This window comes from Asterias rubens, chromosome 10 (assembly GCF_902459465.1).
Source record: "Asterias rubens chromosome 10, eAstRub1.3, whole genome shotgun sequence".
Lineage (NCBI taxonomy): Eukaryota > Metazoa > Echinodermata > Asteroidea > Forcipulatida > Asteriidae > Asterias > Asterias rubens.
The window spans coordinates 12,953,171-13,097,349 of NC_047071.1; the positions used below are offsets into that span (position 1 = coordinate 12,953,171).

A 144,179-nucleotide genomic window follows, 5' to 3' on the forward strand; every position below is an offset into this window, starting at 1 on the left:
TCTTGAGTTGGTGAATCCAGTGTGATTCTCTATTCTTGCGGTGTGTGTCATCACCATTGCAAGCTTCAATCACCAGAAGTTCAACATCAATGACACTATGATTGGGGCTGTTGAAGTGGATAGAGACTGGGTACGGTTTCTTAGTCTTTATGGAAGAGACATGATTCGCAAAGCGAAGACTAAGTTTGGTCTTAGTCTCTCCCACATATTGTAGCCCACATCTCTTACATGATATGACATAGACTACATTAGACGTGCTGCATTCAGAGTCGGTCTTGATGTTGTATGAAGAGCCAGTGGTATGACTCTTCACCTTAAGTGAGGGCTTAATGTGCAGACACGTTTTGCATTTGGAACGGGTACATTTGTGACAGCCCAGTATATCTGTCGGGGGTTGTGTTTGGACTGTACCTGGGGGAAGTTTGGCCCTGACTAGTATGTCACCAAGGTTCTTAGGGCGGCGGAATGCAACCATGGGAACCTCAGTGATTGCTGAGTGTAACCTGCTGGAGGAGTGAAGTATAGGCATGTTATTATTGAGAATTGAGGGAAGTTTGGGTAGTTTGGGGTGGAAGGTGGTGACCAAAGCAACTCTATTGGTAGGAGGTTTTTTAGCTCCCGTGTTAGTCAACAGAGTATGACGAGGTACGTTGAGAGCCCTGTTGATAGCAAGTTGGACCCTACGTTCGCTGTGTCCCCTAGATACAAGGTGTTTCCTTAGCTCTGATGAGCGCCTCTTGTACAGGGTATCTGTGGAACAGATACGCCTGATACGTAAGGCCTGACTGTAAGCAATTGCCTTCTTACAGTGACTAGGGTGACAGCTATTGGAGAGAAGGTACTGGTGGGTGTCGGTGGGTTTACTGTAAACATCTGTGACAAGGCCATTAGGAGACTTGGTTATTGTAACATCTAGAAAGTTCACACTGGTGAGAGATTGTTCGGTAGTGAACTTTATGGTGGGGTGAAATGAGTTGATATGGGCAATAAACTCATCCAAGCTGTCTTGGTCACCACACCAGATGGAGAAAATATCATCAATAAATCTCCACCAAACTAGTGGTCGGTTGGGGGCGGAGGACAGGAGTCTGTCCTCCAACTGAGACATGAATAGGTTAGCATATGAGGGTGCCATTTTGGTACCCATGGCAGTACCCTGTACCTGTAGAAAATGCCTGTCAGAAAATGTGAAATTATTCTTCATTAGAATGTGGCTCATGAGTTCCTTAATATGACTCACTGAGGGGCGGGACTGATTACTAGCATTGAGGGCAGAGACACATGCACTCATGCCTTCATGATGGGGTATGTTAGTATACAGTGATGAAACATCAAAAGTAACCAAAATAGCAGAGTCAGGTATTTGGTGCTTGACCTCATCTAGTTTGTGGAGAAAGTCTTTGGTATCCTTGATGAAGGAAGGAATACGGCAGACTAAGGGTTTGAGGAAGCTATCAACAAACTCAGAAATGCGCTCTGTGGGGCTACCATTCCCAGATACAATAGGTCTCCCCGGGTTATTGGGCTTGTGTATCTTAGGTAGAAGGTAGAACCTTGCTGTACGGGGGTCATGTGGGAGGAGATAGTTAAATGTATCTTTCTCAATATCATTGGCATTATAAATCTTAACCAGGGTGTCACTGATATCTTGGGAGAAAGATTCAGTGGGATCAGAAGCACATTCAATGTAATGATCAGTGTTACTGAGCTGTCTAAGGCCCTCAGCAATGTAGTCATGTGTGTTCATGACTACAACTGCGGACCCCTTGTCAGCCCGTTTAATCACTATGTCTGGTGATTGGCGGAGTTGTGTAAGGGCGTGACGCTCATCTTGGGGGAGGTTGTTGGGAGTAGGGGTACTGGGGGCCTTAAGAACCTCGGAGTTAACCGAATTGATGTATGTCTCTAGAGACACATCTCGGTTCTTAGGAGGTACCCAAGTACTCTTTTCCCTGAAGCGGTTGCGGGGAATAGGTTGGGTCTCCACAGATGACTCGTCATCCATGGAGGGCTCTACATGAAAGTATTCACGTAGGCGTAACCTACGATTGAATTGGGCCATGTCCTGTTGGAAAAGAAGTTGGTTAGGTTCTCTGGGTGTGGGGCAAAACTTAAGACCCCTTGAGAGGAGTTTAACCTGTGGGTCAGTAAGGACCATGTCAGACAGGTTAACTACAGTATTGGTCTCTGGCAACCTAACAGTAGGAGGAGCAATGGTGGCTCTCTTACTGTGGAAACGTCTATGGGTGTGTTTCTTATGGTTAGCCAGGACATTCATACGTTTCTTGTTCTGTTTGTCCATTAGGGTGGACCTTAAGTGTTTGACGTTACATAGTATGGTATCTTGTAACTGTTCAAACTCTTCAATAGAGCATGACTCCTGGAGTTGAGACTCAGTGTTTGTTATCTCAAGTAACTGATTATCAATGAATTGTTGGCATTGATTTTCCAGCAACTTGATCAAACGGAAAGACGTATTAGTGAGTGTCTTGTTCCATTTCTTCAAAAAGGATGGGTCAAGGTCCCCAAAGGAAGGGGTACACTTGATCTGTAGGCCTTTGGGAATGATACGGGACAAACGATAAAAACGGTAGTTATCAAGATGTGACATGTAACGGGTGTTCTTTATATATATATAAAATTATATTTTATTTTTAAATTTTTTTTCTGCATATTTCTGTCTCATTAAGCCCTTTCCTCTCATTGGCCCATTTCAAATCAAACTCACAACAGTCTCGTGCATATTTCTGTCTCATTAAGCCCTCCCCTCTCATTGGCCCATCATTTGACCTCATACATAGTCATATGACCTCCCTTATCATTATTCATTTATGCACACATTCATGCCTTATGAATAATATAACAATAGACTGTCTCATTAAGACTCATGCCATCCTTTGTTATGCTAATTTAAGCCTTTAATCCTATTGATTTATGAATATATGAATAATATAACAATAGATTGTCTAATTAAGACCCAACACACTACTGACAAGCATAATGACCTTGTGTTTAAACGGGGCCAACTGCAAAAACGTTTGGTAACTGTAAATAATTTTATATAAACAGTTTTTTTAATGTGAAAATGTTGACAAAATTGGTCGTGGAATTTTCACGTGAATAATGAATGTGGTCAGAATAATAATGTGGTCAGAGATGTGGTTGAAACCCACTTTTTAACGTGGACAGTTTTTTCTTCCTTTTTTTTCCCCCAAACTATGAGTTGAAAATAACGTTCAAATAACGTGGCCTAGAAATGTTTTAATTATGAGAAATCGAAGGGAGCTGTATAAGGAATACCACGCAATTTTGAGTGACACTGGAGTGGATCATTATATACTACTTTCAAAACTTTCTCATCATAGCCTTGGCATTTTATAACAAACAGTTACAAACAGTTTTCAAAGTCCAAACTCGTCCGAACCAAGGCAACGGGTTTCTTTAAGTTCAAGTAGGTCTACTGTAAACAATCTGAATAAGCAAACTCAAACCCCAAATCGAGCCAATTTTTGGAAATTAAAATGTTCGTGGTTTTCGTTTATGAATGATGTGGTCAGAGATGTGGTTGACACCCGCTATACAAACGTTTCCCCCCCCCCAAAAAAAAAAAAAAAAAAAAAAACTGTCACTTTTCAGCTGAAACGTTCACATGCTACTTTTATGTAAACAAAAAAATATCCAGATAATTTTTTTTGTATTTAATTTCAGCATATACCTTGCATGACAATACAAATCCATGACCCTGCAAGGTATACAATGTTTTGGCTGATCTGACCCGAGATTTTAAATTGTTATGCTTTAAAGATGCTATGTCAGATTTTTGGCCCCAAACATTAAACATTGATTTTTTTTGAGTGAATGGTATTTCAAAGAGTATCACCCGCTCTAACGAAAAAAGATTTAACTTTTACTTTTAATGGTCAGGAACCATGACAAAAATTTAAAACGTTTCTTATAAAACACATAAGAATTTGTCACGTTATATATTGTCGGGCTCCAGACAAAAAACTAGTTTGTAGCACTTTATTTCACTGCTACTATAAAATGGCGGACTTTTTCGAGCAATGGCTCAAATGAAAGCTTGTAACTTTCTCGACCCCCATCAAAATACCTACTGAGTTTCAAATCAAAATTTGTGGGTCAAATTGGCAAAAAGTCTGACATAGCATCTTATAATAGTTATTCTTGTATAAAGCTTTCATTCAATTTAATATGATCAATTCAATGCAGTTCATTTAGCTTATATATTTTTCAATTAAACACAACTACAAAACAGTAGTGTCAACAAATAAAGATTACGTGTTTATATTAATTAAAAAAACGTTTAAATTAAAAAAAATGTTTTTAAACATTTTTAAAAACATTATTATTTAAAAATAATAATGTCTGTAATACAAACGAAACTGAAATTCAGAAATTTAATTCTGAAGTAATCTCGAAAATAAATTCTTACCCTGTATAATGATTGCGACGGCACTTATAAGCAAGAGACGCCACATTTTGCACTGTTGAAAAATGAAAGAAATCTTAATTTTACAAAAATATGGGGAATACAAACATATTATAATAGAAACAAACCGCATGTAGAGTAAATTTTAACTGATTTGTATACTGACTTCTTACTGCCCCGCAAACTATTTAATATTGGTTAAATTTATAAGGAAACTTGCAACATGAAGTCCAAGTTATAGTCGGTCGCGTGATGGTCGGGCGTCGGAAATTTTGACGCGCGATCATAAAAAGACACGGTTTTTAGGTCTCAGTCTTAGGATTGCGCGCAAGATTTCCGTCGCGAGACCGACTATAAACCGGCCTTAACTCAGTCGATAGAGCGCTGGAATGTTAAACCGGAGGTCGCAAGTTGTTATTCCGCGCTAGTCAATTTCGTCTTTGTTAAACCCACAACAGGTTGAAGGCAGTGGACACTATTGGTAACTCGAAATAATTATTAGCCTAAACCTTACTTTGTAACGTGTAATGGGGAGCTGTTGATAGTATAACCAGTGTGAGAAACGGCTTTCTCTGAAGTAACGTAGTTTTCGAGAAAGAAGTAAATTATTTACATGAATTTGATTTCGACAACCGATTGAGCTCAACCGATTGAGCTCAAATGTACACAGGTTTGTTACTTAAAGGCAGTGGACACTATTGGTAATTACTCAAAATAATTATTGCCATAAAATCTTTCTTGGTGACGAGTAATGGGGAGAGGTTGATGGTATAACACATTGTGAGAAACGGCTCCCTCTGAAGTGCCATAGTTTTCGAGAAAGAAGTAATTTTCCACGAGTTTAATTTCGAGACCTCAAGTTTAGAACTTGAGGTCTCGAAATCAACCATCTAAACGCACACAACTTCGTGTGACAAGGGTTATTTTTCTTTCATTATTATCTCGCAACTTCGATGACCGATTGAGCTCAAATTTTCACATGTTTGTTATTTTATGCATATGTTGAGATACACCAACTGCGAAGGCTAGTCTTTGACAATTACCAACAGTGTCCACTGCCTTTAATGCATATTTTGAGATAAACAAGCTGAGAAGACTGGTCTTTGGCAATTACCAATAGTGTACCCTGTCTTTAAGAAGAATGGACGAGAAAGTATCGATTCGTGCATAAAATGTAAGGGAATGATTTTGTCAGTAATGCCGTTGTTTTACTAATGTAAATTAATTAACTTGGACGTTTTTTTTTTAACTGCACGTATAACATGTTTTCAGCTGTGTTTTGCCACATCACTTATTTCAATTTGGGAAGACAGTCATTTCAAGTTGAACTATCACCTAAGTTTGTAACGAATATACAGTTGTTTGTTGATTCGTAAAAAAAAAATAGTTGCTTTCATCAATAGACTGACGTCACAGAAATAGTTTTCAAAACAAGTATAGTGGCTGACGCATAAAACTGTCGCCAGGTTGATTTGAACCTCTCATGTTTTAAGCATTACCTTTATTATTGTATCCGCATCATATCATAGCACTATTTTATGTACCCTTCAAACTTAAATTGGGTCTTATCCATACACACCAGTTGTGTTAGCACTTTATAATAATCAATACTTTGCCGAACTCTGTTGACAAAGAAATCACACTTATATTTCTCAGGAGGTATTCGAACCCACAACTTTCGCAAAATCTAGAGCAGTGTTTTACAATCGCGATTGCCTGGGAGCTATAGACAGTTCGAATCATGTAACAATATTATTGTTAAAGGATTTGGGTACCTTTTATAATAAAACACGATGTCAACAGATTTACATTAAACTTACACCGTTTGAAGATAATGATAGTAGAAAGCGTACCTTAAAATGTTGTTCGCTGAAGTAATGTAGTTTTTGAGAAATGAGTAAAACAATGTCATGAAAATACGGTTGTACATGCTAAAATGGTTTTCATCTCATATTCAGTGAGACGAAAATTATTTTCATGACACTGTTTTACTCATTTTTTAAAAACTACAGCACATCAGCAAGTTAGTAATATTTCCAGGGAAGCTTTCTACTGTCATTATCTTCATACTGTGCAAGTTTACTGTTAACCTGTAAACATGAAATGAAAACAAAGTAAACTCCTACCTGACAAATTGATGCATTCACGTCCAGTCAAGTCAAATTACTCTTTGGGTGAAACGCTTGTGCTCTCACTACTTGAGGAAAGCCGTGTTTTTTACGGTTGGACTAAGAAAAACCGACCCCTGCAGGTGACCATCCTTGGTTTGCGTACCATGAAACCATGGAAACCTCTAACAACAAAATTAATAATGAATGCATATTGTTTAGAAATTCATCCGATGGCTCCCAACTCAAAAGCGTTTGGCATCATGGTACAAAGCACATTGATTAATTACTTTTTTTGTAGGGGGGGGGGGGGGGGTAAAGGAGTTTAGGCAGTGGACACTATTGGTAATTACTCAAAATAATTATTATCATAAAACCTTTCTTGATTACGAGTAATGGGGAGAGGTTGATAGTATATTATAATTATTGGTTTATTTCATAAAAACATTACCAAGAAATGAACAGTATGACAACCGATACGGTTGAATTGCACTAGATCATGTACATCATATATAAAAACATCTTTAAAAAGAGCTAAAGGTTAAACAATTAAAACACACAATAGCTAATGAGTAAGTATTACCATGGAGTTTAAATTAAAAGTATAAAATATTGTGAGAAACAGCCCCCTCTGAAGTGACGTAGTTTTTGAGAAAGAATGTATTTTCCACTAATTTGATTTCGAGACCTAAGATTTAGAATGTAATCAAGCATCTAAAAGCACACAACCTCGTGTATTTTTCTTTCACTATTATCTCTATTATTTCACTGCGGCGACAGATTGAGCTCAAATTTTAACAGGTTTGTTATTTTGTGTATATGTTGAGATACATTAAGTAAGAAGACTGGTCTTTGACAATTACCAACAGTTTCCCCTGTCCTTAATTATTGAAGCTCTGGCCTTTGTTTTAAAAGGTTGTTTAGATTATTCCAGTCGGCTCCCGCCTTCGCGCATCATTGAGCTTCAATTAATCCCGGTCAAAAATGCCTGTGCCACGTGACAACCTCACATGCACCCCCCCCTACCTATCACATTACTAAACTAGGGGCTGTTAAAATTTACACCACGGGTGTTATCATACTAGGAGAGAACAAAACATCGCACCAAAACATAACTTCAATGTAACTATACTAGAAGAGACCAGTCCTATTATTTACAACGAAATTATGTTGGAAATTTTGATTATTTTCGGGTTATCTGACATACTAACAGCACCCATGATGTCAACTTTAAACACTCAAGTTTTTGCTGTATATTATTCTGAAGCTGAGAATAAGTGAGTATTTAAATGCATCACTCATTTTGTAGAGTGTCGTGTAGCCCACGCCATGGAAATGACGTCACTTTGAGACTTGCAAATAATGTATCGTCTAGTTCGATTCTTTATAAGTACACTAGTTATAAAAATGTCAAAGAAATTTTAGAAATCCACTGCATGATTGTTTTTGGTCGGCCTCACTGACGGGGAGCTGTAAGACTTGCGTACCCGCTTTCCGTGACGTCATCCAAGGAATTATTGTCTTCAAACCATCGTGTGATAAAAGACCCCTTTAAAAACACATATTTTTGTATTAATATTTGTTTTTTTCGTCATTGTTTTTAAACTATGTTCGTAAGAGTGTATTGCATGGTGTGGTGGTGAATGCATTTCCAACCTTTAGTCACTTATAGTTATTGAAAAAGGGGATTAACCTTAAAGTAATACAGGAAGTTCGGATGTAGTTATTTATTTTATCGACAATAACCTTGTCTGCAGAGATTTAAAAGCTCTTAAAAGGAGAGCAACGCTTATAAAAATGTCAATATAAAATTGCAATAGAGTGTCGGTATTTTTATATTTAGCTAAAAAGTAGAAACTTCATTACTGTAGTCCTAGTTATAAAGTGCACACAAATTTGTCCACCGTCACAATAGCAGATTTCCATTGTTGCACGTGTTTAAAGTACATGAAACCACCCAAACAGTGTTTCAAATTGTGACTGAACATACCATTAAACTGAAAATAAACTGATTGGGTTACTTTACTTGATTTATTTTTGATTTTTTTGATTTTTGATTTTTGATTTTTTTATCACCATCACTTTCCAACGCGAAAAAAGTATGTTTTAGCCTTTCGGTCCTTTGTTTGTATTGAAATTTTAGATTTAATACTCAAAATTTATTGTACTAATCAACTCAAATTACTTTCAGTGTTATCATGAGTGTCCATTCAGATTCTGAAACAGTTAAAGGTGTTTCATAGTTACTTCAAAACAGTTGAGTTATACATGTACACAGTTTTAAGAACATAATGAAGACAGATTGTAACATTGGCGTACACTTTATAACGTGCTTCCTTTCGGTGCGTGCTTATCGACAACGAATACGGGGACCAATTTTATAAACTATAAGGAGAAATGAGCAGGATCCCAGTCACATTTTTGTATGCAACTGTACATTAGTTTGGTTGATAACCATATTCTGGTAAGCATAATGTTGTTGTGCTTAAGCAACTCTATGAAATTGGACCCAGGCTTTAGCCTAGTAGAATTATTGGTGTACGCTCGGATTTTCAATTAAATCCAAGTGTCAAATTTTCCAATTTTTATTATTTCATCAAAAAAAAAGTGAATTAATTAACTAAAAGTTGAGTCATATCCCACATGCAACAGCCGTCTAAAAAGTTACCGTGGCAACGTGTGTAGGGGGAAGGGGGACCATGGACGGAAGGTGACTCAGAGTCAGTGTTTAGGAGTACTAAACATGACGGTGGGCCACGGGGAGGGACCTGGGCTGACTGACCCCACGCAGGAAGCAAGCAGTTCACCATACCCCTAAAGCTGCTCAAGTTGAACATTTATTGCTCTTGTTATTTTGGTTGGCTCTACTCGCATGAAGTTATTGTGTTTGGACTCAAGAAAAAATGTACAAGGTGAATTTTCACCACATCAGGTGGTAGATGCTCTAATAACTGACTGGATTTATTTATTTGAACACCATGGAGTTAAGTTCCCCGTACAGCTGGAGGAGGATTATATTGAGTTGCTTTGGTGTGGTGTTTCTTCTGCTGGCGTATGCTTTCCATCCGTGTACAGCACAGCTGACTCCGGATCCATTCCTCGTGAGCCCAGTAGACACCGTAGTGGGACGAGGAGCTACTGCTGTGTTAAGGTGCGCTTTACGGCGGGACGTTGGTGGACTAGTGCTCTGGAGTCACCTAGCCTCCCGGACTAGTCCCGGTGTCAGTGTTCTTTTCAACAGGGAGTTGCGGAACCGGGTTTCAATCATCGGCCGGCAGCACATCGGAGAGTTCAATATGAGGATAACTAGTGTTCGCGAGTCGGACTCGGGGTACTACGAGTGCCGTGCACTCATTGGGTTCTCGACCATCGTACGGAAGTCGGCCATGCTGACCGTCATCGTACCTCCCGATGCCGGGTTTCCGCAGTGCGAAATGCAGCCGCCGTCAGGTCTCATTCCGGGCCAGACGGTTATCTTAACGTGCCGGACACAAGGAGGCAAACCAAAGACAAGACTCGATTGGCACCGGGGTCCGAATCCAGTCGGAGCTCAGACGACCGACATTAATACTTACAGACACACCCTGGAGCCTATTGACTACGGTGTTGTGTTTGAGTGCCGCGAGACCGGGGGTGCCCTGGCGGTGGAGAGGTCATGCACGGTAGTCCCACTGCAGGCAACCATTACCGTGGATATCCGGCCGCATGATCCGGTGATTAACGCTGGGGAAACGCAGACGTTTGGATGCAACGCGAAGGGAGCATTCGAGGTCATGTACTCGTGGTACATCAATGGGGTACCATTGGTCATGTCTCCCTTGTTTGAGCGTTTTGTGCTCGGTGGTGGAAACCAACTCCTAAACGCTTTTGACGTTTCGTATGTCATAGACGGCACGGTGGTAACGTGCCTTGCGACTAGTAACACGGGACAGGTTGCAAACGCCTCCTCCGTTCTGAGAGTACTCTCCAGGCACGGGGCGACGACCAGGTACCCTGTTGTCACCATGGTGGCATCGACAACTGTGCTACCACCGCGGACTTCGCTACCTGGTCCATCAGCGACAAATAAACCAGCATTTCCAGGAGACCCGGAACGACCAGGTCGACCTGGCCCAACAGATGGAGCTCATGAGCCAGGCCGGCCGGGTAGACCAACTCGACCAACTCGACCAAACTGGCCTCACCGCCCTGGTAGTAGACCGGGTCGTCCGGACCACGATAGGCCAGACCGTGACGAACCAGACGATGACTCAAGAGAAGAGGATGGCGATGACCTCTTGAAACAAACAACCGACGGAGGTCGAGGCCGAGACAGCTTAACAGGAACTAATCCGATCACCACGGTGACAGTAGTCGGAGCAACAATGGCCGGCGTTGTCATCAGTATCGTCATCGTTGCTGTGGTCAAAATAATGACGCGCGTCAAGCCGGGTACCAAGGACAGCCTGATCACAATCAGCGGAAGCAGCGACTTGGAAGACCTGGAACCCAACTCACTCTCAACGAACCGGGACACCTTCAGTAGCTTTCGTTCTACAACCAGCTGTGAAGTGAGAAGTCACGACCCCAAGAGAATCACATTCAGTGACCTCAATCTGGAGTATGACCTTCCGCCTTTCGAACCCGACGACAGCATCAGCTACCTTGGGTTACGACCCGAGAGTATGACGTCGGCCAGGTACACGTACGAAGGTTTGAACTCGGATACTCTGAACGATTCGCGACAGAACGCGAGATATTACGATATTTCATCCGGGGATTACGATAACTCTTTGGAATATTATGAGGATGTAGTGTCAGAACAGGTTAGTTTTAGCAGGGACAGCTGCACGAGGACGCATTCAAACATGACCGCCGATCATGACGACGGTCAGTACCTGCAAACTTTACCCGTGCCGGGGTACACCTCCCGATATTCTATAAACAACAGAGGGCGTCCTACGTAAAACTATCATTATAATTTAAATTATAAGTAAACAATAATACTTGTAAATCAGTCCTTTAAACCACTTTTAAAGTGGCTACTGATTGTAGTGACGTTTTAGTCTTGGAAATTGAATCTAAAACAAAAAGCTAGAGTTTTATTTGAACGAAAAACAAAAATCTGAATTTAATCATTATCTTTTTTTTAAAACAAATTGGAACAAGGGCCCAATTTCACGAAGCTGCTGCACAACTTGCTTAGCATGAACCTTTTGTCTTGATAAAAACACAGAAATACTAACCAAAATCTCCCCGTGATGTTCAAGATAAGCAAACATAGCTGAATAGTGGTAACAAGCAATAAGCAACAAATGGAAATTTCGTAGGTAATTCTGTTTGTATCAAGGAAGACATTTCATGCTAAGCAGATATTTGTGCGTCGCAACACTTTGAAATTGGGCCCTGGTGAGGCAAGTTTGACATTTAGATGGATAGCACCTGACGTCATTGGCCGCCATCTTTGGGGTAACACAATTGGTGCGTTCGTTTAGCTTCCCTGGGTCGACCCTGGACTGCCCGGTGTGTTCGAACAGCTTTGACGTCATTCCAGCGGCTCACCCGGGTCAGCCCCCAGTGCCCTGCTTGTGGAGTGGGTCACTTGGGGGCTGGCCCTAGGTGTATGACGTCACTACGAGAGCGGTGAGTGGTCGTTCGTTTAGCTATTGTCAGGGGCTCCCCCGGGGTAGACCCAGGGAAGCTACGAACGCGCCCAATATTGGAGAAGTGAAGACTCGTGTAGTAGGCGCTGCGCTTTGCTCTCTTCCAATGACCCTTCACGTGTGCATGTTTCTTCCAAGATGGCGGTCAATGCGAGGTTCTTTTGTATTGGCAATGGAAAAAGATGCGCCGTATTGGGGGTGTTGTTTTCATTTGAAGTTTTCACAAAGTGATCTTGAGTAGTCAAAGCCAATTTTAGTTTTGAACTATTATTCGGAACGGGCGATGTATACGTTATACAACCCAGGATAAGATCAACGTTTTATCAAATTAATTAATGTTTGTATAATTATTTTTGAACGCTGGTCGTTTTAAGGCATGAACTTAATTCGAATGATTTAGAAGGATTGTAATATATTTTGTTCAAACAAAACACTTCCATGAACGTGTTAATTTATTCAGAAAAGCATTGTGTGCGAACCTATATAGAAACGGAATACAGAGAATTCGGTGCGTTTGTATTGTGTAGTTATGTAAGGCTCTGAAAATAGACGGCTGGGAAGTACAGTGGATATAGATTCACGCATTAATGAGAAACTTTGCACAGCAGACACGGGACGGCAGATCAGTGCACTCTGTGTGTTTTATTTCAGAGTTGAAACTCATTTTTGTATAATTTTTTGTTACAAAAGATGAAAATGGTAAAAACGAAAATACAACTTGATTTACCAGTTTGAATTTGTATTAGTGTTATTATTAATATGCTGCCTGGTGTAAAATAGTCTCGTTGGTATTAAAAAGAATGTGTCACATTCGTTAATAATTCTAAAAATATCAATTCTTAAGTGTAGGGCCTATGTCATTTTGAGAGTTACAATTAGCTGCTGCAAACTGCTTATCAAACAAAATTACCGATACAATTAATATGGTTTAAATGAAAATAAAACGTAAATGGCCTGACGTGTTTCTACCCTAAACAGAGTATTTTCTCAGTTTATCATTTTGTTAACACCCATAAAGATGCGCAGAAAAGTACAATAAAGTTTTTTTATTTGGACTAAACCCAGTTCAGACACCCGTTAGCGTCGCACCTAAAATGACCACAACAGTCGTTCGTTTGACTTGCGCGTCCAGTTGCTCCAAAATTGCTTCATGTACTTCAATAGGTTCGGCGCAACACTTGAGCGCCTTTTCTGAACATGATGTGGTATCAGACCACTAGAATAATGAGTGTACTTTTCATTCTCAGGCAACCGTTCATATTATGCCAAAAGTAAGGTCCACACTGCAAGGTGCATTTCATGAGTTTAAGTAGCCCAGTTACATGAATACTCAAAACAGAGTTTTCCACCTCTTTAAAATGGACATGTCAAAATCCTGTTCGTGTTAATGTGACGTAGATCAAGTGTAAGCCACGCCCACTTCACACAAACTGGCTCCACTGATAACGAGTCCTTAGGGTGCACCCCATTAGGAGAAAACAGAGCGCCGAGCCCATTCATTTGTTGTAGTCCCTCAAAATAATAAATTTTAGAGATTTTTAAGAGCCCGAGTAAAGTGACAACATATAACAGATTTTGCCACATTGTGACCTGGGGTTGTTGACTTCCAACTGGATGTGTTTTAGATGACATTGGGCCCCACAAACTTGGTCCTATTTGCTGAGAGGTTAGGGACATTTTCAAAATTACACCGGGTGTAAAAAAAAAAAGTAGGGGTGTTTTGGCGTGGAAGGGGATACCTCGACGGCCCAGGGATTACCCTTATTAAATTGAGTATCAGGACAGGATGAAGGTTCATGAGTCAACGAATAATAATATTATTGACCTTTTTACTGTTAAAAGCTGTGAGACTTCTAAGTATTTTCTGTGTAAATTCGAATATTTAGCGTTGTGCACTGAATGCTGTGTGAATTTATTTACTACGGTGTACCAAAGGAGTTGTAACGAACTAGTTTTTTTTTCTTTTGAAGATTTATGCAAGAAAAGTTTGCCAACATGGACTTGGCTTTTTCACATTCTTAAAAATACTAAGGTCTTCTCATGGGAATCTCAAATTTGGTGTAGAAAAATGCATGGTGTTACCGCAAACCTCTCAGTTATTTATACTTCCACCTTGCAAAGTTTTACATCTTGCTGATGAAATGGTTGTTGTAGCAGGCCTACACACTTTGAGCCGAAAGCGAAAAGTTCGGGTGTGCAGTAGATAAGCGCGTGCATGATACAATGACTTAACAAAGATCATGCCGAACATCAATTGAGTTACTTGGAGTACAACTTTCCAGTTAAATCCAAAGATTATTCAATTTGTACATTTGCCAATCGATGCCTGGCAATTCCCATGAAGATGGGCTGTAATGAAGACATTAAATTGAAAGCCAGATAACAATGTTCGAGTCTTGTACACCCGGACGATCTGTATTAAGGACAGTAGGATTTAAACCGTTATCTACTGTGACTTTATTCTTGGCTATAGATGCCTCGAAGCTAGGATATTGCCGTGTCGGAACACTTGATCATCCCACTACCATCCCATTCACGTTCAACCTGCATGCTTCCCCTCCATAGTCATAATTAAATTAAAAGAGGCAACTGACTAATTCCTATTAAGACAATTTTGCCTCACTATTTCCCCTTTTCAGGCTCGTTTTGATTCCAATAAGTTAAACGAAACCATAGGCTTACGTGAAAGCCAACCACCCTTACTGTTTTAAATTTATATTGTTCTGTAGTGTTCACTCTTTTCAAAGTTTGTGTGATCTGAATTTTAACGATAAGTGGGTTCGTCTGAGGTTAACATTAAATCTCACACATTTCGCAGGAAAATTTTATCTGGGGGGGGGGGGTCATATCGGGTTCTTGTGCTTTTATGAAGTGATCGATTTAGTTTTTTTCGGCTAAAAAGAAAGCTCTACTAGCTCAGAAAGAAAAAAAAATTAATGCGCAGTCCGAAAGCACACAGGTAGTGTCTTCTTTCATTGTTTTCTTGCAACCGAGCCCAAATTTTCACCTTTTTAAATTGAATGCATGTAGGGATACACCAAGTCTGAATTTAAGATACGATAATACTTTAGGTATACGTATATCTCTAAGAAAATAACAATCTGCCCACAATTTTGATTTTTCCTGATAACTCTACCAAGTATAAAAACAAAAATTACTCACTTAATTATACACAAATAACACTAAATAGACAAATCAAATAAATATTCAAGACTGAAAAATACCAAATATTGGCTTTTATTTTTGTTTTTGTTAAACCACCTCAGATACACTAAATAAATACAAACTGACCTGTAACTTCATTCCATTGATATATCCAGTTTCATCGACCCAATATTATTCTCTGAAGTCATTTTACCAGCATTCGCACAACTTATAGTACAAAACATTTGTATAAGTTGCATTTTAATATTGTGTAAGGAAGTTCCTGTGATAATGTGGTTTTGATTTTTTTCGTCAACGAAGCAATTTCTATCACATAACCAGTTTTAAAACCTTTTTTTATTATTATTTGATATTTACAATATATACAAGTTCTTGCACTTCATTACAATTTGAAGGGGCTGTAGTTACTCGGGAAAAACGAATTCGGACGGAGCCTTGAATGAAAGGCAATTGTTTTGTTGGTCATTCGGGACTCTGGGATAACACACTCTACACTAATGACCGAATAACAAAGTCCATCAAAGCTACTCCATGACCATGTACAAGGCAATTTTATAAAGCCTGTAAGCACAACTCTCTAAGCACTGAACAGTTTTGCGTAGCAGATACAGATTACCAGCCCAAATAAAATGTGCATTGTTGTGGCTAGTGATCCCACTCATGTCTTGCTCAGCAAAACAACAATGGTAAGCACCTTTTTTCTGCTAAGCAGCTTTATGAAAATGTGTCCTGTTATTTTGAACTCAGCTTGTACACTATCTTCCAATGTTCTTACTGTACTTAGCATAACCCTTAACACCATAAAGGATCCTTCCAAAATTTTTATTCTGAATTGTTGTGGTTGGTGCCTGACTAAATTTTTGCTAAGTAAATAAATTTATCAAGCAACATTTTCTGCTTAACATCTTAATGAACTTGGGCCCAGACAGGCAGGGTTCCTTTTTTATCTTCCAGGAAGTACAAACGGATGACACTGTCACTAGGTTGACTAATAGTTAAGTGCAACAAAAAACGGATCCCTAAGGCCGCTTCAATCCGTCTGGCCGTTAAAGGGTTGTGCACCTGTGCTAAACGTACTTGAAAAGGCCTTTCAGAGGTTTATGCCTTTTCATGTTTCTAGAATGTGACAAATTTTTTGGGACACTATTGGTATTTGGTAATTACTCCAAATAATTGTTAGCATAAAAAGTTACTTGGTAATGCGCCATGGAGAGCTTTTGATAGTATAACATATTGTGAGAAATTGCTTCCTGTGAAGTTTTGATAAGAGGTAGTTTCTCGATCAAATAATACAAGACTTCAGGCCTGAAGCCTTTTTTAGGCTTCAGAAAGCACACAAATATGTGCCACAAGAGTGTCTTTTCTTTCACTATTCTCTCAACTTCCCAAGTGAGAATACTGGTCTTTGACAATTACCAAAGGTGTCCAGCCGTCGATTTCACCAAACGCTTCCTAACTTAGGATTAATCTCAGGACTTAGGACGGGTTCAGTTCCTTATCAAAAATTCGTAGGACGCATTGAACTCATCCTAAGTTAGGACGGGTTACTCGTCCTAACTCGAGATAGGATTGATCCTAGCGTTTCAATAAATCGGCTGCTGTGCCTTTAACCAATGAAAGCTCCCAAGGGTAGTGTGTGACTCCTTTAGGGATCGACCTACTTGCAGGGTATGACCTGTGGGGCCAGGTTATTCCAGCGTCTCTGCATCCGTTGCTGACGATTGTTTTGTCGGATCAACCTGTAGACGAAGCAAAAGATAAAAATAAGCCGATAGTTCAGACTCGCAAACTAAACTATATTAAATAAAGACCGTACTGAATAACGGCTTTTTTTGCTACAAAGTCGCCATATTGTAAGGCAAACCGTATGCGCGTCCAAACCGTACATCAATGAAGCACACAGCATTCCCAGTTTGATTTCTATGGCACATGCACGCACACACGCCATGTTGTAGGTCAGATATTTGAACGGTGACGTTACATTCAATACGGTCTATAGTGAATGCAAGCTATTCACAAATTAACACATTGTTTTGCCCAAACATGAAGTGTTAAGTTCGATGGGTGGCATTTTGATGGTGTCTTCATCCACCTCCAGTTTATTTATAATTTTAGGATGGAATTTCCCTTCCAACTTAAATAGCGCACATAATCTTAAATAGCGCACATACATGTATAAATAGCTAACCGGTAGATGCATCAACCACATGATTTATACCACATAGTTCAGTCAATCTAGTTCACTATAATATAGTGAATGATCTGTGTACTGTGTACATTATATTGCAGGGTAGCGTACAGTAGTAAGGCTACCATTCAAAACCACAGTGGATTATATTGAATGGTCATAATAGTAGAAGGGTTAAAGCTTCAATGGCAACAACTTTTATTCCTCCTATTAAAGACACTGGACACTATTGGTAATTGTCAAAGGCTAGTCTTCACAGTTGGTGTATCTCAACATATGCATAAAATAACAAACCTGTGAAAATTCAACTCAATGGGTCGTTGAAGTTGAGAGATAATATTGAAAGGGAAAAAACACCCTTGTCACACGAAGTTGCGTGCTTTCAGATGCTTGAGTTCGAGACCTCAAATACTAAAAATATGAGGTCTCACAATCAAATTCCGGGAAATTTACTTCTTTCTCGAAAACTACATTGCTTCAGAGGGAGCTGTTTCTCACATTGTCTCATACTATCAACCTCTCCCAATTACTCTTATTCATGTAAGATTTTATGATAATAATTATTTTGAGTAAGGACCAATAGTGTCCACTGCCTTTAAGTCATGATTTATCTGCAAATAAATAGAGTACAGACAACTCCTACTAAATACAATTTTGTGTGTAATCCACATAAAAACTCCAAGGGTTTTATTATACTCCTTGCTGATTGGTGAAGGAGTCGTTCGGCTGCCCCCGTATTGTACAATTCCTAACTTGATGTTTGGTAATCACTGTTGGTAATTTGATCCCAGTTTGCAGTTCTCTAAGATTTGATAGTTTTTGCAATCTTTTGTTACCCGCAAACTATATTACTGTAGACTGTTTTGGAACTGCATAATGGTTTGTGTCAGTTAAAATAAATATTTAATGATAATCTCACTTTTCTTTGCCCCCCCCCCCAAAAAAAAATATATATTATTGTGATCTGACTTTTGCTTTACCTGTTTGAGAGCAAGGAGTCAAATCGTTTCTGAGCTGTGATGTGGACGGTGTAAGGTTGAGGTTCAGTACGGTTTTTCATGAAGGGATCCAAGGCGGGGAAAGAGCGCAGCGGAAAAACAAACATACAGGTGTCAGATGTTTCATCGGATTCATCAATCACGTCCTTCACACCTAAAACAAAGACCAGTGTACGTTATAAACTTTGGCATTGGATGTTCTTACTGTTTGCAAAACACATTTGAAAACAAATAAATTTAACTGATAAAATAGTTAAAGACACTGGACACTACTGGTAATTGGTAAAGACCATTCCTCTCACTTGGTGTTCCATCTCAACATATGCATAAAATAACAAACCTGTGAAAATTTGAACTCAATTCGTCGTCGAAGTTGCGAGATAATAATGAAAGAAAAAGCACCCTTGTCACATGAAGTGGTGTGTTTTCAGATGCTTGATTTCATTCAAGACCTCAAATTCTAATTCTGAGGTCTCGAGATTAAATTTGTGGAAAATTACTTCTTTCTCGAAAACTACGTTACTACGGAGCAAGCCGAATCTCACAATGTTTTATAATATCAACCTCTCCCCGTAACTCGTTAACAAGTAAGGTTTTATGTTAATGATTTTTTTGAATAATTACCAATAGTGTCCACTGTCTTTAAATGTTGTTTCTTTCTGTTATAAGCTCTTTGAGTTCAATCAAGAGTTTTCCACGGCTTTTGTGAGCTACATGTAGTCAATTTTGTTTCAATTGAAGAGCCGCCCGGTACGTTAAACAGGAGCTCCCAGGTTCTAATCCAGCTCTAGACTATTTTGTCTTTATTCAAACTAAAATCATCTGCAAACTGACATGACTAAAGTAGAAAATCTCTCTCAATTCAAAGACTCAATTTAAAGAATCTCTGAATCATGCTTCATCTAAATCTAGAGTACTCCAGCGAGCCGAACATTTCATGTCCTTAACCAACCACATCCCCCCTTGTGTTTCCTAACCAATGAAAAATCCTTAGCCTTCAACGATTTTCAAATGATAGAGAACATTGGCACCAGGTCCCATGTAGCAGCTTTGATGTATAATAAAGCAGTGGTGTTGGTCATAAACTAAAAGTAGTTTTTCTAATCCCCAAGAAACTATCACTATCATTATCAGTCAAATAAAATTTAAAGGCACTCTGAACCCACATCTTTAGGAGTATAGCCAAAGGATGCTGATTTAAACAAGGTCTTCAAAAGGTTTTCTATTTATTATTAATCTTGGTGTTAAAACCTTATGTGCAGTCCGGAGCACCATAAATGGTTTTGTCTTGACAATTTGTGTGAAATTAGTAATACCCTGAGCCCCCCCCCCAATCCCCTAAGTGAAAAACGAAAAAAAGAAGGTTTCTTCCTTTTCGATTTCGGCAAAACTTTGTCTGTATTGCCTGTATCTACCCAGTAGCGTGCATTTATGGAGAACCCTGAGACTTATATAAGGAATGTTACCTGATGTATATCCTCTAATGATCAGTAACATTTCCGGCCTGTCTATTCAAGGAGGTCACAGAGGCCATGGCCTCTGTTGCCCTGGTCTTGGCCTTGGTGCCCCTTCAAAAGTTTCCCTTAGACTTTAAGATTTCAAACGGAAGTGCCCTTTACAAAATGAAAATGGCCTTGTCCTCTCAGAGATGAAAATGCAGGCGTGCCATTTAAAAAACTAGCATCTCTGATCGTTACCGTCTGGACTATTTGTTTTTACCTTTGATATAAAGCATTTGAGCGTTCGCAGCTGGTGACAGCACCGGGGGCACCACAGCTGTCAGTTTGCAGTCCGCTGCACGTAGAGCGACGAGGCACAGAGCATGGCCCCTACGGACATCCACCAGAGTCACTTCCCCGCCCCCACGGACCACGATGACCTACATAGTTAAGGTCAAAAAACAATCCATAAACCACACATTGGATTAAAGCCAAGATTTGATATGTCTAATGCGCATCATTCTTAGATCTAACCATGATCTAAGGAGTAAATGGTTTCAAGAAGCTGTTGGGAACAGTGTCCTCAGCACTTAGATACATGTAAGTAGATCTTTAAATCTAAGAAAATTTACAGCTACTTTTTTAACCAGGCAGCAGACATAAAAAAGTCATAACTTAGATAAGTATGAAATTTCTCATCCATGAATTATAAATACAATTCACTACAGGCCTCAGATTCTGAGCAGGAAAAGGGATGGCATTATCTGCTTTGTCACCTACTTTGCCATTGGTTCTCAAAGCCATTTGCAATGCAAATAATTAGTATGCGCTGTTTTTTCAGTGGTGTGGCACAAGAAAGTTCCAATCACTTTAACATTTTGCAAGACCCAGGGTGGACCTTTTTGTTCTTCCTAAAATTATGAAGTATATATTTTTAGGAAATTTTGTCAAAGACCAGCACGGTCACTTGGTGTACACAGACATAATTATGCACAAAAATAACAAACCTGTACAAATTGGGCTCAATTGGTCATTAAAGTTTTGCAAGAAAACATTAACAGAAAAAACAGCCTTGTTGCATAGAACTGTGTGCTTTCAGATGCCTGGAAAAAGCTTCATGCCTTAAACCTCTCTCAGATTCAATTTTGTGTATAAATAAATGCCTTTTTCTCTATAATTCTATCTACATAAGTTTAAAGGGCCCGTTTCTTATTAGAGTTTTGCAAGATATAATAACAGAAAAAACAGCCTTGTTGCATAGAATCGTGTGCTTTCAGATGCCTGAGAAAAGGCTTCATGCCTTAAACCTTTCTAAGATTCAAAGTTTGTGTGTGAATAAAATCCCATTTCTCTAAATCTACATTACTTTAAAGGGGTTATTTCTTATTAGAGTTTTGCAAGATATAATAAAAGAAAAAAAACAGCCTTGTTGCATAGAATTATGTGTTTTCAGATGCCTGGGAAAGGCTTCATATCTTAAACCTTTAACAGATTCAAAGTGTTTGTGTAAATCAATGCCCCCTTTCTCTAAATCTACATTAATTTACAGGGTTAATTTCTTATTGTTCTATTATATCAAAAAGCTCTCCAGCGCTCTATACCTTTTGGATCGTTATGGTCATAAGAACACCTCATGTAGTCATTATGCTTTGTACCAAGGTGTGTGTATGAGTCAACCATATGATGTATGCAGCACATTTATTGATTTATTGGCCCAGACCATACTTATCAGAGGAGTGTGGGTGGGGGGTGGTAAGTGGGGAGGAAGTCAAAATTTCCCCCTTGCCAGTTAAGACACCAGCCAACCCCTTATTGCTAACTTAACCTTCCATTGATTCAGTCTGACATCCACACAGAGTCACTGACAATAATAATGTATCATGGCTCCTATTGAGTAAGACTTGGAGTTCATTTAAAGTGTCACCAGACTAACTCAAATGGACTTGATTAAGTAACAAGAAGCCTTCAAGTATGCAGCCTTCGACTGCTTACATAAACAAGGTTGGGATTTTGTTGACTGCTTAGTTATCTAACGGCTGCTCATGACTGCAAATGACTGCTTTTGGACTGCTATTAGGAATTCCCTGTCACCAACTGTTTCAAGTGCCTTGAACACAAAATGATGTTGGCATCGCTTTAAAGGGAGGGTTTACCTTTGTTGTAATTACTCAACAAATTAAAGAACTTACTTGGTAAGAAAAACTGTTGTTGTCGATTATGAAACGTTTTGAGAAATAATTCAATTTCAAGGCAAGTGGTTTTAGAGAAAGGGACTCAAAAACATTTCAATCTGAGAAATATTTCTGCATGAAACTTTTCTCAGATTGTGCGTTCTAATTAAGGGATTAATTTTCCTATGCAGACATAAAACCGCTCCAGATATTCAGCAATATCTGAAAAACTTTACCGGGTTTTGAAAAGAGTTTTTGACAGGTTAGTTTTATTTTATATAAAATATTCATATAGGACTAAAATAAAACATAGGTAAACTTTGCCTTTAAAAGCATTGGACACTATCTCAGAATAATTGTTGTCATAAAAGCTTACTTGGTAACGAGCAATGGAGAGTAACAAATCCCTCTGAAGTAACGTAGTTTTTGAGAAAGAGGTTTTGTGCACTCAGATATTAAAATACTCCAGGCAAGAATGTATTTTTTTAGGCATCTGAAAGCACACAAATTTGTGCAACACTTTTTTTTCTTTTCTTGAGTATTCTCTTACAACTTTGATGATCAATGGAGTCAAACTGTTTACAGATTTGTTTTTTAAGGACATGTTAAGACACACCAAGTGAGAATACTGGTCTTTGATAATTACCAAAGGTGTTCAGTGCCTTTAAAGAGAGGTGGGTAAACAATGAGTGAAACATACCACTTGTGGAATTCCTGTGAGAGGTTGAATGGAAATCACCCCGTTTGCGATACTCTCTGTGGCAGGCTCGATAACTTTGACTGTCCCAACTCCATCGTACCCACACCTCACAATAGATAGGCTACCATCGGTGCAGTGGGCCAACAAGTATGCGTCAGGGGACGTAAAGGGTTCCTTAGGGGGCTGAGCAGGGGGCAGGATACTCGGGTTGAGGAAGCAGACACAAGATGGTTCCCCTGTTGGTGACAGCTTCTTAACGGCCAGGGGTACACCTGGGAGAGGGGTTGGCGGAAGGGCAAATTATTTTGGGGTAGATTTGTTTGACAACCAAGAGGAAACTTCTGTTAATATTTTTACAAATTAGAGCAGAGTGGGGGAGTGGCCTTGAATTTGAGCTAGTTTGCAGGGCAAAGTACATTGTACATTGTTAAAAGTACATTGTCTTGTTAGGTGAATACAGACAAAAAAGAATTGTGCAGTGTCCTCGCTGAGCAGTTGAGAGCACAGGACTCAAGCTCTGGGTTAAAATTCATAGAGCTGCTTCAACAGAATATACTACCTAACAATTTTCTCCTAAGCTGAAATGAGCAAGATACCAGTCAGTGCCAGTCACAAGTTGTACATGTGACATGGAAGTTTGGATGGTAATCTTATTCTGATAAGCCTATTTTTATTGCGCTTAGCTCTGCTTATGCTAAAGCAGCACTAGGCCCTGGTATTTCTGATCAGCAGAGTGTGGGTTCAAGTCCCGCCTGAATCACTTGTGTTCTCAGGTAAGACACAACCAACTTTTGCTGTTGTCCTTTGGTGAGGACGAAAATACTTAGATCCCTTGTTTGTGTCATGCACATTGAATAACAAAGTTGTTGTTTAGAGAAGGAGTAGCCATGGGTTTCTGGCAGTAGCTGCTGAATGTGCCACATCACCTTGTCAACCCTTAAGAGATGCTACATAATTTGGTCTCATAATAATAAAAAAAAGTAATAATAATTTGAAATCTCCTTGTCCAAGCACCTTATGAGTCAGTACCTTATTGATAGAAACAGGCAAGAAGTTCTGTAAGGGTCTTGTCTTATGACATGGATTGTGGAGTTTCCTTACTTTTAAACAATTTGTTTATTTTGTGATTTTTGCTGTTGTTACCATTATAATAATAATTTTCCCTTTTGCTGTTGTTGTTTATTGAATTGATTCTTGATAATGTTCTTATGCACTTGTGTCAAATTTTATGGAATGGTCGCAAAACTAATCAATCAATTGTTAGTATTATTACTGATTATTACCAGTATGTTGATCGTAGACAGTCAGGGTCCCATCTCGGTGTCCAATAGCAAGAAGTGAGGTGCAAGGAGACGTTGCTAGGCAAGTGATTCCACTGGCAAAAGGCCACACAAGGTCTGGCTTGTGCTCCAAATCTACCAAAGAAAAACAAAATAAAATCAAAGAGAAACTTAAGTATGATTTGAAGCTTTACAGGGTAGAAGTATAAGAGAGGTTTGCAGTAACACCATATGAATATATTTTTTTCTCTTTTGTGAGTAGTGTTGATTCTGAAAATGTTCCGATCAGTATGCTCTGGGTGGTAGACGATTAGCGCATCTGATCGAGTTGTTGAGTTTTCAACCGTCGGTTCTTTTCAGAACCAACACGTACTCAAAAGAGATTTTCACATTGTGTTACCGCAAACGACCTCTCTTAAATAGAAACTTGTTTGTTGCCAACCGTTAATGCCAAAGTCAGCCTTTTTGCCACTGTAATTATTGTGGGAATGTTGCATACATGTATGACATCAAAAGATCAAATAACGCCCTAATTGAGGTTAAAGGAGACCTATCATTGGCTAAGAGCTGTGCACATACGAACATATGCATCATTCCTTTTGTTTGACCACAGGAGGGCAGCATACATGTATGTAAGAGCTCTGATGTCTGTTGTAATAATTTGAAGGTTGTCATATTTGCTGCATTAATAATTTTACAGAATTAATTATACATTATGACTTGACAAAAAAAATACAAAGAAATTATAACACACATAATTATGGACAAACTCAGTGCATTATTGCTGGCGTGCAGTTTACACTACTGAAGTACTCAACATGAATCTTGAAATTCTCTACTGAGATAAATTGCAACGCTCTAGTAATTCATCCTCATTCTATATATTACTACTCAGATAGTGTAAAGCATTGCAGTAACAGCTACTTCTATAAACAGACTAACTACTGTACGAAGCAGTGCATGCATAGGTTGGATGAAGACATTGTGAAGAACAGACTATGACTAAATATGACTTCATTATCCTATGATTAACTGCAGTGCAAGGCAGGAAGTGGTGCCGTGTACATGATCATGTAGGCTTTATTTAGAGTAAAAGGATTTTGAAACCTTTTGTAGATCAAGGTTTTGACCATGACATGAATTTCTACTCACTGTGAATAAAGATGTCTGTAACATTATTTACCTGTAGAAGTTTTAGCTTCATTAGTCGTCAAGTTTTTGAGAAGAAAAGTGAAAATCACAGAGCAATGTTTTCAGGAGAGTCATGTTAATCCGTTATACGTACGTGCTAAAATAATAAACTTACATAAAACCACGTTGAAAAATTCATGCCAAAAATGAAAGGAAATTTCCAGCTGTTAGAGCTCATTGATTTTATCTGAAAGCGGTCTTAAAGAAATTGATGGCCAGACTTATAACAATGAGTCACCTGTCAGTTGTTGGAATAAGGTCTGGGCTTTGGTTTTTCTCTTATAAGATTCAGACTGCTATTCCCAATTGCACACTGCACTAGTGGCGTCACTTTGCTTAAAATTACCCAGCTGTCAGAAAAATATGCCACACCACCTAACGCTACTCTCACACTGGGGAAAATATGCTAGCGAATGTGCTTACGAATGAAAATAGTTAACAATCGCTCAAACTTGGCAACATTCACCACAAACTCACTATGCTCACAAGTCATTCTCCACCTCCTTACAAAGACTGGTCCTTTTATGCTCTTCGCAGTATTTGTCGTGTCTTCGTAAGCGTTGGTAACAAATTCGGAACGTTCACAAATTATACCCCACCTCCTTACAAAGATCGCTCAATTTGCAAACCAGTTTGTTAATTTCAGCGAATGTTGCGAAGACGGTCATTCGGCGTGATTTTCGTAAGCATTGGTAACCTTGGTAAATCATGCCTAGGCATTTGCAATGTTCGTAAAGGCATTGGCAAGCGTTGGAAAGCATTTTTAATATATTCGTACGATATTGGTCAGGAGAGGGCCGACCGAGGACGATTGAGGGGTGAGACCGAGATGAAAATAGTCACTATCCAACCGCCATTTTGGACCAGTTCAACGCGAAATTCAAATATTCATCTTCGCAAGAACATTCGCCACTCTGTGAGAGCAGCAATACGAAACGCTTCCATACATTCAGCGAATGTTGTGAAGACGGTAATTCGCCATCGATTTGCGTAAGCATTTGGTAAGCCATTGGTACTGTTGGTAAAGCATGCGTATTATGCGTAAGATATTGGTAAGGAGAGGTTTAAGGACGACAGAGAACATAAATTATTCACTATCAAACCGCAACTTTTGGGCAAATTTATCGCGAATTTCATTCGTATTCGCAAGATATTCGCCCAAGTGTGAGAGTAGCACTAGAGATCACTGCTCCATCGACGCGCCAAACTGCACCAGTAGTAGTGTAGTTAGTCGCGGGTAAACATCCTTTTAGGACGTACGCGCGCGTTCATGAAATTTACACTTTTGTCTGAGATCCTGGAACTAAGCTTCTATTTTTAGCAATAGTGCGGAAAAAATGCTTCTGTCATTTAGAACTGCCTTTGGACAGTGAAATGGGGGGATTTAGGAAACATTACAAACAAATGTATGCCAGCTTAAAAAATTTCAAGAAGTAGCAAAAACTCAGGGTGTGAAGCAGATATAAAAGGGTGCTGCGCAAAGACTTAACGACAGAATATAGTGCCTACTTCTCAGAAAAATAACTATTTTGCATTCAATGATGGTTTGACTATAATTACTTACCTATGGTGGTGGAACGTCGATCAGAACCTTTCATTTTCACAAAAACAATAGAGTTGCTGCTTATTTTAATGATTTTGATGAAAGGCTGATGATGCTTTTTTTTTTTTGGCTTTGAGCTTTTTTTTGAGTTAAGGATGACCAAAATATTGGCTACAGTGTTTCAAAAATGGGCGAGACATACACAATCACCATAACATTTAACCTTCATTATTGTCGTCATGAGTGATAACCCTTTCCCCCCCTTTTTTTGATGATGGACTTTGCAAGGTCAGGACAAGTGAAAATGACAAAAATTTTTGAAAACAACGTTGTTCATTCGGTCATGATATTAATTTGGCTTTTAGAAAAAAGAATAAACACTTTACTGAGTACATTGGCTGACATCCATGTACTTGTACATATTAATAGGCTTTTATAGACCCCTTTTCAGGCTATTTAATAAAAAAATTCCTGATTTTTTTAGAGGGGAAAAACAAAATCAGAATCAGACTTAAAGGCACTGGACACTAGTGGTTATTACTCAAAATAGTTGTTAGCATAAAAACTTACTTTGTAACGAGCAAAGGAGAGCTGTTGATAGTATAATACAATGTGAAAAACGGCTCCCTCTGAAGTAACATAGTTTTTGAGAAAGGGGTTATTTCTCATTCAAATAATAAAAGGCTGCAGGCCTGAAGCCTTTTGTTAGGCATTCGAAAGCACACAATTTGTGCAACAAGCGCATTTTTTCTTTCATTATTTTCTTGCAACTTCAATGATCAATCGAGTTCAAATTTTCACAGATTTGTTATTTTATGCATATGTTGGGATACACCAAGTGAGAATACTGGTCTTTGACAATTACTACAGGTGTCCAGTGCATTTAATCATGAGTTTCAACCATCAATTTTGGATATGACATTCCGGGTCAATAATTTTTCTTACCTTTTGACGGCTTGAGGAGGTTGTAATGGCAGATATTTGTACTTCCCGTCCATGCTACAGCGATACTGTTGGGTCTGTCGTTGCTGGACTCTAGGCCAGTGACCAACATGTGGCTCGGGTTGAGGAAACTACACAGGGGCTGCGGGCTGTCAAAAGACCAAAACAAACATAGCTCTATGAACAAACTGCCTTACAAAGATCAAACTTCTTAGAGAAGGTGCTTGCAAGAGGACTGAGAATGGCAGTAGAGTAAAGAGTAAAGCCTGTAACGTTCGAGCCAATACAGCAATATGGCTCATCAGGCCAGTATTTATATCCGGTTTCCTTGGCATTAATCAACTGGGAATATTTCTTTTTCCCCTGGACAGGATGCCAGCCCAGGGCTCTATTTCACAAAGCATGAATATTCATCTTAAGATGCCTTGTCAGTTTCACCATTAGAGTGATTTATATTGTGACCTCACACTTTGCTAAGCAACTTTGACTGATTTGCAGTTAAGGTCAATCTTAGCTCTTTATGAAATCAGTCCCAGGATAAAAACCGATATTCAGAGCATCGCAAACATCTTCACAACTAACTCGAACATGCCAAAATAATAATAAATAATAATAATGAACATTTCTAGTGCGCCATGTCTGTCAATGATGACACTCCTGGCGCAAAAAAACAAGAACTCTGCTAATACACACAGACACAAGACAACCAAAAGTTTGGAGGCTATTGTTTCTGAAATAGATATGTTTTGATGTGATTTTTGAATTTGGAAAAAGTATCTGCTTTTCTGAGTTGAAGCATATACTTTGAGATGATGAGTGTGTTTTATGCTTCAAGATTCTTAAGCACACATAAGCAAGTTGCACTGTTCAATTCATCAGGGCTGGGTGCCCATATGGAGGATGAAAAATAAAAAATGTTGTCACCCCCTCCCCCAAAATCAAAATATACGCTGATTTGTTATGTGTTGTAAGACAAATTATACCTGGATATGCTATCTTCATCTTGCAGGTGTCTCAGCTCCTCTTCGTGCTGTTGTCTGAACACCTGTCTTCTCTTCTCCAGGTGCTGCTCCGTTATCAGATGCTGCTTGGTGCCAAGACCTACGTCGTTACCCTCGTCAATGGCTCGGAAGATTGCCGACACGGAACCTGACACACCTTGAGGTAAAGTCAGAGGTATAGTTTTAGTTCAAAGTTATAATTGATACTGCAGCTTGTTGTACTTGTTGTAGGTGTTATTTTGTTTGTTTTGTGTTTTCATCTTTTGTTAAACGATTTGGGTACTTTTTGTAATACAAAACACAATGTTCACAGATTTACATCAAACTTAAACCGTTTTAAAGATAATGATAGTAGAAAGCGTACTTTAAAACGTTAGTTGCTCAGGTGTTGTAGTTTTTGAGAAATGAGTAAAACAATGTCATGAAAAATACGTTTTTACATGCTAAAATAATTTTTGTCTCATGATCACCGAGATGAATTTTTTTTCTTCATAACATTGTTTTACTCATTTCTCAAACACTACAGCACTTCAGCAAGTAATATTTTCAGGGAGGCTTTCTACTATCATTATCTTCAAACTGTGTAAGTTTAATGTAAATCTGTGGACATTGTGTTTTTTTGTTCTACATAGACCCTTTAAGGTGATTTTATTGTTTTGGTTTGTAGGCTGTTCCTAGACAAGCCCCGCTTTTTGGAACATGCCTCCATATTCTGATTCATTATTCATTATTGACTGTACTTTTTGATGACATGTGGAAACAAACATTGCTTTGAATTGAGGGAATACCCAAGGCTTACTTGGCCTCTAGGGTTAACGCAACACAACTAACGTACAAAGTTCAATACTTTCTTCTCAATATAAGGTGCCCAAGTTTGACATTTTACAGTAAACAAAGGCAATTGCCTCCTTGGCTCACTGTCTTAGTAGTCTCGGTGCCCCTTGAATGGTCAGCATAAATTTTCCATTTCCTCATACAGAGGTGCCCATTACCACGTAGGAGATGTGAGTCTATTCTCAAAACTTAAACAAAATAAAAAAGGTGTAAAATGTCACCAAAAAAACCCTATGAATGGCGATGTTTATTGCACAAAGTGTCTTTGTGGGAGAATGCGACTTTGTTGCACAATCAAACAACAACATTTTTGTACTCACACAATGTTCTGTTCTTAGGTTAAGTGTACTGACAAAAGGGAAAAAGCTAAAATGGTTAGAGCAGACGAAATGGTGGGGACTTAACCCTGCCCAAACCAAACTCCAAAACCAGCCCTACTGCCCACCTCATCCAAACCATTCTACATTTACAAATTACAGTTCGGAATGTGGAAAATTATTGCATGATTGCATTTTGATAAACTTTTCAACAATTTGATGATTGGGCTTTAAGGAAACAGTTCTCGCTCTTTTACCGTTTACAGTAGACGGAGTTGGTCTAACTCGCAGCACTGCGGTAGGCTTAGACATCTGTGACATGTTGAGAGCGGGGGCTGGATTAGCCACTCCCCCATGGTGGGGCGTAGGAGAACCCCTCGGAGAACCAGAGGAGGTGGACTGCAAAGGTAAGATCAAAATGAAACATTACTGAAAGAAATCAATAGAAAATCAATCACTAACTAGTTGGGTTGATGAACAAAGAAAGTGTGGTTGTTCAAAGATACGAATATTAACCAACGACTTCCAGATAAACATGCCGTTTTCCCAGGGAAATCTATCCTTCAGAGATTCTGTCCCCTATACATGGGGTGAAAGAGGATATTAAGAGGGCTCTATCAGAAGTAGTTCGTACACAATTCGCTACAGGGGTAAAGAATCTTCAGTGGACAGAATCTCCTGTCACACTGGCGCTCTGTCATCTGAAATATCTAGTCCCAGTTAGTTTGCGGTCTCCCTAATTTTGAAATGTCTTGGGTGCCAGTCAGAAGCCAACTGAGATGAAAATAATTGTTTGTGAAATTGTTTCACTCATTTCTCAAAAACCACAACACCTCAGCAAGTAATATTTTCAGGGAAGCCTTCTACCATTATCATCTGTAAACTGTGTAAGTTTAATGTAAATTATGTTGATGTTTGTGCTTTTTGTTGTACTAAGTATCTGAACCCTTTAAAAGTATAAAGGTTCACTTGAGACCAGTCAATAAATTGTACCTTGGATGTGTTGTCCGTTGTGATTCCCTCATTGGATGTAGCCATATCAATACTGGAATCCTGCTACATTAGTTGAAGAAAAGAAAAAAATCACTTAATCATAATTTTTCTTTGACTTACTGCTGATTCATAGCAAAATTACAGTATAATTAAAATTAAGGCATGTGCCCGTTGACACAATACAATAATATCGATTATTTAAGGGTTTATTAATGGGTCAAATTTGTATAGATAAAAGTAAAAACATCACACACCTGTCCCGCTGTTAATCCAAAGTAAATCTGTCTCAGCCCTCGCAGGTTGGATAACTTAGAACCTAGTCTCGTAAAGAGACTGAATTTATCCAATAGATAACATTATCTGGATCACAGCATGTTGGCTCTTGTACTAACCTGTTTCTCAGCCTGCTGTTGTTGTTGCTGCTGCTGCTGCTGCTGCTGCTGTTTGACTGCATTGCTATGCGCAGTCTCTACCTCACGCATCCAGTTATCACGTGGCAGATGCCAGACATCCAGCCACACGTCAGCTCCATCTTATATTGAAACAAATGAAAATTATATGTCAGAACTGTAAACTTGACCTACTTGAAGTGGCACCAAAAATTCAAAAAGCACAACTAATGTAGAGTTGTGTAATTGTTTATAGTACATATACTTACTTTTGACGGCAACTGAAACATAGTCCCCGTCATTTGAGAGGAGCATTTCAGTGATGAGAGAACCAGAGACATCTTCATTGAATGTCTTAAGAGGATGAATGCATTCATAGGCACAACAGAGTAACCTTCCGTTTCCTAAAGTGGGAAATACATGAAACAAAATATTAAAGTTTGACAAAAATAAATAACAATAATCAGAGTTATAATAATTCTGCACAAATAAAATTTGCATCACACATGTTTGGAAATGACATTGTCTGCAGTTTCTTTTTCTTTTTCAAATTTGAGTATAATATGTTGGTGTATGCCTACACCAACGGAAGGGGAGAAATTGGCTTTAAAACTAATTAAATGTTGGACAGTCCTGTGTGAACTTCGAGAAATCTTTCGAGGGAATTGGGAATCTGTTGTTATACTATAAGACCAAGGATGTTGTTTGATTTTAAAAGTCAGACCAAATTCTACACCTTAGAGCTTGGGCGATATTGCTTTTATTATCACACGATATCGATCTACATGTATTAGGATAACATCGCAATTAATATTTCTTTTGATGGCCAATTTAAATACTTTATATTTATTACAAATCGGGGTATGGCTCTGTGGGGTGTACTGTCTACCCATGGTGTTGAACATGGGCCTTTCAGTTACACCATAGAGTTCTATTACACACACATAAAGTGTCTTTTAAAGTGTCTACTGCACATGACTGTTCTTACATGTGTGCATACTTAGCTAGATCCCGCCCATTTCATTCTAGCTAACCAATAAGCATCCATAGTGCACATGGATCTCTCATTCATAAAACAGGTTGTGGATGGGTTGTGGTTTGTGTAATATGATCCCATTGTGGTCTGCAGTTCGGCTGCAAGGTGGCACACAAGGCACCCACAAAGGGGAGGTAAATGACACATTGTGTTACTTCTGCAGTGTCTGTGGGAGACCGCCTGGGCGCTAGAGTCTTTTGATGTTTTTTTTTTAAAGAAACCCTGGTATTTCCGGATCAATTGTGGTATCTTGTGGTTGTTTCTGGGACTTTATACTTTTTTAAACAGCCCTTTGTGGTTGCAAGATGTCTCAATTAGGGAAGACATCAAGATACTTCATCAAAACCATGATTTGCCGATAATTCGATTGACAAGAAATCAAGAGATACATAATCCTAAGAAATGGTATTGCGATTTTTGATTATATCCAGATATCGCCCAAGCTTACCTTCTGTATCCATAGCCGCAATAAGATAAGTCTGAACACCAATGGAACACACTTTCATGGAGCTGATGGTAGCGTCTGCCGTCCCATGATTCCACATTGCAACGGGGGCTTGAGTTGCGGCATCGATCATTGCAATCCCTTGAGGAAGACCAAAGAAAGCGTAACGACCATCTGGGCTCCCTGTTATGCAGAGAGCGTCTCCATAGTCCTACAGGGGGTGTCGGGGGGGGGGGGGGGGGGAGAAAGGACAGGTTTGAATACATTTAGCGCGTTTATTTAAAAATAACCGTCTCAATGTGCTTTACATTTAGAGTGCCCTGGTCATTGGGGCAATATTAAACTTTCTCTTCTATTTCAGTTCCCTGAGGAGTATACCACACCGAGCTCCGGCCTGGCACTAAAAAAGGCTGTTTTATACACAATGTCAACTTCTACCCTGAAAGATTTTGGCAATTAATACCCGGTGGGTGAAGAGAAGCAATTATACATGTATTAAAGTATCTTGCTCAAGGACACTAAGTGTCTAGACCGGGATTTTAACCTACCAGAGCTTGAATTTGACTCTCTTAACCACCTGGCCATGATACCCTACAAAGGATAAAGCACAACTACACGTAGCTGGCATGAAACTTCATCGTAGAGGCAACAGAGGCAATTGCCCTCAAGGCTTGAATTTTACTCTGGATCGCAGGCCCTAGGCCAGTGATATTAGTATCAGGCCAGTAAATTTGAGGCAAAACAAGTCTGGCTGTCAATTGAACAATAATACTTCACTTTGTGAACATGTTCAATAAATATTGACTTTGGGTCTGCTGAATACTTTTCAATTCTGTTGAGTAACGAAGTCTACTTATGAAAGACAATCCCGACAAATCTTCTCTGATACGTGTCCTAGTAATAATTCAAGTGAAAACCGGAAATGCACTGTGCTGGTCTGACTTTAGAGCCGATTGATAATCACAACATCGGATACAAGATTGTGATTTGGCCAGCTGAACTTATGTTTTTGTACTTGTTACAGACTTCAATGAGGGATAAGAAAAGAAGAAGAAAAAAGAGAAGAACATAAATGCTTCGTCTAGCTTACTGGTAAAGCAATCGCACAGTCATACTGCGGTGGTCTGACCCGAGATCTCTCTGCAATCCGTGCAGCCTCCCTTTCGCTGATGACCTCCCAAGCGACGTCAAAGATCAAGTTGACAATCTTGTTGACAAGTCGGAAAGGCTGGGGGAGCACATCGTACATCTGCTCTGGGTCTCGGATGTAGTCTTCTTCATCGCTGGATTGGGTGCCCAGAGAATCAGGGGTAATGGAGAGAAGGTTTTTACGGACGTACACAGGCATGGTTGGTGGAGCTGTGGGAAGTCAGAACTTATTATTTAATAAACCACTTTTCAAGCTATTTTGTTGGGTCTTCTTGTCATTTCGAAAGAATTTTGTTTCAGCTGGGTGTTTCGAAAATCATAATCATAAACACATTTTGAGTCATAATAACAAGTTGCCAAATGGTCAGAGTCATTGTAATTTTTGTATCTCAATAAATAAACAATACAATGGTGCGCAGGCACACTTAGATGCTGGGGGGGGGGCTAGTACATGACATAGCCATGGTAGCATGGTTTAATTAACCGCAGATTCTAATTAAAAAGTGCCAAGACTCGCAAGAGATTCGAGAAGATTGTGTGTGTGAAATCCAACTTTCCAAGTCAAGACCCGATAATATCGGCGATATATCATATATGACTATCCTATACACTGGCACTGCTATATTTTGTATAATGTGTAACGTTTGTTGTTTTTGAACAAATTATACAATTGATTGCAACTGAGTGCAACCATGGTGCAAGTGACTGGACAAGGCATTTTGGTGTCATCACTGTCCTCCCACTACCTCCCACTGAAACTGATCATAACATTAAACCGTCCGTATATTGGGCAACAGCAATGACCTTTCCACAGCGGTTCAAACGAGTAGATTGTTTACTGCAACGTCTTGAAACAAGTGCTAAGTTGTTTACAGTATGATACCATATCTATATAAATATCTAATTTACCTTTCGAGTATCCTTTCACTGCATTTTAATCCAAAATAACGGAACGTCTTACTTGTCAAAATCATGAAATGAGCTTAGCAACAGCACACACTACTGCTGTGTGACAAACGGCAACGGCTGTGGCGCCCTCTAGTGTCGAGTCATAATGATTGATTGCATGTCAATAAAAAAAAAAGAATTTCGGTTGTAGATTGCCGAGCACTCTAATTTCCCGCTTAGCAGAAATGACCAGGAGAGGAAAAGACAGATATTATACATGTGACATCGGAGTTTTAGCTGATAAGCTTAGACCGTAAGCATAAGTTATCTGCAATTGTAGGACAAGCATGCTAATGAAATATCAAAACTCAGCCTGCGGGGTGCGCGGGGCCAACCCACAGTTTGATGGGCAACCTCGATCGTCTCGTCCTTACTCTATGGTTTGACCTATCAGTCTGTCTCTATCCCCCTGTGTCTATGGGTCAAACATTGAAGGCTGCAGCTTCACTTGTTACCCATTATGGTATCATCGATGCCCATGCCTCAGTAGGGCTGCCTCGACCCTCGTAGGCTAGGACAAAAAGACGTACGCAATACCCCCCTGGGGCCCGCATTTCTTCCCCCACACCAGCACCCCCTCTCTCCGTCCCACGCCGGTGTCATATGCAATGATGTCCTCTAATGCAATAATATCCGGAGGACATTATTGCATATGCAATAATGTCCGACGGACGGTTTTGCATAATTATGCAATTGTGTCCGCCCCCGTGCAAAACCGTCCTTGCAGTAAATTAAACGCCCTTGGTCAACGGAACACTTTCGCCTTTTTTTACAAGCTATAAGTGCATGTCATGGAATGCTGGTCATCTCGCCACCTGGCAAGCTCGCCACCAACAAAGTCGCCCCCTGCAAAGTCGCCCCCTACCCGGCTCGCCCCGGGTTGAAACAAAGTCGCCCCCTGGCAAAGTTGCCCCCCTGACAATGTCGCCCCCAGCCATTGTCGACCCCTAGCAAAGTCGCCCCCAGATGTTGTTCGGAAAACAACTAAGGCTACAATAATTACGGTAAAAAATAATATAGTTAAAACATTTTCAGAAACAAATTCCGTATGAAGTAATGTGCTTGTGGAAGGTCTAATTAATAGGGCCTATCTATTGAAAATCTACTCTGTAAATGTTAAATTTAATACAGGTTTCCTGGTCATTAACCCTAACCCTAACCCTAACCCTAACCCTAACCCTTACCCTAACCCTAACCCTAACTATAAGTAGGCTTTACTTTATATTCTTTCCGATACAATAATTAAGCCATTATATTACTGAAAGAATCCTTAACTATTTTCTGGGGGCGACATTGCTAGGGGGCGACATTGGCTGGGGGCGACATTGGCTGGGGGCGACATTGTCAGGGGGCGACTTTGCTAGGGGGCGACATTGTCAGGGGGCGACTTTGCTAGGGGGCAACATTGTTTGGGGGCGACATGGTCAGGGGCGACTTTGTAAAAACTCGGGGCGAGCCGGTTAGGGGGCGACTTTGCAGGTGGCGACTTTGTTGGTGGCGAGCTTGCTCGGTGGTGAGATGACCAGCCTCCTTTCAGAGGAGCGCCGGTGTCAAATGCAATTGTGTCCGCCATGCAATACTGTCCGCTCCGGACTATCCTGCTTTGTTTATGCAATCGTGTCCGGGGCTATGCAAAAAACCGTCCGGGCGGACATGAACATGACTGTACATGTAATGTGCGTTGCAGCATATTCACGTATTATGATTGTGTAGCGAACACCCAACGGCCGAACATTTCGGGTAGAGTCTAGCTCGTCAAGATAAATCAATGTAAAACAAATTCATCACACTCACGACATGGGATCAATTTTGTACAATAACATTTAATCTATGCTTTGCCAACAATACCATCTTAACAATAATTATATTTATAAAAAATAAAATATCCTTCAAACTATTTTAAACGTTGACCGACATTTTGAATTAACAACAAAAACCCAAATGCTACGCGAATTATTGCGAGTAATACGCCTACAACCACACGGTGTACCACGCTACGCCATAGGTAATAATCTTTATGTCAAAATGTGTATAGTGATGGTAGGCCGCCCTATGAAATAAAGTTGATAGTGTGCAATGCGGGTAACTAACATGAAACCATAATCACCCAGAAATACCCCAGGGCCTAATTTCATGGAGCTGCTTAAGCAAAGAAATGCTTAGGCCATCTCAGCAAGAAAATTAATGATAGCTTATATACACATGTTACTGGCCAAAAATGTCATGCCATAAACGTTGATTGTGACTGTATGTAGCTATTTTTTACTCAGCATAGTGGAGTCTTGGCCGGTATCTAATATTTTTTACTAAGCAAGAATTTGTTTTGCCTTCAGCAGCTCCATGAAATTGGGCCCTGATATTATCTGCTGCCACCTAGCGTCCCAATCAATCTAATCACAATTTGTTAGACAGAAAGTAAAAGAAAAAACAAAACAAAAACATTTTATTTGCGAGCTAAGAATCCGTTGGCATCCTGAAAAATCATCTGAATTTAAAACCCCAGAGTGAAAACAACCATTAAAAATGGAGGGTATTACTCAAACCATTAATCATACAAACTAACATCGTAAAGATCACTAGTAGAGAGCTCGATATTTGAAAACATTGCTAGAAACGATCTGTGTCCGAAAAGGCTTCACTGTAGCTAAAAAATACAAAAATAATATTTTGTGCGCAACAAGGTTTTGTCTTCAATCATATGTTTTGTCTTCAATCATATTTTTTGTAGATCCAATGACCATTAATTTTTTATCCCAATCGAATTATACACAAACTTTTGGACATAAGGGGTTCGTGCATACAAAACGAATAAATGAAACGAATCTGAATGAAAAACTAAACAATTAAAAATAACCCCTAGTTTGAGTGGATCGGGAAAAATGCGTGAAATTAAATGAGTGTTAAAGACAGTTATCAAAGACCAGTCTTCTCACTTGCTGTATCTCACTATGCATCTGCGAAAATTTGAGCTCAATTGGTCGTCAAAGTTGCAAACTAACTATGAAAGAAAAAACACCCTTGTCACAAGCAGTTGTGTGCTTTCAGATGCTTGATTTTGAGACCTCAAAATCTAATTCTGAGGGCCTGGAAATCAAATTCGTGGAAAATTACTTCTTTTTCGAACACTATGATTATACGTCACTTCAGAGGGAGCCGTTTCTCACAATGTTTTATATTATATAACTGACATACAAATCCTTGTCATTTGATTGGTGGAATTTACTTCACGTGACATTCACTATTACTCCCATCCGCGCCGGCGATCAAAAAGACCTATTCGCCCATGGGGAATAGCATTTCCCATTCAACAGTTAGGATCATCCTTGTTCCCAATGTTTTTTTTAGCAGTACAGCGCCGCCGCGCCGCTGCTAAAACAACGGAGCACCTGTGCAAAAGGTTGTGATCCGATTGCTATTAAATTTGTGCATTGTTGCCGCTACGCGGCGCTATATGATTTTTGGTTGTCAAACAAACAGAATTTTTCTTAATGTTATACTTTCAAAATACATCAAATAACAAGGATCTATAATGTCAGTTATATAAAACAAATATTGAGTGCTTTGGCGTTAATTCGTGGAATGGAAGGTATATTATCGCTCGGTAAAATTTTGACTGTTTCATTTCACTCGGCTTCGCCTCGTGAAACGGAACAGTCCACATTTTACCTTGCGATAATATTCCTCCCATTCCACTCTGAGCCACTCAATATTTGTATACTATAAACCTCTACCCATTAGTTCTTTACCAAGTAAGGTTTTATGCCAATAAATATTTTGCCTTTAAAGGGAATGTACACGTTTGGTAATTAATCAAAACAATTGTTAACTTAAAAACCGACTTGGTATAACGACTATTGGAGAGCTGCTGATAATATAAAATATTGTGTAGAACGACTCCCTCGGAAGTAACGTAGTTTTTGAGAAAGAGGTAATTTCCCACTAAAACAACAAAAGAGTTCTAGCTAGAAGTCTTTTATTCCTATCTGAAAGCACACAAATTCACCCATTAAGGGTGTTGTTTCTCTCATCATTTTCTCGCAACTTCGATGACCAATTGGGCTCAAATTTTCACAGGCTTGTTATTTTATGCTTATGTTGGGATACACCAAGTGAGAAGACTGGTCTTTGACAATTATTACCAAACGTGTCCAGTGCCTTTGAAGGCAAACATCTGAAAGCAGACAACCTGGTGTGACAAGGGTGTTTTTTCATGCAGATGTTGAGATACACCTAGTGAGAAGACTGGTCGTTGACAAATTATTATTACCAACAGTGTCGAATGTCTTTTTGTCAATATAAACTCACTATAAACAAAACAAACTCGTCATGTATCTGAGATGATAATGCTCGGAATTCGCTCAAATAGGATTTTGATTTCTCGAGTGGTCTCTACCGACTCCCTGGGTGGCAGCTCGACCGTGTGGAGCAAGGAGTACGACTCGGGATTTGATTGACTCCCAGGCAGGGTGTCCGCCTGACTCACGCTACCGCCAGGGGGACCCACAATGTCCCCAGCGGTACTGTTCGTGCCTTCTATCATTTCATGAGGTCTTAGTAGCGGTCTTTCGTCAACACGTACAGTTTTTGAGGTGGAGTTGTCAGGACTAGTTTCATTGGAGATATCTTTGGGGGCATTTGAGGATGAGTTTGCACTTTCGATGTCGCCTTGGGTTTGTAACGAGTTGAGGTTCGCAGCAGTTTCAGTTCCAGATTCTGTTTCAGGGGATAGGTCAGCCGATTGTGCGGTAACCCAGCTATTAGTTCGCTGTATCCTTTCCTCGTTCCCGTCGTATAGAATCTCACTGTCTACCACTTCATTTAGATTCAGGTTACTTGGGTGTTCAGAAGCAGACGCTGCAACACCTTGCTCTCCTTCAGTCGGCTCGCCGTGTTCCGTCGTGGTGTCTCCCTCTTCGAGCTCGGAGCCATCAATACTCTGCTGTGAGATGCTTTCACTCCCAGTTCGCACAGCGCCCTCTATGCTGACCTTTCCGACCTCGATCTCTCCCTTCTCTTCCGGGAGGACAAAACGAACTTTTCGTTTCTTCTTGCTGACCATCTGACGCTGGAGTTTCTTCCTCTTTTCCAGTAACGCCTGGAATTCCTCCTTTCGGCGTCTGTTGATTGCTGCGGGTGTGTCCCAAGAGTTGAGCCTCTCATCTCCAGGTTTTACCGTCAGTCTCTCGAAGGAGATGTCTAAGTTTTCCGGGACGTAGATCTCACCCTCTGTTGTTCGACGGTTGTATATCGGTTTGAGTTTGCCTCCCGGTAGCCGTTGGGGTATGTGTTTCTGGAACTCGTCTTGGACTAGCTCGGAGTACACGAATTGCTTCCGGACCGGGTGGCGCTTCGCAACCTCTTGCTCCCGCTTCCGGGTGAAGGCGTTGCTCCGCACGGAGCGTCTCCGCGGGTTCGACTTTGACTGCGAGTTCCTCTTGCGTGTCTTAGCCTGGATTGCCTCCATCTCTTTCCTCTTCTTTTCCGCTTCAGCATTATTGCGATTCCTCTTCGGTTTGCTTTTGCGAATTCCAGGAGTCCATGGTTTCAGGTACGCAGGGAGAAACTCAGGGAGTAAATGACTATCGAGATAAGAGTCGACACCAACGTTCGGGTAGGGACCAATCTCAACAATGTTTGATTCATCACCACTTGGGTCATCCGTATCACTTGAGTAACTATCGGTGAGGTATTCCCCCTCCTCCTCGTCTGTATCGTGTAGTATCCGAGGTCTGTGTTTATGACGATGTCCCAAGATGGGCAGGGACACCGTCCGCATCCGAAGCTCATCCGAGATGAAGTCTCGACTCGGTAATATCTCAAGGGACCGAGACGACAGAGCAGAGTGTTCGCTGGAGGTGTTTCGAGCGGCTCGCATGAAGCTCTGGTCATCTATGAGACGGGGCAGCAAGGCTAGACTGTGCCGTGGCTGGAGCCCGGTATCCGTTCGTGTGATCGAAGAAAATTGCGATGAGCTTCGTCTCGACCGAGTCTGCGGTGATTCGGGGACACTACTATCACTTATAGTGCTGGACTGTCCACTGCTTTCAGTCCTCGGAACTGAAAGGACACTCTCGCCACCAGACGGTCTCTGGACCGCTGCTGCGATTGAGTTTCCACCTCCTTTGCGGTTTGTTGAGTGACCTCGGCCGGAGGTCGAGTTGTCTCGCAGCGAGATCGAGCGATGCTGACTAATTGCCGGGAGAATTTGACGATCGTTCGGCATCATGAAGGTGGCAACAGACATGACGAGGTACCACAAGAGAAGTCTACACAGAGTTTACCTCGTCCTTATCCTTTCTCCGCCAGGTTCAATTTTAATTTTAGCTCACTCACTGTTGCAATGTAATCAATGAAGGGCAGTTATGTTGAGCAGTTGAAGAGAAACAACTCAGCTTGGATCACTCTCACGAGGTTCTGTCTCCCATTTTTACGAAACCGCTTATCTCTGGACCTTCCATGGTTGAACCACAGTTTCTCTATGGTTGAACCAACAAGAAACACCAGCAGTGGGCTCACTGGGTGTTACAGCAACGTTCCTTATACGAGGGAAGATCCCCTTCCTTGGTCCTGACTGATGCCGTCACTCATCACTTCGTGGAAACTCATCAATGCTTGTCCGTACCTGTGGTAAACAAATCAAGAGTAAAGAAAACAATAAATATACTTATAGAAGATATTAAAAAAAACTGTGCCGACGTGTCTTAATGGCAATTTATAAGCGTACACATGCATCGACACATGGTGAGAGTTAAATGCACTGGACACATTTGGTACCTGTCAAAGACCAGTCACCTGGTAAATTCCAACATATTAAAAACAACAAATCTGTCAAAACCTGGACTCAATTAGTCATCGAAGTTGCAACATAAGATTGAAAGAAACACCATTGTTGCATGAGGTTTTTGTGTTTTTAGATGCCTAATAAAAAGGCTTCAGGCCTGCCTGAAGACTAGTATTAATGTTTGAGTGAGAAATCATCTCTTTCTAAAAAAAACTACCTTTCTCTGCACAGATACCTTAAGGCATTCATGTTAAAGTTTCATCATGTTTCATCGCAGGAACCAGACATGAGGCACATGACAATAAATGAACCGACACTGTCCCAAAACAAAATGCAGTGTGATAAGCCAACCCGAACACCCTGCAGGAACCAACAGTTGACAACAATCATCACCATCAGCAACGACGCGTAAGTGATGTTTGTTTTCTCCTTCCTCCGTCTCTTTTGAAATTGACTCCATTAAAATATTTACAATACAAATGTATAGTCTGAGCAAATGTATCTAGTAATCGCTACCCGAGTGTAAAATGTGTTGTGTGTTTACCCACACACAGCCAGCTATAGAAGTCACATCCGCCATAGCAGGCCTAATATGAATAAAAACATGTTTAGTGTCCCCGCCCAGCCGCCTATTTTTTGTTCTCCTTTTTTCCTTTTTCTTTTTACGAAAAAAAAGAAAGAAATATAAAATTATTTTAACGCGAAAATAAAAAGAAACAGAAAAGCCCAGCCGTTTGTATATAGTGGGCCCGGGCGGACACTAAACATGAACAAAGGGCCCTCGAGCCTCCTTCCTTTTTTTTCCTTTTTGTTTTCTAAAGGGACGACGCTAAACATGTTTTTATTTATTTATTTGGCCTTATGACTGCTGGGAGTATTGACAATGAGAACTGTGGCCTGAAAGACCCAGTTATAATAATTATTTACTCGGTGGCTATTCAAGTTGTTTGGCAACGGTGTCTGATATCAATACTGCTGCCGGGTAAGAATAACAAATAAACAAACCACTTTTATATCGAGAAATCATTATTACATTATACGCATGTGATGACCGATCGGGTACAGAATCTGCCAACGGGGATGGGATGTCAGATGACAGTTCGAATCGCAGGGTTTGTGAAATTTGTGGCCCAATTATTGTTTTTATAGGCATTTTTTGTGTAATTTTCAAAGAACAGTATTCTCACTTGGTGTATCCCTGGGGTAACCAACCTGCTCAATTGGTCATCGAAGTTGCGAGAAAAAAGAAGCAAACCAAATCCTCTTGTTCCAAACAATTTTATGTTTTCAGAAACATAAGGGAGGCTTCATGCTAAAGCCTTTCTTATATTGACATTTATGTGCAAAGTTATGTCTTTCTGTAAAATAATGTGCTGCAAAGGGGGACGTTTCTAACCGTGTTGTCAACATGTAATGCATCAATAGCTCTCCAGGCTGAGTGTTTTCAAGTAAGTTATGTTCATTAACTTCTTGAGTAAGTCCTTAAAATACAGTAGCTTATGAAATTAAAAACAAAACATTATCGGCTATGGTTTAAACTTAACTCGTTATTTTGAAGGGGGAAAAATATAACAACATACAAACAGTATTGTATACAATAGACCATGAACTATTATTTTTTGCTCATGATTCCCACAATATTCCGAGTAGTGTCAAGACTCTTTAATGAACAATCCGGAACTACCCCGAGCTTATTCATTTCATTGTCACCCGTCACTGCATTTGGGTCTAAACATGGACGACGGTAAAGAGCAAACCATAGAGCAAACCATGACCAAACACTTGAAATATCTCAGTAATTAAACCGTCAATCAGCCCGGCTAAAAAGTCGATGAAGTCAACAGAACACCGTACCATTAATGGGTTGAATTGGAGAGCGTGGTCCAAAGTCGTCAAGCGATCAATAACGTTGGCATTCAAACCCTGACAGAAAAAGCTCATCTCTAATGTTTGTTTTCGCCGAGGTGTTAATTACATTACGATCTCGCTTCAACCATAATGTTCCCTGCTCTGTGCTTGGAAAAAAAAACACGCCACACACCGGGGTCGACCCAGGGAAGCTAAACGAACGCACCCTATGATATTGGCGACTTGGTACGGATGCTATTTTTGTGTAAACCGTAGCTCCAAATTAAGAATTGGCGTACGAGGACTGGCTCCCTAGAACTGACAATGTATAACAGGCATAATTGACGATAATACTGTGAGAATGAGACTATTAATACAAGCGTATTTGTTGCACGGCACTTGGTTGGTTCTCGACCAATCAAACTTCACAATATGTTACAAACAATCAAACATGTTTACCACTATTTTTTTTCTTTCTCAAACACGTCAACATTTATTGGTAGGACTTTATATTCAGAATCTCCGCGTTCTATCTACAACTGTACTACATGTACTTTGTTTCTTGCTGCATTACTGGCATCCCTTATTAGTGATTTTTTACTCATTTTGTTATTGAATGATTAAGTTGTGTATAATAGTTGGTTATATTTCATTGACAAATCCAATTGAACATTAGCGCCAATAACATCAGGCTGAACAGTAAGGTATATACGGATTGAAACCAACCCGCATGCAAGGATCCAGTCTGTCTGAAAAGGGATTCGAACCAGGGTCAATAGAGGTGAACAAAGGTTGTTGAACAAGAAACCACTGAGCCAACCTGATCCATATACTGAAGGAAAGCACGTTTTGGAAGAAAACCGCTTTATAGTGAAAATATCATGTATGCGAAGATTTGAGTTAAAAGTTAGTTTATCTTGCGTTGTAAGAACAAACAAAAACAAAATTCGGGAAAAAAACTTGGTGCGACTTGCACAGCTGGTTCAAGCGAAAGTCAATTTCCGAAAAGCCGCCATTGATCGACGCCGCTGATCCACCGCAAGCTCTTTCAGGAAATAACACATTTCTTAACACTCAGAGATACGACTGGAACTTGTAATGCATCACCCTTCCGAACATAACAATAATTATTGTCATCGTCCCACTATACCTGTGAATTTTTTTCTCTCGATGACTTGAGAGAGCATTATTAGTTTTTCTGTCAATTTTATCTTTCTATTTATCTGTCAATCTATTTTTAAAGAATAGAAAAACATATATAAGAAGAGATAAAGGGATCGCCACAGTTGTTTACATTGCTATTAAATTAAAATTATGTGATAAACCAATGCGTTGGCGTCACATGCAGGTTTTGTCTGAAGGACAAACAAAATAATTCGATTATGTTGCTTGTCGTTGAGCGCATTCTGTGTGCAAAACATTGGTAAGAGTACAAACATAACCTTTCACAGATTCACAATATGAGTATTATTTTCACTTACATTTGTAGTAATATGGAATTGGTGGGGAAACTTCCTGGTGAAGTTTTTGTTTTTGCTTGGAATGCTATATTTTTGATTTATTTTTTTAATTGGTAAAAACCAAGAGCAAAACAAATTTTTGAAAACGGTGAAGTATGCTATTTATTATACGATATGGTTTTCTCAATTTTTGTGTTTGTGACTCCGATGGCCGACTGAACTTTATACCCTATCATCGGTTTGTACCCCCTGCTTTGGGACGTAACTCATGATGGGTTAGTTGTTTAAGTGTGCACCCATTTATCCCACGGAAGCTTGCACTTTATTTCGAAACGATGGGCGCAGAGGTTAACATTCCCAAAAAGTTTGAGTGGGTTTTATTTCCTGTGATTTTGCTCGGTAGTATAAAAAGGGATAACATGCAATGTTGTTGTGTCTTCATTTTTGTTTACATGTCGATCAAGGACCCTCTGTAAAAGCCTTCGCAGTCCTCGTCCAAATTTAATCTTTTAATCTTCTAGTCTTTTTAATCCTTATCCTTTTCACGTTCTTAATACGTAAATGGTGCACCCCATAAACACACTCCCAAAATGCTAACAATTTTAAGAAAATAGTTTATACGAAACATTCTTTTGAGTCTCGAGCTTTTCTCGAGTGAAGGGAGAATTACTCAATGACTCTTGATCTGTTATAATCTCCACCTATGATATTGGGATACCAGTCACCGTCGTATGTTCTCGAAAAAACACCCCGGTGTAATTTTCAAAACGTCCGAGCATCAATCTTGGAAAATGTCCACACCCTCTCTCGGTAAAATAGGCCTCTTATTTTCATTCCAGGACATATCATCCAAACTGCTTTAACTTGGACCAACAACCCCCAGGGCTAATTGGGTAACGGTTTAAAACTAGTCCATGTTCTTTAAACTATGCATCTCAAATTTGCCTACAAAATAGGACGAGGCAGACGCTCCGTTGTTTTCCCGTTTTGGTGGGGTGTTTTCTATATCTCCACCCATGAGTCCTCGGTACAAACTTAATCTTTCGTAAGCTTTATCCTTTTGAAAGTCCTTGACTTTAATCCGCTCAAAACGAACGGGAAAGAATATTAAACGGTGGCTGGAGGTAGGGTAGGTAACCCCTGGTACGGATTGAAGCTAGGGGGATTTTCCAGCATTTTCATTCTTAGGCAAATAGAGTACAAAGAGGATCATAGTTTGGGTAAATATGGTAGTGGACGGTTGCTAATGAGATCTGACAAACCTTGAAACAGAGTCTTTTGTAGAGGTGAATCATTGAAGATTTATTGCATAGCACATGTACCATGATATATTTTTTTTCCAGAGTATTTAGTGTTCGATGAGCGTGCCTTTTTGGACTCTTTCTATGTGCTGTGTGCACTTTAGTGCAATACACAACCGGTAAGGCCGCAAGGGCTTGTTATACCTATAGGATGTCATACAGCTACCTGTAAGAAGGTACGAAGTGTCGTGTAAGAAGATACGAAGTGTTGTAAGAATGTACGACATTTCGTGTAAGAAGGTACGAAGTGTTTGTAAGAAGGTACGAATTGTCTTGTAAGAATGTACGAAATGTCGTGTAGGAATGTACAAAGTGTCTGGTAAGAATGCACGAAGTGGCCAAATTTACTTGGTACGAAGTGTCCAGGTCACAACGTGGCAGGCACAAAGTGTCCCGACACCGACAGTAAAACAACTCCGTGAAAAGGTGGTCGCGTTTTTGAGACTCCCCGATAGTCCGTAGCGGTTACTAAATTATCCTTGAAGAAACACCCGAAATGATTGAGTTCACAATCTAAGAAACGTATTTGAAGCGAAACATTTCTCGGATTCAAATTTTTGGGGAAACAAACTGATATTTTAGTCTTCGACCATCACATTTCTTCGAAGTGAACAGATTTTGAAAATAAATGCTTTGTTCTATCAGAAGCTACTGTACATCTAACCAGGTAAGTTTGTACTTTAATTGCCATTTGTTTTAAGAGTGATTACACAAACGTAAATATATTTCCATAAAAAATGGAGTTTCAAAAAAATAATATATGCTTAACTGTTGAGTATGCATGTACTTCAGCTAGCCCCAAACAGGTTTTCCCAAAATGTAATTTCATGAGCACACAGTGTACTCAGTTACAGCACAATCAAATAAATACCCGGATAATGTTTCGTATCCACTTGAACTTAGGTCATCTGTCCTTTTATCTTTCGCCGCAAACTATTAAATAACTTTTTCGTTCACGAAAGTTTAAAGTCCGTTTTTGAGCTCAAATTGACTTGCCCCTCTGGCGTCGTTTTACTTTGAAAAAGGAACTGGGGTAATGGGTTGCAGATTGGGGTTGAAAGCCTTTGGTGAATAAGTTAAACAGCTTTTAAAGGCATTGGATACCTTCATGGTAATGTAAAAGACTATAGTATTTCTACTTAATTTATCCCACCATATGCATACAATTACAAACAGTGTGAAAATGTTAACACAATTGGTCATCAAAGTTGCAAGAAAATAATGAAAGAAACAACACCATTGTGTCACAAATTCGGGTGTTTCAGATGCCTAACAATGTTTCAGCTAAAGTCTATTATTAATGATTTAAATGAGAATCTACATCTTTTTTAAAAACTATGTTTCTTTAGAGAGAGTCGTTCCTCACAAAGTTTTATACTATCAACAGCTCTCCATTTCTCATTACCAAGTTAGTCTTGATGCTAACAACTTTTAGTAGTAGCCAATAGTGTCCATGCAGTGCCTTTAAAGCAAAGTTTTGACAGACCACTTTTGGATCCGTAAACACAATCCACTGTTGTCAGATTGAAGTAAGCTTCCACTCCTGATGAAACGAACTTTTGATAGACTCTTACGGCTGGATTATTGATTAATGTTACCAGAATGATAGAAAAGGATTATTGGTTGTTTATCGGCTCACAAAAGGCATTCAGTCTAGGCATAATTCAATCCATGATGACGTCTGTATCTTGAGTGGTTTGTGGTAAGATACGTGATGAATGACAGCTATGTATATTCACATCGTATACCAATGTACATGTAGTAACGAAGCAGTGTAGTTTTATATAGGAAGGATTATATTTTTACAACACGAATTGAATCTTAGAAATGCTTCAGACATTAAAGGCAGTGGACACTATTTGTAATTACTCAAAATAATTATCAGCATAAAACCTTACTTGGTAACGAGTATTGGGGAGAGGTTGATAGTATTAAACATTGTGAGAAACGGCTCCCTCTGAAGTGACGTAGTTTTTGAGAAAAAAAGTAATGTTCCACGAATTTGATTTAAAATACCTCAAGTTTAGAACTGCGAGGTCTCGAAATCAAGCATCTGAAAGCACACAACTTCGTGTGACATGGGTGTTTTTTCTTTTATAGTTATCTCGCAACTCCGACGACCATATGTTGAGATACACCAAGTGAGAAGACTGGTCTTTGACAATATTACCAATAGTGTCCAGTGTCTTTAATATTTTTAGGTATCTGATTACACAATTCTATGCAACAAGAAGGTTCACCATTTTCCTGCACCATGACTAAACTAAATTAATTGACAAAAGTTGCCCCTCCATTATCAGTATGCCTCTCCAAAAATGAGATCGGAAAACCGTACAAAAAACAACAACACTTCAATACAACAAACAAACAAGCTTTAATAAACAAACATAAACACATACACAACCAAAGAGACGAAATGTATACCAGTTCGATACATCATTACGTTAAACTCAATAAACTCAATCGCGACCACTGAATTTCGTGATGGATTTCACTGGTTGGTTTTCATTGTTTGAATGAATTGAAAACTACGATTTCCTCTTTTGAAACAAACTATCACCACTTGTATGGTGCCGACATTCTTGGTGCCGAGTGGGTGCCGAGTTTGTAAGGTGCCGAGTTTGCAAGGTGCCGAGTTTACAGGTGCCGAGTTTACAGGTGCCGAGTTTGGGAGGTGCCGAAGTGTCCGGTATTCACAACATCCTTATCAAACCACCCCCTGCCACCTTATAGACACCCTCCCCTTTTCATGACCAAGTAGACACTCAGCGTGGTGAACCCTAATTATAGCTGGTCCTTGCTCCATTTTTATGATGAACCATGGAGGTAGAAATGAACGTACTTGTAAGTCTATGTTTTAAAAAGGGATTTTATTTAATTTTTATTTTAGTTGCTAAACACAGCCCTCGAGTGTTTATGGTTTTATATTCACACACACAACAGATCTTACCTTTCGTTTGGTCTAGACGGAGTGAACTTTCAGCAGCCACAGGCAATATCAGTAAATCACAGTGGCAATGAATCGTTTCCACACCATAAATAATGAATGTGTTTGAAGCTCATGCCGTATTCAGTCGACGAACTATATCTCCAAAACCGAACTCTAAAACTTCAGATTTCACCATTTAAGTTGAAGGCTGTCTGGTTCGTACATACTTGTCTTGGTATTCCTTTGTCTAGACGAAGTTGAACATGAGACAATTTGATATTAAGGATGGTCTGGATTGATGACATCCCATAATCGTCGACGGACAATCCCACAATGATCCCAAAACTCCAGTTATTTCTTTAGTAAAGGTTGAATGATTGTGACTGTGCGTCCATGCATGGTGCACGTATTGAATGAGAAAGGCAAGCAGATTGCGCACGGTAGTCAACGCATTTGGAGTTGTTTGTTTACTGTTGATGGGGATACCTGCTGGGCTCGTGTGTTTACAATGGGCGCGTTCGTAGAGCTTCCCTGGGTCATCCCCAGTCTGCCCCCAAGTCTGTTTTGCTTGAGTCATGTCAAGTCGTTTCCCCAAGTCAAGTCAAGTCAAGTCACAAGTCAGTAAAATTTGCAACTCGAATCTGACTCGAGTCCAAGTCAAAAGGAGTAGGCGGAGTCACTCCCACTCAACTTTATTTATTTTTTAAACATATAAATCGTTAAAAACAATTACTCAAAAAATCGTTTTATTGCTCAGAAACATTATACTCTAGTATTAATTTATTTATTTATTTCCAGGTGACATTAAGACCGAAGCTTTATGACGTCCCGAATAAAGAAACTAAGTTCAAATATAAGGGGGACGAAAGAGTATAGTTATTAATTTATAGAAATAATACCATCGTTGGGATAACGGCGTAGTTTTTTTTTTTTTTTTTTTTTTTTTGGGGGGGGGGGGGGGGGGAGGGGGGCTTTCAAAATGCACCAACAAGAGTATCAATTAATTAAACACAAAAGATACGACCGACGGCTTATACTGAGACCACAAGATTTGAATCACTTCCACGTACGAAACCTTGTGCTTCTATTTCTATATGATTATCACGGTATTTTTCTTGAAAAAAAAAATGGGCCAACAAATCTACAAGATTAGCCGTGTCTAGTGATGGTTGTAGAGAAACGAATGGTATATACAAAATATTGCATCAACCTTTTTTACGAAATCGTGGCACTGTTGTACAGTTCGCTGTGACAAACAGTTGTTTTATATTAATACAAGCAATCGTATGACTCCCCTTATATTGCAGCACTAATGATCCTTAAAACGAGATGAGAATCATTCATTAGCTTGATAAAAAAATGTTTTTTATCAATGTTCACCACCTGTCTTTAGCGAGCCACTTAACTACCTTTGTCCCCCCCCCCCCTCCGGGGGCTGGATGTACCTTTTTTCGATATATTTCCAGCCGCGGCATTGTATGTATAGAGAAGAATTACCCAATGTGGGAAATTTTGCAAAGTGGTATTTTGGGTACGTATTTGAAGTCATGGTGGTAAAGAGTTAACCTGGACGTTACATAAACGTTTTAGTAAAACTATTCCCAAAATTTGCATTAAGTGAATAATTCACTTAAAAACGTTTACTTCACGCTAGATTTCTGCAACTTACTTTCACACGGTGTGTTGGCGGTGTATGACGGTGTCTTTATTGAATGAGTGGCCGTGTATAAATAAGTTTAAAAACAGTTACATGAGTTTATAGGCATTTATTTTTTCGTGCTTTAGCAAATTTTTGTGCACAAGCAGCTAAAGTCCGTCGATGTCATTTTTATTTAATAATCGAATTATCGAAAACTCAATATCGAGTATAGTCGATTAATCAAGTTTTTCCCTGTCAGGATTCAGGATGAAGCCCGTTTTTTCCTTTTTTTTTTTTAGAGTAGAAGAGTAGAGCAGAGAACGTCCGCTCACACCGCATGATTGACACCATGAGGCATGCTCTGGTTTCAATTTCCGGTGCAGTTTGTTTGCGGCTAGAACACCAACTTCCCAATTACTGTTTGAGGTGTGTTGACGGTGTTTTTAGACGGTGTTTGTTGACGGTGTTTTATGGTGTTTGACGGTGTGTTGACGGTGTTTGAGGTTTGTTGACGATGTTGACTAAAAAACATTTCTTAAAAAAAAAACGAAGACCGACAGTTTATAAAAGGGTCTATATTTACTGAGTTTCATCTTGATTCTCGCTAAAAATTGCCCCGCCGTGCCCCGTTTTTTCCCTTTTTTGTCTTTCTACCACAACAAAGAAAAGACGTGATTTTGTTGCTGCTCCTTACTATGCGAAGAGTAGAGCAGAAAACGTCCGCTCACACCGAATGAGTGACACCATGAGGCATGCTCTAGTTTCAATTTCCGGTGCAGTTTGATTGCGGCTAGAACACCAACTTCACAATTGTTTTCTGGTGTCTTGACGGTGGTTGAGGTGTGTTGACGCTGTTTTAGGTGTGTTGACGGTGGTTGAGGTGTGTTGACGGTGTTTGAGGTGTCTTGACGGTGGTTGAGGTGTGTTGACGGTGTTTTATGGTGTGTTGACGGTGTTTGAGGTGTGTTGACGGTGTTTTATGGTGTGTTGACGGTGGTTGAGGTGTGTTGACGGTGTTTGAGGTGTCTTGACGGTGGTTAAGGTGTGTTGACGCTGTTTTAGGTGTGTTGACGGTGTTTTATGGTGTGTTGACGGTGTTTGAGGTGTGTTTACGGTGTTTTATGGTGTGTTGACGGTGTTTTATGGTGTGTTGACGCTGTTTTAGGTGTGTTGACGGTGTTTGAGGTGTGTCTTGTTGGTGGTTGAGGTGTGTTGACGCTGTTTTAGGTGTGTTGACGGTGGTTGAGGTGTGTTGACGGTGTTTGAGGTGTCTTGACGGTGGTTGAGGTGTATTGACGGTGTTTTATGGTGTGTTGACGGTGGTTGAGGTGTGTTGACGCTGTTTTAGGTGTGTTGACGGTGTTTTATGGTGTGTTGACGGTGGTTGAGGTGTGTTGACGGTGGTTGAGGTGTGTTGACGCTGTTTTAGGTGTGTTGACGGTGTTTTATGGTGTGTTGACAGTGTTTGATTTGTGTTGACGGTGTTTTATGGTTTTAGGTGTGTTGACGCTGTGTTATGGTGTATTGACGGTGTTTTATGGTGTGTTGATGGTGGTTGAGGTGTGTTGACGGTGTTTTAGGTGTGTTGACGGTGTTTTATGGTGTGTTGACGGTGTTTCATGGTGTGTTGAGGTGTTTTGACAGTGTTTTAGGTGTGTTGACGGCATCCCGCTAGTGGAACATTAAGTAACTTGAGTTTTCTGAGAAGGATGTTTCAAAAGAGGGTGCCATCAGAAGTACGTCTGTACACAGTTCGGCGTAATGGGGACAGAATCTCCTGCTTGTACTTTTTACTCGTAAGGGTGCACCTCACCAAATAGGAGAAAACAGAGCGGCCCATTTGTGACCTGGGGTGTTGACTTCCAGCTTGAGGTATTTTGGATGACATAGGCCCTGAAATCAATGGTCTTATTTGATGAGAGGTGTAGGGACATTTTGTTAAGATTGATGCTTGGACGTTTTGAAAATTTGACCAGTGGAGGGTGCTATTACTTGGAGGGAGAATTACTCGACGGGCCTAGGGACTCCCCATATAAAATTGAGCAGAGAATAAAAGTTCAAGAGTCAATCAATAATTTTCCCTATCAAATTAAAATCTGTGAGACTTTCAAGTATTTTTTGTGTATTTTTGAATATGTAGCATTTTGCACTGTGTACTATGGGAGATTATTTGGTGGGGTGCACCCTATAGGATCCCTTCCACGAAGAATGGTTTCGGCCATTTTTTTGTTTATTTGATGGGGTTTTAAATTGTTATTGTTTATAATAATTTGTAAATTGACATTCAGTGTGATAGAGATTAGTTTTTTAATCCGGTGAGAGTTTCCTTCAAATTGTTCACTGTGCTAAACAATTTATTTATGGGGTGTCGTGGCCGAGCGGTTAAGAGCACCGAATTCAAGCTCTGCTGGTTCTGTTCAGCAGTGTGTGGGTTCGAATCACGGTCGTGACACTTGTGTCCCTGATCAAGACACTTAACTATAATTGCTTCTCTCCACCCAGGGGTAAATGGGGACCTGTGAGGGCAGAGATGGTTCTTGTGATTGATTTAGCCGAGTAGCGCATTTGTTGCACGAGGCTGTATACTCCCCAGGGAGCTGAGATGGTTTAAGGAGTGAATTAAGGCCCAGTGACCAGGGGTAGTAATTTGAAGCGCTTTGAGACACCCATTCGGGAGTGAAAAGGCGCTATATATAAACTCAAATATTATTTACAAGAAAATGGAATGTTAAATGTTACAAAATGGTGGATTGCACCCCAGTCAGGATTTGCTGTTTTGGTAGTTTGTGGACATATTTCTGTGTGTAAAAAACACCTTGTACCGCTCATGTACCGCTTGTGCTCTAGGTCACTTATCCGCTCTCCGGTGGGTGATCGGCTGAGGGCGCAATACACTTTTGATGTATCTCACCAACAAAGCAAATAATTCAGACGTCCGAAAGTGCCGCTGCAAAGTCTCACATCGGCCAATCAAAAACACATTTCCAATAAAATCACTGGTTCTGAAAAACCAAGTACCTGTCTTTGTTCTCTTGCCGTGTACAACTCTCAGCAATTATAATCTCATCAGTGAGGGTGCTGTCTTGTGACGTCACATGCAATGGGTTCTGTTTCGCTCAAGATGAAGATTGGGTATAGTTTTACCTGTTCAAAGGAGTATACCTCGAAAGTTGAATGGCTGCCAAAACATAGACAATTTTCTTTTTTTCAGTTGTCAGCAAAATTCATTATTTTCAAGCCTATTGGAATGAAATAACTTTTTGCAATATTAGCCATCAACTTTGACAATAGGGATTTAGTATAATACAAGTGAACCCCGATAATCGGGCTTAGAGTCCCGTTGGTTGGATTCCGAACGATGTCGAGTGTCAACAAGAGGTCGAAACAAAAACAAACACAAACTTTGGTTGGTACTTTGGCCAGTGATGTAGTGGCTATGTGTACGTTAACCACGCTCTCGATACACACCAACTTTGGTCCGCACTTGAGCAGAGGTTCGGTGACACTCGGGAGGGTGAACTACGCTTTTATTACTCAGCGACGTCCTTGTTTGGTCCAGATCCACTGATAAATATTTCGGCGATTTATGAGAGAAATTGAATTATGTCGTCTTAAAAGCCATCTTGTTTGGTGAGGAATTTCTGTCAAAAAGGGAGACTCTAGCTTGGAATTGATCTATAGTTGTACTTTGCAAAGACCCAACAAAGTAAGGGCACCGTTTCGTGAAGGTAGCGGTGGAAAGTGAACCTTGCTATGAGCGCACAGTTTGGGCATAAAACAAACTTTTTTTTGCTAAATCGCGAGTTTATTGATTTCGGGGGAATTTTTTGGAGTGTGGAATAACAAGTTTCACCGGACCGGAGCAGTGGAAGTGTTGATTTCGGAGTGAAATTTACAAGTTGAACCGGGCGGAACGATTATGGCGTGGTCACGGTATCTACGAATAAAACAACAGTGGATTAAAGAGTTTCTCGCCGAGTTTCTGGGAACATTTCTGCTAATGGTAAGGATGAATCAGAAGACTGGAATAACTTTTATTGCTGTGTCAAGACTCGCTGATTGCTTGTGTTTCAATAACTCAGGTTGGCTCCATGCTTTTCAAACTGTGGACCCCAATCGCATTTTTGTCCCCTTCAGCACTTTAAGAAATTGCCACTGTCGCAGTGCGGTTTTTCAATATATAGGGAACTTATAAATTTTCTCTATCGAATAAAACAAAAACGGAATCCTGACTTTATAAATCACATTCAAATATGAAGAATTTCCATGACAATAAGAACCTTTTACAGGGTGTTTTCACATTTAAAATTTTTTTTTTAATGTAATGTTGTTTTCGTTAACAAATTGTAGTCCTACACGTTTTGACTTATACAGTTTACTAATTGCACCCTGCCCCTTTTGAATGTGGACAATATAAACAAGTGCCTTATCTAACGTTATACCACCATATCTGATGAGGGGTATGTGCCCCGCCCCCAAAGCTGACCCTGACCCTATAAAAGGGTAATATCGATGTTTGGGGCGCCATATGGTACGGTAGTCATTAGCAGCAATTTGTGTAAAAGCAGTCGTCAACAATTCTAAATTTTGAAGAAAAAAAATGAATGAAATGATTGTTGGTATAATAACCCCGATGGTCGATGGAAGTTACGAATATAAGAAGATGTCAAAGACCAGTATTCTGACTTGGTGTATCCCAGAATAATCATGCATAAACCAACAAACCTGTGAGAATTTGTGCTCAATCGGTCATCGAAGTTGCAAGAGAATAATAGAAAAAAACACCCTTGTTGCACTTTTGTGTGCTTTCAGAATGCAAAAGTATTTGAGTGAAAAAAAAACCTCTTTCTAAAAAACTATTACTTCAGAGGGATTAGTTCTCATAATGTTTTTTATCAACATATCTCCATCGCTTGTTACCAAGTACAACAACACTATTTTGAGTAATTTACCAACAATTTCCAGTACCTTTAAAGCCGGGGTTTGGCCTTAATCATACGAATTGGTATCGTTAGGATTTGCAAAATGAGACCTCATCTGGGTTTCTCCCTCGTGTGCGAGTGGCACTCAACTGCTGAAACGCTCAGAAAAAAATGGTATCTGAAAAAAATTACAATAACAGCTGCTCCCTTCGTTTCTTTGGGGTTTTTAGACTAAAGGGAATGTTTACGTTTGGTAATCGCTCTTAAAATTAATGAGATAAAAACTGTTTGATACGAGTCAACATTAGCTTTTAATGTTATATAAAGCATTCGCAGAAACATTCCACTAAGTAATTGCGGTTTTGTAAAAAGTATACCAGCATATGCCTTAAAGTGCGGAGTGTTTCTTAGATTGTCTATCCTATTGGCAGAATTATTCTACTGCTTGGATATAATTCCCTCCGGTTTTGCGGCGCTATCTAAAAAACGCGACCATCTTTCGAAATGAATTATTATTTACAAATTACTTTATTGTACACATCTACATTAATACAGGATTTGCACAATCGAATTGTTTCAAAAAACAATACTTAGCATACAATTTATTGCGTAGCCCATCGAAATACTCAATTATACTCAATTATATTAACGTATTTGAGAGCTCAAGAAAAGAGGATACAGTGTACAAATTTTACAAATAATTTGGTGTTGTTGAAATCCAACTTGAGGGTTTTATGACATAGGCCCTGAACTAAAGACAGCAAAAAAAAACAACGCAGCTGAAAGCACCTAATATGTATGTTTATTTTGACGTAGGTCTAATGCCTATCTTGAAACGTACACTTTGACTTCTGATTCTCATTGCATGGGCTTCCACTCAACAAATCAATTCACCAACCACCCATCCGACGATTGTTCATTCCTGTACAATTATTTGCAATTTACTGTTTACATAGATGATAACTATTGATAGCGTTGTTATATCACGACCTGTATAAACCATAAACAGTGCAGGGACATGCCACACTATCGGAGGTCATCAAGATCTAAATATTTCTATAAGTCAGGATTACGGGTGCGCACCGTTACATCAGAAATCGGGAGCAAACTGAGTGTCGAGCTCTTTGTTTGTATATAGGCCATCGAAATACTAAATTCTACACAGATTTTGAGAGCCCAAAGAAAAGGGATACAGTGTACAAATGTTGCCCAATATTGTTACCTAGGGATTATTGACTTCCAACTTGATCTTACATTTGCCGGGAGATGTGTAGCAACATTTTTTCAAGAATGATGCTCGGACGTTTTGAAATTAACTGGTTTTAGGGGCGTTTTTTCGTTGGAGGATCAAAAACTCGACGGGCACGTGACTCCCCATAAATGGAGCAGAGGATTAATGCTCAAGAGTCAATTATTACTAGTGCCTTTAGTGTAAAAAGCTGTTTTTCGCGTATTTTGTTTTTTAATATCCAGCATTTTGCACTGAATGCTATTGGTGCACCAGAGATAGGTTCACTGTAGGTGAACTCAACCTGTTAAACCTTTGCTCCTTGTGTTTACGCCGTAGTTCAGAATTGATTGAAAACCAATTCCTACATGCAGCTCCCCTGGGTTAATTTTCACATTTTACTAAGGTTCCTTTGTTATATCCTTATCAAGGGTTGATTTTAGCCTTGTTTAGGGCGTACTTGCGCATTAATTTGTTCGTTTAAAATCTATAAGAAACACGTTATGTTAATTTTGATTGATAGCCTCTTTGCTTGCTCCGCGAAGCAAACATACAACAACAAAACAACACGCTGAGAGAACCATGTACCACTTCTCCTGAGATCCACAATTGTTTGAGGGAGGGGTGGGCTGGGGCACGTGAACCCAGCCCTCTACGCAAACGCCACTTTCTGCAATATTTGTTAATGCTGATCTTATAATTTATTTGAACAATTCAGTTGTTTGGAGATGGCAACGTAGCCCAGAGCGTGCTAAGCGGGAAAGAGTACGGGGAGTTTCTCTCTATCAACCTAGGATGGTTTGTTGCCGTCACAATGGGTGTATATGCATCGGCGGGAGTTTCAGGTATGACCATCTCTGTTGTTGTTGTTAACTGGTTCCATGTCATTTTTTTTTTTTTTTTAATTATTGACTCTGCATGGTTTTGACGTCATCAATGAATCTCATAAAAGCGAACTTAATCACATTAAACTACTAGCCAATAACCAAATGGAGAGAAGACAATGAAGAAGTTTTAGTTTTAGATGTGGGACAAAAACCCAAAAGAGTTATTCCAGGCAAAATCTTGCAGTCATGCAGGGACTGAAAACTCAATCACAGAGTGCCCTCAGTCGAACCGGGGTCCAAGGGGTTAAGCAAGACACCACTACACCAACCTCCCTATAGCCATTATGATCCACCAGTGTTTATACCTGATTCCATTGGCACCAGATGACTGAGAATAATGTATAATAGATACCCAGAAGGGTTGCCAATTCATCGCCCAGGTAATACTCCCCAGCTCTCACTGGTATCGATTTCTACTCATTGGTGGGGACAAGCAATTGTGATAAAGTACCTTGCTCAGGGGCACAACTGTTGCCGCTGAGAGACCAGTATTAGAACCCACACCCTTCAAAATACAAAACTTGAGTCCAAGCACATCATAGACCACTCGGCCACGACACCCAATAAATCTGACTGTTGGGCCAATGAGTAATTTCCTTGAATTTGTTTAGGTGTCCCCCCCCCCTTCTCTTTTGTTTTGGGTTGTCAGATTGGTGAAAGCACTCTCGGAACAGGTTAAATTAGAATCATACGAAGGGAACACGTGTACTGTAGCTCATGAGTGACTTTTCTATTTGTAATTGTACAACGATTCGTAATGAGTATAGAGGTTGTGAATGTGCATCATATAGCGACCTGTCCAGCTATTTTGTTGCCGGTGCTGCTCGTAACCAAACGAGATGGTTAGAGAGTAAGGACTGAGTATGGTTCCTCATGAAAATGGACAATACAATGAAAACGCACCTTGAGATACCGAGTTACCTTGAAAATGTTATATAAGTGCCACTTTAAAATGCATTAACTACTATTTGAATGTTAGGCAAACTTGGTTTCTGTTGATTGTAACCCATCCAGGAGGACACATCAACCCTGCTGTCTCGTTGGCCCTGGCTGTGGTCGGTAAATTCAGCTGGAAGAAAGTTCCACACTACATTGTGGCACAGATGCTTGGGTCATTCGCAGCTTCAGCTGCTCTCTATGGCGTGTATCTGGGTAAGCACTAGCATTATCTGACGTCACACTTTCGAGGATCGTGAACAACGCCAGAGAGTGACCTCCAGCCTGAGTAAATTCCCGCCCTTAATCACTTTTCACGCGAATTCAGTTCGCATTTTATATCATGAATCTAAATTATGAACTTTTAATCGTTGTGTTTAATTATTTAATCTTTTCACTGCGAAACCACAGAATTATTGTTTGTATCCCGTTGTCTGAAATGATGTTCTTGTCCACCTTTTTCGATTCTCCTATAGACGCATTGAATGATTTCGATGGTGGTGTCAGACAGGTACTGGGCGAGAACGGTACAGCCGGTATATGGGCGACCTACCCAAAGCCTTTCCTCAGTTTGCAGACGGGTCTTGGTGATCAGGTATAGTTTATTGCATTATCTTATGCTTGCTTACAACATCGTAAACAACTGGAGTTTTGGTAAACGTAAAACGACCCTGATTTGTCACATAGTTATTTACGGTCAACCCCACCCAGTCTTTAGCGCGATGTAAATCATTCTTCTTGTGACATTGCTATGGTGACCCTACTTGGTTGGGGTCTAATCAAACTAAACTGTACTGTTTACATACACAATGTTTACATACACAATAATGTGTGATTTGAGGCATTGCATGGCGAGGTAGGTTTCCATATACAACTTAATACACGGGAGTCCACAGCATTAGACTTTACACCAGCCTGTTGAGTCACCCATAGACTTGCCCTTGACAGATTATGATGTACATTGCTTTATCTGCGAATCTCTAGAACCATAAACATAGTACTTTATAATTGATGCGAGGTCAACGGTCATGTTAGTCTTGGTTCAGGACTCTCCTGGATTTGTAACAGGAAAGCGCGCTATCACCCCCAACGCGCTATCAACCACGAACCGCTATCACAGGAGAGTCTTGGAACATTCGTTAAATCTCCCCCCCCCAAAAAAAAAAAAAAAAAAAAAAATCGGGGGGAAACATAATGCGCGTGCGTAGGTTTCCCGCAGAGCCCGCCCCTTTTTGTTGGGGGGGGGGGGGGAGATTTAACGTATGTGCCAAGACTCTCCTGTGATAGCGGTTCTCGGGTGATAGCGGTTCGTGGTTGATAGCGCGTTGGGGGTGATAGCGCCCTGTTGTGACAAATCGCGGAGAGTCTTGAACCAAGACTACGGTCATGTACGTGGCCTCTACAACGTAATTCCGGCGTAGTTCACAAGCCTCGTAGTGTGACGTCAGATGTTCAGGCTGAGTCAGTTCCCTTTCTCAAAAAGGAAGCCCAACCACTAGAGTTCACTGTTCATGATTCAGTCATCGATATAAAGTTTGTTTATAAGTTGATTACAATACGAACCAACCACCGAAGAGTTGATCCTAGATGAACGAAAGTTTACAAGCGCCCGAAACTGTGGCAGGAGGTACCAATCAAGTGGTGTAAAAAATGCTTTCAGCCCATGTTACTTTACTGTATGATGGGGTACACACACTGGGGGACCAAACTAATCACCTATGACAGGTACTTAAAAAACATACTAAAAACTTGTCCACGTTCATGTTTTAATCCTTTTTTCTCATATCGGCTCATCGTTGAATTGGCAACTGTAGTCTTATGGGTATGACCATGTGGTGGTGGGTGTATGAAGGCCCACCAATCAACACCGAGAACGTCCGGTCCAAATGGGATGTTTTTGAAATGTTAGGTAGAGCAGCAGACTTACCATGTAGATTCATTTGTTCTCGGTCTCGATCGCATGATAGCTGAAAACTGAAAACTGCGTAGAGAATGACGTCTAACTAATACAAGAATAATGCAAAAAAGGTATCGATTAGGGGGTCGTTTAACATGGGCAGGGTTGTCTACCCTTTAGAATCCAGGATTTTTAGGAATACGGGGCCGATTTCACATAAACGTATCGTAAGACACTTTGTGCGAGATCACACTTTACTTATAGCAACTGCGATCGATTTTGCAGTTTAGATCAATCTTAGCTCTTTGGAACTCGGCCTCAGGTTGATTGACAGAGTAGGCGTCCTTACTTCGCTCTCGTGTACAGCAACTAATGATGAATTAAAAACTAGCCCAAACATTAATTGACAAGGAGAAAACCTGATTTACGGGATTTAAAAGCTTAAAGGCAGTGGACACTTTTGGTAATTACTCAAAATAACTATTAGCATAAAACCTTTCTTGGTGACAAGTAATGGGGAGAGGTTGTTGGTATAAAACATTGTGAGAAACAGCTCCCTCTGAAGTGCCATAGTTTTGGAGAAAGAAGTAATTTTCCACGAATTTGATTTCGAGACCTGTCTCGAAATCAACCATAAACGCACACAACGTCGTGTAACAAGGGTGTTTTCTTCTTTCATTATTATCTCGCAACTTTGATGACCGATTGAGCTCAAATTTTCACAGGTTTGTTATTTCATGCATATGTTGAGAAACACCAACTGTGAAGGGCTAGTCTTTGACAATTACCAATAGTGTCCACTGCCTTTAACGGGAGCGCCCTTGTGGGTTATATTTAGACACTGGAACAATGGACCCCAAAAGGGAATTTTTTGTTTAACCTGGAGCCGCCCACAAGGGAATTCTGAAGACAGAAAATTGAAATGGGCTGAATGAAGAAGATTCAGAAGAGGGCGCTGTTAGAAGAATTTTGTACACAGTTCGCCGCATGGGTTTGGGTAAGGGTGTGGGGGGGGGGGGGGGTAGGGGACAGAATCTTTAAGGGACAGTGTCGCCTGTCACACACCGGATACCAGGTATGCTTGAAATGAGTGTGTATAATGATGGTGCTGGTCAACTTCTTGCTCAAACTTGATAACAAAGTTTGATTTGAACGTTTAAAAACTTTCAAAGTTTGGATGTTAATAATAGTAGTATCATAAATAAATTGTAATTTAGTCTAAATGTAAAGTTATTATTTTGTTCGACTAGATTCTCGGCACCGGTTTGCTTGTGTGCTGCGTCTTGGCCGTCACTGATAAACGCAACGACGGAGCACCGAAGGGTATGACGGCCTTGATGGTGGGGTTATCGGTGCTAGGCATCGGCTTGGCATTCGGGTACAACTGCGGCTACGCCATCAACCCGGCCCGTGACTTGGCACCGAGGCTGTTCACGTACATCGCTGGATGGGGGGTGGAGGTTTGGGTGTAAGTCAACATTAATGTTGTTGTCAGTCAGGTGCAATCGTGTTTGTTCAAGCCACACACGCGGGAATTTTGGTAGGTAGAACTTATTTCTACCTTCATTCATGGTTTCACCAAAGCAAAAAACAAAAGCACGAAGTTCAAAAATATCCCTCAAATGTCAAAGTCTCTCTCAGTCGATCAAGTTAGACAAGTTAAATGCGTTTACTGACAGGCTAACGTCTTCCTTGTAAACGTGTAGGTTAGAAATAGATGAACATTTTGAGCTTGTTTCAAGAAATCTAACTTTGAACTGCTTTTTGATATATTTTTTCAAATCTCTGTCATATCAAGCAATTTCTTTACGATTTGTCCATGGATGTGTGTGACTTATAATGTTGGTTGTTTACTTGTTTAAATGTTTCAGACCCAATGGAATACATTGGTGGTGGGTTCCTATAGTTGGGCCCTGCCTCGGGGCAATAGCGGGCGCTCTGACCTACATGCTCTGTGTGGAACTCCATCATACACCGGAGGATGAAAAACCGATGACTGAGCTGGACGAAGATTATGGTAAATCTATTATTTGTTTACCCTTGTTTGAAATAAAGCCTCATATTCGTTGGCTTTATATTGTTTCATCCATCCGTCAATTGGGTGTATGCAGTTTGTGAGTGCACTGTTTTGTTTGGCTCATAGACCTTACCGCAAATAATCGGTACGCGCATATAAGTGGTGCGTTCGTTTAGCTTCCCTGGGTCTACCCCGCGGTGCTCACTCGGGTGAGCCCCTCATAAGAGCTAATCGAACGATCACACTCGCCCTCTCGTGTTGACAGCACGCACCTCAGGTCACCCCAAGTGACCCACTCCACAAGCAGGGCACTGGGGGGCTGACCTGGGTGAGCCCCTGGAATGACGTCAAAAGCTATTCGAACGCACCGGGGCAGACCGGGGATGACCCAGGGAAGCTAAACGAACGCACCCATTATGAGTGAAACGAGGTGCATTCTGGTCTCAGCTAATGGTCAAGTTTGAATGCTAGCACCTCATTCAACAGTTAGCGCATGCGCAATGTGTTTGGAGGTCTAGAGAAAAAACATACTCAACGATGCGTTCAATTTTGTAGTCTGTGTCTGGTCCCTCTGCTGTGCACGCCCTCTCATACCCAATTCAGCCCATCTCCGGGGGTGGGTTAGTATTGGTTCCAAGACCATTTGGTGTTGCGCGGTCACACACACTCAACGTTCCGATCTATGCACGGCAAAAAGACACACGATTGTTACTGTAATGAACGAACGTAGCGGGCGCTCTGTTTTCTGATTTCTGGATCTTGGTGAGAGCACGGTGCACATCGAAGACAACTTAACTGCATTCAATTATGAACTAAAGCTTGGATCAGAAATCATTCTTTCAACTATTCAAAAAAATCGTTTCGATCGATGCCGGTAATGAACCACTTATTGATGACGAGTAAGGATTTACCTATTGTTGTTCTTGGTAGCCTCCATTTCACACTCGGGTTTTTCTCAGGTTTGGCTACATTGATTAAGTTTATATGAGGCATCATTGGTTTCATTACAAGATATAAGATAAATCAAATTACCAAGTTGATCATAAAATGCTGAACAATGTGAACAACACTTCCAGGCGTGTTGCTTTACAACCAATTAAGTAGTTATAAGACTTTCTGGTGTGGACATTAAAATTTTCCTTAAAATCTTAAAACAGCTTATCGGTGCTCATGTAAATTATGTTCCTGTTTATAATTACAGCTATGTCTAACGTCTCGATGAAGCAGAGGGACAGCGAGGTCGCGTACAACAACCCGATGTAACTGAAGACATCGGCAACGGTACGTGGGCGTGTACAAGTGGTGTTATCTATCACACCCGGGAGTGTTAACCAAGTGTATTGGCAGTGTACAATTTCTATAACCTATGATAAACTAGATTGTACTTTATTATAAAAATGGTGTAGTGTAGATAATAGACCTTTCATGTGTTAACTTTATTATCGAAACTGTGTTGTGTGTTTAGGAGTTTTGGATTCATGAAGTGCAGGCACATGACATCTTTGGTCATAGACCAGTCTTCTCACTCGGTGTATCCCAACATAATTTATGCATGGACTCAATGATTAAAGATACAACACCATTGCGTGCTTTCAGATGTATTTAAAATAATGAAATACTTTAGCCCTGAAGCATTTTAATATTATTAAGTAAGACAGCCTCTTTCTTTAAAAACTGCGTTACTTAAGAGGGAACCCGTTTCTCTCAATGTTATACTATCAACAGCTCTCCATTGCTGGTTATCAAGTATTTAAGTTTTGATGCGAACAAATATTTTGAATAATTACCATTAGTGTTCAGTGCCTTTAAACTATACTTATGATGTACTCAAGCTTTTAAGTTAGTGTGCTATATGTACGACGAGGGCGATTATTAATGTACATCAGAGTCATGTTATTAATGAATTTATACAAAATGTCAGGATAACTTTTGTTTTTACATCCGTAAGTTTCTTTTACGCATGAAGCAAGCGAAGGTCTATCAGGATCTGTCGTATACGTGATTGTCAATGTTTGTTCTTGAGCCCGAACATTAAGTGTTAAATCTTTTTTTTTTTTGCAGGCAGGTTATGTATCTCAAATAGTTCATAAGTAGTAATGATATTTCAGAAAGTCTTGCAATCATTTACTAAACTTCAGAGTTTTTGTTGTTTTTACTTTGTATGAATCTAGTTTGAAGTTACCAGAATTAAAGGGTCAGATTTTAGCTTTAAATGTAACTAAAACATTCATAGATTCTCAGAAACTTTCTTATTACGTTAAACTTGGTTTGCGTGAACGTTTGACGGGGGGGGGGGGGGGGGGACTTAGCCACCGTGGCCCGGGCACTTGCCCCCCTTCACTCTATCTGGATTAGGATGCTCCTGTGCCCACCCCACCCCAATTGAATAGTACTGGCTATCGCTGCAGATAGAAGCCCCTCCCACCCCCTTTTTATGGGGGGGGGGGGGGGTGAGGTCACCAAATTACTATGAATGCTTGTGTTTACACATCTATTGTATAATACAATTTGTGTAATGAATAATTTATAGGTAGATGATCGATGTATGTAAACCAACATTAATCTGATGATTGGGAATAATAATGCAAACATTTTTGAATTTCGAACGTATTTTTTTTTTCTTTTTCTTTTAGTTGTGTGATTATTTTGTAAATCTTGACAATTTTTGAGTCTTACTGAGGAATGACAGCTCCCCCCGCCCCTCCCTCCACCCCGCCGCATACCTAAATGCCATAATGAGTGATGAATGAAGCAAATAAACAACGCCCCAAACGTGACTAGATTGAGTTTAGCGAAGCGCCCTCAATAACACAAATCTCATTACGGACGTCAGGTCGGCATCGTAATCGGATAGAACGCCGTCCCTCAACGGTCAAAGGTTGTCCATGGATAATAATAGTCTCGTCCCTGCTAATTCGTGAAAATACTCTTCAATTAACAACGCGGGGCTGTGTGGGAATGGCATCCATGGGTTCGCATGACTCCGGGGAGGTGTGTTTACAAACTAGAGCAGTGTTTTAAAAGGTAAGACATCAGTTTGCCATCAAAACCAAAAATAGTTGTCATTTTACTACCCGGCTGTATGCAAGATTCCCGTATTATCATGTCAATGGTGTTATGTATGTGTTTTGTGCATACAGAGCCAAATCGCAGTGTAATGGGACCTTTTATGCAGACTATCCATGCACTTGCTAGCTCGCTTGCATGACAGTCCACCCGGGGATTATTGTGTGTATTGACAGTCTGCACTTCTATAGACCAGCATTATGTTTTGATGCTTTATGCACCTGTTTTCTACACATCGTTTACAGTGTGATCACCTAGACACTATAGTTCAGTTCCGAGGGTCTGATTGTATAAATTGATTACCTTCAATTTATTCACAGAGTGTCTGTATTTATCACTGTACTTGTGGGTTTAACTCTATAGGAAGTGCAATATTATTCAGGCATAATGGTTCACCGCGTCCAACCTTTGGAGCAATGGTCCAACGACTATACGTTTATGATTGTAAACAAGTGTACACGTATATACTGTATTGTTTTGATCAGGTAACAAACCCGCACAAGTGAAAGTGACTGCGTATTTATATATTTTTCAAAAACAAAACAAAAAAATAGTGTATTATTTTGAATAGGGCTAATTTTGTTCAGTCAGTCCAGCACCTATCACATATTTCTCTCATGGCATCCAAAGTTTGTTGTTTGTTTTATTCTCTCGTTGCCTGTTTGTTTTGTCTGAAGGATGTTTGTTGTTTGTCTGTAGGCTGACTTCTGAAAGCATCATATTAATCTTACAGCCTCATACTCTCTTTATTTTGGTTTTCCCCTTCAATATTTTGTGCTTACTATTTTGCTTAAATCTACGTTATATTTTGTGTATGTAGAGAGGGAGGGTTGACTGTAAATGAACATAATTATTTTTTTCTTTTTATTATTCGGAATATGCGATGACATGTTGTGAACATCTCTCTTCTAGGGACACAGTTGATGATGCTAAGAGTTCATCAATTTAGTAATTATTATAGAACTAGCCCGTGCTAGATGTTAAGCAAGGAAAATAGTGCTAGCACTAAAAGACTAACTAATTGTATTACAAACCACATGGAATTCCATAGCAATCTGACAAAGTTGTGTTGATACGAAAGCTCGCGCAGTTGTTTTTATTGGTATTAGTTCTTCAAGTGCTACCACTGTATCCTCTTATTGTTTCAAATAATGTGCTGAGAGAAGTACATTCATAAAATAACACTTATGCAAGTTAACCTTAAATACACTGGACACTAGTTATTTGTCAAAGACCAGTCTTCTCACTTAGGGTATCTCAACATATGCATTAAATATCAAACCTGTGAAAATTTGAGCTCAATTGGTCGTCGAAGTTGCGAGGTAATAATGGACGTAAAAACACCCTTGTCACACGAAGTTGTTCGCTTTCAGGTGCTTGATTTCGAGACCTCAAGATCTAATTCAGAGGTTTTAAAATCAAATTCGTGGAAGATTACTGTTTTTTTTCTCGACAACTCATTACTTCAGAGGGAGCCGTTTCTTACAATGTTTTACCCTATCAACTGCTCCCCATAATACTCGTTACCAAGTAAGGTTTTATACTAATAATTATTAGGGTTTTGTTAATATTACTTTGAGTGTCCACTGCCTTTTAAAAAGAAGTGTTTGAATCAGGACGACAACATTAACATCTAGAGAAGTTTTTGTGTATGCGTTTTCGTTCTCAACTCAAAAGGGTTTCCCTTTCAGATTATTAACAGGACACACATCTTTCAAAACAAGTGATTCGTTTCACCGTGCCCGGCCTGTTCAGCAAAGAACGTTTATACACAAAGGTTTGACAGTTCGGGTATGTTTTGTTAAACCTGCTGTCATAGAGTACAGAACCACACCTTTAAGCACCATTGACATCTATTAGTATGGTAAATGCAATTAGTTGGACGAATGCATAGAGTTTAAAAGGGGTGTTCAGTTTTTAGATTACACTTGAGTTAAAAACAAATAGTATACACATAATGAATGTTTATGAGTGCAATGGTGCGAATATGTTCATGAGTTGAAAGATGGAACGTTCTATTCAACGAGGCGGAGCCGAGTTGAATGGAACATTCCAGCTTTCAACGAATGAACATATTCGCACCATTGCACGAATGAAAAACATTCATTATTTGTTTTATATAACATCCAAGTAGAACTTTGTCATTTTGATTGAAAGAAACAACTTTCAAAACAAACAATTTCAACTGTAGAAGCCGAATGCTAGTAATGTTACTATGCCTTCTTGCAGTAACACCTGCTGCGTTACCAAAGACACGCGCACGCAGTGATGTTTTTACTCAGCTTTTTCGTTCCATCCGAAAAGTACCATTGCACGCTGGCAGCGTGCCAGCGTGCAATGGTACTTTTCGGATGGAACGAAAAAGCACGGCGAGTGACTCAGCGTGTAATGGTACTTTTATTTGCTATCACGTGACAGACAATCCTCCAATCAAATGGCAAGGATCTGCTTGGGTGTTATATAATAAACTATAACTGTTACACTAACATTATTTGACATTATGATGGTATGGTAATCGCAGGTTATTTTGACGAATGTAGAAAGTTCAAAGGGGCCGGGGTTGTTTAGTTTTGAGATTATACCCCCTGAGGTTTAAAATCAATCGTATAGTGAGTTGTTTTAAAACATAAATGCTACAGTGATTTAGTAGAAACAAAACACTAATGAATTCGAACTGACAAGTATTATTGACAATAACGGAGAAGACCGCCATCATGGGGCTCATATAGCTTAGTTAGTAGACCGCCGGCACGTTAGTATGTAGGTGGCAGGTTCAAGCCCCCTATAATCATACTGTTATGTGTGCAATCCTCAATTATAAAACAGCTATGACAGTTAAGGAGTGGTTATTCAGTTCTTGACCTAAATGAAACTAAAGTTTCCATAATATTATGTAATTGATATCATAATATGTAATAAGAACACTGACGGACTTATAAACTTAATCTGTGATAAATTGTGCCAGATCAAATCATAAAAATGTTGAGCTGTGCCAAACAGGTCTAAATTTCATAATGTTTGTGACATAAGGCTACTAAGGTAATGACTCTTGTTGTCCCAGATCTTAGCCTGATGGGTGCCCACCATAAACTGTAGACTATAGACCTATAACTTGTTGATAAACAAACCGCCTTGGTTGGCAAGGAGGGCCAAATGTTTCTAAAACACTTAATCGTGTATTAAAACAAATCATTTAAAGCCATTATACACTTTCGGTAAAAAAAATCACAGATTTACAAATAATTTACAGGATCTACAGAAGGTAATGGTGAAAGACTTCTCTTGAAATATTGTTCCATGAAATGCTTTACTTTTTGAGAAAACATTAAAACAATATAAATTCTCGTTAGCGAGCATTACGGATTTATTTTAAACTCATGTCATGACACGGCGAAACGCGCGGAAACAAGAATGGGTTTTCCCGTTATTTTCTCCCGACTCCGATGACCGTTTGAACCTAAATTTTCACAGGTTTGTTATTTTGTATATAAGTTGTGAAACACGAAGTGTGGGACTTGGACAATACTGTTTACCGAAAGTGTATAATGGCTTTAACCAAAATCACAAATTTGAAATATTAAAATGAAATAAATTCAAATCAAATACCTCCCATAATTAGTTGATTTGTTTTCAAACAAAAACAAACACAATATTTGAATCTTGTTGTGACATTGTTGCAAACAGTTTCGATCTGTTTTTGATTTGTATTCCTGGCTATCCATAGTTTTCCAACCAGGGTTGAAAAAAAAAAAAATTGACGTTGCAAAAGAAAGGATTATATTAAATGCAAAATGAAAATGGCCTTTCCCTATCAAAGGGGGAATTACAGGCCAGAGAGATGATTACAAATGCGTTCAAGCTTCTTCTTCTCCCCCCTCTCACAACTTTTTGAACTGAATGCTGATCATGGCACCAATGAACACGGCTCGCAATCAACTTAATTGAACACTATAATCTGAGCCTCAATGCTTGAAAAGGCATCGGCCTTTAAAGGCTCTGGACACCTTTGATAATTGTCAAAGACAAGTATTCACACTCGGTGTATTCCAACATTTGCATGTAACAAATCGGTGAAAGTTTTGGGCTCAATTGGTTATCAAAATTGCAAGAAAAATAATGAAAGAAAAAAACACTTGTTACATAAATGTATGTGCTTTGAGATGCCTAGGGCTTCGTGCCTGAAGTGTTTTAATATTCGAGTGAGAAATAACCTCTTTCTCAAAATCTACATTTTACTTCAGAGGGAGCCGTTTCTTACAATGTTTCATTTTAACAGCTCTCCCTTGTTCGTCACCAAAAAAGTTGTTATGCTATTTATTTAGTCATTACCAATAGTGTACAGTGCCTTTAAAACAAGAGAAGTCACCCAACTTTAAGATTTAACATATATAGTCTTCTCTCCAGACGAAGACTCACATAACCCGAAATCCCACACGTTCATGGTCTACGACGGGGTTTTACAAAGTGCCCTTCGTTCGCGCCTAAAGCCTTCTCAGATGCTCACCATTATAATAATTGAAGTTCGGTTCAATGGCAATAATCGTGTGCAGTTGAATGGTTCCTTGGTTATTGGGATATGTTTAGTATGAAAATGTACGTCATAGCCGTATGGATTAACTTCTAAAATGACAAAGTAATGTCTATATGGGTCTCTGTACTAACACATTTTGAATGAAATGCCCAGTTATGATAAATTTGCCGTGTAAAATGACATGGCATAATGAATCTCTTGAAAATACTCATGCAGTCACTGTCATGTTTTTCCTCGACAATCAATATTTAATTTACCAACAAAAAATGGCTTCTATTAATTTGGAATTGATGTATTTTTATGCTTAGCGGGGGTTCTTGTTCTTAAGCAAAGCCGTTTTAAGCTTAAAGCAAGAGAACCAAACTAAAAGTAAATACCAAATTTAAATAATAATAAGCGCAACGGGAAACTTATATGATTTAGTTTAAGGTTAGTCACTTAACTCAAAGTTAGATGAATGTCTTGAATTACTCAAATTTACAGACATATCATTCATTTATAAAGGAATAATTTAATTATAAAGTGTGATAACATTCCAAATAAGACTGGTTGGTCAAAACTGGCAGCTGGATAGCACGAAGATCATCGATCAAATTCAATTTGCCGTCGATAATAACCCACAGTTTAGATAAAAAAATAAAAATAAATATTGAGCAGAATTTGTCCCACACAAAGACAAATCATTGCGTACAAGCCACACCATTGCGTACAAAACTCACATAAACAGGTAATGATATGTAAACCCACGTAAATACTGCATTGCCTTTAACTGTACACTATAAATGCTAGCTATCTGCACAGCAGATGATAAACATTGGTGAGCCTATAGTTTCAACACAGAGCAAGGATGAGTCTACCATGTGGATTATTCCACAAATGAAAGCTGATAGACGCATTAGTCTTTTGGAAATTATCAGATCGTACTCCTTAGTCTTGGCTCAGTGTGTATGGCCCTTTTCTAAACGACGACTTCGGCTTTGAATTCTGCTCAGGCTAGCTTGACAATTAATTTTGCGCGTGCGTTGCGTATTACACGCGCTCACGGCTTCAGACGAGAGAATGGAGCCTCGAGCCGAATCCAAAGCCGAAGCCGTGGTTTCGAAAAGAGCTTATGTCACGAACACCCCTTGTCAACGGTTTGAGTTTCCATGATCTGTTAGTGGCTGTACACGAAATGAGCGTCTTGGAACTAAGACTACATGTACCATCGTGCTGTATTTGTATGTTGTGTCATTATGTTGACTTGTTTACCGTTGTACAACCATCTTTGTTTTTCTTCCGTTCAAACCAGTTTAACCAGTTTAACCAGGAGGACAAATAAGTCTGGCGTATTTTTGAGAAACTGGCAATTAAGACCATTATAGACCTTTTTCATGGTGCAGCCATCTTGTTTTTGTTTTCTCCATTGAATCAATATTACCAAACCGAGGCTGGAAGAACAAACTAGTCTGGTTCCGTTTTGCAACATTATGATTAGCATTCATTATTGTTATTCGATACAAGGAACATGACCATGATGAAGACAGCATGATAAAGGTCTATAGTGTGATTGCGTGTATACACTGCATGCAGCCATGTTTGTGAGGTTCCCTATAGGGAATCTCACAAACATGGCTGCAGTGTCAACGAGTCTTCACCGGAAAAGTAGCTCTTTGGTTACAGTTCTGAGTAGGCATTGAGTCTTTAGGTACCTTTGTTTTATTTTAATCTGGAAAGTGAAAGCTTATACTGACAATGAAGTTCATATTGGCCCTTTACTAAAACTGCTTTTTTTTTTTCATCTGAAAAACATCTGATTTCGGTTGTTACAACGAAAATAATATGACATGTGTTAACATGCTGGAAATTGCGCAAAGCTAACGCAATGAACGAAGTCCAAGTTTTTACAGGTTTTGATGTATGGGATTGATCACGCAAAACATTCTGCCTGCGATTATTTTGTCAACTATACCCATTCCGTATAATACATTTAGAAGATATTTCATTTGTATACTTCACGCGGACGTTAGAAAGCAGTAATAACAATTTTAAGCAGGCCCTACACGCCCTGTCTTTGTTGTAAAGATAACTCTGACATATCAACTTAAAAGTAGTCTCCCTTAATAGATTACTTAAAAAAGCAATTATTTATTGCGATTTTTAAGCGATTTATTGCACAAATTATGACTGTGACAGTGACCGGGATTTGTTGTCTCTTAAAATGTAGCCTATCTAATGTTCCATTTCGAACAAACTTCTGAGAATATACTTTTTGTTTGTAAAGGATGTTACACAGAAGCGATTTATGACTTTCCTTTTAGAAAACTGTGAGTATTTTCGTTCTTACAAATAATGATTTATAATCGATGAACTTATTGAAAGTAAAAGCTTTATCCAACACACAACCTTTCATCAACGTGAGAAAGAGGTAATTTCTCAGTCATTCAAATAAATTCACAAAGTCTTTTATTATGCATCTGAAAGCACATACGTTTCTGCATCAAGATTTTGTCTTTCATTAATCTCTTGCATCTTCGATGACCATAAAATTGAGTCAAAATTCGTACAGATTTCCTTGTTATTTCATGCACACGTTGGTCTTTGACAAGTATTACCAAAGGTGTCCTAGTGCCTTTAACACACTTTCTTGACTGATATTACAGGATATCAGGAGTCACACGGTGAAGTTACGCAACATATTTAAAGACCCTTTCTCCTACTGTCCCCGGACATCGTTTTATGGCTGAATCGTTGTCTCCACCAGCCGGGCCACCGTACCGTTAGGACGGCATGATGGGCTGCGTCTCAATAACCAAACGGTGTCTCACCATACAGAGCGACCTGGTGCGTGGAATGCTGGCAGAGTTGGCTGGAACATTTATATTAGTGGTGAGTATTTAAACATTTTTCGATCGGATGCATCACAGTAGGTACCTCATAACTGCAATATTAATGTCATAATGTGTTCACACAGTGACTCCACGCTTTGGTCACTATAGTGTTTCATTGACACCACAGCTTAGGCTCCGGAATCGGCTCAGGCTAGCTTGGCCCGCAGGGTTTTGATAATATTATTGCGCCTGCTTTGCGTACGTACTCAGGGCTTCAGACGAGAGAAATGCGCCTGAAGACGAATCCAAAGCCGAACCCGTGAATTCGTAAAGGCCTTATGTTTTCAGTGTGTTTTCACTCTGACTTTGAACTGGACTATGTGACAGTGTTTTTTTTTTTTTTTTTTTTTTTTTTTAATAATTGTGAGTATAATTGTTGTTGATCGGGTGGTATCACAGAAAGTACAGCCTGCAAGAATGTCTTACTGTTTTTACGCAGTGACTCCACGCTGCGATGGTCACTATAGTATTTCACTGACAACAATTAATGTTTTCAATTCGGTTTGCTTATTACTGTGACTTTGGAACTAGACCTTGTGACAGTGCCATCGTCTCCGCATGAAGGTCAAGACACAGTGTCATTTTTAAGTCAAAGTTTCGTCTTTAAACGAGATTTTTTTTTACACGGAGGCCATGAAGAAGAGGAAGCTTACTAACAATCTAAATAGCATGATGAGGAAACCCCAAGTCCACTTGAGTCGAGGCTAATGGTAATATAAAATATTTTGATGGGTTGGCCAGCAAGCGATTGCTGCGTCAAGATGCGCGGTTGGTACCCGTCGCGCTATAGTGCCTCACTAATAACGTGATTGGATTCGTCGTTCTTGTAAAAAAACGAGCATTTTGTGTTCTTCCGTTGTATCAGCAAGTAAATGGCGTATACGGTATTCAGCTGAAATTTTCATATTATTGACTGTCACTTTTCGTTTTAATGATGCCCATTAATATATTAATAAAGCATCATGTTGACAAAGACCAATCTATGTCCCCACCTTTACGGCACAGGAACACGTTGCCTTGGATCGGCCGAGTTTGTCTTTGAAAAGCGTTTGTAACCGTTTGTTATAAAATGCATATGGAAAGATGTTGGTTGAATACAATGATCCACACAAACATGTCTCAAAATTGGTCGGTTTTCCTTTTACCTCGTCGAATAACACGGTCGGCCATTACTCCCATAAATGGCCGACCGTGTTAGTTCGCAAAGTAAAAGGAAAACCACGTAATTTCGAAGCAAATTTGTGTGGATCATTTACTTTTAAAACATCTTTCCAATCATAAACATTTTATAACAAACGGTTACAAACGCTTTTTTATAGACCAATTCGTCCGATCCAAGGCAACGTGTTCCTTTAATATCACCACAAGTCTCATATCACTTGCTTGAGTGTCCATGTCTTTGATTTGTTTCGTTATTTTGCACCTGTTTTCCTATTGATTTGCCCTTTTTTATCTCATAGTTATTTGTTGACGGCGGATTGGCCCAAGCCTTTGTGAGTGGTTGGACATCCGGGACACCTGTATCGACAGCCCTGACATCGGGGATGGGCGTGGCTTTTGGAATATATACGGGAGTGGGCGTCTCAGGTGAGTGTGAGGAGTGTTACAAAATCGTGAATTGTCTTGGTGAGAATAAAAATGAAACCATTATTTTCGTGAAACTGTTTGACTAATTTCTCAAAAACTACAGCACCTCAGCTTGTCATAATAGGGGAAGCTTTCTACCATCATTATCTTCAACATCTTTGTTGTTAAGATATCTCTAAAATCAACGTAAAAATAGTCACCATTTTAACGCAGATATTTATTGCACATTGGAACGAGATGATGCACAAAATAATGACAGTGTCCTGGAATTTCTCTCCAAAATGTTCTATTAGCCCATAAACCATGTATTAAAGTTAACAAAACTGTGGTAAGTGTGTTTTGTGTCCTTCAAAAAGTAAACCCTCACTTTAAGGTTGAACTTCAACGTGATACACTTCGTCACGTTTGGTTGAACTGATCGTCACACTGCCAAAAAAAAAAAAAAAGTGAGTATTAATAAAGCACACGGCAATGTCTTGGGGATATGCTACAACTTCGTGTGAATCTCTTTTGGAAAGACTGATGGTTCTACAACAGCCGTCGTTGTCTCTCCGGAATGCGGGCAGAGTGTACTGTTTGAAATCCCAACGGCTCTTTTGTAGCGCCAATGTTCGTCCTAGTAAAAATAAACTACACATGGTACCCGCAGGTTTAGCTTCTTTCTTATCAACACCAAACATCAATTAAATTAAAATTGATATGAATAAAACAGTTATAATTGGTGGCAGAAGGGTCTATTAAAAGTCACCGTGTCCAGTGGACTGCGTGACTTAGTTTGCAATCACAGGGTCGTGGGTTCGATCCATACTAAGCTAACTATTGATTCTACAACTTCGGAATTCATTTCCACATGTATTGCATTACTGTCAAAAACACATTATTATATAATACATTATACCGAACAAAATAATTTAAGGCCCACATATTCAAAGGAAAAGAACAGTATGGAGGCCGATTTGATAAGCAGAGGCTTGGAGACAAGATAACTTGATGACGCGTACGAATAGGAGCAAAACAAGTAACAAACAACAACAGCGCTTTTATTTAACTTAAATGAAAAGACTGCCGTCTTGGCTCACTATATCCCCTAGTGGGAGTTAGCCGAGTTCCTTTGACGGAAAGATTAACTTAAACAAAATAAAAAATACAAATAATAACAAGCAAACGAAACATTCTTCTTTAGCCTTTTAACTGCACTAATTTAACCTTTTTAACTTTGTGTATTGTATGCAGGTGGCCACGTCAACCCGTCCATAACCATTGGCTTGGCTTCAGTTGGGAAGTTTCCCTGGAAGAGGGCGCCCTTGTGGATCGCTGCTCAGCTCGTTGGTGCATTCAGTGCGGCGTTTGTTGTTTACGGAATATACTATCGTGAGTATCGTATCGTATGTATAGGGATAATTTGCGTATGTTTCGGTGACGAGTATAAAACATGCCCCCTTATTTTTCGGTTAAAAGAAAACTTAGTCAGTTCCTTTGACTTGTTCTGTAGATAGATCGAGCACCCTCGACGTCAGGTTTCGGGTGCTCCCATTTTTCCAATGAGTGTCACATTACGTTGAAATTGACAAGTCACTCTCTTGTATAAAGTATAGACTTGAGTGTGGTCCCTCTGGTCACACATCAGCTAAAGGTTGTTCACCTTCCGAGTGGCACCCTGTATATTGACAAAATAGGGAGACCGCCAACATAGAGCTATTGTATTTCCAATATCGAAATAGCAGAGTAGACATTCATTGTACAAACCTAGTTGAATAATGTCAAACTTACCTGTCCTCCGATAGCGCCCTCTTTTGAATCAACTTTCTCCAGCCCATGTTTCGTAATGGGAGCACGAACTGGGAGACACAATTCCTGATGACACCAGCGCGGCGCTGTTTGAAATACTTGGCGACAAAAACTGCTATAATATTTTATGTCTTTTTTGTCACTTAGCTGGAATCGACAATCTGGACGGAGGGAACCGGACGATGTTTGGTTCTACAGGAACGGCGGGTATCTTTTCCACATACCCTCAGCAGTACTTTGGTCTTTGGGTCGGACTAGCTGAACAAGTTAGTATATTTAATGTTGTTTGAATTTGTGTAATGGCTTACTTTGTTGTACTTATAAAGAGCTGCAATGGACACAAACAAACAAACAAACATGAAATACCATTAAATTTGTCAGATTTCTGGGTGATCCTGTTCACTACCTTGCCAACATAGACAGCTGTTAACAGAGAACGCTTCATTTCTAAAAACAGTGTTTAGATTTGCAACTCATTTCTAAGCACACGTTTTCGTTTGTTACTATGTATAACTTTTAACATGTTGAGATTTGTTTTGTGTGTTTGAATCCTACAAACCGTGTAAGCAGGTGTCAAAATATGTTTATCATTATACATGTTTAAAAAGTGGAACAATGTTTAGTGTTTAAACTTTGAACACAGTGTTTACAGTGTATGGGTCATTGGTGGGTTTTTTTGTCAGTGAAAGTGTCAACTCAGGTAAGATCTAGCCAGTTTACACTATGGCATCACCGAATATTTTACTAAACTTTACTGAATTCCTTTATTTTTCAGATAATAAATACAGGTCTCTTACTGCATTGTACATTGGTCTTTTTTGATGAGAAAAACGGCAAACCACCTAAAGGAATGGAACCCTTTTTCGTGGGTCTATCCGTATCCATGATCTTACTGACGTGGGGTCACAACGCTGGTGCCCCTATGAATCCGGCCCGTGACTTCGCTGGTAGACTTCTCACCTGGGTGGTCGGTTATGGAAATCAAGTTTGGACGTAAGTTACAACTTAGAAATCAAGTTTGGATGTAAGTTACAACTTAGAAATCAAGTTTGGATGTAAGTTACAACTTAGAAATCAAGTTTGGATGTAAGTTACAACTTTCATTGGAAATTTTGCGCAAAGGGGGATTATCAGTGTCTGAACTTTTCTTAGCATTGGTGAGGACGCTCTGGTGCTTTTGGAGCCTTGGTCTGAATCAGAAAAAAACACAATGGTGTGAAAAACGCGCGTTCTAAAATCGCCATTATTTTAACGAGCAACAAACTTTCCAATGAGCCAATATAATTTTCCAGTGTCATTTCCAGATTCGTATTATTGAAAAAAAAATCACAATTTGTATACACAATTTTGCAGAGCAAAATGTTTGATTTATTGGATTCACTTGAACAACACATCGTAAGGGGTTACAAGATGGTATGGTGCTACCCGCAATCAACCATGCCAGAAAGACGGGTTCAACACTGGGGCAAAACTACTTTTAGAACGGGTTCTTTTCACATGCATCTCACAAAACACATTTGCCTACGGCTTAAGACCCGTCAGGAGGACCAATCAATTGTGGTTAAGTGCCATGACTATGCCGAGGTCTTTTAGAAGCTAGCCAAGCCCCTCCTTATCATTTACCGTCATCTAAACAAAAATCCATAATTATTATATTTCATTGCAAGTCGGTGCTCTCTGCAGGCATCGAAGTGTATAGCAGAACGGTTTCATGGATAGGGTCGAAGTAAATAAATATTAGTTTTAAAATAACTTGATCAAAACAAAAAGTACGACTTCAAGTTAGAGGGAACAATGTCAAAGATAAAAGCAGAATTGTCCCAATATGAATTTCATAATCAGACTGAAATAATTCTCCTGAAGACAAACACAACACTCTTCTCGAAACGTCGCCAGCAACAGTCTCCTTTGTCGAACTCTCCTCCAAGAAGAGATTTGTCCCAATTGTTTGTTGTGAGCATACCAAATAGTTGTTCTCCTAAAGTTTGTACCCATTTCCATCAATCAGGCCACGAGGACTTCACTGGTGGTGGATACCAACCTTTGTACCGCTACTCGGAGGCATATGTGGGGCTCACTTTTACGTCCTTTTCGTCGAGAGGCACCATCCGAAAGACACACACGGCGGGTACTACAGGGACAGACCGTCCATGGATGAATTCGGTATGGATGATTGTTTGACTTTTTGTTCTCGCTGCCAGGTAGAAAACACGCCCAATAATTATGCTCGAGGTGCATCTCCTAAACTCTGGAATTCACTCCCTAATTGCATAAAACTTAGCTCCTCTCTACAACAGTTTGAGTCAAATTTGAAGACACATCATTTTGTTAAATAACTTGTATTTTTCATTGTATGCATTTTTTAGTTATTTCTGTGTTTTCTGCAATTTGTTGTATTCAATATCCCTGATTTCACTCTTTCGCTTTTCAAAAGAGCTTTGAGACGTATTTATAATTTTGTGCTATATAAAAACTGTTCATTGTTATTATGCTTAGTGGCCTCATCTCTGTCCTAGGGGGAAAAACACGCATCAGATTCCCCTATAACACTTGTGTTCCAGGGAGTTCTGTCCGCCAGAGATCTGGAGTGTCCCTTATACGGGAAATTAACGTGGGCTGCATGATGAGGATTCAGAAGAGGGCGCTATCAGAAGCAGTTTGTACACAGTTTCCCATCTCGGGGGGGGGGGGGGGGGGCATAATCTTCTGTCACACACACTGGTAGTTTAAAAACGTGCCAGACTTGCGCAGTATAATATTGACAGCAGAGGAAAAACATCACTTAGTGTTGTAGGTGAATCGGAGTTAATTGCTAATTAATAATAATTGTGAGATACTGTAAACTGTAAACTAATAATAATGTGTTAATGTTATGTTATGTTTATCCTCAACCAGCAGAAATGCAACCTGGAAATGCTCAGCAGACTATGAACTGTCTCAAACACCCTAGTCCAACCTACGATTATGAAAGCCATCACGTGACCGGCGACGAGAATAACTGAGTGAGACACATTATATTCATATATACAGTAAAGTAACTGAAATAACAGAGAGGTTCGATGGTCAGATACGGTCTTGTTATAAAATACGGTCTTGTTCTAAAACAACTTTTAGAAACATTTTTATCGCAATTTTTGTTCTTCCCTTTAATACATTTTAAGGAATAAACTATTGGGATATCAGTGAATCACTGACCCTTAATCTGGGTCTTAATAGTGTTTAACAAGTAGTGGCCGAATCGCAATTACAAAAACAGAACACCTTTTTGGCGTAATCATGGCCAGATTTGAGTAAATAACAAAAACACTTTTATTTTTTTTTGCAATAGAACTGCTTTAATAATAAGTTGGTTTACCCTATAAATACATGTATATATTGATAAGCTGTTTACTTCGTGCTCTCTGCTGAGAATAGAATTAAGTACACACCACACATAAATACGCAAGTTTTTTTTTAGGACTTGGCAATCAAAATTCACAAAAAATATATATATAAATAAAATACCGCATAACAAAATGCCCGGATTCACCCGGATTCACCCGGTTGCAATTTTGTTTCTGAACCTTCCCCATTGAAAAACACAACGACAGTGGCAAGTTCGTAGTGCAAAAAAAAAAATAATTAAACAAATAAAATGCCGCCCAGGTGAGTCCCTGACATATCTAATGAAGGCCAACTTCCCCCAGAATTCACACCAGTGGATCTTGGCGCAGCCGACCGGTGTCTCAAGGAAATCTCTTTCCGGAGATTTTGTCCAAATAAGGGAAGTTTAATTGTTGATTCAAAAGAAGGCGCTTTCGGGAAAACTTTGTTTGCAGTGTACACAGGTCGCCGAATGGAGGTACAAAATCTTCTGGCACGCTGAAACTAACCTTTTTTGTGCACTGAGTCACAGAATTTCGTATTAATTTTAATGTGAAACTGCATGGTTAAATTGCTGTACCAACCCACTTTGATACTTAAAGCCATTATAAACTTTCGGAACCGTCAACAAAAATAAAAGTTCACACAGATTTACAAATAACTTACAGGGTTTACAGAAGGTAATGGTGAACGACTTCTCTTGAAATATTATTCCATGAAATGCTTTACTTTTTGAGAAAACATTAAAACAACTATCAATTCTCGATATCGAGAATTACGGATCTATTGTAAACACATGTCATGACACGGCGAAACAAGGATGGGTTTTCCCGTTATATTTTCTCCCGACTCCGATGACCGATTGAGCCTAAATTTTCACAGGTTTGTTATTTTATATATTAGTTGTGATACACGAAGTGTGGGTTTTTGGACAATACTGTTTACCAAAAGTGTCCAATGACATTAAAAGGCATCTGCGATAAAAACAACAACGAAGTTCTACGGTCAACGTTCCTTCCAATATGCTTCACCTAGACTATGGAACTCTCTTCCCAACAATCTCAAAGACTGTGCCACACTGGAACAATTTAAATCACAACTTAAAACCCATCTCTTCAATCACAGAAGCGCTTAGAGACTTTATTTTGTATTATGCGCTATATAAGAACTGTTGATTATTATTATTATTAAACGTTATGCTAAAGGAGTTTCCAGTTTAAGGGTGAAAATGTGTCTCAAATTTACTGGACATTTCCCCCGAATTACAAACGAAATGGTAGCTATTCTGAAGTTTTTCGTGGTGACGTCACTCACCCGGGTCAGCCTAAGTTAAAGTAACCTGCTGCCAAAAGAAATGATAACTCTGTACTGACCCGGGTGTATAGCCTTGATAATGACGTAAAAACAATGACACCAGTCTTGGGTCGACCCGGGGAAGCCCATCGAACGCACCCACGGAGTAAATCTGTTTTGTGCTTCGTCCGGGCATTGTAGAAAATCGTTGTGCGATTTTTTCTTCTTCTTTCGTTTTTGGCTTTTGCCATTATCCTTAGAATACACCCGTATACGCATCAATGTAAGCAAATAACTTATACATATAACATACAAAATATTATGATATTCATTATCCCCGATGCAACACTACATCTCTTATACTAAACGACATTTAATGTAATCGTCGCTATTGTCATGGTCAGTGTCTGTCACTGAAATAAAGTTATACAGAAAGAGGTTTTATGACCTGGAAATTACTAGCAATTACTGAGGCTGTTTGGTTTACTAAAATTAAAACGAACTTGTCAAATACTAGTTAAAACTTAAATATATTTTAAGGCATGTGTGCATGTAAATGTTATCTTCAACTTTATAGAAATGTAATTAAAAACATTTACCTCACTAATTACTCAATAATTGAATAATTTAAGTGTTTTAAGGGAAGGTTTACCCTTAATAAGGTTTTCATTTTGTTTTTAATCGTGTTAAAATTATTTGTGCATTATAGCATTTTAAAGAAAAATTATCAGTTTAATGCGGTTTAGGTGTCGCAATCTAAATTCAGTCTATATTGCTTCCCTTTTCTGATTTGTCTTTATCCACCTTTTATGCCAATTTCAAAAGCCTCCATCGCTGTTTGAATGCAATATTAGTACAATGGAGTTTAATGCTTCTTCCAATGTGAATGTCTACGTACAAATTTCTCACCTTTAAATTGACGCATTTTGTTCACAAAGTTTAACTTTAACACCAGGGTTTGATTCCCCCTATCTTCACATTCAACGCGTTCCCTGTAACTGAAATTCATAATATTACTTTACAAGAGGCTCAATATAAATGTACATCATATATTTAACTAACGTAAATTAATTGTAAAATATTTACACAAAGTGAAAGGGGCTTAGTTGAGTTATGAGATATGTCTAGCTAGTTTGAAGAGAGTGTTAGTGATGGACATTGCAAACCTGTCTCCAGATCGAGTGCTATTACATTTAAGGTTGCGGGAGAGTAGGACCAATTTATGTTTTACTAATATATTGTGTGTGATTTCTTACCTTGTGAAACATTTTTGATACTGATATTTTTTTGGTTGAACTAACGTTGTCTTACGCTCTAAAATAACCTTTTAAAGTTAGTGGACACTATTGGTAATTACTCAAAATAATTATTGCCATAAAACCTTTCTTGGTGACGAGTAATGGGGAGAGGTTGATGGTATAAAACATTGCTCCCTCTGAAGTGCCATAGTTTTCGAGAAAGAAGTAATTTTCCACGTATTTGATTTCGAGACCTCAAGTTTAGAACTTGAGGTCTCGAAATCAATTATCTAAACGCACACAACTTCGTGTGACAATGGGTTTTTTTTCTTTCATTATTATCTCGCAACTTCGACGACCGATTGAGCTCAAAGTTTCACAGGTACGTTATTTTATGTATATGTTGAGATACACTAACTGTGAATTGACAATTACCAAAAGTGTCCACTGCCTTTAAGTCAGAATTGACCCAGAATTGGCCCATATTCCAGAATAACTCATTGCTCCCCGGTTGGGGGCATGGTTGGCGTGTGTGAGTGCTCGCCTCTCACCAAGGTGTTCCTAGTTAGGATACCCGGCCAGGGCCGTACTATGTTTGGTGAGTTGTGCGTTGGTTCTTTGCTATGACATGACAGTTTTCCAGACAATCCGGTTTTCCTACCTCGAACACTTTCGATCTCTGGCTGTGCCCCGTGGTCATAATGGGTTGATGTGGTTGGCTGTCAAAGGTGCCCTTGCATGCCTGCTCCCCGAACACGTTGTAGCCGCGTCCTTCGCAAGTTAGCTTTTCGCTGCGAGTAAGGATGATTAGCCTCCCAAGTTATCCGAGTCCCGGATCTGCCACAATTTTTTTCAATCTTGGTAATTTTAGCACAGATTCCGGGTCACACTGACTCAAAAAAGGGGCAGGCCAAGCTGGACCTAGTTCCTGGTAAATCCTGACCCTGCAGGTCTCGGAGTGTAACATAATACAATGGAGGTGGCCAGATTTACATCCATTGTAGGTCGTGCATTATTTATTTTTTTTTTATTTTTTTATTTTTTTATTTTTTTAAATTACTTTTTTTACACAAATTGGCTTCTTACAGAGCCAGTTGTTGTCACAACTCACTAAATTTACAGCTCTCGAGAATAATGTCGTATAGCGCCAACCTGTGTTGAGTTAGGTAGCTCAAGTTTGCGCAATTTAGTCACGTGTGCGTGTACGTTCTCCAGCAGCTGCCGAGAAACAGTGACGTCATACGCGAAGAGTCTAAAACTTTACGTCAATTTACGTAAAAACATTGGTGCCAAACTTTATATTATGCAGTAATTTTTCCGGGTAAGGTTTTTCTAACCGTATTTTTTTACCGTTTTAATTTTACGGAGAGAGCACATTATGCTGCCATTGGTTAACAAACCGACGTATTATTACCGTAGAAAAATCTATGTGATTTAAGCTAATATGTTCTCATAAATTCACAATGCGGGATTATTCTATGACATAAATGTGTGATAAATAATATGACTTGTGTCATGCTAAATACATTTCCATTTGGATAAATTATATGTACGTATACATATTACTCATGTTAATACATATATTAATTTTTTTAGCAGTGTAAATAATTGTAAATTAGTACTTTAGTGCATGGAATAGTCATCGGATTATCGGTACACAATATTGCATTGCAATAAACTACAACGTAGCAGGCTTAGAGTTAATGCTACATGTCTTCGTCGCATCAAATAGTTACTGAAATAATTGTATTGCAATTGAAACGACCTTCCATTTTATGTACACGTTTAACTTTATATTAATAACAACTTCGGGTTGCGGGTGGTAGGGCTTAGATTATTATTGTACTACGTGGAAGTGATATACAGGTATAACTAATTTACGAAAAACAAGGCATCCCTTTATATGCGTCTTATATTTAATTAAATGGAGTGCGTTTTGGCGACCCCAACCAAAATCTGTTTCTGACGTCATAACAAAAACGGTAACCGAGCTCACAACTTGGTTATCGTTCAGTCTGAACAGCAGAAACAACGACCAACAACCGAAACATTTTTTGGTTGGGGTCGCCAAAACGCACTCATGGAGTCTCTGTGATATTTTTGTCATGTTTTTAAAGGCACTGGACACTTTTGGTTATTTTACTCAAAATGTTTTTTTTTTTAAGCATACCAATTTACTTGGTAAGGAGCAATGGAGAGCTGTTGATAGTATAAAACATAGAAGATGAGATGAGAAACAGCTCCCTCTAAAGTAACGTTTTTTTTTTTTTAGAAAGAGGTATAAGTTCTCACTCATATATTTAAATACTTAATCATGTCTGGTTGCTTTTATGTTGCATCTGAAAACACACATTAATGTGTTCAAAAAATATGAGCAGTTTGGTCAAATTTTTCGCATATTGTTCATTTTGTTTATAAGTGAGAATACTGGTCTTTGACAATTACAAAAGGTGTCCAGTGTCAATTCATATATTTTTTGCCATCACTGAAATAGATCTCATCTCACTGCAGACTGAGTCTCTTTACTAAGATAACTGTGTCTGGAATGTGAATATTTAACCAGCTTTGAAACAAAACCATTAGTGTACAGCACCAAAGAGCAGCTTCATTTATTTCATGTGTGTTCTATATGTTCCAATACACATGTCTCAAAAATATAATAATAATTATAATTAGCAACGTCTGCTGAATCGTTTTCTGTCATTAATTTTCAATCATCATTAATTTATCATGTTTTACTTTTTTAATTCAATGTACAAATTTGTCATATTATGAAATTAAGAATTTAATTCTGGAATAATATAATAATAGTATAGAGAATAATATTATAAATAAATAAGTATATTATATGGCATCTATAATTCATCTCGCTTCATTCTGTAAGTAAAAACAAAGTTCACGTATGTCCTAAAATTAGGAAAACAAATAATTAGTAACGCCTTAATACAATTTATGTCAAGTAATGTTTTACTTGCGTTTTATTTTAAAAAGCTGCTGGCTGTACTGTCGGGCTTGACCTTAAATATGCCTTGCATTTTGTTTTTACATGTTTGGAAAAATAAGTCGATACAGGTGCTAACCTCTTCTTATTTTTTTAATCTTTACTTTTGACCTTTTTAATACACATAATGCTATTCATACCCTAACGTTAATCTAACCCTAACTCTAGCTCTCTTACCCTGACCCTTACCCTTACCCTAACCCCAACCCTTACCACAAACTCTGACCCAAACCCTTACATTAATTCTAACCTAACCCTTATCCTAACAGTTTCCCTGACCCTAACCATCATCCTATAATCTTAATATTAACCCTACCCTAGCTCTAACCTTTACCTGACCCTAACACTAACCATAGTCCTAACCTTAATTAACCCTAACCCTAACCCTAACCCTAACGCTAACCCTAACCCTAACCCTAACCCTAACCCTAACCCTAACCCTAACCCTAACCCTAACCCTAACCCTAACCCTAACCCTAACCCTAACCCTATACCTAACCCTAACCCTAACCCTAACCCTAACCCTAACCCTAACCCTAACCCTAACCCTAACCCTAGCTCTAACCTTTACCTGACCCTAACACTAACCATAGTCCTAATCATATTAGTCCTAACCTTAATTAACCATAACCCTAACCATAACCCTAACTCTAGCTCTTAACTCGACCCTAGCCCTAATACTAATCCTTACCCTAACCCTAACCCTGACACAAACCCTAACTGTAACAGTAATCCCAACCCCAACCCTAACCCAAACCAAACCCCAAATCTAAACCTAACCCTGTCACGATTTTTAGTTAACCTTTTATTTAATTTAAGTTAAACTTTTGACTTATTGGTAAGAAAATGCTAGACTTACCCTTTTTTACTTTGGACTCAACCCTAACCCAACCCTTAACCCAACCCTAACCCAAATCAATTTTTGGACTCAAATTCGATAAAATGCTTGACTTTCTCCCTAATGTTTTATTATTATTACATTTTTAACCTATAACATACCTACCCCTAACAAATCATTTCATTTTCTTCACCCAATTGAGAAGACGAAAAAAAAGCTGTGGTTTTATAGTATAAATTGTTGACAACACAACTTTGATAACTGTGTCTTTCCTATTTGGTAAAAAATAATGAACTTCACCTGAAGATTTTCAAATTTTCACCAATATTATTTCGATAAAAAAGCTTGACTTATCCTTTAGCGATTTGTTTTCTTCACTTTTTGGACCCCAAACCGATTAAAATACTGGACTTACCCCTTGTAGTTGTAGGCCTTTTATTGCTAACAATTGATTAGCCCCTCGAAATAGCTCTTTTTTATATAATTAATATATATATAACTAACATCACAATGGGGTAAGCTTAACAGCTATGGTAAAACAGGACAAATTCCTGAACAAAATGCAGAATGTCGCAGTAAGGTCGTTTCACAAATTAATAAGCTCCGCTATATTTTATAGTTGTCTTTAAACAAAATCATGTTTGTTATTATTAATTATCAATATTGCAATAGCTGATTTTAGCCCCTACTTCAGAACTTTCCTTTTAAATAAAGTCACACCAACAAATACAAACGATAACGGCAATTAGAACATTACCTTATACTTAGTTTATTAACGAACGTATCGACATTTGGTGATATAATAATATTGATATTTAATCTTCATTATTAACTGTACACTAGAGATACATAAAGTAGCAATGATCATTGTTTTTTATTTGAATGATGTTTTTGTTCTAACTTAAAGGCAGTGGACACTATTGGTAATTACTCAAAATAATTATTTTCATAAAAACCTTACCTGGTAACGAGTAATGGGGAGAAGTTGATAGTACAAAACATTGTAAGAAACAGCTCCCTCTGAAGTGACGTAGTTTTCGAGAAAGAAGTAATTTTCCGCGAATTCGATTTCGAATCCTCAGATTTAGAACTTGAGGTCTCGAAATCAAGCATCTGAAAGAACATAACTTCGTGTGACAAGGGTGTTATTTTTTTCATTATTATCTCGCAACTTCGGCAACCGATTGAGCTAAAATTTTCACAGGTTTGTTATTTTATGCATAAGTTGAGACACAGCAAGTGAGAAGACTGGTCTTTGACAATTATCAATAGTGTACAGTGTCTTTAAAGGACGTCCGACAAGGTAAACTTGAACTTCCCATTCACTCATTCTCCCTGTCGTCACAGACGAATCTCAAATGCACTAGGGCGCCCTCTCCCGCCTATGCTTTCCCCTCGTAAAAGGGTAACCACGGTGTAAGTACACACACTCATCACATCACTCCAGGGACAAATTTCATAGAGCTGCTAAGCACAAACATTTGCTAAGAATGGACTATATTCCTTGATAAAAACAGGATTATTAACAAAATTTCCATTTGTTGGATATTGCTTGTGATTTGTATTCAGCCGTGACTTGTACTCAGCTCTTGAAAACCACTTGAAAATTTGGTTGATAATCCTGTTTTTATCAAGGAAGAAACTTCATGCTATCATTTGTTTGCTTAGCAGCTCTATAAAACTGGGCCCTGACAATGGGTTACATGTATTTCTACTTTGACCGTAGACGAATGGGTGTATACAGTTACGGCTACGACTGTTGCTAAGGGTGTTAGTATAAAAGGATGTTATACTTCAACGTATGAAGACACGGAAATCTAGTCACAGCTGTAGCCTAGCCGTAGCCGCCATTTTGGTTAGGCAGCTTATGACCATACTTCGGATGGATGATGACATTCCGGGCAATAGCACACAATTTGGCCCACATGATCCTCAAATACAAATCATTTGGATTTTTTGACAGGAACCACTTTCCGAAGACTATACACTTCTATGTTTATACACCATAATTGTGATTCTAAGTGAGAAGGTGATTTAAAGCCATTATACACTTTCAGTACAAAAAAAAAGAAAATGGTTCATAGATTTTCAAATAATTTACGGGGTTAACAGAAGGGAATGGTGACAGACTTCTCTTGAAGTATTATTCCATGAACTACTTTACTTTTTGAGAAAACATTAAAACAATATCAATTCTCGATAGCGAGAATTACGGATTTATTTTAAACACATGTCATGACACGGCGAAACGTGCGGAAACAAGAGTGGGTTTCCCGTTATTTTCTCCCGACTCCGATGACCGATTGAGCCAAAATTGTCAAAGGTTTTTATACACGTTTTTATAAAAGTTGTGATACACGAAGTGTGCGACTTGGACAATACTGTTTACCGAAAGTGTATTATGGCTTTAGTTGGTAAAATATGGTGCTTATGGAAATCCAAAATGACTGCCATGGGGGAAGTGGTTCACATCAAAAATGCAAAGCTTAGGTAATAACAAGCATGTAGAAAACACGTGGCGCTTTTGTGCAGAATGTCCACTTCCATCTCAAATAATAATAAAATATGCTCATAAGCTGCCTGACTATAATGTCCCCTTAAATTTTCATTTGGTACTCTTTGGGATCTCATGCCAGGTTAGTGTACTTTTCATAATTAGTTAACCCGTATCACCACACACATCACACACAAGTACATTAGTTCACACACTGCTGCTAATTTGCATCACTGTGGCGGCTTCTTTTCTTTGTCCCTGTAATACACACTCTGCCAAGTAGACCATGTGACCCTTTCTATACAAAACTAGTAAACTTAAAACATTCCAGGGCGTTTTCGCAGGCAAAATAATGCACCAGTCTCCTGGAAAAAAATGTGACACTTAATTCATTACTCCAACATACATTCCACGGTTTTTAAATAATTAACGCACTATTCAGTCATGACAAAGGTTGATACAGAGCAGACAGTGCAATCTCTTTAAACATACCACTGAATATTTTCGTCCATTTGTCTGTTAACAAAAATTGTCTTTAGGAAGTTCCGGCGGCCGATTTCACAACCGTGGTGCGTATCTTGCTCTTTGGCGTAAAGTTTCTTCAAATCGGCCACACGCTCTGTGGCTCTTGTGCAAACATAATGATGTCACATGTTACACCGTCTAGACTTGAACACATTTATTAATCAATGTGGAACATCCCTCTATTTTGAAGTTCTACTTGGAAACCTCCGTATCCCCAGTGACACTATAGACTTGACTCCTGTCCCAATCTCGCGCCGTGCCATCGCCAGAAAACTATTGTCTCGTGATGCTCTGCATTCCCCAACCTGTTCCGGGGCCACGATAGCTACATTTTGACTGCGGGCATGGTTAGGGACTTTTCGCACGAGAACGGGACTTGAATCAAGTCTACAGTGACCCAAGTCTCCTAAAGCAAGCGTCAATAAAAACACCTGATACATTGAGAACATAATTTTAGTTCCTCATTGTTTCAACTTCCATTTCAAACCATGAAAACCCTCAATTTAACACGACACCCGGGTCCTGTTTGTTAAATAAATCAACAGACATACACGCCCACTCGTTAACACGTTTTGTCTACATACTCTGTCTCTTGTTCGCCCAATGTTCTCTGGCTGACTGGTTAGGTACACAATGAACCCGAGGACGTGATTGGTGTCAACGACTTTGACACACTCACCGCTCTCACTCAGAAACACACAGCTCTCATACATTTACTGTCAGTGCAGATTCCTTTGCTCTGGTCACAAACATCCTTGAAGAGCTGTTGATTGTACACAAGATTGTAGGAAACGGCTCCCTCTGTCAAGTAACGTAGTTTTTGAGAAAGATGTGATTCCTCACTACAATAATAAAGGTTTTCAGACCCGAAGCCTTTACTATGCATCTAAAAGCACACATCTGCAACAAGGGTTTTTTTTCTGTCGTTATTCTCTTGAAACTTTAATGACTAAATTAGTAAACATTTTCAAAGATCTGGTCCTTGCCAGTTAAAGGTGTCCAGTTTATAATCGTCATGATTGTTAAAGAAAAAGGCTGGACAAGCATAGTAAATGTGGACCCGAGCTAGATAGGCGAGGTCGACACAAAGGATTTTGAAGCACACGTCAACAAAGTGTCTTCACCAGTGTTAGTGTGCATAACAAAAGGATATCCATAGAGGGTGTGATACACACGTTTGTATATCACCCGGAGCCGAGAACCCATTATGTTTCCCAGTTTTGCAAACCTTCAACAGCTCCCACTATTTGTAGATTTAGTTTCAAAAGTATGGCTCCTTCAGCCAACCGAGGACCACAGTGTACCTTTCATTGGTGGCCAGTTTGAACGTGTACCTACAACAACACCCTAAGTGTCCTTTGTTGCAACAATATTAAAGACATATTGTCCCATTTGTTTATGCGACCTCAGTTCGACTGATTGTCAATACATGTACACACAAACACAAACCCTAACACACACATTTTCTCTGTTTTCTCCCATTGATATTGCACACAAACTCAAATAGAGAAAGTCAAAACACCCTGATCCATTTTGTAAAACCTGGTACAAACAATCACACACATTGACAACCAAGTTTAATTAAAACTGCACCTCCCATTGTTACAGCGCAGTCTCAGCCGGTCTTGTACATTAAACCAAAACCGAGGACGGCCTAGCTCGCTCATTCAATACACCCGGATCATTTGGTTTAAAGGCACTGTACACCTTTGGTAATATTCTTGTCAAAGACCAGCACTTTTCACGTATTCCAATAACATTATGCATACAAAAACAAATCTTTGGGCATTTCGACTCGATTGATCATCGAAGTTGAAAGAATATTATTCTCTGTGCTTTCAGATATGCCTGGAAAAGGCTCATGCCTGAAGTATTTTAATAATTAAGTGATAAATTACCTCTTTCTCAAAAACTACGTTACCTCAGGGAAGCTGTTTCTCACAATGTTTTACATTAACAACAACTCTCCATTGCTATAGTTACCGAGTAAATTGTTTTGCCAAAAGTTTTTTTGAGTAAGTACCAATAGTGTCCAGCGCGTCATATGTGTGAGCAGATATGCACATTCTCACAAACACAGTCTGCCTCCATCATTTCTAAAAAAAATTACTCCTTTTGGAGATTTTTTAATTTTTTCCCCCTGCCCTTTACAGTTTCCTTTAGACTTTGAATACAACCACATTGTCCACCACACAGTCTTTAGAATTCCCCTATTAATTTTTCCTTGTGTTTGTCACTTCGTTGTGTGCTTTGATCTCCATAAGGTACCGAAACTAAGCACCTTCAACATGTATGATAGTCTGATGACTAGACGAGCTAAACAAAATAATATTGCACATAATACCGTAAGACTTTGGAAGTGGAATCTAAAAAAAAAAAAAATAAAAAAAATAAATAATGCGATTTAAGAAGATTTCCTAGTGTTTGCTTGTAAATGTTCAGGTGGGAGATGCGGTTGGTACCTACTTTCATCTTGTTCGCTTAATGTGGATAGATTTGACGTTCTTAATAAAACCACCGTGCCCGTTTTTTTCCGTTTTCTCAACAAGTAGACATTGTATCCAGCTGAAACTCACAGGTGACTTCAATACTTGTATCTTTATCGACACATTGGTCTATCAATCAGCATTGCAAAAAAACAAACACAATCTACGACCCTTCCTAAACCAATTCAGGTATTTGATGCTCTGATGCTTTACACATTTAGTATAAAAGGCCTATATAAATACAAATTAATATTAAATTATGAATTATTGAAGCGATTTTCTGAAATATTCAGTGGCAATAAAACAACTCCAGGTTGACGACCTGACGCAGGCGGTCAGTTTACTATAGTATTGTTTGGATGCTTGAAGACGTCGCTACGAATCCAAGGCTACGATATACATTTTGGGCGTGCTTTATTTTTTTTTTTACAAGACTTAGGATGACCAACGATTGACATTGTTGTTATCAATAGTTTTAATCAATTAAAAGTTCATATCTGGAGTTTCTGTCCCTGTATCCCTGGTTTGTAAAACAGCTCGAAAAAAAAATTGAAGTACTTTCTTGATACAGTAATTAAAGTGAATGTACACGTTTGGTAATTACTCAAAACAAATATTAACTTAGAAACTGACTTGGTGACGAGCATTGGAGAGCTGTTGATAGTATAAAACATTGTGGGACAACGACTCCCTCTGAAGTAACGTAATAAAATGTTTCTAGTTAGAAGTCTTTTATTCCTATCTGTAAAGCACACAAGTTCGTCCAACAAGGGTGTTTTTTCTTACACCATTTTCTCACAGTTCGATGACCGATTGAGCCCAAACTTCCACAAGCTTGTTATTTTATGCTTATTATGGGATACACCAGATGAGAACACTGGTCTTTCACAATTACGGAACGTGTACCTTGCCTTTAAAATACATCAATATGGACCGCTTTACCATAATCGTCTCTCAGCCAACGGAAATACTTTGTTTGAACTGTTAGAACCTACTGCTTAGACCAGTTTGTAACAATACGGACGTGAGGCTTTGTATCCTATCATGTCATCTATTAGCCTTGGATTTACAATCGTTTCTACACTAGTCTAGGGTGAACACAACTGTTTGAATATTTGTCAGCAAAATGCACTGCAAATACGGCAAACTGTGAAGTATCCTTCCATTCCAAGTCGTTCAAATACCTTGTCCCGGACTCCACTGCCCCGGATGCCGGTGTTAGTATGCAGTCGGCTGTTAAATGGTTAAACGAATGAGCTCTTCCAATTTGTTCCGGGAGAAAAAACTACATTCACAAAAGCTACATCCATATAAACAGCAATTAGCGTACGATCCAGTGAGGGGATAAGCCTCCCCTATCTACGTGTAAACGGTGATAGATAAGGGTGAGTATCCAAATTGACATGTCAAGGGGCAGATGGGTTTTGAACACACAAGTGTGATACACCGTTTGTTCTGAGCCACTTTCAAAGTCACATTCGTGTGTTTCAAACACAAGTACTTACAGATGTAGCTTCGGTTCGAGACATCCGACGAACCGATCTGTATGAGGAATTTCTACCTCCCGTTGGTGAGAACCTGCTATTGATGCGCCCGCTCTTGTTGCTTCCTGACACCATCTGATGGAGATGGTGCCGATAACTGGTCCCCGCGAGGGCGTAAACGATAGGGTTGATGCAAGAGTTTGCATACGCAAGACACAGGCAGAACACTCGTAGATTATTTACGTGAACCGACGAGCTGTGGTGCTCGGGGTCGATTGCATTCCACACGTTGAACGCCTGAAGGGGTGCCCAGCAAACGGCAAAAAGCATAACAACACACAGCACGATCCGGGTGGTTTTCCACGTTTTGCTGGCCGTCCGGGCCGAGCTTTGTGCCGGGGGAAGGGCACCAGAGCGACTCTGCTGCGACAGCGGGTCGTACCCGGCAGTCGACGTGGGCTCCCGGCATCTACCGACCCGGCTTAGACTCCACAGATGTGATAATATGAGGCTATAACACACGGCAATGATCGTGAGGGGTAAAAGGAACGTGGATAGACTCAGATAGATGAAGTAGCCGGAGAGAGCCGCAGGCTTGTGCAGGGTAAACTTACAGTACTCGTTGATCTCACCAAACCAATTGATGACCTCTATCTTGAAGAAAACAGCTACTGGAATGTGAACAACAGCTGAAACTGCAACCAAAACGAAAAGTATATATCACAATTATTTCAAGATAACATTTCCATGAAATAGTTGATGAGATCGTGGAGTTAATAGCTCCATATGATCTAGTAATCAGAACAATTTTGCGAAAACACCATTGGCTAGACAGGTATATTCGACAGAGGGCGCCCTGTATAAAATCGCTGCTCTTTCTTCCGCTTGCCAATGTCAAAATAACTTACATTTACAATGGTACATACACATTTTGCTCACTTGTAAAAACAAAGCCTCCTCCTACCGAGCTCGCGACTTTGTTGGTTGATAAGTTTGTTCCTTCTTTTAATAATGAACTCCAGCATTCTACCCAGCCTCAGTGCATGCAGGAAACACGATACAGATAACAGATGGAAATATAGTTGTTTTTAAGGATAACAATCCAATTGGGAGGTTGTTGATTGTAAGAATGTAGTAGGCCTATAAGCCATCAACCCACGCCTTTGGTTATCTAACCACAGCCGTAACCGCCAGCTTGGAAAGAGCCACACACTGCTAGTCATAGGACACCATTTGAACAATGACGTCAATGGTTCTCAACGGGGGCACTTTTAAATTGAGGTCAAAGACATAGATTTTCTTGTTTCCTGATTCGTAATAAGCAACTCGACCCAAACCTTTGAACTTTTCATTTAAAACTGGTGCAACTTTGTGTCGGTTGTCTCAACGATGATTCAATCACAATCTGATTAATCAAGTGTCTAAAAACAACATTGGAAATAATCCAATTAAAACGGGTTGACGAATCGGTGTTAATGACAAAAATGGGGTCAACCTACAGCTTGACTGAGGAAAAAATAATATATTCTCTACTAATCAGATTGCGACTGTTGTCACCTGGCCCACATACATTTGTGAATGTCTTGCGTGGCGGCAACCTTAGCCTTTATACAGACAACCGCGCAAGCGCCGTTAATAACCGCTACATCGTATAATTGGGCGAATTAAAAACGCCCAATTCGTCAGAGACTAAAGCGCAAATTCAGTCCAAACGAGAAATTGATACAACCCGATCGAGTCGAGGGATAGTGTCTATTTGATTATGCAAATACTTGGCCCCTTATTCACTTTGAGATGTGAGCGATTTCAGGGTGAGCTTTGGAATTAGAAACTGAGATGGTATTGTAAAAAAAAATCGCTCTGAAGGATTGGAGTGGGGTACGTTTTTAACTAAATATATAACTGCAAATGATGAATGTATTAATCCCCTTGCTACAAGAAACCAGCTGTCCCGATCTGAAAATGACTGGCTGTAATATTAAATTTCATTATTTTTTTCGGATAGAAAACATACAAGCTGAAGACCAGTGGAATGGTTTTCAGTGTGTTGCCATTAAACAACATGGGATGCAAAGTGGCTTGCTTAATAGGATTATTAAACTCCTACTGCTTTTCCCATCAAATAATGTCATGTGCGGTTAGCATTCATAGCTTATGTTAGTTCTTTTTAAAATGTCCCTAATGCAGCAATAATCACTGGGTGAAAAAAATGTGCGTATAATGTAAAAAAAAAAAAAAAAAAAAAAAAAAAAGCGGAAATTACTGCTGCAGTGTTATGCACAGGGATATTAGATGGATAATGCCCATGTGGAGGTTTTGCAAAAACATTCCTGACCAAGTGGGACATGCACTTCACCTTTTCTGCAGTGCCTAGAAAAACAAAACAATCACATTCAGACTGGTGTAGTGAAGAATGCGCTAACACCAAGGCGTAATGTCTACAATAAGGGGATGTTTAGTTCTTTTTTGTTAACTATATTTGATTTTGGGTCAAAGAAGAATTGACAACAGCGGTATTTGAACCAACGACCTCCGGATTAATGTGCCGACGCCTACTTCGTCAGCCCTATGCTGGCGGTCTCCATTGTCAATGTCTTAGTTAGGAGTACCGTATTCGGAAGCCATTTTTATATGGGACTTGAGGCATGCTGTAACACCATTATTATGTGTATCTAGTTGCTAGGTAGAGTTTGCTCTTTTGAAAACTGGCTTGTTATATATATAATCTACTAACCGCTGAGTAGATAACTATGGAGACTTATCAGCCCTGAAAAAAAAATTCGAACATGTTTATATTGTGATAAAAAGGAAAAAGGAGACAGTGTTGACTCGAGCACATTGACACGACAGTATCAACCTGGAGATGTTTTTCCTGAATAGGCAAGGGAAGGGGATGAGGTGGACCGACAGGAAATTGGGTTATTGATTGGACATTCCTTTTCACCAATAAAGACATGGCATCGGCAGTTACAAAATGCACCACTGGATTGAGTTTCCCGCTCAGCCCCCCCCCCCCCCCCAAAAAAAAAAAAAAAAGAAAAAAAAGAAAAAAGAAAAAAAGAGCAGGACAAAAAAGACAGACTTTTCCTCTTCAGTCACAGTTTGTAAGTGAAATTCTATATTGCTTGGAGGGTCTCCATTCTGCGGAAGACTGATTACAGGTCGTTTGCAATCGAGTTACCGTGCATTTGGAATCGAACGACTGCTTTTAGAGCATCCGGAGAAATTTTGAAGCTTTTGTTCGAATCCCTTGAAAAACAAAAATACCATTTTTTGGATAATAAGCGAATACCCAGCCTCAATTGTTACCAAAATATGATTTCATTTCATTTTGTCCCTTATACTATAAGTCATCTCATTTTTGGGTAAAAACCAAAATTAACATCTCATTTTTATTCTCAGAACATTTAAAACTAGTTAAATTCATTGAACTAGACACACCCATGCTGCCGTCAACACAAGAACATGCGAACACCGTGATCATGGGCCGTATAATATACTCTGTTTCAAAAATGCCGAAGTAAAGCACCAATTCACAAAATCATACGATATATATTTCGCCTAAAGGGACAACTTTTACTCGGTTGACGGATGCTGTCTTGCCCTCGGTATCGTTTTACATTTCTTACAGTTGCAAATAAAATTTGAAAATTACAAAAACAAAATTAACAAATAAATGTACATTACCGGTGGCTAGATAACATTTCTTTGGACAGAATAACAATACTTGTGAAAAAAATCCAAACTGCAGTGTAAGCCGATACCATCTTCAATCTGCATTGGTGAACTCAGCAAAGAAAACCCGAGGTGGGAAAATACACATCTCACACCTTGGTCACCAAATTAGCTGTTGCATTTTTTATTTAAGGATGATTTATTCGAGCATGTGGTCTATTTTTTACCCCTGGTTTGAGTCTAGAGACAGACTTGAGGACGTGTTGACTTGGTTTGATCGTTTGTAAAGAGTCATGTCAGTAAACCTTGACGTGTGGCCTAGATAGTCCAGTTTGTTTTTCTCGCGAAGCTTGCTTTTTTTTCCGCGTAGAGAATTACGAATAGCAGTTGCTTTTATAAAATGTAAAGGGTAAAAAGGAAAAAAACAGGAACATCCCCTAAAAAAAGGGAGGCCGCATGTATTAGCTAGATACAGAACCAGTACGTCATTCAGAGGTCGCGTGTTTGAATCCCTCCCCATTCAATTTGGCTTTGTTTAACCCTAAATTAACCTTATGTCCTTTAACAATTATTCGAAAGGAGAGGACAATATAACTTTGATATTAAAATAACATATAAATTATAACATAAATATGCCTAGGGTTGTATTGTCAATAAATCTTTAAAGGTGATTTTTATTGGTTATCACCAGGCTTGCCCTCTGTAGCCATGTTTAGTTATAATGTGTGAAATGTTTCCGTGCTGCCTATTGGAAGTAAATAATAATTCAAACAGTTAATAACTTTATAACTTACATATCCAAATGGACGCACACACCATACCAGCTCTGCATATGGTGCGCGTGCGCCTTGATGCTAATGGCGACATGATGACGTAATATCTATCCACTGTCATGGCGGTAAGTGTTGTACACGTAGCTTGAACGGACACCTGAACAAAAAGCAAAGTGAAAACGTTTTATTGTTTAATGTTTATAACAATTTGGACGTAAATATCAAAAAATTCGTTTTATTGTGACTACTTTTAAGCTTGAAGTTTACACTTTCTAACACAATTTTTGTATTTAAGACAAATATTTATAAACTGTTAAAATTGACAGACTTTGGTAAATTTCCTCATTTTGTTTTTTAAACCGCTTTCCGGGTGAGTTGGCCTACTAGGAATTGGTTATTTCCCACTGCGGTCCGTAAAAATGGTCAATTCTATGAAGTGTTGAAAGCCTACTACTGCCTCTGTGGTCTTGTAACAAAAAAGAGACGCCACAATCAGCTGTCTTGTGACTCACCACTGTATACCTGTACATTTATATTAGCATTATGAGTACGAGAGCTTTAATCTCGGAGAGCTACGAGGTTTGTTTTTCCATATGGTATTAAGAGTACTTCGCTAGGAGTGCCGGGCCTTTTTCCTAGAGTTGTCCTTAGTTCAAGTGCGAGTACATGATTGTAGACAGACGTACTCGAGCAGGAGTACTGTTTTAACTTTACTTATGGCTTTGCTACCATATTTACTCAGGAACCATCATCTTCTGAGATTAATGGAAATCCAACCAATTTTGTTTGCGTAATCTACGAAGAGGTTGGGGAGGGGGGGGCAGTAAACGCGCACCCATTCTGCCTGGGACCCCCTTGCCCAACTCCAAAGTGCAACCGAATGACAAGTATCGACTTCACGATAAGCAATTGTTTAATTTGCATTGCTTTCTCTAGAAAACGATCAGAGTATACTGATCGAAACGTCAAGTCGAAACAAACATTTTTTGTCAGAAGACAATCAGAGTATACTGATCGAAACGTCGAGTTGAAACCAACGGTTCCTTTCAGAACCACTCCAACGCATTTAGAGATTTTAGAGTCATTACATGGTGTTACCGCAAACCTTTCCATATCGTTTTCCACCATGCTAAGTTATAAAGATGATCATAACATGTTATTAGTTACGAAAAGCGTAAAATGTAAGATAAAGCACGTGAACATCTATACCACTAATGAGCCAGACGTTTTAAATTTCGCTAATTAGTTGTTTTGTAATGCTGACACAAACCTAGCGGTATGGGCAACACAGACGAAAGAGAATGTCGTAATCGTATTCGGCAATTATTTTAACGAGGACAGGGTATCGGTAAATGGGCTCTGCCCTCCCGCAAGAATTGTACAAATGGGTCGTTGAAACCGTACCAATGCGATGACCTGATTCAATGTCAACACCATACTGTTAATATCGAATGTTTTTTCGATACCTGAAAATGCGGCATAACCTCGATTACCTGTGGCGGCAAACGGTGCATGTACCGGACAGATTTATTAAACACAGACTACAACATATTAATTTGTGCGTTGACGAAATCTTTGCCTTTTTTGTTGACGCACAGCATTTTCAAGGGATTGGTTAAAGGCACTGGACACTACTGGTAATTACTCAAAATAATGTTAATTAATTATAATTACTCAGCATAAAACCTTACTTGGTTACGAGTAATGGGGAGAGATTGACAGTTTAAAACATTGTTATTTTGTGCATATGTTGAGATACACCAAGTGAGAAGACTGGTCTTTAACAATTATCAATAGTGTCCAGTGGCTTTAAATGCAGCTTCAAACTAACTACAAGGTACACTATAATTTGGAGCGATTCACTATGCATGGTCGAAACCTAACGGTTTTTCTGGCGTTGTGCCGGTTATGACGTGTTGAACCAGACATTAACTTAGCTTTAAGCTCTAATATTCTACAAGACCCGGTTAAGGTTCAGGTTAACGTACGTCACGCACCAATCATGAGGTGTTCAAAGTTTTGGACCCATTTTGGCTCATCTCCCTCTTTCTCTGATTACGATTCTGGTTAGAAACAGTTGAATTAAAACAATTTGAGTTTCTTGGTCGAATCTTGTTCATTTGGATGTGCCTCGCCATGTTTTCATTTACACGGGACTGAAGAAGAAAGCATTGCTGTCAAAACCATGACGGCAAGGCTATTAATAGCACAGCAATATCGGATGCTCAAGGATACGCTCAATATTGTCTGATTTTCAGTACCTAATGAACGCTTTTTTTCGTACATTTCTTGAGTTTTCGCCTTTGGAAAAATACTTCCAGGTGACTTCATCATTCCAGCGAATACACCATGTGTCAGGTTTATTTCAAAGTTACAAACAAATAATAAAAGAGAAGGGGTTCGCCCTGGTGTTCCTGGCCGAGGCTGCTATATGCACCCTATCACCCTGTAAACTGAAGGTGCGACATAATTGGGTCTCAGAATTCATCACTGCAATATCTTACATTTTTGAAAGTTTGTATATCGCAGCGCCTTGAGTATTCCTTATTGGCCATACGTGCGCTACATAAATTTGTAAGACTTCACCGTTATTTAACTATTCTTATAATGTATCAAAGCACTAAACACTCTTCTAAGATATACGAATAAAAGTTTCCCGGTCAGTTTCGGCACATTAAACATTTCAGTAACACGCATTCAAATTCATGCATTCCCCCAGATTCCACTCAAAATATAAGGTTTCCTTTTTAGCATCGATGCATTCAATTTCGTTTTCATGCACACATTATTTCGTGTTTCTCGATCATATTCGCTTCAGTCATTCTATCTCGGTAATATGCATGCGAGACTCAGACTTTAAATGTCTAAAACTTAGGCCGTGTCCGAATTAGTGGTTACAGCTACGGCTACGGCTAGATTTCCGCGTCAATACGTGTTGAGGTATAGGACGTCCTTAGCAACACCCTTAGCAGCAGCCGTAGCCATAGCCGTTGCCGCCAATTCGGATTCGGCCCTATTTACGTTTGATTGAATGGTTGGCCAGCTCTTACTGCTGGCTGTTACGAAATTGGGTGAGTTTCTTTGCCTATACTGTAATGATCTTTGAACTGTTTAAAATTAATTACTCCTTTTTGACAGTTGCATACTGATCTTAGAGAGCTTTTATTTTCAAACGAAATTTAATGACTTTTTTCTTCAAAGTGGCCGGGGAACCTATATACAAGACGCAGCCAAATCACTCATCATTAAAAACCGCATGTTAGTAGCGCTAAAGTAAAGCGATACCTAAATGTGACTTCTTTCACAAGCTCAAAGTACAGAATTCAAAAATCTACCCTAAAATCCGAAGGGTTTTAAAGTCAAAACCGTTTAAATTATGCTCTGACGGTAAAACAAAAACTCCAAAACAGGACATTTACTGCATGCCGATCGACCAGCATTTACACTAATGGCTGATAACCTATTAGACTCTCTAGCAACAGCTTTTTGTGTGTGCACCGCCAATTTACGTGTTTACGCAGCTAGACGAAATCCTGCTCCGATAGCAACACACTCCACTCTACATCAATTTACAAATTCAATCACTTTCGCTTGTTATTTTTCGTGTTTGACATTCCAAAACAACTTGTCTTTTTGTATTTCCCTGTCTCTCTTTGCCTAATCGAGGATGCGGTAATGCAAATAATGAGCCAGTAACCGCATCTGCTGGGGACATAAGGGAGAGAAAAACCCTGGACAGGGGTCAAGCTCTGTGTTTTGATTGAACAATCTAGCCAGCTGACCAAAAAAGGAAGAACGTACAAAGAGATTCTATATTCAAGGAGAAATCGAAGACTCGCCGCTCTCCGGTTGTAGGGGTATACGAAGATGGATTGATACAGAGTGCTGTTTTTACTGGAACGGGTGTAAGTAGGGGAGAATTTGTCTAGTGAATGTTTAAAGGATTTCCGATTCCCGGGAAGAGTGTGTCAAGGGGGGAGGGGGGGGGTAGAGCAAGGAAGTTTGTGACGGAAACAAAAAGGAGAGATAGTGCTGGCTCATGATGGATGGTGCAAGATTGTCACTGAGAGATGTACAGCACTGCGATAACATTTTAATTTGATTCACTTTTATTTCGAAAAATGGTTTCAACCCTTTAGCAGAGTCTTTCTAGAAGGCTAAATGACAACACAGCGAACATAATTTGTGGAAATACATACGGATAGAGTTCGGACATAAGGCACCAAGCACAAAGTAAGTGGTTCACGACGAATGGAGGGAGAAGGGCAGTGGGCGAGACTGGTTTGACAATAAAAGACAGAAACACAAAGGACAATATCAAGGGTGTGGGAAGAAGGGGAAAAGTAATTATTACGTGAATGAGGCAGGCTAAAAGGGGAGTATATGTTGGGGGGAAAAGTAGACGGCAAAACAAAAGGTTTATAAGTCATTTTCTTCTTGGATGTTCGGACCATGGATTTGAATGGTCTGAAGGCGCCTTATCCACATTTTTTTTCAATTCTCAACTTAACAGTCTCTCGGTCAGAAATGGAGTGTACTTTATTTATTTCGTCACAAGGTAGTAAACAAGTATTTTGTTTCCATCATTAAACAGCTGCCTGAGCGGAATGTTTTCAACAGAAATTGTATTTTTACTTGTTTATATGCACTTGTTCACCATTTTAATGTAATTTTGATATGTGTACACTTCTGAACTTTTCGTAATTATCGAGTAAAAAATCAGGCCCCTACCTAAAGGTTTTTTGAAAAACTAAAAACACTTCTGCCGTTGAGAGCGGGCGTCAAAGGACAATGCCGCTGACGTCATTTGTGGGAGTTTGCTTTGTTATACATCCTTGCTGCAACAAAGCGGCTTTATCTACTTATGACGTTTTGAGAGTGATTACGTAACGGTACTTTTCGCAAATCTCACAGAAAAGCTCTGGACAAGGGCATACAAAATGATTGTTTTTTTACACAATTGAAACCTATTTATAACCATATGACTCGATTTCCTTATTCATCGAAAACATTTTAAGTGGAATTCAGCAAAGTTCACGACTTGACATTTTCGTTCAAGCAGGTCTTTAAAGACACTGGACACTATTGGTAATTGTCAAAGATTAGCCTTCACAGTTGGTGTATCTCAACATATGCATAAAATAACAAACCTGTGAAAATTTGAGCTCAATCGGTCATCGAACTTGCGAGATAATAATGAAAGAGAAAAACACCCTTGTCACACGAAGTTGTGTGCGTTTAGATGGGTGATTTCGAGACCTCAAGTTCTAAATCTGAGGTCTCGAAATCAAATTCGTGGAAAACTATACTTCTTTCTCGAAAACTAAGGCACTTCAGAGGGAGCCGTTTTTCACAATGTTTTATACCATCAATCTCTCCCCATTACTCGTCACCATAAGAAAAGTTTTATGCCAATAATTATTTTGAGTAATTACAAATAGTGTCCACTGTCTTTGAGTGAGGTTTGCGATTATTACATTATGTTAATCTCTTTTGAGTTGTGTTAGTTCTGAAAAGAAACGGTGGTCACATCTCGATCAGTCTGCTCTGACCATCTTCAGGAGGCATGCGTTTTGCTTGGGGAAAATATAATTTCAATTCAATTCAAGTCTAAAATGTTACTATATTATTGATTTCATCGCAACTTGCAAAAAGTGTAATATTTGAAACATTATTTGCTAGAGAAATCTGAACCATGATACAACCAATTGCTCTTGATATCTCTTCTAACACGATGGATACGATAATAACTCATAATGTCATAATCAAGAACCCCATGGAGAGAATACAAGGACGGCAGTTTCAGACTTATTCGACGTAGAGAAGAATAACTAATTAGCGAATGAGGAAAACTTACGTAATCAGGAAGGGACTGAACGGTCCCATTTATCTGATGGTGCTCCCAGCGGGATTCGAACAAGGGTCCTTGAGGTGGAACACCCCGCTCATCTTTATCATACATTTGTATCTTTAGGTAATTCCTTTTTAATGACTTATTTATTCAAATTCCCATTTTCTCTTTATTTATTTTTCTTGTCTTATTTTGTTTTACTGTTATACAAAAACAACCCCGGAGTTAAGGTGGTTGTCTGCATATTGCGCCACGGCACTTAATTTATCTTTAGGTTACTGCTATGTAATGGTGATTGGCTGTATATTGCGCCACTTAACCTTTAGGTAATTTTTGTAATGTCCCCTTTTTAGAAATTGGTGAAGAAAAAAAAATTCCCCCCTTCTGTTTGCTGTTTTTTTTTTAATGGTAAGACATTCAAAACCCTTCCCGAGACTGCTACGGTGATTGGCTGTATATTGCTTCACAGCACCTCAAGACGGAGTATGGCAGGTGATAAAGTGACCCATTTGTTAGGCGCGTCTATTTGTTATAACTGATGATAAATTTGCAACTGGGTTAAGAACATTAATGGATGTTAACTTGGCATCGAGGATAAATGATATTGATTTTGGTTTTAACCTTACATTGACGTGTGTTAGCACTGTATTTCGTAAACTGGAATATTGGAAACTAGCTACCGGGCTATCTCGGTGGTCTAGTTGGTATGACACTGCTCTAGAATTGCAAAGGTCGCGGGTTTAAATCTCACCCGAGTAATAAAATGCTTGTGATTTTTTTAAACATAACTCGGGGAAGTACTGAGTACAGTGCTAACACACATCTATGTGAGGGTAAATCTAAAATTAATATTCCTTATCCCATGTGCCATTTTAACATCCATTATGATCGTTACGGACCCGATGCTTATAACATAGGATTCGAGCTGCCTCTAGCTATATCGGGCAATCTCAGTTGTCTAGTTGGTAAGACAATGCCCTAGAATGGCACATCATTTTGGTTGGAATCCCACCCAAGAAATATGCCTGTGATTATTTTTAATTAAACACGAGAGGTACCGAGTATAAATTGCTATAGTACAACATGTTGGTGTAGGTCTAATAGGTGACTTTCCAACGCTAGGTGGCAGCAGACATACCGGGTAAATTTCCATTGTTTACGTAGTTCTGAACATGCGCATAATTCTGAGAACAATGTATTTACCCGGTAAGTCTGCTGCCCTCTATCGTCCCAGAAAGTCTCCCATTAAAACATTAATTATAGCAACATTAGTTTATTACCCTATACATCGCTGTGTTAAGATTTCTCCTGTGATGAACACAATCCATCCAAGCATTCCACTCGGGTGGGATTCAAACCCACGACCTTTGTAATGCTAGAGCAGATGTATTATTTACCATACAGAGACAGTTCGAATAATGTTCGTGTATGTGAGTGCTATGTAGGTTTTGAGGCATTGCTTGTTGAGGTATCATTGTATATTAGTCGATATGTGGTATAACACTGTATTTTGCTTGGTAGATGCTTGCAAAGAAGAAATACACACATTTTCTTACAGCTAAGACAACAGTATGTGGTTCTTGTTTAAATGTTTGCATCTGTGCAAGTGTATTCATATACAGAAGCGTTTTGACGCCACATAAAAAAAAATATAATGTATGTACGCACGATAAGTTTGGATAGTGTACGAACATGTTATCGTTAACGTACAAGATATGACTGAGTTTTTGTATCCAATGTGGCGGCACTACGCTTCGTAATTTACCTATATATAAACAAAAATTATATCAGTTTCTCTCGTAATTTTTTTTCCATTCAAAAGTACAATTCCCAAAGTAATATTTTTACCCTCTCTTTTGTTGACCGGTTGGATCGTCTCCTTTTACAAATTGTTATATCTACCTTCTAGATCTTGCTTCCTCCTTTCACTGATAAAGAAGGTAAACAAAGATGATTTTCAAATTACGAGGACAATCTGAAAGTATAGAAACCCTCTAGGAGTGATGAATCCACGTGGGATTCCGGAGCAAGATGTCTGGATGAATGGGGGTAGCCGCAAGCAACGAATCTCGGTGTTTTTTCTTGACAATAATTAGAATCAAACAGAGAATAGATTCAACTGTTCATGACAACTGGGTATTGGTTAGACTCGGCAAGGTTTGACAACTTTACTGAATCACCAGCTGTACTTGGGGGACTTAGCGGTGAATAGTATATAGTACATCAGTTGTGGCTTTATCTTATACACGGGATGTGTTTTAGCACCGTACACTCTGTACTTTCTCGAGGTAATGTGCACAACAATTTTAGGCTCGGGTGCAGCTCGGGTTGGACTCGAACCCACGACCTTCGTAGTTATACAGCAGTGTATTACCAACCGATATTACCTGGTAGCTCGAGAAAGTTCGAATCTTGTATTTAAGCAGCGGGTACCGGGGCGAATTTCCATCTTTTAAGTTAAAATAGTTATAGAATAATAATGGAGTTTTGTATTGCGCAATGCCCGCTCATATGAATATACTTCGCATTACAAAGAATGTAAACGGATGAAGAGAACAAAGACAGAATATCACTTCAGTACCACTAGGAATTCGTAAACCAACGTACTTTTGTAGTGATGATGACTGTCTAATCGAGGAGCAACATTTGTCTATTGTAGGAGCAGCGTACACGATCGCCTGTTTACCTAGGAAAGCCTTAGGTGTTTTTGAAAGGTAAGTTAAAACTTGAGTGCACGGTTAAGTGGTCTTGTGAACTTCTAAGACGGTAAGATGTTTAAGAGAGCAAATTCCTGGAAACAATCCCTGGAACAGTGTTATTAACCTGCCTGCCATGGGTCAAAAAAAAAAAAAAAAAAAAAATTACCAAGAAAGTTTTGCGTTGACACCATATGAATATTCTCTTTTGGAGTAGTTTTGGTTCTCAAAACTGAAAATATCGATTCTAAAGACTCAATGTTTCGATCAGTATACTCTGATCGTCTTTAGAAGCAAACAAATCGAACATTGAGTCGTAAACCACCGGTTCGTTTCAGAACCAACACAAACAAAACAAACATACATTGACATGGTGCTACCGCAAACCTCTTTTCACTAGGCAAAGTTTGAAATCCTGCACAATACAATAATAAACATAAAGGCACTGGGCACTATTGATAAATACTCAAAATAATTATTAGCATTAAACCTCACTTGGTAACGAGTATTGGGGAGAGGTTGATAGTATCAGACATCGCGAGAAACAGCTCTCTCTGAAGTAACGTAGTTTTCGAGAAAGAAGTAATTTTCCTCCAAAATGTTTGAATTTGATTTCGAGACCTCATAATTAGATTTTGAGGTCCCGAAATCAAGCGTCTGAAAGCATGCACACATCTGTAATCACGTATTTAAATTTACTTTTCATCATTATTTTTGACAAAACAAAATACTAACAAAATACATATCCGGCTGGATTGAATGTGCCAAACTGGTCAACAAATAGGAATAGTCATGTCATGTTACCATGGAAACCCCTCCTCTAAGCACGCACACACCATAGATGTAATTTGGATGAATCATAATTAACCGCATCACAGGGGGTCATTTACAGTAGTATTTTGTTTTCGAAATGTAAATTGAAAAATGCTCCTTTTACGAAAAGCTTAGTGGACATTTTGAAAAAGTACCCGAACCCTTTAAACAGCTACCTGAGCGGAATGTTTTCAACAGAAATGGTATTTTTACTTGTTTATAATGCACTTGTTCACCATTTTAATGTAATTTTGATATGTGTACACTTCTGAACTTTTCGTAATTATCGATTAAAAAATCAGGTACCTACCTAAAGGTTTTTTGAAAAACTAAAAACACTTCTGCCGTTGAGAGCGGGCGTCAAAGGACAATGCCGCTGACGTCATTTGTGGGAGTTTGCTTTGTTATACATCCACGCTGCCACAAAGCGGCTTTATCTACTTATGACGTTTTGAGAGTGATTACGTAACGGGGCTTTTCGCAAATCTCGCAGAAAAGCTCTGGACAAGGGCATACAAAATGATTGTTTTTTTACACAATTGAAACTTATTTATAATCATTTGACTCGATTTCCTTATTCATCGAAAACATTTTAAGTGGAATTCAGCACAGTTCACGACTTGCCATTTTCGTTCAAGCAGGTCTTTAATGGTCTACAAACTACAATGTGATAAGCAGATTGCTACGTGGTAGATAATTAGCCTAAACCTCAATCTGTGCACGCATAACAGTATACTTGTTAACGAGCAATGGAGATATGTTGATAGTATAAAACATTGTGAGAAACGGTTCCCTCTGAACTGACTTAGTTTTTGGGAAAGATGTAAATTTCTCACTCAAATATAAAAATACTTTTAAATACATCTGAAAGCTCAAACATTATGCAACAGGGGTGATTTTTCTTTGATCTTTGATTCGATGACCAATTGAGTCAAAAGTTTCACGTGTTTGTTATGTTATGCATGTTTGGGAACACCAAGTGAGAATACTGACCTTTGACAGTTACCAAAAGTGTCCAGTGCCTTTTAAAGAAAAACCACAACTACTGTGAAAGGAATTGGAAGTAACAAGATGTACTCACGCATTGCATGTAGGCGTTCAACTTGCAGAAGAACTGTCCAAATGGCCAGTAAGTCATACCGTAGCTCACTGATGTCAGCGGGACACATATCACCACAAAGACGATATCACTGATGGCTACGTTCATGATATAAAAGTTGGTCACACTGCTCCTCATGTTCCGATACCGGAGCACGATATAGATGACTAGTGCGTTGCCCACCACGGCCAGGACCGCGATGATGCCGAGAGTCAGGGGCACTAAGACGGCACTGGGGCCCAGTGATGCCGCCTCGACGGTAGCGTTATCATTATAGTACATCGAATAACTATCACTTAGAAAATCCCCATTCGACATGTCTTTTTTTTTTCTCGCTAGTTCTTTCTTTCTTGAGTTGAGTTTAGGTCACAGGTGAAAGTGTGCAATTGTTAGTAGAACAATCCCCACTTCGAAGTTGCGACGAGTCAACTGAATATTCTAAATCCTTGAGATGCGGAACTTTGCTGGCTCTTGCTAAAACGATGAGGAGGAAGCCAGTAGCCGCTGTTTCATTTCAGTGCAGAGGTATCCACAAATCCAATGAGAAAGGATCAGTGCCCACAGTGCAAATGGCAAAATAAGCTCGAACAGGTTCCGCTAAAGATGACAAGTGGGTCTGCTTTACTATACGAGCAGTTTGCCGACAACCGTTGCGGAGCGATTGACAAGAGTTCATGGGGCATCCACGCCGCACTAAACCGTTCTCATAATGCGCTCACCTAATATAAAACACACAATCTCCCAAATCTCCCACTCAGCGGCTACACACCGATGCACATCTAGGGATTACAAGAGGTCGTCTCACTGAGCTCTGATAAGTGGATAAGAGTTCGGCTCAGGCTGAACGTCGCGGTGGTTTTGAATCCGGCGAGCTGCTTTACTTGCCTCTAAACAGGGGGCTACTTCTTCTAGTCATGCGTGTTTGGAGCTAGCAACTCTCACTGACTGATGTACATCAATTACTGCTCACAGCGTCTGCAGCCAATGACACTCTTGGTGACGTCTTCGTGGAACTGCTTTAGAGTGTGGAGCAACTGGAGACACAAAACAGAATATAGGAGTTAGACATTATAGGAAAGATCGTGCCTGAACAAATGGACTGCAGACATATTTGTATTTTTCATTTTATGTTTTTGTCTTTGAGGCTGATGGGTAAGAAAGAAAATGTTCAAGTCTGATTGCAGTGAGACCCCATTGGCGCGCTGCATCACTGTACATGTTGTTTAGTGAATCGACCAATACAGTTACCAGTGATGAACCCTTCAACTTGACTAGTCCCACACCCACCTACTCAAAGCATGACGAGTCGTGTGGTGTTCTACCCCTGTATTGGTCGTTGACATTTATTGAGGCCACGCCCCTTGTTCCTGGGTCAGTTTTAAAGGCACGTCACCATTTAGTAATTGTCCAGGACCAGTTCTCACTTGGTGTATCCCAAACATATGCATACAATAACTAATGATGTGAACATTTTGACTCAATTGGTCATCCAAGTTGAATGATAATAATGTAATAAAAAATACAAGACAAAAAAAACAACAACATTTGAATGTGTACACATTTTTGTGCTGTCAGATACATTATAACAGGCTTCGGGCATGAAGTCTTTCAATATTTGAGTGAGATATTACCTCTTTCTCAAAAACAATGGATTGTTACTTCAGATGAAGTCGTTTCTAACAATGTGTTTTACTATCAACAACTCTTAGCTTTGATATGTTTATCTGAGTTATTACTGAAAGTGTCAAGTGCCTTTAAAACAAACCTCACAAATTTCATGAGGTTTACTCAATCTTACAGAGTGTATTTGGAAACACTCAGCGGCATGAACTGACGTGTGTAAATAGAATTAGGACAGTCATCAAACGGCTAAATCGAGTCAGATTCTAAAATGTATCGCCTCGTCGTTTCATTTAACATCGTCATTGCACGTAGAGCAAATTGATGAGAAGGACAATATTTGCAGACGAGTACTAAGGTGTTGATATAGGAATGCCAACAGGGTGCTGTGGTGCAGATCCTACATTTTAGTCATGTTTTCAGGGTGGGGTCTGGGCCCAATTTCATAGCGCTGCTTAACGGTAAGCAAATTTGCGTGCTTACTGTAGCAGAAAAAACTGCTTCAGCCTTAGCGTGTTTCACAGGTCAGCAAACAAATTGGGCGGCCATATTGCGTGTTTACCGTGGATTTGCATTGTGACGTCATTTATTTTCGTGCGGTAAGCACCGGAAGGTTAGCATGCCTTTTCGTTTGCTTACGGTTAGCAGCGCTATGAAATATAAATTGCACAGTAAGTACAAAATATGCCGCTAAGCAGCTCTATGAAATTGGGCCCTGGAGACTGCAAATCGTGGGGTTGTTTCGTACTAGCTATAGCGTAGGCGTTTTTAAAAAAAGTTTGGGGGGCAGCTTTCGTAATCACCAACAAATTGCATTGTTTGGCAACGTCATGTATTTTCATGGAAACCGAAAAAGTATGCATAGAATCGTCATTGCATGAAGAACAAATTGATGAGACTGACAAAAACTAACAAAAAACACAATGTCCACAGATATACATTAAACTTACACAGTTTGAAGATTATGATAGTAGAAAGCTTCCCTTGAAATGTTACTTACTGAGGTGCTATAGTTTTCGAGAAATGAGTAAAAGTAATAATTTTTGTCTCAGTTTTAGCATGTAAAAACGTATTAACCAGTTATGCTATGGTTTTGGTATATTATCATAACTGGTTAAGGGGATTTTACATGCTAAAATAATTTTGGTCTCATGAGACCAAAACTATTTTGTGACTTATTTTACTCATTTCTCAAAAACTGCACAACTTAAGTTGGTAATATTTGAAGGGAAGCTTTCCACTATCATTATCTTCAAACCCTGTAAGTTTAATGTAAATCTGTGGACATTTTAAAAAAGTACCCGAATCCTCTTTAAAGGAACACGTTACCGTGGATCGGACGAGTTGGTCTATAAAAAGCGTTTGAAACCGTTTGTTATGAAATGCATATGGTTAGAAAGATGTTTAAAAAGTAAAATATAATGATCCCCACAAGTATCACTCAAAACTGTACGGTTTACTTTTTACGTCGCGAACTATCACGGTCGGCCATTTATAAATGGCCGACCGTGTTATTGGACGAGGTAAAAAGAAAACCACGCAATTTCGAGGCATATTTGTGTAGATCATTGTATTCTACTTTTACAAACATCTTTCGAACCATATGCATTTAATAACAAACGGTTACAAAACGCTTTTCAAAGACCAACTCGACCGATCCAAGGCAACGTGTTCCTTTAAGGTGTAGATTAATGCCAGCAGTGTGCTGTGATGAACACCCTACATTCACAGTCATGTTCAGGGTGGGGAGTTTGGTGACTGCAAATCGTTGTTTTAGCTTTGACATTGATAGAAATTGGATGAGGGGCCAATATCATATGGTTGTTTTCGTGCAAGCTATAACGTAGGTGTTTTTTGTTTTCTTCAAAAAGTTGGGGAGGCTTATTTTCATGCTTGCAACAGTAGGCACATTTTCATGCTAACAGTTGCTGACAAAGGAGCTTTAGCGTCGTTGTTTTTCAAAAAGTTATTAATTAGGTGGCCAGCTGGCGTAATCACCAATAAATTGCTTTTTTACGTCATTCATGTTCATGGAAAATCAACGAGTATGCACACAATTAATTGGAAATAAATCATAAACAAGAGAACATTTGCAAATGTCCCCCCCCCCTCTGACCCCTCTCAGAAAGTATCTTGCCTTTCTGACTATCTTTGCAGTTCAAACTGAGCAATTGCAGCTTTTTTTAATAAACCGTCTGTCCGAATTGGAATCTCTAACATTTAGGTCGCCATGCACTTTTTAATAGTGCTTGGGGACCCGATGCAGACGTCTCTATTGTCAGAGATATACGATACAGTCACAATCTTCAGTTCAAATATTGTAGTCCGGTGACTCAAAAAAAAGTGCAGCGAATATATCATCAAACAAATTAAGACTTTTGTTTGGCAGGAATCAAATTTCCTTCGTAAGTGATGTGCTGCATGCGCACGGTCTTAAATTAAGATTGGTTTTTAATGGCTCTTCCTACTGATGTGACATTACCTGACGAGCATTGATAAATACTGCATTTGGATGATTAATGACATATTATCTGAATGATAGACCAAAGCTTCCGAACAAAAACAAAACACTTCAGGTTTTTCACTCTGTACCCAACCCCCCCCCCCCCCCCCCCCCCCCAACCATCTCAAATTCGAATAATCTTTTAGGGTGCAAAACACACAAAACACACAAAACAAACAAAAGGAAATCACCAAAATGGAAACACAGAGCAAAATCAAGAAGAGATGCAAAATATGAAAGTTAGTAGATTCTTATATAGCGCGCATATCCGTCACTCAGTGACGCTAAAGGCGCAGCATACAGCATTTTTTGTGCAATGTTTGTGGCGGACTACTTTCGAATTAAAATGGCTGACAAGATGCTGTGGCGCAATATGCTGTCAATTAAGCCAGGAACACCGGAGCGAACCGCTTCTCATTTCGACAAGTGCACATAAGTTATTTTAGGTGCGTTACACAACACACGGGACCTACGGATTTTTGTCCCATCCGAAGGACGAAGCATCATGGTTAAGTGTCTTGCTTATGGACACATATTGTGTCAAGACTTGGACTCTAACCCACACTCTGCTGATCAGAATAACCAGAGTTTGAATTCGGTGCTCTTGGCCGCTCGGTCATGACACTTCCACCGCATCCAACGCATATATTTTAGAGCCTGGGATACATATATGAAGCACGGGTTCCAAGAAGCAGACACTTTCATCCTATAAGAGATTATGTTAGCTATCAATACGCGTAAAAGCTTTCTGTTTGATCTTCAACTTGAACAAGTTAAAGAGAGGAATTATCCCTTTGGTCGTTTCTCCAAACATTAACAACCATTGCGGTGTTGATAGAGTAATAACATTGTTTCAGAAACGAGTCCAAGGAGAAGGAATGTGGTTTCAAGACGAAGGGTTTCTCCGATCGATGTAGTAAATAGTGTAAAAACATCTCTCTGTTACTCGTCAACAAGTTTTAATGAAAACAGTTATGTCGAGTAATTACCAAAAGTGTCCAGTGCCTTTAAAGGATTTCAGTACCTTTGTTAACGACGCAAAACACCACGGGCACAGACACGTAGTTATTGAGAAATCACTACACCAACTTCAAGAAAGTAGTGTTCGTCTCAGCGAGACTGTGCTCTGGTCGAAACGTCAGACCATAAACTATTTTCTGCATGTTGTAAAATATCACCTTAATCTCGTTTGCTTACAACATCTCAGATACACAAATACTGCGAGCTCGATCAACATAAGTTTTAACACAAAACCTCAAGATATTGCACAACCCGAACCATCAACTCAAAGCATTCACTTTATTTAAATGCATTTTCAGGGTTAGAAGGAAACACATCTTTATTGTTGATTATTTGTCGGTTAAGAAGTATACAAGAACATTGTGATCTACATCCATTTGAAATGAGTAAGTCAAAATGAAAAAAAAAAAAAACTGAAAAAAAAAACCGCCCTAGCTGTTGTTAAGGTTAGGTGAAAACAAAACTATAACAAGTGTTGAACATTGTGCGTAAAGCGTAAAACAGTTCCCGACTTGATTAAGCCAAAATTTACAAATTTTTGCTAACGCATGTATATATTTGATCACAAAAACATTAACACTGTTAGCTTAACCAAACCAAACCAAACCAGTACCTTTAACAATAACAAGGATTGCACAAATAAAGTGAAGAACAATATTAGAGTCATATACGTGCTTCAAACGAAAAAAGAGAAAATTCGTTAAAACTCGCGCTCAACAACTTCATATTCTTTAACCTGTCAAGCCTCTAGATCGACAACCTATAAGCCTCTAACTCTTCAAAAACCAAGCATGCGTATGACAACCCGGATACTAGGTATGACGGCACATTAACCACAAAAATTGCCATAACACGCGATATGGGCTGGGCCAGAAACTGCCTCTCAAGAAATTAATTGACATGGAGAAGGCTGAGACCTTTTAGGCCTTGACGGCTAACAACTAATTGACTCGAGAACGACGCTGGGATAACAGTTTAGATGACACTGTCATCTGCCTGATGCACACACTTAATACACACGGCATTTTAGTGGAAATGCACTTTAATCTTGAAGACGTTTTGAGAATCTTCCGGATCAATAGAAATCGGAGAGACATTCAAAGTTCTATGGCCAGTTTTTAACTCAAAATGTACATGAAACGTATACTATTGGTCAACATTTAAAGGCACTGGGCACTATTGGTTTATGTTTTATTACTCAACATAATTTTCAGCGTAAAAGCTTACTTGATAATGAGCAGTAGTATACAAACAAAAATGTTGTGAGAAACGACTCCCTATAACATGCAGAAACGTAGCTTATGCATCTGAAAGCACACAAAGTAGTGCAACGAGTGTGTTCTTCCATTATTCTTTTGCAAATTTGAAGACCACTTTAGCAAACACAATTACAGGTTTTATTTTTAAGCATAATGTTGGGAGACACAATATTACACAATGTGTTCAGTGCCTTTATTTTAGAAAAGGAGGCATTCGATGTCAAACAGTATTTTGAAGATAACGAAAACAAGATTGACATTGATACGAACTGTCACCACATCATTTTAAGAGTAATGAGCACTTCTTAAAAACTAAGAAATATATGAAAGCTTATAAATATCCAAGGTTTCGACTTGCAGCCTTGCATTACGGAAGCTCTTTCTATATACAGTCAATAATACAACCCGACCATTTCAGGCGGTAACCCTTGAGACAAATACACAACGATCCTACAAACAGCTGTAACCAAAGTACAACAACTGAGAGGCGACCCGCATGGACAGGCGGGACATTTAAGAAGTTATGATCCTTACAAGGGTTGCTAAAAAACAGTTTTGTTTCTTATGGACATGGTTTGGTAAAACTCTCTTTGATGATAGTCAACTCTGTATGAATAAAGATAAGGCAGGCAAAACATGTCCGATCGGCTAATAGCACTGAACTCAAATCCTGGCTTTTCTCTAATCAGCAAAGTGTTGGTTCGAGTCCCGGTTGGGCACTTGTGTCCCTGAGCGAGACACTTAACTTAAATTGCTTCTCTCCACCCAGGGGTAATGATACTCTCACATGGCGGATATGTTTTGCGCCCGACATTTGAAAACAACATTTATTCTTGAATCATATTATCCAATTATTGGCGCTAATGAGGTTTTTTGTATATACATTTTTGTTTTACAATGAACACATCATACCAATACATAACAAAAAAATACAAATTACGACAATTTTCTAAGCATCATATCTGATTAGATAATCAGTGGCTTGGGTAAGGGGCGGGGAATGCAAGGGGCACGTGGTTCCCTAATGATGTCCGCTACTCCCTGGTGCCCCACCGCAATCCCTCACCCACGAAGGTTGTTATGTTGGACTTTTGTGATCAACGATGGCACGAGAGAAAAAAATCGCATGAGGCTGCCGCCTAAAAAGAATGGTGCACCCCATTGTGCCCTTCTTCAAGTCTACCCGAGTTTCGACACCGGAAGCCATCAACACACTTTGAAACTTGTAAATCAAGGAGTGACTACAATTCTATGAGAGTTTTGTAGTAATACCATGGGATTTGTGAATGTCTTTTTTGGAGTTGTGTTGGTTCTGAAAAGAACCAGTCGGTAGAACTATCTCTACTCAAAAAGAGATATCCACTCGCCGTTCCTGCATGCAAACCTGTCTTTTGGTTACACTTCCTCCATGCAATGTTTCAAATCCTGCTAGAATACGTTCCGCAACGCACAGATAACTACACGTTGCGGGGAGTTTTCACAAAACAAGGCTTGTTCAGCCTCAAGTGCCATTCAGCTTCAAGTTAAAACAACAGGTTTTCTATTGACTCTCGATGTTCGGCCTTCGACAACCCTTCTTCATTTTGAGAATTAGACAATCCCATTTTAAGATGCATCCCATCTTAGATGCGTGGACCGCTGACAGCTACAACAATAACATGGAACGTACACGGACTTTAAAGCCACTAGACACCTTAATGTATCCCAATAAATGCATAACATTAAAAAAAACCCAGTGAAATGCGAGCTAAAATTGGTCGTCAAAGTTGCGAGAGATAATAATGAAAGAAAAAAACACCCTTTTTGCACAAGTTGTGCCTGATTTCAGGACCATTAACAATGAAACCAACATAAACAAGTTGGGTCCAGGGTGCTGATTTTGTAGAAACCCCATTTTGAGAGTCATGACCTACTATGTGACATTAATATTGTTATTGATATTAACGTTATTTTAGACAACATTCTTTATTGTTTACAAGTATCCGATTCAAATCGTATTGCTTGTTTCGTTTGTTGATTTGTTAAACTTATTTAACTTCCAAATGACTTAATTCATTTGTACATTTAACATTCACAGCATAATTGTTTCCCTTTTTAAAGAAATAAATAAAGAAAACAAATCACATATACACGTACAATGTAAGATACAGTCTATCTTTTTGGTACAGAGACGTCAATGAAAATATGATAAGGTCCCGCGCGGCAGGATGCCTTTCGTTTACTAATGTCGTCTTATTAGGTCCAAACTGACCAGTAAAAACAAAACCTGAGCGTGTTTTTCAAGAAGCTGCGAGTCCTTGGAGATTAAAGACGACGTCGTAGTGTTGTAAGAGATGGCAAGTAATATTTTTGAGTAGCTCTCAAATTAAGAAGCATGATAGACACAAGAAAAGAAAGAAGAAAAAAAAACTCATCGAAAAAAGACGCGCTGGTTAGAAATATTCTTTAATTTACTTGTAAAGTTAAAGACGGTGCGATTCCACGAAATGACTTGGACAGACGAGGTAATTTCTTTATTTTGTTTTGCATTGACAGGAAGAAGAAAAGAAAAGATCAATAGAAGATGAAGACGATCTTAGTAGCCATAGACTGCTCTTTGATAATGTTTGTTTAAGGAACTACATATTAATTTGTGATAACTAACTGAATTCAAGATTTATTATTTATGTGAGATGACGTCATCGTGTCAATTAGGTCAATGTAAAAACCGGAGAAAATAAAACTTACAGTGACAAGCTGTCACAATTAAAAAATTCTTGTAAACAAAAACGTGGTTAAAGAAAACTAAACACAATGAATGGTATAAATATATTAGTTTTCTCATCATGAAAAATTAAATTGTAGTCGTCTCATACACCTGAAACCCATATTTATAACATTATCAATTGTTTGATTAATATAGTCTGTGTGTGAGTTTTAAAACGATTTGTTCCAATACATCAAATAATTTATGTTGAGGAACCCCCAAAACAACATGTTCCTAAGACAGTTAGTGTAAAACATGTACCCGTTTAACATTTTAAGGAGGGTGTTTGGTAATCATTAATTTACAAATATTCATTCATATTACGAAATGCTGCAACTCTCAACGACTGAACTATAGGGTTATTTACAAAGCCATCCAAAACCAAACAGATATGAGTAATCAGCCGAGATTGCTTTCCTGTAGTTATTACAAATCAATTTTAAAATGTTTGCCTCTCGCTGAAAAAAAAAAATTAAAAAAAATATGCAAACCCAAACGAAATAAAAGTGAGCATTGAATAGTGGATAATCAATAATAACAGGTTCCAGATTGGATGACATGCCTCTGTTATTCAGTTACAGGGGAATGTACCCGTGTACAATTCATCTTGCAGTCGCTGTGGATCGTTACGGGGCAATTATGACCCGGTACACAGCGGCCCGTCTCTACCCTTGCTCTCTCTCTCTCCCTACTCACGGTCTATTTGCCGCCTATAGGCCATGGACATTGCCCTCGCACTTGTTGTATGTGGCTTTTAAAGTTCGATTATTTCCAACGTGACGAATTGAAATCTCCCTCTTACTGAGAGGTCAATGTATATAAACGGGATTCGGTTGGTAAACTTAGGCGAGCTGAAAATGGATGTCACGTGGTCTACAGCATGAGGTTTTGTGCGAAAAGGGTTTCGTATCAGAAAAACAGTTATTGTGATGCTTTTAAAATTAACTGCTATGCATTAATTTATTAACTATATTTTAATGTTACTTATATTTAATCATGTATTTAAATAATAATTGATTTATTACATTTCGTGTTTATTAGTTTTTATAAAGTTGTGTTTTATTTTATCGTTGAATTTCTTTTAAACTTTGTTGTTGTATGGTTTTATCAAAGTTCGACCAATATCATTCTACTTGGGAAATCATGTGCAAGATTCATGCCATTATTTAAATAACTTTGAATCATTACAGAAACGCCTACACATACATGTTGGCAGCTTTTAAAAGACACAAATTCAATGCAGGTAATTATACCCAAAATTGGTGTAAAGCATCTCATGCAATTGTGCTCTTACTACTTTTGATTATTCTTTGACCGATGGTTTTTGTGTTATGTGACCATGGCCGTTCCTTGGTCATTTGAATAATAGATATCTTCATAGTGGCTGTGTTTTATAGACTATATGTAATATGACAGTTACATGTGAACACGTTCAACACTTTGTTATAATTTAAAAGCTGAGTGTCAAATGGCACACGAACCGATTTGAAAATAAGACTATCAAACCGTCTGGCCACCATATCTTTAAATATTCGCTTAAAACACGTGAATTTATCGCATCCAGCACTTAGGGAAATGGCGACACGCGGAACCATCAAATTTATACATCTAAATATTTCCGAAACTGAATCCTTCTTTGAAGTCCTCAGGTAATCAGATATTTCCAGGGACAAACATTCCCATCAATTTCCATCCTCTCTCTCCTTTAAAGGAACGTTACAAACTTGGTAAGAAACAAAAATCGTGAAGCTCACAGATTAACATAACACTTACACGGTCTAATGATGATGATAGTAGAAAACATCCCTTGAAATATTTCTGTCTGTCATATTTGATGAGAAATTAATAATCTAATTTCGCGTTTGAAGTTTATCGCGCAGTGAACGTTTTATTCATTTTTGTGTTGGCATCGATGCAATGCAAAATTTTTAATCAGTTTTTCACTATTCTCTCGTGACCCAGATGGCCAATCAATCTCGAATTTATACAGGTTTGTCAGTTTATGTATATGGTGGATTAATAGTGCTTAAACTGCCAGCAACCTTTTTTGCTAGCAAAACCCATTCTGTAATGTTCCTTTAAATATTGACACCGGGGATGCTGCGAGAAGGGGTTTAAAGGCACTGCCGTCGATTTCACCAAAACTCTTCCTAACTTAGGACTAATTTTAAAACTAAGAACGAGTGAAGGTCCGTATCCGAAGACGTAGGGCGCATATAAACCAATTCTATAAGTTAGGACGAGTTGTTTGTTCTATTCTCGAGTAATAGTCTTTGGTAAAATAGTCAATGACCAGTATTTTCATTTGTTGAATCCCAACATATGCATAAAATAACAAACCTGTGAACAGTTTGGCTCAATTGGTCATCGATTATGCAAGAGAAAACATGTCAGTAAAAACACCCTATCAAAGTGTTGCGTTACTTTGTGCGCTTTGAGATGCAAAATGAAAGGTCTCAGCTGAGGTATTTTATTTTTTGAGTGAGAAATTACCTATTTCGAAATGCAGAGGGAGCCGTTTCTCGTAGTCTTGTATACTATCAACAGCTCTCCGTTGCTCGTTACCAAATAAATTGTTGGGCTAACGATTTTTTTGAGTAATTAGTGTCCATGAGTGACTTTAAAGACACTGGACACTATTAGTCATTGTCGAATACCAGTCTTCTCACTTGCTATATCTCAACACATGCATGAAATAACAAATCTGTGAACATTTGAGCTGAATCGGTCGTCGAAGTTGCGAGACAATAATGCAAGAAAAAACACCCTTGTCTCACAAAGTTGCGCGCTTTCAGATGCTTGATTTTGAGACCTCAAATTCTAAATCTGAGGTCTCGAAATCAAATTCGTGGAAAATCACTTCTTTCTCTTAAACTGCATTACTTCAGAGGGAGCCGTTTCTCACAACGTGTTATACTATCAACCTCTCCCCATTGCTCGTTACAAAGAAAGGTTTTATTGTTATAATTATTTTGAGTAATTACCAATAGTGTTCACTGCCTTTAAAATAAATTATAGTTGTTGATGTATACAACATTGTGACAAACGGTTCCCTCTGAAGTAATGTAGTTTTCGAGAAACATGTAAATTCTCACTCAATTAAGAACAAACTTAATTCCCGAAACCTCTTATGTTAAAATACACCACGTAGGAATACTGATCTTTGACCGTTACCAAGGGTGTCCGGTGCCTTTAAAGGGACGCGGGAAGATGGTAGACTGCGGTTAAGACACGCCTGTTAAGATGGACAGTAATTGTCCAACTTTGCTCTGCGTTTGCCAAACCGCTGCAACGCGGGAACGCCAAGAAGAAGATGGAACTCGCAGGCGGGCACCTTTTTCTTCTTCTCGCTCGCTCATCAATTATAAGATGGAACATGCGGACGATTCCCATCCAGACAGTTTTCTTGTCGATGGTGGGTCTCCACATCTTGTGGACGCCAAACAGTTTCAAGATAGATTGATAGCGTGGGTTATAATATTTACTTCAATCTTCATTCAACGTTGGCCCCGTACCAAACACTTTCAGGATATTTATTATAACACAATTTTCATTTCCCTGTTCAATGTATATCTTGTTACAGGCATAAACTTGATATCCCTTATAAGCCCTCTCTTGAAATAACTATATTTAGAATCGAACTCCAAACGGGATGAATCGACAGGCAAATCAACCTAATGTATCAAACGATTTCCCGAGTCAGGATTACGGCCTACCTCTGAGATCTGCTCAGAGATAACAAAATGTAAAAGGACATTTCGGAAAAAATATTCCTAATAAGTTTTTAGTCTCGGAAGGCTGACCTGGAGCATCTGTCTCAGTCAATGGGAGCTGGCTCATAATGCAGATTCTGTAATATGTGTAGCCTTTGCAAGCTTCACCCAGTGCAGCTTGTTGGCTTGCATCTGTTTGAGAGGATTTGAGAGGATGGCCTGCATTGGCGGATACATTATTTTTGGATGGAGGAGGGGGCATATTTGCGCATATATTTGTTTTACTTTTTGAAATTATAAGCTCCTTATGGCATAATTCGAGTAATTTCACAAGCATTTAACACATTATTTTGCATTCACTTAGAAGTTAAGACATGGCTTTATTTGACCTTTCTGGCTAATTAATTTACTTTATTGGGGGGGGGGGGGGCGACGCAAACCTTATGGGTGTGTTTAAATGTTTTGAAATTAAGATGATCTTATCCCGGACAAACAATGAAAGGCTCATGACACAAAGTATTTGTTGTTCGCTGTCTAGCACGGACAGGGTCAACATTTATTTCTCTCATTTTACTCTTTCGGTCAACAGGAAACATTTCAACAATGAAAGGAGGCAGCCAACTCAAAAGGTTAAAACAAAAGTGGACAAAATGCCACTACACACAATTCTTTACCTCCAGTGATAATACTTGAGGAACTTCCTGATGTCTACCAGGAGTCTAAGAATTATTCAATTCAAATAAGTTCGCCGCGGACTTACAATACACATTGCACCCCAATAAACGGGTTTGGAAGTGTCTACTCCAAAGCACTGACTCCACCACACGGTGTCTATTACCGGTGAAGCCAAAGGGACCTGGCAATAAAAACAAGCATGCACATGAGATTTAATGGCTGACACCTTAATTCTTGTCTCTTGTTATAAAGTACACATGTATACATAATACATCACCTGCTCCGAGCGTCTGCCGAAGCATTTCTCATAGGAGTCTACCTGAAAGAGACTATGAATTCAAGCTAATTATCTATATTTTATCATAATTTAAGTCAGTTTTTACAAACCACCTTTTCCCCACATATCATTTAATCACTGGTAAGCATTGTAACTATTTTGCAGAGAACAACCTTAATCCAGATGTTAATGTATCATCGTCGAGGGTGATATTATCAATTGCTGATATAAATGTGTCTTTATTATGGAAGAGGTGGGTGGGGAGAAAAATTATTTTGACCCTCTCTATCCGGTGCCGAGACAGAGAGTGAACTGCAACAATGCTTACCGAAGCGTTATCGACCTATCACGCCGGTTGTGATTGGTCCTTCGCATTGATAGAACCTTTAACACACGCATCATGATTAGTCCAGACCGTGCGTCTCCAAAACAAGGAGACAATGAGGCCTAGCGGACCGGATCACTATTTGCCGTGGATAAATGAGTTTTCCTTCGATGCTCGAAATAAAACTTTATTAATGGTGCAATTAAGATCCTCTCAGAAACATAACCCATTAAATTGCATGCATTTTAAAGTTAGGAAATGGCTTTATTTTGACTTCCAATTAACTTTCGTTTAAAGTGAGGCAAAAATGTTGGTGTTTAAAGGGGGCCTTCACGCTGCGCCCCTTCCCTAAAAGTGTCTCTTCCTGCGGGCGGTTTCAGGTCATAGTCATGGTGTACACACACACACAGGTAACAACGCGAATTTCTCCCGGTATGCAGACCTCAGGTCGGTCACATCCTAATTCACCTTGCTGATCAGGAGACGAAAGAATTTAAAACGGAAATATCTCACACACCAACAAAATGGTTGCCCTCCCCTTTCCAAAAATGCTTTTCCCGAGAACAGAACTCGTCAATTTAGGCCTCCGATATCTCATCGGCACTGTTTCATGTATTCCCAGCCTCTTACTCCAGTTGTGCGACTACTACCGGACTGGCGTTGCGCTTGGTATGCCACTTAAAATCCAACATGCCCGGAACTGAAGGGTGAGCCTGCGTTTAAAATACGGTTTATAAATTAACAGCAAGGTTTTATTTCTGGAGCTTTTTGAGCGTTAAGAGCACCCAGCGGGTTTGGTTAACAAACAAAGAAAAGGTATAAGGATTATATTTGTTGATTAATTGCCGAAGTAGATGCTGACAAGAAAGCGAAACTCTTTTACAGCTGTGCGATTTATCTAAGATGGCCTACAGAGAATTTAGACTGTTATCACTCTACACAACGAGAGGTATACATGTCATCACATTGCAAGTTAACGTCATACTTGGCACAAATTCCAACTTCATCAAACAGTAAGATGCACACATCGATTTTGGACTAGTTTATGGTCATACAAATAAGACATGTGTTTTAAATATTTGTTTTATTGGCAAACTGTTCTTGCATCTCCAGACTCATTTTTTAATGAATACATTGATTTGTCTCAGCTTAGCTCCCATCATGCAGTTTTGACTTTATTTTCCATCGACAAATCTTGAACTGTCCCGATGAGTTCCCAATTATTAGGATTACGTTTGTGTGCTTTCTTGAAGATGTTTTCTGTTTTTACACCAAGGTGTTTTCACTACTTCTTATGAAGTTGAGGGAGTGTTTTATCTGGTTTGGGCGTTCCTTTCATTCCTGCTTCGTAGCTTTGTTTCAGAGGGAGCTTCAGCGGTGCTTTGCATCTATAAGATTGTTAAATTTTAATACTTTTGTGTAATTTTAAAAATAGTTTGTGCCAATGAAAATAATGTTAGGTATATTGTTTATTGTTGAAAGGAGTCTGCCTGTATGATGGGCCAACTCCTCGAATGAACATTATGATTAAAGCCATAAAATACACTTTCGGTAAACAGTATTGTCCAAGTCCCACACTTCGTGTATCACAACTTATACATAAAATAACAAACCTGTGAAAATTTAGGCTCAATCGATCATCGGAGTCGGGAGAAAATAACGGGAAAACCCACACTTGTTTCCGCGCGTTTCGCCGTGTCATGACATGTGTTTAAAATAAATCCGTAATTCTCGCTATCGAGAATTGATATTGTTTTAATGCTTTCTCAAAAAAAAAAGCATTTCATGGAACAGTATTTCAAGAGAAGTCTTTCACTATTACCTTCTGTAAACCCTGTAAATTATTTGTAAATCTGTGATTTTTTTTTTTTTTTTTCTGTACCGAAAGTGTATAATGGCTTTAAGTTTCAGACTAATATAACACCAATGTCAAAAGCAACAACACCTTGACAGAGAAGACGGCGAACGTCCCTCAGTTACTCATTGGTTGGTTTGTTCAAAACCATAGAAGATTTGAATGTCTTGAATTTCCTTTTCCAAAGTCAACACTGCCTGTATCACTATTATACCTGGATTGAGCATGCTACCCAAATCCAAACTTTGTTCGAAACTATTTTTTATAAACGCAGAGAGTAATTCACTTATACAATAACCAAGAGATGAATACTATCCTATGAAATAACGACATTGATGAATTAGTTACATATAGGGAAATATTGTAATTGTTGCATATACGTATTCAATTGGTCCCATGTACATACTTGCGGGTGCAACTGATTTCCAAATGAATAGACGTCGATTCCCCAAACCGGGGATAAATAAGCTACACATCTGTTCGATGTACGAATTGAATTTAAAATCCCCCCAATCGACAAATCTACACACGCACCGCGGACCTTCCAAGTAAAAACAAGAAAAAGATTGAAAGAAAGAAAAAGAAAAAAAGCCAAAACATACTCGGAAATGACAGGCCATCCGATGGAGTCCAAAACTCGGAAGTAAATATGCAAAGCGGTCGGGTTCGACCATCGTCGGCTAGCAGTTGTTGATTCTACGGAGCTGCGCCGTTACGGCTATTTTAGTTTTCTCATCTGGTAAGACGTGCGATATATGAAAACTGGCCAATAAAGGATATGGTCAATATTAGGAGTACTTATATATAATCTGACTGAAGGTGAAAATGTTCTGTTCAACACGAGGAAAGGTTAAGATAATGTGTCGACTGTTGAGTTGGAATGATTTCGTTCTTCCCCCTTTTTTAGTTCGGAGTGTTGCAGAAATCGTCTTAGTGTTGAGATAACGTGTTTTTTTTTTTTTTTTTTTTTTTTACAAGAGCAGTCTATAGTCAAAGGGAAAACTAAGTCGTCTTTATATTTTGTGCTGAATTTGACTAATAATGATTGAAAAAAAATCATGGCTGACATACCATATTAGAATATTGCTTATGGTAATACGCATGAAGACATAAAACTCTCGTACGAGGTTATTCTCTTATGCTGGATACGATCAGAGAATACTATCGAAACGTCCAGTTGACTCAACACCTGTTATTCTCAATGCACCACAACTCACAAAATGTTGCACGTTTAAATGCTTCTGCTCACCGCACGTCTCGCTAGATTAGACTCGTGTTTATCACTCTCCAAATTAATGGCAACAACTGACTTGATTAGAAGTCTACATGAGCTTTCGATATCATGAACTTGAGAAACATTTTACTTCAAATTAACGTTGTTTTGTAGATTTTTAAAACAGTTTTCGCTCCGAAATTATGAGGATTATTTTCAAGGGAGATCGACGTAATTATTCGCTCGCATTTTCGGCGATATTTAAAAAACGAGACCACTTTTGAAATAAAATGTTCAGTGGCTAATTTTGTTGTAAAAGACATTGATATTGGATAACAATCAATCGGAAAGTTCAAAAACCAAAAGAACTATGCCTTTAAAAGACTAATTTCATTAGCGCAATATGAATAAGAAAACTGTTAAGTGAAATTTAATAAGACATGAAATAGCCATCGGCATCAAATCTCGCGAGATCCCAACACCTTGACATTTACTTAGACATCTTGCATATCGGAGAAGGTACTTCAGATATAGATTGAAGAATGTCTTTGTAAACTTTCGTAAGCTTGGAAACAAACTCAAACTCCGACTTGATAGCTCCACGGAAGAACAGAAATACGGAAATTGGATACAAACCAAACTATATTAAAGACACACGTTTAAAGGCACTGTACACGTTTGGTAATTGTCAAAGACCAGTATTCTCACTTGGTGTATCCCATCATATGCATAAAATAACAAGTCTGTGAAAATTTGGGCTCAATCAGTCATCGAAGTTGCGAGAAAACGATGAAAGAAAATACATCCTTGTTGGACGAACTTGTGTGCTTCCAAATAGGTATAAAATACTTCTCGCTAGAAGTCTTTTATTATTTTAGTGAGAAAATACCTCTTTCTCAAAAACTACGTTTACTTCAGAGGGAGTCGTTTCCCACTATGTTTTATACTATCAACAGCTCTCCAATGGTCGTTACCAAGTCAGTTTTTAAGTTAATATTTGTTTTGAGTAATTACCAAGGTGTCGCTTCCCTGTAATTGATCGTTTTTCATTTTCATGAAATGTATACGGTCTGAGAGACTTGTTATACCTTTGAAGACTATTAATTTCTGTATAAGTACCACCATAAGTCCAAATGGTTTAGTTGTTCATTTTTATTATTACCCTTTTTTTAAGTGCCTGAAAAAATTACAAAACATAGACATTATTTGTTTTTGTTTTTTGAAACCTATTATTATGTTAACATAATCAACAGTGGACAATGTCAATCTGGGTCAAAATATTACTTTGAATTGTTGAGTTGAATGGAAGTAGATCAGACCCTGCAGTCGTTAAAGGCAGCTATAACGGGACCTCTTTGTACAGTTCGTTCGTGGCCGCTGTGGTCTATGATACATGACAGTACCTCAACATTAAAGACACTGGACAATATTGGTAATTGTCAAAGACTAGTCTTCACAGTTAGAGAGAGGGAGAAAAGCCAAAAATGGGTCAAAAACTTTGAACACCTCATGATTTGTGCGTGACGTACGTTAACCTGAACCCTAACCGAGTCTTATCAAATTGAGCTTAAAGCTAAGTTAATGTCTGTTCAACACGTCATAACCGGCACAACGCCAGACAAACCGAAACACGTGTTATGTTACAACTATAGTTAATCAACCACACAAAGCATTGCTCCAAATTATAGTGCTTTTTAGTAAAATTGAAGCTGCATTAAAGACTCTGGACACTATTGGTAATTGTCAAAGACCAGTCTTGTCACTTGGTGTATCTCAACATATGCATAAAATAAAAAAACCTGTGAAATGTTGAGCTCAATCGGTCGTCGAAATTACGTGATATTAATTAAACTAAAAAAACACCCTTGTCGCACAAAGTTGTGTGCTTTCAGATGCTTGATTTCGAGACCTCAAATTCTAAATCTGAGGTCTCGAAATCAAATTCGTGGAAAATTACTTCTTTCTCGAAAACTACGGCACTTCAGAGGGAACTGTTTCTCACAATGTTTTATTTATTACTCGTAATTAAGGTTTTATGATAATAAATATTTTGAGTAATTACCAATAGCGTCCATTGCCTTTAAGTTGTTTTCATGTTACTTCATGAACTAACACGGTCCGCCATGTTGTATTAGAACATAATAGTTTGACTCTACTCGTGCATGGCCAATTACGGTCTAGCTTACTCGGTTTCATTTGCCATTGACAACTTTTTGTTAGAAGCTCACAAGGCTTTCGATAGTATGAAGCATTTTGAGAAACAATTAACTTCGAAGTACTGTGGTTATGTGAACATATATAATTGTTTATGTCACAAAATTCATATCAGGGATTTTTCTTCCTGAGTGGACATAGCATCGGATTTCAGCGAAATCTAAAAAGCGCGACCCATTTTGAAAATACAATAAAAATGCACATGTCAGTTTTATTGTATATTCTACAGCAATGGCCAGACGAGGTTTCGTTTTAGCTCTGATTATGTTCAATTTATATGTGTTGTGCACACATGATTCCATTCATTGCATTCTCATTTATTGGAAATAGAGAATACATTTTTACCATTCTTCGGGTAAGTTACTCTGTTTACTGTTGAAATGAAATGGGGTGGTCTGACAATACTCCTGCTCCTAGCTTGTTAACACTAAATTGAATGATAGTTGCGACCTTGTGAACCTGAATGATATTATCTGACAAATATAAATTAAGTTTGTATAAATATTTGAGCTTTTGATTTTTGTCTATGTTCTGAGTTTCTCATATTTAATTATTTTTCCAAAAATAGTTTGTAATAAATATCAGTTTGAAATGAATCCCGAATCTGAAGTGATTATCATACCCTCGAGTGGAACTGGTTTGTCACAGACCTGCTTCATATTGATTTCAACATGTCCGTCCAATGTTTTGATTAGTTTTACAGGTTTTCGTGAATAAAAACAACAAGTTGTCAATAAAACAACAGCTGTGTTTTGATTTACACCATCCTGCCTTTCAATTTACAAAGACACTTCCAAAAGAACAATACTTTTTTTGTTTATACAGAACCCAAAGTCAATGTTGGTAAAACAAACTAAGCCAATTCATCCAAGAGTGATTTTTTTTAGAACCAGTTTAAACGAAAGTAATTCCATGCATATGGTACAATCATCTATGTCAAGTTACATTAATTTCAATAAATGTTGCGTAATTTATTCCAACTCATTTCATTACCTCCTATCAAGGTTATTTGGTTTACAATGTTTTAAAAATTAAATCAACAAATGCAGCAATGACACTTCTCCCTAGCTTCGCCCTTCACCGATATCACATTTACATTTCGTAACAGATGCTATGACCATATACAAGTTTGACAGCTGTGGATCGATTCAGACTGTGGGTCTCCCCACCCCCCCCCAAAAAAAAAAAAATAAATAAATAAATAAATAAGGTGGAAATGGCAGATGTAGTCCAACGTCGGCCTAATCCCCATTTCCGCAATAATTTCACCTTGGCCGAAAGATATCAGATCATTTCTTGACAGCTTCTTTCCTCATTCTTCAATTGAAGAGTTTTCCCTCTACACCCGCTCTCCTCCAACCCTCCAGAGATAACAGTATTGCTCCGCAATTACGCTGTGGCCATGACGTGCAATCTCAGAGACAACGCTGGCAGGCATTTATCCTTATTTTTTGCTCACTTCGTGTTCTACTGGATTAGAAAGAAACGCTTTAAAGCAGCATTTTCAGAGAGTTATGGGAAATTTTTGCGTGTGAATTTTTTGGTTTTATCCACATTGGTCTTTATTTTGTAAGGCGTAAGAGACAAACAGTATTTCCCCGCAATTACACTGTGTGACCACGAAGTGCAATCCTGATACAGCAACGGCAGACATTTCTCCTTTTTGATATTCACTTGATATTCCTCTACACACGGGAAAGTAACGCTCTAAAAATATATGTTTGTGTCGGTTTTGTCACATATTGGCCCAATGTATGAAGAAAACAAAACCACACAAACATCTTGTGAGTCGTTAGAGTTTCTGTTTATTTTAACCAAACATTACAAACCTATCTCTCGAGTAATAATTATTCAAGCCCTTGGGTCACTGTTAGTGACACTGACTTTATGTTGTTTTAATGTGTAGGCCTGCTGTTGTTGTTTTTTGTGTGCAGTCTTTATACGCCGACTGATTTATAACAAGAATAATGTTAATGCATTCGATGCAATCGATCATGGTGTTTCAATAGACAAGTTAGGTTATCGTGACTTTCATGTTGTGACAAATGTATTTGTTTTTTAATTACTTAAGACCGCTCTGATTGTACACAGTATTACAACTCTACCCCACACCGTCTTTGTTCCACAATGTTAAATATTTTGTCCTCTTTAGTTTATACCTTACATTAGTGACATGTTATGTAACACGTCTCTCTTATAATGCAACTCTCAAACTGTGGCGAATATTCTTGCGAATATGAATATTTTAAATTTGCGATGAATTCGCCCAAAAGTTGAAAATGGACAGTGAATAATATGTTCTCGGCCGTCCCTCAACCTATCATTATCAATATCTTACGTATAATACGCACGCTTTACCAACAGTACCAATGGCTTACCAATGCTTACTTAACATCGATCGCGAATTACCGTCTTCACAACATTCGCTGAAACGTAGGAAGCGCTTTGGTATTGCTGCTCTCACAGAGTGACGAATGTATGGCGGAGGTATTTTGATGGGGTCGAGAAAGTTACAAGCTTTCATTTGAGCCATTGCTCGAAAACGTCCGCAAATTATTAGTAGCAGTGAAATAATATATCACTAGACCATGGTTCCTGACCATTACAATTAAAAGTTAAACTATTTTTCGTTAGAGCGGGTGGTACTCTTTCAAACACCATTCACTCAAAAAAAATCTAGTTTTTAATTGTTGGGGCCAAAAATCTGACATAGAATCTTCAGCGTAATATTAAGTCTGACCCCTTTTCCATATTGATGTTGTGTCTATACTTTTGTATTCATCTGTAGTAACGTGGATCAATCAATGAATTGTGTTCGTTTTTGTTCGTGTCCTATTTTGCGGTCCTTTGCTTTTGTCCGTTGTGTATTGACCTATAATGTGTTTGTATGCTGCGCGGGCACTCCCCTTACAAGCCGTGCTTAATTGCTTGTGCCCAAAAAACTCTTCCTGGTATCTTCGTTTTGTATTGTAAGCATTATTGAATCGACTAGAGAAAAAAAAATAATAGGGGTGGAGAGTTATATTAAAGACACTGGACAATATTGGTAATTGTCAAAGACTATAGTCTTCACAGTTGGTGTATCTCAACATGTGCATAAAATAAGAAACCTGTGAACATTTGAGCTCAATCGGTCATCGAACTTGCGAGATAATAATGAAAGAAAAAAACACCCCTGTCACACGAAGTTGTGTGCGTTTTATAGATGGTTGACTTCGAGACCTCAAGTTCTAAATCTGAGGTCTCGAAATTAAATTCATGACAATTATTTCTTTCTCGAAAACTATGGAACTTCAGAGGGAGCCATTTCTCACAATGTTTTATACCATCAACCTCTCCCCATTACTCGTCACCAAGAAAGGTTTTATGCCAATAATTATTTTGAAACCAATAGTGTCATTTTTAAGCGCCTAACTTAAAATAGACAAACAATAGAAGAGAGAAACAAATTAAACTGTGAAAATAAATAATTGGATTAGGTTTAAAGGGATCACTTTATGACGTAATCGGTCCCGACTTTTTGCAAGGTCTAACTAACAGATTAAGGTTTATCTTTTTTTTTTTTTTTTTTTTTTTTTTCTTTCTCGACTAGCTAACGGGCAATTTCGTTGGTCTAGTTGGTAAGACACTGCCCTGTAATTGCAAATGTCGTGGGTTCAAATCCTACCAGAGTAATTATGCCTGTATTGTTTTGGAAAGTGCTGATAATATAGTTATAACACACATAGCTGTTAGGGTAAAACCAAAAGTGTATTGAACTTTGAAAACGGGTGCAGCTTCGCTTTAATCAAAGGGACAATTTTGACTGGCAGGTAAACTATATAAGAAAACCTTAGTTACCAGATTAAACCTAAATCACATTGTGTCGTTCCTTTTCCACCTGTGGTGAAATGCCAGCATTGTTCGTCTGTCTCTGAGCCCGTCCCAGGGTCTGAGATGAGCCAGAGATTTAGAGAGCGCTCACGGCACTCCCTTCCCTTCCATTCAAGAGAATTATTTACTTTCTCAAGCATCCACACCAGGCAAGTGCGCCTAATTGAATCGAGTTCCGAAGTGCCTTGGGGTTTTAAATTTCCCTGTTCAATGTTGGTGCCGAACAGAGGGTGTAAACACACATCCCTAAAAGTAGCCTTAAACATGAATAAAACGCCTTTGGGTTTAAAGGTAGATCAATGCTTCGCACATTGTACCTGTGGCCCTCTAATATTACCATATGTGTCATCTATAAACGTCTTCTCCTTGCATATCCCAGCTTGCCTTCCAGAGAGGGTAAAACTTTTCCGGCATTAAGGCTTTAAGTGGAAAGTATTTCACATCTACATGCAAGCGCACGCCCTTACCGCACCCATCTACAAAGTTATTACCATCAATCGTTATGCGTTTTGGGGTTTTGTATTCAAAAGCATTACTAGACAAACTACTCCAGTATTCTTTTCTGAGAAACAGTGGTGTTTGTGTTGTGGTAAACATTGCTGCTACCGGCGTCTGAGCAACTTGAGATCATCGTATTTAAAGGCACTGTAACACCTTTGTTAATTACTCAAAATAATTGTTAGCATGAAAACTTACTTGGTAATGAGTAAAGGAAAGCATGTGATAATATAACACATTGTGGAAAACGGCCCCCTCGGAAGTAACGTAGTTTTTTTTAGAAAGGGGTAATTCCTCACTCAAATGTTAAGAGACTTCAGGTCTGCGCATGGGTCTGAGGCATCTCTAGGCATCTAACAGCTTTCGTACTTCTCCTGGAACTTCGATGACCGATTAGGTCAAAATTCTCACAGATTTGTTACTATGCACTTGTTAGGATACACCAAGTGAAAATACTGGCCTTTGACAATTACCAAATATGTCCAGTGCATTTAGTATTTTTTTATCACTGTTTAATAGCTCCTCGTGAAAACAGCCATATTCGGTGAAAACAACCCCCTGTTTTGATCATCAAATTCAAGTTGCACTATCTGATGTTTTGCACTTTTCCACAGGAGGGCAGATTAGCCTGCCACTATCCGTGCTCATGAATTTCACATATAAGTAAGGAGTTGTATCATGTGAGTTTCACGTAGCCATTTAACATTCATTTATGCCAAGGTACCGCTAAGAGTTCAAGGAGAAGGTGAATTAAATCTGCGACCAGCTTTATCCCAGTATCTCAGAGATTTACCCAGATTTGAATCATTGCAAACAAGGTTAATCCAGCAGAAACACCATGTATCAAAGAATGAAAAAAAGTATGTCATGTAAAGGTGTACTATATTTCACATCGGATGGAGCTGTTACTCACAATGTTTTAACGGCCTACTATCAACAGCTTCCCATTGCTTGTTATCAAGTAAGTGTGTTTGCGAACAATTATTTTGATTAATTACCAATAGTGTCCACTGCCTTTAACATTCATTTGTGCCAATGTTCAACTAAAATGTCAACGAGAAGTTTGCTCAAATCTGCCTTATATCTCACAACTTTATACGGTATCACTAGGAGTTATCCTATGAGTTCCACGTATATAGCCACTTAACATTCAATTATGCCGACGTAGCCGCTAAGTGTCAAGTAGAAGGTCGCTTAAATCTGCGAGTACTTACTAAAAATATCACATATTATTTACCCCATATCTCCTAACAGCTTCACCCAGCATTAACTTGAATAATTGCAAACAAGGTTAATCCACATTAAACACAAATGTTAAAAACAAAAACATGTCATGCAGCAGGATACGCTATTCATTATAGGTTGTATAGTTAGCATTGTGGGGAATGTGGGTTCAATGATCCTCCATGGTTTCAAGTAGCCAATTAACATTCATTGATGCTAAACTACTACTAAGTTTCAAATAAGTATAAGAATGTCAGTTAAATATGCGAGTACTTCAAATCCCACAACTTGATTCAATTTGACTTCATTAAATACCAATCCAACATAAACACCATGCTAAAGACAATTTAACTTAAATGCTTAAATTTAGCATGGTTGTATAAATTGCTTAAATTTAGCATGGTTGTATGTATGACAAGGTTTTGAAAGAGAACTTGGACAGTAGACAACATTGAGAACTTGGACAGTAGACAACATTGAGACGATCAGGGCATAAACTGATGAAAACATCGGCTGGAACCAATGAGTCTTTTTAGAACCCCATCTCACTTAAGAGATAGCCATTTTATGGTATTACCGCAAACCTTTTCACATCGTGTTTCCAACATGCAACGTTTCACATCCTACTTTAAAGGCAGTGGACACTATTGGTAATTACTCAAAAGAATTATTGGCATAAAACCTTTCTTGGTGACGAGTAATGGGGAGAGGTTGATAGTATAAAACACTATGAGAAACGGCTCCCTCTTAAGTGCCATAGTTTTCGAGAAAGAAGTAATTTTCCACGAATTTGATTTCGAGACCTCAGATTTAGAACTTGAGGTCTCGAAATCAACTGTCTAAACGCACACAACTTCGTGTGACAAGGGTATTTTTTCTTTCATTATTATCTCGCAAGTTCGATGACCGATTGAGCTCAAATTTTCACAGGTTTGTTATTTTATGCATATGTTGAGATACACCAACTGTGAATGCTAGTCGTTGACAATTACCAATAGTGTCCACTGCCTTTAACATCGTTGTCCTTTCACACGAGGCTTACGAGGTAAAAATGTTAAACCTTGCTAAATTTAGCAAGGGACCCTCGCTAAATTGCTCTCGTGTGAAAAGCCCCCATATACGGTATTACTCCATTGAAAACAAATCCAGTATATCCACCATGTGAAATAAAGCTGTCATGTAACAGTGTACTCTATAAGTGGCAAATTCTGATTCATTGGATGCTTTTAAATTCGTGAACACGGATATCAATCAACCTGTTTCGAGACATAAATTGTCCCCCAACAAACCCGTCAGTAAAAAGTAATCAATAATTGGTATGTGTATAAAGGCATTTAAATTAACATGGTCGCAAAGGTCGCTTGCTGGTTATGGATAATGATTTACAGGTTACTACACCCACATACGATGATCACACCTAATTCACTTTACCTTTCAGAGATAAATGTTTTTCTTACTGCGTAGATATTTTGTGCTGAGAGAAACAAAATGCCATGCAAAATTCACTTTCTTCAGAGTGAAAACACTAAACTAACATTACAATAATCAAATCACCGTAAAGCATAATCAAGGCTGACAACAAAGGAAATGTATGGTTAATGTCTGTAAAGCAACATGATCGTTAAATAACATCAGAATGCATATTTATATGCTGTATATACATCAGTTGTTTTAACAACTGAAATACCCCTGTAGGTCGAGCTTAGATCGGAATTAAAGGCAGTGGACACTATTGGTAATTACTCAAAATAATTATTGGCATAAAACCTTTCTTGGTGACGAGGGGGAGAGGTTGATGGTATAAAACATTGTGAGAAACGGTCCCTCTTAAGTGACATACTTTTCGAGATAGAAGTAATTTTCCACAAATTTGATTTCGGGACCTCAGATTTAGAACTTGAGGTCTCCAAATCAACCATCTAAACGCACACAATTTCGTGTGACAAGGGTTATTTTTCTTTCATTATTATCTCGCAACTTCGATGACCGATTGAGCTCAATTTTTCACAGGTTTGTTATTTTTATGCATGGGTTGAGATACACCAACTGTGGAGGCTAGTCTTTGACAATTACCAATAGTGTCCACTGCCTTTAAGCCAAATCCATTAAATTACGGGACGATTGGTAATAAAATAAACGAACCTTGTACGATATCGAAAACCAACAGTCATAACAAAACAAACCAAAAACGTGCGTACATCTACAATCAAATTGTTGTAATATTTTGATTAATGAGGTTTCAGTCTGTAAAACATTTAATGTAGGCGATGCATTGATTGAAACGTTATGGCTTTAAGCACGTGGACATCATAATAATAATCAAAGCGCTTCCAACATTATTACCTCTGATCACATGGGCCTTTCCTCATCCCTTAAAACATCTCAAATATTTAACGCACTCAAAATACTTAATGCACAAAGCTAAATCATTTACAAGAACCAATAAATCTCTGCCCTCACAGGTACCCATTTACCCCTGGGTGAAGAGAAGCAATTATCAGGACACAGGTGTAACTACTGGGATTCGAACCCAAACTCTGCTGAACAGATACACCAGAGTTTGAGTTTGCAGTGCTCTTATATTATCCGCTCGGCTACGACACCCCACATTCGGCATCGACATCATTTGCGACTGTCAAAGATCAGTATCCACACATGTTACACACAACATATAATAAATATTTATCACGGTGCAACCATCTTGAGTTTTCCAACTAATATCAATATTACCAAACCGAGACTAAAAGAACAAAGTAGTCTAGTTCATAATTGCACAATGATTATTATCATTCTTTATTGTTATTCGATAGATATAATGAACATGACCAAGATGGAGAAAGCATGAAAGGTAATAGTTTAAACATCACTGGTGTGGCAGTTTGTCTCAATGTGACTTAGATAATAAGGTCACTTTTGGACTCACGATTTTAAATTTGATCGATTTACTCATATTTTCAAAAGCCATGACATTTTATTACTCCCAGCATGAACACAGTTAGTTAGCATTAAACACTTTGAGAAGTCCATCTCGGTTCACCAAGCTGAATTGTTAAAAGACTCCCTTCTCAAATATTGTAGTCAAAATCTTTTGAAATGCAATAATGACTTTATTGTTTTCACTTATTCTTTGAAGTGACTTACTCAATATGCTGTATCATTTAACTACTTTAAGTTTACACTCCGCCAAGGAATCTTCGGTCAACTTCCATGCTGGTCCTCTTTGAACCCAAGTCTCGACACTCCTGGTGTCATGTATTTCTCGTCAGCTGCGCCACCCACCTATAACTCTCTATTTATATTGTCTTTGCAACCACAACATTCAAATATATGTTCAAAACTTATATTATTACGTTACAGGTTTTCACGGGCTAATTTTGTTTTGTCTGTTTTTCATTCAGCAGGGTGGATATGTGCACATCACAAGTCCTTATTATTTACTAGTATTAACCTTCATGTTTTGTTTTAAAACACTAACTTCGTTACACCAAAACGTCGCCAAACATGACGTGACTTGCTTCGTTAATGTAGCTATTATTTTGAACATTCTCGGCTGAAGATATTTGACAGCGACGAGTAAAAATAAACAAAGTTCTCGCCGACTGCAAATCGTAAATTGACATGGCAATCTCGTATTTCACAGAACCACTTCTTATCTCGGAGATTGGATGGGAAAGACAAATATCGGATACATTTCAAGAAATAAACTCCATCCTCAAAGTTGTTGTTTGACACTTGGTCATAAGGGGGTAAATTGTAACAACAAATATATCGCATGCTATAGGCAATTTCCTCGAAGGTGGTTTGCCGTATAGAGAAGAAGTTTGAATAAGGAAAACGTTGGGAACATATAAAACACTTCAAATACATATACCCTTTTCCGGTCACTTCGTGAATTCGGGAATACACTATTAATGGGAAAGGCATTGTTACCATAACATTAGCAGTTAGTTTTATATTGGACATTGAATGTTCACATAGGTTTGTACAGCCAATATCAACAAATTTTATATATATATATATATATACATAGGGCGAGCGCCGGCACGTTAAACCGGAGGTCGTTGGTTCAAATCCCGCTCTAGTCAATTTTTCTTTGTTCAATCCAAAATCATTTAAAAAAAAATGTTCCCAGTCAGTTTCCCTTGTGGTTTATTATTTGATATATATATATATATATATATATATTTTTTTTTTTTTTTTTTTGGGGGGGGGGGCATATCGGGCATTCGTGTAGGTTTGTACAGTGAACGTCTTCCTTGACATTGATCAAACCAATATGCCCAATGAATGTCCAACGACCAAGATCGTAACAGCAAACCAATGTGGATGCCCATAATGTCCAATATTGTAATGTTTCGGCAACATTGATGTACGCTATACAGGAAACCTATGTGAACGTCCAATGTTCAATATCGTAACAGCAACAATGATTGATATTCGCTGTACGAACCAATGTGAATGTTCAATGTCCAATATCAAACTATACTGTCATCTATAAGTCTCAAACAGCCTTTACATGGTTGCACACAAACACAAACACAAACAATACTTGAAAGAGATCTATATGCCTTCTGTGAGCGAAACATAAAACAAGAAAAGTTCCTCCTTCGGCGTTATCTCTCCTCCCATCAGCCGATGTCACTCCATGACGTACCTGGTGATATTCACCGAATTAAATTGAAGTCGTCAACGATAGCTTCAAAAATATTGAGTTGCCCGCCTGTGTTTACAATATACTCTTAACCACTCTGGCAAACCGGCTTCCGTTTTTCCCACAGTAACTTAAAGGCACTGGACACGTTTGGCATTGCCAAATCACAGTATTTGTACCTTACTTGGTGTATCCCAACATATGCGAAAATAACAAATCTGTGAAAATATTGATCAATTGATCATCGAATTTGCAAGAGAATAAAATGAAGAAAAAAACACTTGTTGCATCACACTTTCAGATGCATAATACAATGCTTCAGCTGAAGTATTTTAGGTTTTAGTGAGAAATTACGTCTCAGAAACTACGCTACTTCGGATGGAGTCGTTTTCACAATGTGTCATTCTATCAACAGCTCCATTGCTCGTTACCAAGTAAATGTGCTATAATTCTAACAATTACTTTGAGAAACTTACCAATGGTGTTCAGAGCCTTTAACTGCCCTGTTCCATTCCCGTTTCACCAACGAACGCATTCCGAAAGCATTCATAAAAAGGATTTTAAAGTCGTGCACCAGTTCAAGATTACTATCTCTCTTATACTGTTTGAGGGATAGAAGTTACGTGTATATAACGGTGAACTGTACAGCTTTCGATCCAAATCTTCAACTTTCTTGTCGTTTGTGTGTAATGCAAATACAGATAACTTGAACGGTAAAATTGCAAGATTTAAGTGAAAGGAATTATAATTTGTAATAGCTGGGTTTCCTTTTGCTTGCCTTTTCTCTAAACTCAGGTTCCACTTCTGAAACAATTTCAGAGCAAATTTAAATATTGTGGATGTGTTTATTGTAACACATTATTCCCGCTTCATATTGAGGACTATAAGCACGGTCAGCTGCATGCAAAATAAATACACCCAAGATATGCTGCCTAAATGTCTTTTAAATGGAAGGTATACGTTTGGTAATAACTTTAAAAAAAAAAATATTAAAAACTAGAAACTGACTTGGTAAAGAGCATTGGAGACCTGTTTAAAGTATAAAACATTGTGGGAAACGACTCCCTCTGAAGTACTGAAGTTTTTGAGAAAGAGGTAATTTCTCACTAAAATATTAAAAGCTAGTATTCCTACCTGAAAGCGCACGAAATCTTCCATCAAGGGTGGTTTTCTTTCATAATTTTCTCGCAATGATCGTCTCAATGTTGTCGTTTTCACAGGCTTGTTATTTAATATTTATGATGGGAAGTGAGAAAACTCAGTCTTTGACAATTACCAAACATGTACAGTGCCTTTAAGGCAATTTCATCATTTAAAATTATTTTTAGACGGTTTGCCTTTTTTCGTCTAAAGAAAAATCTGGGGGGAAAATGAAACACAAATGCTGAGATTCTATTAATATGGAACACTTTTGTCGAGAGTTCTTTGACAAAAGAAGACACTTGCCGATTTATCAATTATTGCAATTACTGCCCTTGAGCTCAATTACATGAAGGGGAAACAAATATGATAAAAGTGAACTCAGTAGTGCCAAACCATTGAGACTTTAGTGACCCGAAGAGCTTAATTTACAAATAAGACGAAACGGACGTGGTGGTGGCTTAGGGGGGACACAAGTTTGAGAAAACTGCCCAATGGCGCGAACCTTTGTCACGAACAAAGGTAGCCATTGATAATACCCGCAGCCGCATTAGTAATTGATCAGCATACAATTTAAAGATTGTATGACTTTTCTCACGAGATACAGCAAGATGCCTCACGAGATTTCAGCAAATTCCGGAACTATTTCATTTCTGAATGGAACAAAAAGACTGGAGAAAATCTCCAGGCACTTGCAATTTTGCCTGTCGACTTCTTACAACTCGTTTCACCTTTGATTAAGAATGACCCTTTTAGCAAAATGGAACTAAATAAATAGTGAGAAATAGTTTTGATAATTGAGGAATGTACGTTCGACTCAATGCATTGGGAGATGAACATAGTAAAACAGAATTGGACAACTTATAAGTAAGGGACAATGGGGGCTCAGAACCGAAGCATATTGCCACCACATGAACATTATAATATTATGTTTTATTGCGTACGTACACGATAGTTTATCGTGTCCGTATGCGATAAGTCGCAACCTATCGTGAACAAAATAAGTAAGACTTATACAAATGTGGAAAATATTATGTATGAAAACGATACGTTTAGAATGATCGTGTACAAACATGTACACCACAGAGTTGTAGACTTGTCCTGTACGTACACTATGATCTTAGAATTATTGTGTTTGTAAACAATACGTTATTGTGTGCGTAAACAACACGTTACCGTGTACGTATATTATAGGTTATCGTGTACGTATCCGATACGTTATGCTGTACATACACAATACATCATGATGTATGTAATCGATACGTTATCGTATACGTACACAATACATCATGATGTATGTAATCGATACGTTATCGTATACGTACACAATACATTATAATGTACGTACATAATACGCTATAGTTTACATACACAATACGTTTTAGTGTACGAACATAATACGTTATAGTGTACGTACACACCACGTTATAGTGTAAATAAAGACGATGTGACCTATGTTTACATTCAAACCGTCCTCTGTTGCAAAAACACTGTATACGTAGACATGGTAGTAATAGTAAGATTGCATACACTGATTAGCTGGCTGCCAAAACACAATGTTTTGCCCGGCGGTATGCGCGCTAATCATGTTATGGTTGTCGTGTTACGTCAGAGGTAATTTCGTCTATACTACACGTTTGGACTTATTATCATGCATGTCACGGCAAATAGTGAAACAAAAGAGGGTCCGCATACGGAGGACATTGCTCATTTGCGGGAGTGTAGATTTTGTATTGTCATTTTTATTTTATTTTTTTAATTTTTTTTTTTTGGGGGGGACTTGTGGTGGTTTGTTTGTTTGGTTGCCAAACACGTATATACGCTGTCCTGGGATTTGAGAAAAATGAGTGATAAGGCAATTACTTTTCCAAAATAAAACAAGTATATTAAATCGTACCTTTAATAACGAAAGGATAGCAACGTGGAACATGCTTGGGCTTTATCAATCAATCAATCAATCAATCAATCAATCAATCAGTTTATTTCCACAGTTTCAAAATCACAATCAGTATTAAATCATAGGCAATGTAAGTTGGAAATTAAGAAATAAATAGTTGTTTGATAAGATTAATTAAATGACTAATAAGCATGGGCATTCGTGAAATTGTGGGGGACCCATACAGAAGCAAAGCTTGTAAGGGTATGGTTCCCTGAGCAAGCTTGTGCATTGCCCCGGGACGGAAATTTACCCATCTGTCAACGATCGCGTCACATCGTTTAAAAACTCTAAGCTGCGTGCTATCAATGTCGGGTTATCCAATGAAGATTTACTTTGTCGTGAAGGAGAACACTGCACTTTAAAGCCGTTAGCATACATGGCACGTGCTCCCCCGACCACACCAAACCGAACCCGCCCCTATAGCTACGCACATCCACATTGATTTGAAGTAAATGAAAAAGTAACTGTAACACTATCATTGCACGCATGCTTAAAGACACTGGACACTTTTGGTATACTGTTAAAGACCAGTCTTCTCACTTGGCGTATCTCAACATATGCACACAATAAGAAACCTGTGCAAACTCAATTGGTCGTCGGAGTTGCGAGAAAATAACGGAAGGAAAACAAATCTTGTCACACGAACTTGTGTACTTTCATGCTTGATTTTGAGAGCTCACGCGTAAGGTCCCGAAATCAATTCAAATATTTGACTGAGACATTACTTCTTTCTCTAAAACTACTATACTTCAGAGGGAGCCGTCACTCACAGTGCTTTATACTATCAAAAGATATCCATTGCTTATGTCCAAGTAAGTTTTATGCTAACAAATATTTTAAGTAATTACAAGTAGTGTCCAGTGCCTTTAAAGATAATACGTTATTAGGATGGGTTTTGAGAGAGAGAAAGAGGGGGGGGGGACTTGGTTGCCTTCAGACTGGTTGCCTTACACGATATGGATTCCACAGGATTTCGTCATATAATCAGCTTTATACATTGGCTTCATTAACACGGCACGGGTACCTCTCAGCAATAAGTTGATTGGATTAACCAGGCCATGAAACAATACCGACCGCCAGGCGTGATGGGGCGCGGGAGGAATCAAGCCCCGGGTAGGCGGGGTGAACATGTTGTCGGACACGGCCGAGGTTGAGCTCCTCGGGAACATGGTGAAATGAAAAACAGTTGTCGCCACCCGTAAAAGAGGCTGATATTAATATAGAAAATAACTTTGGAACTCAGTGTACAAAACCGACGTGTGGTTTTGACTGGCAGGTATTAACAACGTAGTAACACTGTGGTTTTAAAGGCTCTGATTGACACATTTGGGTTATTTTACATGCATGCATAACACAACACATGTGAACGACTGCTTTACGTCCCATCCGAAGTACGAAGCAATGGTAAAGTGTCTTGCTTAAGGACCATAGACTTTCCCACATACGGTTTGTAAATAGTCTATATAAAACCTTCACATACCAAATTGACAAATAACTTTTACCATGCAGTATGACGATGGGTATGTGGGACTGATAGGGCAAATATTTGTTGAAAGTGTTCCTTTGATTACCACACATTGGGAGTAAGTCACGACAAAAAAAGAAATTTGCAAAACTCTCAAAATGGCAACCTTTCCTTTTTCTTTTAACTATTTTTTGTTCTTTCAATTCCAAAAGAGCAATTCAGAGATGGTCTTAGAGCTTTACATACTTATCATAACCTAATCTGACCGTTTGCCAAATTCTATGCTTGCGTCTTCAAATGTACAAAACACCCATCTGCGGTGGTCTTACTTGACAGGCCCCGAAACTACAACCCTAAGTGGAGTATTGATTGCCAGAACACGGCCATTTGGGCTGTGTCCATGGCTACACCCAGCCTATAAGTTAATTATCCTAAATTTAATCTCGAATTAAACTGACCCTCACTCTTGATAGATACAGAAACGAAATGGAAATTAGTTAAACCGGATTCAGTGTTTTATTACATTTGGATCAATTATTTGCATTCAAATCCATGCCGCGATTTAACAATATAAACAAAAATAACCCCAAACAACCTTTAAACGCACACAGGATCCTTCTGTGACGGTCATAGAAATTGTACAAACAGTAAAACAGCACTCAATGTTTTTGTTTTTCTTCAGTTTATTTCCTATGTAAAGGCATTATGGGAAGTTAACCTCGGGACTTATTCGTTATCGGTAATGCATTTTGATCCCCCTTTTTTGTTTCTTCCTTTTTTAATTTCGTCGCCGCGTGCGATGTTTAGACAAGAATAATGCAGAATAATACATTGAGAACATTGGGCTTAATCCATACCTGTTCTATCTCTTAGCTCTCGTTGCTAACCACACCCCCTGTGGCTGATTGTTATCAGCAAAGGCTCTCAAGGAATGAAAGCCGGGGATAAAATAAAAATAAAAATACCGAGGCGGTCTCGTTTATCGCTTTGATTAAAATCTTCGAGACGAATCAATCAGGGGAAAGAGGATGATAGAGATGGGGGTATATAGGGCGGGAGGGGTTTGGGATAAATACCTTGTTATTCATGTCCCTTGAATTGAAGACTGCAATTTATAAGTTAAAAGCGCCCCTCCTGTTGACATGCATAACTTATTCATATTATTTTACACATCTCCAGGCGTGGGCAACTTGTCAACCTCTATCCCCCGGTATATGAATTTATGACACTTATTTTTGTAATATACTCAATATCCTGATTATACAACGTTTGTTTTATTTAAATTAGCACAAAAGTGCACTGTCTGGAAGGGGCTTAAAACTGGGACAGTAACAGCAACAACGACAATGACAACGACAGAAACAAAGACAACGACAACAACAGCAACAATGACAACGGCGCTGATAAAGAGAAAGACAATGACAACGACAACGACAATGACAACGACAACGACATCGACAACAACAGTAACAGCGACAACGACAACGACAACAACAACGACAGTAACAGCGACAACGATGGCGACGACAACGACAACGACAATTACAATGACAACGACAACAACAGTAACAGCGACAACGACAACGACAACAACGACAAAAGACAAAGTTGACAACGACTGTGACGACAACGACAACGACAACGACAATTACAACGACAACGACAATTACAACAACAACGACAAAGACAATAACAACGACAACGACAATGACAACGACATTGAC

At 38.9% G+C, this 144,179-nt stretch overlaps 5 protein-coding genes across 10 annotated transcripts; 2 read left to right on the top strand and 3 right to left on the bottom strand.

The window, feature by feature from the left end:
• Nucleotides 1-16,917: 16,917 nt before the first annotated feature.
• On the bottom strand, nucleotides 16,918-34,989 carry LOC117295778 (WD repeat-containing protein 93-like). Of its 4 annotated transcripts, none has more exons than XM_033778528.1 (15): nucleotides 34,891-34,989; nucleotides 33,923-34,191; nucleotides 32,836-33,043; nucleotides 31,621-31,755; nucleotides 31,355-31,494; nucleotides 30,963-31,022; nucleotides 30,227-30,368; nucleotides 28,801-28,975; nucleotides 27,821-27,966; nucleotides 26,897-26,923; nucleotides 24,145-24,276; nucleotides 22,862-23,133; nucleotides 20,271-20,430; nucleotides 18,534-18,705; nucleotides 16,918-17,104 (listed from the first exon to the last, which is right to left on the bottom strand). In XM_033778528.1, the coding sequence occupies exons 2-15, from the start codon at nucleotides 34,178-34,180 to the stop codon at nucleotides 17,023-17,025; spliced, it is 2,109 nt and encodes a 702-aa protein (XP_033634419.1). In that variant the 5' UTR covers nucleotides 34,181-34,191; nucleotides 34,891-34,989; the 3' UTR covers nucleotides 16,918-17,022. The 4 variants fall into 4 exon arrangements, with proteins under 4 accessions (XP_033634419.1, XP_033634418.1, XP_033634421.1 ...); XM_033778527.1 differs by having other exon boundaries at nucleotides 30,963-31,025; XM_033778530.1 differs by lacking the exon at nucleotides 26,897-26,923.
• Nucleotides 34,990-39,139: 4,150 nt separating this feature from the next.
• Nucleotides 39,140-49,542, bottom strand: LOC117295792. 2 transcript variants are annotated; one of them, XM_033778549.1, is made up of 2 exons: nucleotides 49,270-49,542; nucleotides 39,140-41,551 (listed from the first exon to the last, which is right to left on the bottom strand). In XM_033778549.1, the coding sequence occupies exon 2, from the start codon at nucleotides 41,171-41,173 to the stop codon at nucleotides 39,254-39,256; it is 1,920 nt and encodes a 639-aa protein (XP_033634440.1). In that variant the 5' UTR covers nucleotides 41,174-41,551; nucleotides 49,270-49,542; the 3' UTR covers nucleotides 39,140-39,253. The 2 variants fall into 2 exon arrangements, with proteins under 2 accessions (XP_033634440.1, XP_033634441.1); XM_033778550.1 differs by lacking the exon at nucleotides 49,270-49,542 and adding an exon at nucleotides 41,928-42,159.
• A 5,066-nt stretch (nucleotides 49,543-54,608) lies between these two features.
• On the top strand, nucleotides 54,609-64,412 carry LOC117295936 (aquaporin-9-like). Its single transcript, XM_033778739.1, has 7 exons — nucleotides 54,609-54,890; nucleotides 57,756-57,882; nucleotides 58,939-59,076; nucleotides 59,337-59,455; nucleotides 62,008-62,225; nucleotides 62,629-62,774; nucleotides 63,976-64,412. The coding sequence occupies exons 1-7, from the start codon at nucleotides 54,807-54,809 to the stop codon at nucleotides 64,035-64,037; spliced, it is 894 nt and encodes a 297-aa protein (XP_033634630.1). The 5' UTR covers nucleotides 54,609-54,806; the 3' UTR covers nucleotides 64,038-64,412.
• A 1,260-nt stretch (nucleotides 64,413-65,672) lies between these two features.
• Nucleotides 65,673-80,640, top strand: LOC117295844 (aquaporin-10-like). 2 transcript variants are annotated; one of them, XM_033778618.1, is made up of 8 exons: nucleotides 65,673-65,798; nucleotides 73,014-73,239; nucleotides 74,702-74,828; nucleotides 76,062-76,199; nucleotides 76,764-76,882; nucleotides 77,392-77,609; nucleotides 78,625-78,779; nucleotides 79,512-80,640. In XM_033778618.1, exons 2-8 carry the CDS (start codon nucleotides 73,141-73,143, stop codon nucleotides 79,616-79,618), a joined length of 963 nt encoding a protein of 320 aa, XP_033634509.1. In that variant the 5' UTR covers nucleotides 65,673-65,798; nucleotides 73,014-73,140; the 3' UTR covers nucleotides 79,619-80,640. The 2 variants fall into 2 exon arrangements, with proteins under 2 accessions (XP_033634509.1, XP_033634510.1); XM_033778619.1 differs by having other exon boundaries at nucleotides 79,515-80,640.
• Nucleotides 80,641-92,707: 12,067 nt separating this feature from the next.
• Nucleotides 92,708-109,275, bottom strand: LOC117295898 (G-protein coupled receptor 54-like). Its single transcript, XM_033778687.1, has 3 exons — nucleotides 108,228-109,275; nucleotides 97,808-97,943; nucleotides 92,708-94,033 (listed from the first exon to the last, which is right to left on the bottom strand). The coding sequence occupies exons 1-3, from the start codon at nucleotides 108,561-108,563 to the stop codon at nucleotides 93,342-93,344; spliced, it is 1,164 nt and encodes a 387-aa protein (XP_033634578.1). The 5' UTR covers nucleotides 108,564-109,275; the 3' UTR covers nucleotides 92,708-93,341.
• Nucleotides 109,276-144,179: the final 34,904 nt, after the last annotated feature.

Coding starts and splice junctions, on each gene's coding strand:
- LOC117295792 (XM_033778549.1), bottom strand. CDS start 41,173: ATGTCTGTTGCCACCTTCATGATGCCGAACGATCGTCAAATTCTCCCG.
- LOC117295898 (XM_033778687.1), bottom strand. CDS start 108,563: ATGTCGAATGGGGATTTTCTAAGTGATAGTTATTCGATGTACTATAAT. Junction 97,944..108,227: donor TGAACGCCTACATGCAATGC/GTGAGTACATCT, acceptor CTTTTTGTTCAG/GTGTCCGTTCAAGCTACGTG. Junction 94,034..97,807: donor GTGTGCGTCCATTTGGATAT/GTAAGTTATAAA, acceptor TTTTGGTTGCAG/TTTCAGCTGTTGTTCACATT.
- LOC117295844 (XM_033778618.1), top strand. CDS start 73,141: ATGATGGGCTGCGTCTCAATAACCAAACGGTGTCTCACCATACAGAGC. Junction 77,610..78,624: donor TATGGAAATCAAGTTTGGAC/GTAAGTTACAAC, acceptor TCCATCAATCAG/GCCACGAGGACTTCACTGGT. Junction 78,780..79,511: donor ACCGTCCATGGATGAATTCG/GTATGGATGATT, acceptor ATCCTCAACCAG/CAGAAATGCAACCTGGAAAT.
- LOC117295936 (XM_033778739.1), top strand. CDS start 54,807: ATGGCGTGGTCACGGTATCTACGAATAAAACAACAGTGGATTAAAGAG. Junction 54,891..57,755: donor TGGGAACATTTCTGCTAATG/GTAAGGATGAAT, acceptor TGAACAATTCAG/TTGTTTGGAGATGGCAACGT. Junction 62,775..63,975: donor TGAGCTGGACGAAGATTATG/GTAAATCTATTA, acceptor TTATAATTACAG/CTATGTCTAACGTCTCGATG.
- LOC117295778 (XM_033778527.1), bottom strand. CDS start 34,180: ATGCCTGTGTACGTCCGTAAAAACCTTCTCTCCATTACCCCTGATTCT. Junction 31,756..32,835: donor TGCGGCTATGGATACAGAAG/GTAAGCTTGGGC, acceptor TTCCCACTTTAG/GAAACGGAAGGTTACTCTGT. Junction 18,706..20,270: donor TCAAATGCTTTATATCAAAG/GTAAAAACAAAT, acceptor TCTTTGTTTTAG/GTGTGAAGGACGTGATTGAT.